The following is a 142,169-nucleotide window of genomic DNA, read 5'->3' on the forward strand; positions in this document are numbered from 1 at the left end:
CCTTGGCCTCACCAATAAAACTCTGATCCAAAGGTCCAGGCTCTGTCCCCGTGGTGGGCTGGTGGCATAACCCGATAAAAATGCCCCAGCCTTTGCGGGATGGCTCTTGGAAGACTGCCAGCAAGTGGGAGAATACGAGAGAGACCGTGCTGAGATGGAAATTCTAGGCCCGTATTCCAACGAACTGAGAACAATGACGGGAAGCTGAAGTAGAAACAGGGGTGGTAGTGACTTTTTTCAGAAGGGCCTCCTGGGAAGATGGAAGTGAGGCAGGCACGGCCCTTCTCCCGGACGCTAGAGCCTGCCCAGGCCTTCTCGATGGGTGAAGGGGAGCTGCTCCCCCGGCCTGAGGCCAGCGGGGGAAAGTTCTGGAACCTGAGCCCCGAGTGCCTCCTGTGATGGGCAGAGCCCTGCATGGTGACAAAGACAGGTGCTCCGTGTCTGCTGGCTCCTGGGCTCCCATCTGACTCTTCAGGACACAAACTCTCAGGTTTCCATTCCATTTCCCACAGGGGTCTGTGCACACAGGAAGACCCAGCTCAGCCCAGGAGCCACCAGGGCCTCCGGTCAGAGGACAGAGTAACAAATTTCAGTGAGGACAAATAGAAAAAACAGTAAGAGGGTAGAAGCTGAGTTAATCAGTTAATTGTTCCCTGTTTCCCTGAACAGAATTTTTTTTTTAAGACGGAGCCTTGCTCTGTCACCCAGGCTGGAGTGCAGTGGCGCATAGCGGCCTTGAGCTCCCAGCTCCAATCCTTCTTCCCGTCTCAGCCTCCTGAGTAGCTGGGACCACGGGCATGTGCCACCACACCCAGCTAATTTTTTGTATTTTTTGTAGTGACAGGGTTTTGCCATGTTGTCCAAGCTCGCCTCAGACCGCTGAGCAGAAGCAATCTGCCGGCCTCAACCTTTCAAAGTGCTAGGATTACAGGCATGAGCCACCGTGCCCAGCCAGGATACTTGAAATTCTCAATATCATGAATTCCTTGCGTATTATTTTGAATTCATGTTAAACTGAACTATAGTTATTCCGAAGACATTTTCGTTTTTCTCTTTTTTCTTTATTTTTAAACTTCTCTTGTTTCTTAATAAGGCTTTATCTCTCAATCCTAAACATTGGCAGTGCACTTCGTGGGTGGAAACAAGATTCCCGGTCCCTGGAAATTGGAATGCAGATGTCCATCAACTGCCAGGAGTTAAACCGAGAGAGACAGAGACAGGGGACCCCAGGAGCCACGTTTCTCCACATGTAAACGACATATTTTCTGCTTCCCTACTCCCCTTTCTCCTGACCTGTCTCTGCTGCTATCTGTGGAGTTCGGGGTTGTTCTGGTGATGCAAAGCCGCGCTGCGTAAACCTCTGTCAGTAACACACTTTGCGTGGACGTGAGAGGCCCCTTCGTTTACTCTGGGTGCTCATGGATACCATGTCCATGGCGTCCCCTAAGACATCATCACTCGAACCAGCTGCTGTCACTCTTCTCTCATCCAGGACACACCAGGCACCTGAAAACTACAAAGTGAGGGAAAGTTACTGGAGGGGTAGCCCTTCCAGACAAAAAGTGGCTTGTCCAAACTATAGCTAGAACGTAGTCCAGTCAAATGGCGTTTGCCGTTTGACTTTATATCTTCAGGAGTTTGGGCAGCAAGTGAAAGAAATCAGCTTAAAGCTGTAAAACTGGAAAATCCAGGAGTAGAGATGGCGTCAGGCAGGGTGAGTAGAGGGTGCAGGGCGTGGGACCATGCTCCTTCCCTCTCCTGCCCTGCCTGGCTTTCCTCGGCTTCATTTCGGGGAGGCTTAGTCTGTCTCTCAGAAACCCAAGTGAAAAATAGAAGTAACTTTCCTAAGAGTCCCCCAAAATTCTAGAACTGAGTTTTTGCTAACTTAGTCATTTGTTCATTCCTTATCCAATCACTGTCGCCTGAGGCAGGGAAACGCTCCGATGGACCAGGCCTCGAGCTCAGAGGCGCCTCCACGCCGGCCACATGCTATGAACGGACAGCTCTTGTCTGGGGCGGGAGGCAGAGGAAGGAGGGCTCGCACCGAGTGAAGCGAGGAGAGGAAATGAGGGGAAATGAATGAATGTCTCGGAAGCAAAAGCAGCACACACCCACTCCAGACGCCACGCCCAGAGCTCCAGTGCCCAACAGGGGCGCCGCGCATTTCTTGACAAATTGTTTTCAACAGGGCACCGCACAAGCTCCCTGTCCTTTTAGAGCTCACCGTGACATTCCATCCATTTCCAGCGACGGTTGCTCTGTTTCACTTATCCTGTTTAAAATGCCAGCCCAGCAGTATGAAGTGGTTGTGAGTTTGAATAACTGTCATGAAAGCAATTTTAGTAAAAATAAATAAACCGTATAAAGGACATATTTACTCGATGCAGAGCCCTTGCCAAGGAAATTGTCAAAGTTAGAAGAAAGGCAGCCATCTAGTGGCAGCATCCTGTCATAACACTGCTAGAGTTGGGGAATTCAACTCTAGGGGGAAACTATTGTATCAGTGAGAGGAAATACAATTATTTTAAAAATATATTATTTGCCCCGTTTTTGAGACTGGGTCTTGCTCTGTAGCCCAGGCTGGAGTGCAGTGGTACGATCATGGCTCATTGCAACCTCTACCTCCTGGACTCAAGTGGCTTCCAGAGCAGCTGGGACCACACGTGAGCACCACCACACCCAGCTAATTTTTTAAATTTTCTGTAGAGACGAGGTCACACTATATAGTCAGAGCTGCTCTTGAACTGCTGAGCTCAAGTTTAGAGGAAGGCTTTCAGTGCAGTGAGAGACTTTTGTGGGGGTCCCTCAGCCACCTGGAAATGACTCTCATCCAAGAAGTTATTTTCTACCCACCTCAGCCTCCCAAAGTGCTGAGATTACAGGTGTGAGCCACTGCACCTGGCTTTATTTGCCCCTTTTAAAACAAAGCCAGCCGGGCGCGGTGGCTCACGCCTGTAATCCCAGCACTTTGGGAGGCTGAGGCAGGCGGATCACGAGGTCAAGTGATCGAGACCATCCTGGCTAACACGGTGAAACCCTGCCTCTACTAAAAATACAAAAAATTAGCCGGGCGTGGTGGCGGGCGCCTGTAGTCCCAGCTACTCGGGAGGCTGAGGCAGGAGCATGGCGTGAACCCGGGAGGCGGAGCTTGCAGTGAGCCGAGATCGCACCACTGCACTCCAGCCTGGGTGACAGAGTGAGACTCCATCTCAAAAAAAAAAGCCAAATTCCATCTATAAATTCACTTATGGAATAGTTATACAGAAACTATTTTCATTTTATTTCATCATGCCTAAGTTACGTTAAACCCTGCTCCTGGCTTACTCCCTGAATCTGGGACTTCTAATATACATGGTAAGATTTTCAACTGCTGTATTTCACTGATTCTAATACATGTGCTTTCTGTTCACATTCGTATGACCCAAAAACAACACTATTGGTTTGTCATCCAACCATGTGAATTCATCTTAGTAATGGATTGTACTATTAAGTGGAGAGAGCAAGTTGCAAAAATTTACCCAACATATGCTATTATTTTATAAGGTGAAAATCAAGGAAAATAATAAATACATGTATTTTAAGAGAGCATGCACATATAATAAACATATATGAAAAGTAAAGCAAGGGCCAGGTGTGGTGGCTCACGCCTGTAATCTCAGCATTTTGGGAGGCTGAGGCGGGCAGATCACCAGAGATCAGGAGTTCAAGACCAGCCTGTCCAACATGGTGAAACCCCGTTTCTGCTAAAAATACAAAAATTAGCCAGGCACAGTGGCACCCACCTGTAAAGCCAGCTACTCGGGCAACTGAGGCAGGAGAATTTCTTGAACCCAGGAGGCGGAGGTTGCAGTGAGCTGAGATCGTGCACTGCACTCCATCCTGGGCAACAGAGCAAGACTCCATCTCAAAAAAAAAAAAAAAGAAAGAAAGAAAGAAAAGTAAAGGAAGAAAATAGTTAACTTGGGTCAGGAGGGAGGGGTGTAGTTTGGGAGAACTAAATTATTATTTTCAGTATTTCAAAATAATATAAAATATACAAATATAAATATATCAAATATATTTCTATAAGTCCTACCATCCAAACCCTGAAGTCTACTCAGTAATCTATCCATCAAGTCTATTTCTCAGCGGAAGTTTTATTGCATCTGATGTTAAACCAGGTTTCAATGGCTGCAGGAGAGATATTGGCAAATAGGGGTCAGAGGGAGAGAGAGAGAGGCGGGATGGGGGCTGTATTCTCCACGAATGCTCACGAGTTTCAAAGAAAGGCAGTGATGTTTGTTTATAAGTGGGTGTTGTTCCTTGTGTCATCATTACTGTATAACTAATGAAATAACAGAATGTTAGAACAGAAAAGGAATGTCGAGGTCGGCTTGAAGCTTTTTGTTCTGCAGAGAGGGAAACTGAAGCCCAGAGAGGTTGCGTGAGTTTCCCAGAGCCACACAGCCCAGCAGCAGCAGAGCACAGAGTTGAACTCCCAGCACCCCAGCACCGTTCCCGGTGAAGCACACTTGGCTGCTGGCTTCCCACTACAAGCCAAGATTGGAACTGTGACCATAGTTTCATACGGGATTACTTTGTTAACACCCAATTCACACATGCAAAATATCTGCCAAAAACCTGGAGAAGAGTTTACCTGTGAAATCACAGAAGAGACAGATGCTGTTTGTGGGGTAGCCTTAATATTTAAGGAAACTAAGTGAAATCTATGGTGCGTAAGTTTTTAAATTTTTCATTAAAATATTTCCACTTATAAATCGAGTCATGCTAGATGGCCTATTTTTTATATAAATGAATGTTTATCAATAATGTGATATGTTTAAATATCACATTATTGAACTAGGACAAACATGTCTCTTTAGAAAAGAGATAAAACAGCCTGTCATGGTATTCAGGAAAAACAAAATAATATGATACCAAACCTAGGAAGCCCTGTAGTCTGTGGTCATCATTAATATAGACCTGCCATTTACATTGTTAAAAAGCATGAGACTGAACCTTTCCTTGTAAAAGGCATGCAAAGGTTTCATAAAGTAGCAAGCATTGATGATTTGCATTGCCTTTGTTTTGCTAATGCTGCAACCCTTTTTATTCAAAATGCAGATGATCTAAGCTCCACGTTCCATCTGCTGATACAGCACTGACCTTTGATAGTTGGTTCAATTTGCCTACGTGGAGTACAGGGAATGCAGAGCCACTCAGGCTAGATCAGGTGCAGAGGGGTCTGTTCTGTTTTACTTTATTTTACTTTACTTTTCTCACAGGCAGACAGGGGGGTCCATTCTAAGTACATGTGTGAGGTGATAAGGAAATGGAATCTCAGGAAAATGTTTTAAAATCACAAGAGGGTCAGTTTTTACGGAAGTGAAGGGTATAGTGCATCTAAGACAGCTTTGAGGTGCTGAAAGGGAGGCCCTGGGACCCCACTATTAGCAGAATTTTGCTGCACTATGTTCTGATATACTTCTTCCCACTTCCTATGCCGAGTCTTTCTTTGATTTCCAATTTAAATTATTGAGAGAGGGCTTTTGATTGGCTCCGCTAATAACTATTGATGAGTACATCGAGTCAATCATAGACCTTGGCCACCCGTGGACAGAATGCTGGTGGTTCCAGGGGCCCATTTCTAAATTGGTGGGAGCCACAGGCGCTGTCCTGCAGCACGTAGTGTTGGTGGATGAGGCTGGAGATGCCAGCAGGGAACGTGAATGGAAGCTGATTTTGGGGAAGGGGCTGTGGATAGATACATCAAGCACTGTGATTGATTTGTCTAATACGTGCATTAATGTAAGGAAATACATTCTGCAGACGTGATCTAAATGCAGCAATAAGCCATGTCAATCAGCACTTCATAAAGGGCAGGGCTTTTCTGTTCTTTTCACTCTGAGCCCTGGCACAGTAGTTGTCTTGTTCAATCAATGTCTCTGCAGTTTAGAAATATTTCTATGTAATAGCACTTTAAATGGTGTGTAGTAAAGAACTAACGTTTGGTTGGGCACAGTAGCTGATGCCTGTAATCCCGACACTTTGGGAGGCCGAGGTGGGAGGATTGAGCCCAGGAGCTTGAGAGCAGCCTGGGTAGCCTAGCAAGACCCCATCTCTACAAAAATTACAAAAATTATCTGGGTGTGGTGGTGCACACCTGTGGTCCCAGCTCCTCTGTGGGGGATCACTTGAGCCTGGGACATGGAGACTGCAGTGAGCTATAATCACACCACTGCATTCCAGCCTGGGCAACAGAGAGAAAAAGAAAAAAGAAAAAATTAACCTTACCCAAGGAGCACTCTGGCCTTTGCCCTCAGCTCCTGGGAGGTCACGTCTAAGCCGCAGACATGTCTTGTCTGATAAGAGTGTTTTTGTCTAGCTGGGGCCTTGGGCCACACACAGAGCCTAACAGCGTGATTCATGGTGGGGGCTTTGGATGGTGCATATTGGCATGACTTCATGAAGGACTGGTGCTATGGTTTCAATGCTGATGTCCCCCCAAAAACTCATGTTGAAACATGTTGGCACTCCCCAGTGCCACAGTATTAAAAGGTATGGCCTTTGGGAGCTCATTAGGTCATGAAGGCCCCACTCTTGTGAGTGGAATCAGTGCCTTATGAAAGGGCTGGAGGTTGAAGTGAGCACGCTCTTGCCCTTCTGTCCCTTCCATCCTATGAGGATACAGCGTTCATCCCCCTGTCCGGAAGACACAGCCACAAGGCACCATCCGGAAGTGGAGCTCAGCCCTCTCCAGCCCCTAAACCTGCAGGCTCCTTGATCTTGGACTTCCCAGCCCCAAGAACTTGAGAAATACATTTCTGTTTTTTATAAACTACCCAGTCCAAGGCATTTTGTGATAGCGGCACAAACAGACTAAGGCAGCTGGGGCCTACAGGTCAGCCAAGTGCAGTCAACCACGTCTCCGTGACCAGGTCCAAGGGAAGCCTCTGGACGCAGGCTCGCGGAGCGTCCCGGCTGCCTGTGCTCCATGTGAACTACCACGCATTGTTTCTGGGAGCAGCAGGCTCAGCCATGATTCCACCAGGAGAGGAGGTGGCAGCTCTGTGGGTCTCTCCAGGGCTCTGCCTTCAGAACCTCTCCACTTGACTGATTTTACTCTGCACCCTTTCACTGTAATAAATGTTTCTGGTGAGTTCTGTGGGTCCTTCTAGTGCATTATTCAACCTGCAGGTAGTCTTAGAGACGCCCTAACTCAGCAAAGAATCATTATTCTTTATTGACCTTTTATCATTTAAGCAATTAACTGACAATAACTTTAGGAAAGAAGCACATACAATGTAGCAAGATGACTTATACAGGACCACTCATGTACAAAACGCCACAAACGTGTTTATTACTGGAATTATCTTCCAGCTTTACGTCTTGGAGGTACTGCTGAGAGTTTCTTCAAGATGATGCTGGGAGAAGGCTGGAGAAACATCCTAGACCTTGCCCAGTCCTCTCAGCGTTCCTTTGCCCCCGTTCTGGCTCGCCTAAGTCCTTCTCTCTGTGCCCCACTCTTCTGCATGGGCATGGTTAGGTCCTTGCATTTGTCTCTCTGTGTGAGCCACCTCGCTCAGCCTATTCTGAGGTCATTTTAAACTTTATGACTTTTTCTATTACAGAAAGCAGAAATAAAGTTCACATCATGTACATTAAAAGCATGGGTAAGAAAAGTAAAACTTGCAAACCCTTAGAAGAAATGGAAGATAGTGTCACTATGGCCTTAAGGTAGGCGGGGGGAATTGAAGCAGCAGTTTCATTTCCTCCCATATGCATTACAGCATTGATTGAACCTGTTCTCCAGTGATCTGCCTCAGTCATACCTCGCACCTCTCCATACGAGTGTCTCCTCTACATGACAGCGTGTCTACTGCTGACTGTTCCTATTCTTCCTTTTGACCTCTTTGCCTCTCTCGGTGCCAATACCACACTGTCGTATATAAGATAGTTTTGTAAGACTTTCTAAGTCTTTAAAAACAGGTCCTTAGTAAGAAGGCTTGCCTTAATAGCTGGGAGAAGAAGTCCTCTACCTGGATCTTCTTCAAAGTTGACTTGCCCATTCCTGAATCTTTTCTCCTTCGTCAGTATTTTAGGCTCACTTCCTGCTTCTGCTCTTCTGGGCTCTTTACTGGGATCACATTGCATTTTTAGTGAGGACTGACCACTTTTTCATATTGAGTTTCTCATTTATGAACATAGTATATTTTGCCATTTATTTAGATTTTTTTAAATGTCCTTCATTAAAGCGTTTTTGCTAAATTCATAATTAGAAACTCCCGTGGATTCTCCCCATTCAAAAGGGAGTTGATTTTTTCCCACTCAGGTGAGAGCTGCAACTTGCATGTAGAATGGAGTTGCCGCTACCTGTTTTGCTTACCAATTTATAGTATGTATGTGACATATGAAAAATGATACATATGACTATTTTAGTATATGCATAGCATTTAATTATATAAATATGTTACATTTTATTTAAGAAAACTCTTCTTGATAGGCTTTTATGTTGTTCTATATTTGTTTGCAGTCAAAAAATGCTGCAGGGAACATTTTTATTTTTATATCACTGTGCCCTTGTGAGAATGCAACTATGGGAGAAATTTCATGAAGTGAAATCTCTGGTAAAAAAGTGCATGCATTTAAAATTTATGTAGATAATGCTGAAGTGCTTTAAAAAAAAAAGGGAAGAAAAATATAGTGCTACACAGTACCCAAAGGATGAAAATACATAATTACCATCACTTCACAAGCCTCACTATCCTTTGTTTTATGAAACAGTCTTATCCGATAGATAAAATAATAAATATCCCATCATTACTGTGACTTTTCTTTAGTTATAAGTAACCCTGGCTTTTTTCCTTACATGTGTATATACATTTGTAAAGTTTTAAAAAATTATTCAGGGTCTGAGCCGAGAGAAATTTAACACTTTAGGCTTTCTATAACAACTTAAAACACCCAAAGTTAAACTAAATTTAGGCAAAGAGCTGATCTCCCTCAAAGGTGGAAATCAGGGAACATACCTAGAAGCAAAAATTAAATCACAATCAGCCTAACTAATTTGAATTTCTCAATGGGTCATTTTAAACAGAAAACACATTGAAAGCTAAAGTCAATGACGTGTTTGCTGTCACAAGTAAGACCTGAGATGATAAAATTATGGAATTTCCATTTGGGTGGAAAGTTAACTTGAAGAAAATCTAGCCTTATCTTTTTTGACAGGTGAGTCTATCTTTGTAAGTTCAACAGAAATATGAAATGTTTTATTCAAACTCATAAGTAGCAAAGTTCAGTGGCTAGCAAACAGGTAACACTATCATCATTTGTTGAGTGAACAAGAATGAAGGAATGAATGAATGAATGGTACTAGGATTGGCGCCTGGGTTTTCCAGAAAGTAGGAGGCTCTTTCTCCTTATGCTTTGCCATTAATAGTCAGTGTGCTGACATTCCATACATTTCTATAATTGTACATTTAGAGGCACAGAGCTAATCCCTTATTTTTAATTTCTGACAATCATCACTTTTAATTTATGACGAATTGAGAAGTAGAGGTTTTCCAAAAGCATGTATTATGTTCATGACATGCAACCTTGGAAAACACCATATTTGGTTAAATCACTGCATATTTTTCTTTCAGAGGTAAAAGTACTTTGACACCTCTGTATTTGTTTGCTAAGGCCATGGTAACAAAGTACTGCAAACTGGGTAGATTAGAAAAAAAGAAATTTATTATGTCGCCCTTGTGGAACTTAGAAGTCCAGGATCAAGATATCGCAGGATTGCTTTCTTCTGAGCTTGAAGGCTGAGTCTGTTCCATGCTGCGTCCTGAAGTTATGGTTATTGGCTGGCGACCCTTAGCATTCCTTGGCTTGTAAAGGTTTCACCCCCAATATTGGCCTTTATCTTCACATGGCATTTTCCCTGTATGTGTATGTCTGTCTCTGCATCCAAATTTTCCCTTTTTATAAGGACATGAGCCATCTTGGAGTGAGGCCCACCCAATGATGTCATTTTAGCTTAATTATATCTGTAAAGACCATCTCCAAATAAATTCACACTCTGAGGTACTGGGGGTTAGGACCCCAACATATCTTTCTGGGTAGACACAATTAAACCTTTAACACTCAATATTCACTTAGTTGCCCTTTTAAGTTTCAGTCACGATCTATTCTGATTTTTTTTTAAATTGCTTTCTAATTTCGCTAAAACAATGAATTTCATTATAACATAGGATATGTTTTTTAACATAGCAAATTGCACAGACAAGTTCGGATTTATAATTTCTGTGTTGGAGTTATTTGTGTTAATATAAACTGAGACTACCTGTAGGTGTTAACATTAGGTTGAATGCTACTCGAAATAATTATCTGTAAATGTTTGGGCATTTGTTTATCTAGGTTATCCATCAGTGACATTTGGATGCTGTGGGAACACACTGAAGCCATAATTACTAGACTTACACAGCATCTATTTTCAAAGAAATAAAAACACTATAACCTTCCAGTGTTTCATTTTCCTGGCCACTCACAGTAGGGTTAATGATACCCAACTGTCTCCCCTAAGATCAGAGATGTTATGATGACTTATTAATAGGTATGACCCGTGAAAGGAAAATAATATCTCAGGAACCCAAATCAGTAAGCCAAAGGGAAAAACCAAGCTGGGAACTGTCAAACCTGCCTCCCATTTTATTCCCAAGTAAGACAGCTATAAGGATTTTAAAAAGCTACACACCTTTCTCACAATTTGTCCACAAGGAAATTCCTTGTGGACCAAGGACAGGCAGAACTCAAAGTCATCCTCCTGAGACTCACGGGTGAGACAAACGCATATCTGATCACTTCCTCTGTCCTATGGTTTCACTGAGTCAGACTAAGGCACCAGCAACGGTTCCTCTACCCTCCTCTCAAATGGAAGTTGTGTGTTCAGTGAAAGTCTAATCAGAGACTCAAAATAATGCAACCATTTGCTTCTTATCTACGTACGACCTGGAAGCCCCCACTTGGAGTTGCCCTGCCATTTCGGACCCAACCAATCTACATTTTACATATATTAGTGGATGTCTCATATCTCCCTAAAATGTATAAAAGCAAGTTGTGGCCAGGCGCGGTGGCTCACGCCTGTAATCCCAATACTTTGGGAGGCAGAGGTGGGCAAATCATGAGGTCAGGAGTTCGAGACCAGCCTGAGCAACATGGTGAAACCCCGTCTCTACTAAAAATACAAAAAAAAAAAAATTAGCTGGGCATAGTGGTGGGTGCCTGTAATCCCAGCTACTAGGGAAGCTGAAGCCAGAGACTCGCTTGAACCCTGGAGGCTGCGGTTGCACTGAGCCAAGATTGCGCCACTGCAATCCAGCCAGGGCGACAGAGTGAGATGCTGTATATAAAAAAAAAAAAAGGTGTGCCACGACCATGTTGGCCACATGTCATCTGGACCTCCTGGGGCTGTGTCATGGGCATGCCCTTAACCTTGGCAAAATAGACTTTCTAAACTGATTGAGACCTGGATCGGATATTTTGTGTGCGCACACCCAAATCCTCCCCAGAAGACAGGTGATGTGCAGAGTGTGTTTGTGTCTGTCGCTCCTATTATTGCCTTTGTCCTGGTTCCTTTGGGCTCTTCAATAAGGAGGTACGTGTTTACTGGCTGCCCCATGAAGAGTTTGGGGTAGACACGTTGTGACTTTTTCCCACAGTATTACCTTCCACATTGCTTCCAAAGTTTTAGCTTGTTCAAGCCGACTGCAGCCATCTACTTACAATTTATTTTTTTCCTTTTTTTGAGAGCCCATTAGGAGATAGCGGGAGATTTGAGTCTGTTTGTATTCGTGATACAAGGGAAAAAAAGAGGGAGAAGGTGAAGGGAGGAAGGAAGAGAGGCTCTGAGAAGCCAGGAATGTCAGACTTGGTGCGGACTTTCTCCAAGGCCTACCCCACCCTCTCCAAGCGTGGCTAATCCCAGGGCCCCTTCTGGCCCACAGTGCAGAGCCACCCACTCGTACGCGGGCCTCCTTCAGCCTCTCGGGGGGTTCCCAGAAGGACCCTTGGGCACTCGGGCAATGTCAGGGGGCTCAGGTGCATCATCCTAGACACGAAACGCAGAGGAACGCGGAGGCAGCAGCGGGGGCCACAGGCTCCCATGCAGGAGCTCGGAGCTGTGCTGTGCTTTGCTGGGGGCCATCCGTGATACGTGTGACACCGTGGGGCCCTGGCCCTGGGACCTGCCATGCAGCCTTGAGATCTCATCCAAGAAGCCCCCAGCCCCCAAGGTTCAGGCCTGGCGGGGCAGCAGGACGCCTCTGGAGCTCAGCTCGGCCCTACAAACAGGACCAACGCCCACACCAAGGCCAGAGAGGACTACCAAGGTTCACCTGGCCCAGCTTCCGGCAGCCCCCCACCAGGCCACTACCCTCACCTGAACAGCCCGGTCCATCACCAAGCCCCACCCTCTTCTGCCAGCCCTGCCCCCACAAGGCCCCACCTCTCGCATGCAAGCCCGGCCCCCAAGGCCCAGCTCGCCTGCATCCTCGCCCACTAGGCTCCACCCTACCACCTGCAAGCCCCGCCCCCAAGGCTCAGCTCACTTGCAATCCCCTCTCACGCTAGTCTCCATTCCTCACCTGCAAAGAGCCACCCCTCACTAAGACCCTCCCCTCACTTGCAGAGCCCCGCCCCACATAGCACGCCTTTCCAGGAGCCTCTCTTTTCACAAGCGCAGCCCCGCCCTTCACCAGGCCCCACTTATCTGCATAGACACGCCTCTCGCCACGCCCCACTTTTCCCCTGCCCACTTCCCCCTCCTATCATCTGTCCACATCCTGCTGCTGGCAGAACCCCGCCCCTTTCGGCAAGCTGGCCCCGCCCCTTTCTACCCGTGACCACGCCCCTCGCCTTGCCCGCCTCCTTCGGCACGTCTGCCCCGCCCCTCCCTCCCTTCTCCCTCCGCACCGTCCTCCCGCCCGTCCCAGAGCAGTGGAGGCCCACCCTTTTCACCTACAGCCTATCGCAGAGGACGTCGCTGTTCGCGTTGACCAATAGGAGTGGTAGCCGTCACGGCAAGCCCCGCCCCGCGCCCTGCGTCGGGTTAAGAGGGGTTCCTCGCCAGCCAGGTGCTCGTCATACGCCATGTGGCGCTGCGGCGGGCGGCAGGGGCTGGGTGTGCTGAGGCGGCTGAGCGGCGGGTGAGACGCTGCGGCGGGAGGCGCTGGGCGCGCTGGTACCCGGCAGGGGAAGGTCCAGGGCGGGCCGGAGGCTTAGGGGTTCTCGTCCCTGCGCCCGGGGCTGGCAGCTCCCCCAGGTGTGGGCGTCCCGCACCCCGAGCCCTTCCTGGAGCTCCCGCATCCGAGGCTCCGAGGCCCGAGGACCCCGGAGCTCCTGCCCACTCCCAGGGGCGATGCCCCGGGCTGGGGGCCGGGCCTGCCCGCGGCACTCCCCGCGGGGCCCTCCATTAGCGTGGGCTTTAGCGGGGGTAGTAAATGGGTTCGGCAGTTGCGGTTCTCGCTGACAGCTTTGCTCCTAGTTCATTTTTGTTGGAGGCCGAGTCCTTAAGAGACCCGAGGCGCCCACAGCCGGCACTTAAAGTCTCGCTGTGTTCAGAGAACTGAAGCCTCCCGGAATTGAACTGTTTTTTTTTTTAATGACTCAGTTTATGGGGAAAAAAATGACGAAGCGGTTTAGTGTTCATGGTAATCCACGAGCCCGTGTTTAATATAAGGTACAGTTCAGCGCTGCCGGCCCAGGCCGGGGGGCATGGGGCGTCCGTGGCGTGAATTTGGCCTGGCCTTACCGCTCAGGAGTTTCCTATCATGTCCTTGATAAGTAACTTCTTAAAATGCTTCTGTGTCCCATAATTCTGAAATTTGCTAAATCAGTAAGCAAATGTTGGTTATAGCATATCTTCGTAATATTGCCTGAATAGGTTTTTTTTTTCCTTTACATATTATCTTTAAATATTTCGGTGGGATACGTTAATGTAGAAAATCCCATAAGACGTATAATACAATTTGAGAGAATAATAATTACGTTTTTTTTTTTTTTAAGAGGAAGGATCTTGCTCTGTTGCCCAGGCTGGTTTGATCCCCCTCCTCAGCCTCTCACATTGCTGGGGTTACAGGTGTGCATCATCTCATCTAGGTGAGAATAATTACTAGAAAATAAGTAGGTTGGGCGCGGTGGCTCACACCTGTAATTCCAGCATGTTGGGAGGCCAAGGCAGGTGGACCACTTGAGGTCAGGAGTTCAAGACCAGCCTGGCCAACATGGTGAAACTGTCTCTACTAAAAATACAAAAATTAGCTGGGCGTAGTAGTGAACGCTTGTAGTCCCAGCCACTCAGGAGGCTGAGACAGTAGAATTGCTTGAACCCAGGAGGTGGAGGTTGCAGTGAGTCGAGATTGCACCACTGCACTCCAGCCTGGGCAACACAGCGAGATCTGTCTCAAAAAAGAAAATTAGTGTCCCTGTGACCAAGCTGAAGATTTCCCCTAACTGCTCGTAACACTCTCCCTCTCTCTTAGATTATCACTGTCATGACATACAGAAATGTCCTTGCTTTTTTTTTTTTTATATATTTTACCATCTCTATGCACTCTGACAATATCTTGTTACCTATTTGAAAAATACCTGTTTAGGATAATACTGTATCATGTGTATCTTTTGTTTAATATTATGTGACCCACATCTTTGTTACATGCAGTTGTAGGCCCTTTTATCGGTAAGGTTTTTTTTTTTTTTTTTATTGAATGATTAATCTGCACTTTATCCATTCTCTGTCGATACACCTCCGGGTGAGTTGAGTTTGGGACTGTCAGGGTTCGTGCTGACATTTTTGTCCTTGAGTGCTGGGGCAGTGTAAGGTGTGGAGGATATAGACCAAGAGGTGAATGGATTTCCAATCTTTAGCATTTTTTTTTTTTTTTTTTTTTTATGGAGTCGCTCTGTCACCCAGGCTGGAGTGCAGTGGCGTGATCTCGGCCCACTGCAACCTCCACTTCCCGGGTTCAAGCGATTCTCCTGCCTCAGCCTCCCAAGTATCTGGGACTACAGGCGCCTGCCACCACGTCAGGCTAATTTTTGGCCAGGCTGGTCTCGAACTCCTGACTTCAGGTGATCTGCCCACCCAGGCCTTCCAAAGTGCTGGGATTACAGCCACCGCACCCGGCCTCTTCAGCCTTTCTAAAGAATGCCAAGTGCTTTTCCAAAGTTATTCCACGTTGTACTCCCTGTAGCAGTGTATGAGAGTTCCTGGTAATATAGGCTTTATAAGTTTTCACCAATTCGGTAGGCATGTAATGGGATTTAACTGTAGTGTGAATTTCTTGCTATACTGTGAAGGCTTTTGAGGATTCTGTGAGGGAAAGAAGCCCTTTTGTTTAAGAGTTGTTTCTTAAACAATCCGGGGAATTTAAACTGTAATTGTATTATAGTTATTTGTGAACATATGTAAAGAAAAGGTTTCCAACATTGAAGCTTTAGTTAAGATAAAAGGTCATTAAAATGGAAAGGACCTTACCAGAAATTAGTTTTCTAGAATGTGCAAGATTTTGGAAAATGCAGTATTTAATTTTTCTTTAATAATCTTTATTACATGAGAGTATTTTCACTATGTGGCTGAATAATGTTAGCCAGATAATTTTCCTGCAACTCATCTAACTTAGATGACTTTTAATCTAGACATGCACACCACAGAGCGTGGCGATGGAACAGTAACCGGGCTTGTGAGAGGGCTCTACAGTATAAACTAGGAGACAAGATCCACGGATTCACTGTAAACCAGGTATGGGTCGTCCTCGGCACCTCCTTATAAATCCACATACATTGCAGGTGTGCCTTCTGGCCTATGTACGGGGCCCTTCAGGGCGGAGACTAGCCTTTTTGTCCTTGTGTCCTAAGGCCCTGGCCCAGCTCCTGTTGCGTGGTGGCTACTCAGCTGAACAGAGCTTGTGAGTGAAATGACCCCCAGTCCCTTCCTGGAATCCCGCAAAGCCTGATTCTTGGCAGATTTTAGAGAGTAACACTTCCAGCCGGGTCTCTGTAATTAGACACACTAGCGTTTCTGCAGCCAAACCTGATGTTTCACTGAGTGTGGGCGTGAAGACTCAGTGCCCTGATCTGCAGCCAAACCTGATGTTTCACTGAGTGTGAGCATGAAGACTCAGTGCCCTGATCTGCAGCCAAACCTGATGTTTCACTGAGTGTGAGCATGAAGACTCAGTGCCCTGATCTGTTCAGTCAGGTTTTGCCATCAAATAGTTTGCTCTAAACTTCTGCAGAATCTTTCAGTTTTCTGAGCCATTTGGGTTTCAGAATTATGAAGAAGAAATTGTGGACCTATACTTACTTGGGTCTATATTAAAATGGGTTCATTTGTTTTTTGTTATTTTGCTTAAACCTTTTGCATTGTTTCTATTTAGCATAGTAACTAAAAATGACACGCTTCACATATTTGGCCGGCTGTTGGCTTTGTGCTATGTTTGATGTTATAGCAAATGTAAAAGACAAACAGCTTACTGTCTAGAAAGACTGATGCGACTGTGACCGGAGGCACGTGGTGGACGCCATGCGGAGGGCCAAGGACAAGGGCGGGAGGAGGAGTGAGAGCTGCTGCTGCTGGGGGCAGAGGGAAGAGCTCCTGGAGAGGGTGGTGTGAGAAAGCGGCTGCCTCCTGGGCAGGGGTCCAGGAAGGGAGCCAGGGCAGTGACTAGGGCGCGCCAGACAAGGTCCAGGCATGGGAGTCATGAACACAGACTTGGAGCATTTGTGAAATCCTGCGAAGGCCAGGCAAAGACACTTGGGTTTGTAATACAGGTTACTGTTAATAAGGGCCTTACCCAGAGTGGTAGATTCTTCTCCTTTATTTTTTCAAATTTTATAGAAACGTATTTATTTTTGAGACTGGGACTCATCCTGTTGCCCAGGCTGGAGTGTGGTGGTGTGATCTTGGCTCACTGCAGCCTCGAACTCCTGGGCTGAAGCAATCCTCTCGCCAAGTAGCTGGGACAAGGTGCCACCACGCCTGGCTAATTTTGTGTGTGTGTGTGTGTGTGTGTGTGGTGTGTGTGTGTGTGTGTGTGTAGATGGAAACTTTGTTGCCTAGGCTGATCTCAAACTCCTGGGTTCAAGCAATCCTCTTGTCTTGTATATTAGTCTAGTCTCACACTGCTATGAAGAAATATCCAAGACTGGGTAATTTATAAAGTATGAGCTAAAAAGTAAAGAGGTTTAATTGACTTACAGTTCTGCATGGCTAGGGAGGCCTCAGGAAACACAATTGTGGTAGAAGGCACCTCTTCACAGGGCTTCAGGGGAGAGAATGAGAATCAAGTGAAGGGGGAAGCCCCTTATAAAACCGTCAGATCTCATGAGAACGTGCTCACTGTCAGAATAACATGGGGGAAACCGCCCTCTTGATTCAATTACCTCCCACCAGGTCCCTCCCACATGTGGGGATTATGGAAACTACAATTCAAGATGAGATTTGGGTAGGGACACAGCCAAACCATATCACCTTGGCCTTCCAAAGTGCTGGGATTATAGGTGTGAGCCACTGTGTCCAGCCATAGAAACTTACGATAAGTCATGATTCTTGTTTGAGAAATAGCTACCATGAAAGCTATTATTATTAAAGCTATATATTATTAGAAAGCAGGCATCTCACTGTATCTGCTGATTTTAAAAGCATTGATCGTCTGTTACAAAGTACAGTAAGCATGGAAACAGAAGTAATTTAACAGCGGTCGATGATGCAGGTCATAGTGGGCCACTTTATGCATGACTGTTGGGTGGCAGGCTCCCTAGATTGGGCTGAGGAGACCCGAGGTCTGACCTCTGCCAGCGACTTGCTGTGTGCGCCTGGCCAGGTGATTCTTGGCACCTGGTAGGAGGGGCTGGTGAGTGGGGTGGTGATCACAGGGACGTGGTGTGTGATTGAGGGAGAGGGCCGGCTGGCATGACTGGAAGAGAAGACAGTTTCTTTCATACCAAGGAGTATGGTCACTTACCAGGAGGCTTACCTAAAGTAGGAGATGACCTTCCACCCGCCCCAGGAGTGAGGAGTCTTTCGTCTTTCTTGTGGGCATTTCTGTCCTCCCGGCCCCTCCAGCTGTTCTGGAAGCCACGGCTTTGTGCTTCTAGCTACCACTGACAACCCATCCTAAACTAAGAGAAGCAAAGGCTGATCCTAGAGCCTCTCCCCACTGTCGCAGGCTAGCCCACTCTAGCATTTCCACTCCCTGCAGGCCTATTCTGCACGCTACAGATGATATTCACAGAAACAGGAGGCGCACAGCCGACGTTGGAAGGGGTACTGTGTTACTGAGGCGCAGCACACAAAAGCAGTAGGCACTCAGCAGACATTAGAAGGGGCGCTGTGTTATTTAAGTGCAGCACACAAAAGCAGGAGACATTCAGCAGATGATGGAAAGGGCACTGTGTTACTTAGGTGCAGCCCAGTACCATAGGAAGGGCAGACACCAGGGTGAATCCTGGCTCTGGTTTGGGCAGCTTATTTCATCACCCCGAGCCTCGGTTTTTTCATCTGTAAATGAGAATGAGAATACCTCCCTCACAGGATTATATGTGACATGATTAGAAAATGCCTAGGCAAAAAAAGAATACAAAATTTAAAAAATAAAAAAATCGAAAATGCCTAGCCAGTAGTAAGCACTCTCTCTCTCTCCCTCTCCCTCTCTCTGCGCACACGCACACACACACACACACACACTCTCTCTCTCTCTCTGTCTCTCTCTGACTCTCTCTCTCTCTCTGTCTCTCTCTGTCTCTCTCTCTCTCTCTCTCATCTGCCTTTTTTAGGTCTGTCTTTCCTGGTTTGTAGGATAAGGGACTTGGACAGGATGGTTCTCTTCTCTCCAGCTCTGAAATACTGGCTTCCCGGCATCATCTAATTTCAGGCAGAAAAGCCAGTTTTCTCTGTGTGTCGAAGATAACCATTTCAAAGGCCATTTTGTCTAAGTTTAACTGGTCGTGTTTTTCTTGTTAACTCAGGTGACATCTGTTCCCGAGCTATTCCTGACTGCAGTGAAGCTCAGCCATGATGACACAGGAGCCAGGTATTTACACCTGGCCAGAGAAGACACGAATAATCTGTTCAGGTAAGTGGTGCGTGGTGAGAACATGGTCTTGAATGTTTGTATTTAAATCAGGGATGTCCACTCTTTTGGCTTCCCTGTGCTACATCAGAAGAAGAACAACTGTCTTAGGCCATGCATAAAATACACTAACGCTAAGGACAGCTGATGAGCTAAAAATAATAAATGAAGGACCTCAATGTTTTAAGAAAGTGTATGAATTTGTGTTGGGCCACATTCCAAGCTGTCCTGAGCATGCGGGCTGCAGGCTGCGGGTTGGACAAGCTTGATTTAAAACATTGACTATGCATTACGTGGTTTAAAATATCATCTCACTAGTATTTTTATTGACAGAGCATCTTGAAAAATAAGGAAAAGCTTACACGGACTTATAATCTCATCAAAATACAATTTTACAGCCTGAATCAGTGATTTACCTTATAGTTGGAAAACGCTGTGTTGGAGGATTGTGGGTCAGAATGATGGTTTCTAGTAGCCTGAGGTGATGACGCATCTAGGAACTGTGTCCGCAGCACTAAGCTGAACCTTTTGCGTTCTGGTCATTCTCCTTCCCTAGCGTGCCATTCCTCCCCCTTCCCTGGCGTTCCGTTCCTCCTCCAACCCTAGTGTGCAGTTCTTCCCCCTTCCCTAGCGTTCTGTTCCCCCTTCCCTAGCGTTCTGTTCCTCCTTCCCTAGCGTGCAGTTCCGTACCACTCCCATGGACAGTACCGGTGTTCCTCACATTCTTGAGCATACCGTCCTCTGTGGGTCTCAGAAATATCCATGCAGAGACCCTTTCTTCAAAATGTTGAACCGGTCCCTCTCCACGTTCATGAACGCCTTCACAGGTAAGACCAGCATCCTGAACAGAAACTGCGTTCGGATTTGCCAGGCACACCCACCGGAATTCAGTTAGTTTCCGAGAAGGAATGAGGGGAGTGGGCAATTCATGTTCTAGAATAATTTTTACCTCTCTCTAGTTGAAGGACATTAGAAATTTAATCCTTCAGGAAAGCCACACGGTAGCGAGATTATAAAAACTAGTGTTTTAAGAAAACGTACGTCAACTTTTCCCAGAAAAGTTCAAAACAATTTTCTCTTGGAGATATTGCTACAATGCCAGGCCTCCAGAGTTACCACTAATGTTGATGTTTGACTTCTAGTAAGAGTGACAATAGTGGATAGGGTGACGATGAACAGTGCATTCTGTGAGGGAGTGACATTGAAGAGCAGGTTAAATCCATGCTGTTACAGAATGAGGTCATCTTTGTAGATGTATGAAAGTCTCTGGAGAAACTTGAGAGAGTTTAGAGATTCACTGAAGAAAGCCCTGGTGCCCGTCGAGTGCAGATCCTGAGACGGGATGGGAAAGCCGGCACTTGGGGTTATGAGCTGGGACAGCTGCTGAGGCCGGGGACCAGAGCATGGGACCACGGCCCCATCCCAAGAATAGCTACAACTTACTGTCCTAGGACAAAGGGGAAATGAGGCTTGAGAGTCAGTAATTTTAGTAGAAATCTGTTATATTTTACAATTTCACTTTTCATTTGTACCCAGCTAGTGATTATACTCTGTATCCATTTTCCACACAAAATCCCAAGGACTTTCAGAATCTCCTCTCGGTGTATTTGGACGCCACCTTTTTCCCATGTTTACGCGAGCTGGATTTCTGGTATGTCATGAATGATTAACTAGTTGATACAGACTTTAGTATTCGAGTCACTATCAGCTTATAATTATTTGTCCTCAGGCAGGAAGGATGGCGGCTGGAACATGAGAATCCAAGCGACCCCCAGACACCCTTGGTCTTTAAAGGAGTCGTCTTTAATGAGATGAAAGGAGTGTTTGTAAGTTTTCTTCCTTTTTTATGTTGTGTTCAGCTTACCTTACCCATGTACAATATCATGATATAGACACATCTGGAAGATGGTTGATTTTTATTTAATATTCTCATTATAGGTGATACGTTCTTGAATTAGCTGGGGTCAGTGCTGTGAGCAGAAGCCAGGGGTAGCAGGGCCAGGCTGCTGTTCTTCCCAGCAGGTCTCAGACCATGTCTGGGGACCCCGGTGCACTATCTGCAGCAAGTGTGCGAGATAAAAGCTGTTTTCACACCACTGCCAAGACATTGTCTTTTCACTCATTCTTGCCCAAGTACACGGTGTACTTTCTAGAGGCTGCATGGTGGGGTGTGTGACACACAGCGAGCTGGATACAGAGCAGATGGGGGAGTCCAGCTTCACCTCTGAGCCAGACGCTACAGAGATTTGCAAAAAAGGCAACACAGCATTACTCTAAGTAGTCAGTTTTTTACTTTGTTATGAGAAGTATTTTTCAAAAATATTTATATTAACATGTAATGATGGCTTACCTTAATGAATAAGTATTTTTTAAATGTCTCAGCTTTAATTTAGAATATAGAAAAATTATATAAATACGCACAGGCACCTACACAGGCAAAAAAAGCCCACATAATCAAAAGCTGTTTGGGTCCTCATTAAAACCCATTTATGCCTAGTGTTCCATTATTGGAACCCTAAGCTTGTGGGAGTTACTTATATCCTACAGCTCAAGGTCATCGCCAAGGTCTGATTTTTTTACAAAAAAAATTGCAACCTCAGGCATAAATTGGTTAATTTTTCAGAGTGTAAAGGAGTCTTGAGACCATTTTGGATTAAGAGCTGCTGTCCTGGGCCCATGTCTTCATGTCCCCTTGTGACTTGGACAACCTGCCTGTCCTGGCGTCCCTGAGGCTCATGGGTGGCCTGCTCTCTCATTCATGTAGCCCTTCTCGGCTGGTGAACTATTCCTTACCTTTTGGTTCTCAATTTGGTGGTCTTTTCTTTCAAGGAGTCTTCTTGAACTCAAGTTGGGGTGACAGCTTCTCCCCACTTCCCTCACGGCTGGTGGGCAAACCTGGTGATCCATCCGGATTTACAGCCCTCAGCTATGCATTTGTTGCACCACACATCAAAAAATGCATTGTTCTTCTCAGTGCTTGGGTCCTGTGCGTGGGTGATGAATGATTGAATACCTTGTTAAACAATGCCTGCATGAGTGTCTTTTTTTTTTAAACCATTAGAACAGCTTTATTTGCAAAGTATTATAGGTGTATGCACCAGAATGTGATCAATTGGCTATATTGTAAGTAATGTAGAGTGTGTATATTATTTTACATGTATATATTCTTATTATTTATTTATTTTACATTTCAAGACAGACAATGAGAGGATATTCTCCCAGCACCTTCAGAACAGACTTCTTCCCGACCACACGTACTCAGTGGTCTCTGGGGGTGACCCATTGTGCATCCCGGAGCTTACCTGGGAGCAGCTTAAGCAGTTTCATGCCACTCACTATCACCCAAGCAATGCTAGGTAATATTTTGTTGGAAAAGTTTGATGGTGGCTTGTGAAAAGTTGACTTGTGTTCTTAGAACTTCATGACGTGGCTTCTCTCATTTAGCAATGCTTAAGAAATATCTAAGTGTAGGTAAGATTCTTGGCCTCAGTTTGCCTATCTTACTTGGACATTTACAATGATAGCCTTCCGTATGCTCAGCATGGTGGTTACAAACACAGCATTTAGAGTCCCCCAGAGGAGGGTCCTGGCCCCCCAGCCTCTTGCCTCACATCCAGCTTGGTTGCGTGGAGGGTGGGGGTGCATGGATGGTGCCCACCTCGACACAGGGTGTGTGAAGCTTTAAGCCCTCTCCTCGGCACGGAGAAGTGCTCTTCCAATAGTGGATGCAGTTACTGAACCTTAATTACATCCTCACTTTCTGATACATTGCTTGTTTCTTATGTCACTAATATAAGGTCATTATGATAATATATATCTTATATAAAACACTAATAATTATATTTACCTATAAATGCTAATGTAAAAACATATTTGCAAGATTATTTTATATAAAAAGAATTATGAAAACTTTCAAGCATACAGAAAAGTAGACTAGAATAATGAGCCCCTAAACACTTGTCACCTAATAGATATCCTTTTCCTTGCTGAAGTTTTTGGAAGTAAATTATAGATGTCATGATCATTTACACCTAAGTATTTGAATTCGTGACCCTAAAACATGAGGATTTTTTCTTACATGAGCTAATGCCATTTTCAGTTTTAATAGGATAAAACATACTTTCTTTTTCCATACTTAGATTTTCTAGTTGGCCCCAAAGTGTGTGCTGCACAGGGTCCCACAGGTCACACCTGGTCGGCCTGGGTCTCTCCTGGGCACCGTGTCGGGGACAGCAGAGGAGTGTGCAGGCTCGGCTTCCTCTGGGCGCTCTCACTTTGCAGGTGGCCTGGCTGCTCCCGCGTGGTGTTGGGTGCCATGTTCCTGTGTTTCCTGAGAACTGGAACTTAGATCCAAAGACTTAGTTTGAATCAGGCTGCGCCTTTTTAAGCAGAGTCCCTCGCGGGGAGTTCGCCATAGACGGCCACATCCTACCATCATGTGAGGCCTGCTTGCCTCCACTGGGGATCTCACACCAGCGGGGTCCATGCCGAGAGTCAGCCACTGCCTTGCGAAGATCTGCCTTTTCCCTTCAGCCGCAGACCATCTGGCAGGCTTGAGTTTCTGGTGTCCTGTGATAATGAGTTCCTCATCAACCTATTAATGGTTTGCATATTCATTGAGGATTATTGCCTGCATCAATTACTGTATTAGGGTTTGTGAAGTTTTCTAATTCTGTAATTTCTTCATTTGTTTGCTGGACTTCAAAGAAGAGCTCCACATCAGCTGGGGCTATCGGGTTATCTTGAAATATGGTTCTGTGGAAAAGGCAGGGCCGGCTGCTCTCCCTGGGAAGTCCAGTTGGAGGAGGAGGGGTGGTGCAGGAACTACCTCTAATGGTGACAGAAGAGGCTGTCTTGTTTTTTTTAAGACAGGGTCTGGTTCTGTCCCCCAGTCTGGAGTACAGTGGTGTGATCTTGGCTTACTGCAGCCTCAGCCTCCTGAGTAGCTGAGACTACAGGCGCACACCACCATGTCCAGCTAGTGCTTATATTTTTTTTGTAGAGACAGAGTCTCACCATGTTGCCCAGGCTGGTCTCGAACTCCTGAGTTCAAACAGTCTGCCCACCTTGACCTCAGGATTGTAGGCGTGAGCCACTGCGCCCAACATGGAGAAGAGAGTTCTTTCTTTTCTTCTTCTTTTTTTTCTTCCCCAGTCTTGTTTTGTTTTTTAGTACCCCTCTGACCTCACAGAAATATTTCTGTATATGTATATATTTGAGATTATGTGATCAGATGGAATTTATTCATTTTTATGCCCACATTTGCCCCAACTGTGGGCCCGTTTTGGTCTAACTTCTTTGGTTTCTACGCCCCCACCCCCACCTCCCTAACACATGCACACCCAGGCCCTCCCTGCTCCAGAGGTTCAACTGTCTGTTTCCCCAGGGAGCTCTGATTTCTGTGGATAATGGGGAAGGGCCTTTGGAGAGCAGCATCTGGACACTAGGGGTGGTGATTGCTCCTGGATTCTCTCAACCCCCAGAGTGTAAAATTGGTTTCTAAATTCTAGAGTGAGAAATTTCTGAAGGTTCTGTAAGATACTAGTTTCCAAACCTTAACCGTAGCTCAGGCAACATAGTAAAGAAAAAGATAAATTCCGTCATTGTAACCTTTTTCCTTTGGTTGAATAAGTGTGTTATCTTTATAAATGTGTGTAACCTTGAATTTGTTGCCAAAAATTGAGTTTTGTGAAATTGTCAGTTGGATTACTATATTACTGTACCTAGGGTTATAAAGTATTTTAACAAATAACTCATTTGGTTTTTGTCACATCTCTGGATGAAGTTTAAAATTGAAGGATCGATTTTTGGCTAGGTGTGGTGGCTCATGCCTGCAAATCTGAGCATTTAGGGAGGCCAGGATGGGAGGATTGCTTGAGGCCAGGAGTTTGAGACCAGCATGGGTAAAATAGTGAGAACCCGTCTCTAAAACTTAAAAATTAGCCAGCTGGGCATGGTGGCTCATGCCTGTAATTCCAGCACTTTGGGAGGCCGAGACAGGCGGATCACCTAAGGTCAGGAGTTCAAGACCAGCCTAACCAACATGGTGAAACCCTATCTCTACTAAAAATACAAAAATTAGCTGGGCGTGGTTTTGAGCACCTGTAATTCCAGCTACTTGGGAGGCTGAGGCAGGAGAATCATTTAAACCCGAGAGGCAGAGGTTGCAGTGAGCTGAGATTGCGCCATTGCACTCCAGCCTGGGGGGATGGGGCGAGACTCTGTCTCAAAAACCAAAACCAAGTGTGGTGGTATAGTCCTGGTAGTCCTGGCTACTCAGGAGGCTGAGGCGGGAGGTAGGAGGATTGCTTGAGCCCAGGAGCTTGAGGCTACAGTGAGCTATGATGGTGCCACTGCACTCCAGCGGATGCCTGAAGCCAGGAATAGCACCATGCCCTGTGAATGAATGTTGAATTTATAAATTAGGCACAGTGAGAGGTTAACAACAATAACTAATATAAAATAGAACAATTATAACAATATACTGTAATAAGTTACATGAATTTCGGTCTCTCAAAGTACCGTGATATTTTTGGACCTTGGTTGAGTAAGGGTGACTGAAACCGAAAGGCGAGACCTTGGATAAGGGGCACTCCTGTGCACTGTGTTTCAGTGAAAAAGACAGTACTTGATCTCAAATCTTTAAAACAGACTAATTATATTCCCTTAAAATTTTAGGTTCTTCACGTACGGTAATTTTCCGTTAGAACAGCATCTGAAACAGATTCATGAGGAAGCACTGAGCAAATTCCAGAAAATTGAACCAAGCACCGCGGTGCCAGCTCAGACACCCTGGGACAAGCCTGTGAGTGCCCCACCGTGTTTGTGTCCTTCCTGGTAAATATGTTGACATGAGGACTTGGACTGGGTGTTCATGATGGGATTTCAGAGGCTGTCATGGTCGGTACAGAGTATGGGAGAGCTTTTCAAGCCAAAAGAATCGTTGTTTGTTTGAAAGGAAAGTTAGCTTAGTGGAAAGCATGTTTTGCTCCATTTTGTGTATCCAGATAACCTAGAGTAGTTGACAACTGTCAGACACTGTGCCTACTCACAATGTTACATCATTTTGCAGAGGGAATTCCAGATAACATGTGGCCCAGATTCATTTGCTACAGATCCCTCTAAACAAACAACCGTCAGCATTAGCGTCCTCTTACCAGAGTAAGTATATGCTGTCAAAGCTCATACAAGACAAAAACATGAGGAAAATGTTCCTATTAGAAGGTTCAGAAGTGAGTTCTACAATTAAATGTAAATTAATATATAGTTAGGATTCAGGGGTTAAGTGGATTTTAGGAATAGAGCACAAAATGTCAAAAGTTTTTAATAACATCCAAAATGGTTTTTGAGGAAAATCATTTTTGATAGCCCTCCAGAAGAAAAGTCTTTTACTTATTGTATTTCAAAGCTTTATTCCTGCAGAGAAAAGACCGCGTCAGACCAGCAATTGCTCACATTTTGGGGTCACAGGTCCCTTTGAGTGTGAGAATGGTACTATGAACACGCACCTCGGCAAAATATACCACATACAAAACTTTGTAATTCCGGTGGTTTCACGAGACTAGGTCGGAACCGTGCTGGGGGGTGTTCAGGAAGGGAAGGCTTGGGCTCTGGGCCCTCCTGTGCTCAGCCTGCAGCTCTGTGGCTGGCACCTCTCCTGGCTTGTTCCTTGTCTCCTTAATGGTGCTGCCACTGTGCCTGTCATTTAAATCACGTGTGAAAAGTGCTTAGCAGGCTGTCACATAGTGAGCATTTCATGTGCGGTGAAGTTAATTTTATGGTTTGCGCCCCCCTTCAAAAATCCCGGTATTTAAGGGAAATTCTCTTTTGCTCATAAAATTGTTAAAATAAATGTTGAAATGCAAGAATTTCTAGAAAGATATGTAGTGATTTTAAATAAAATGTGCATAAGGGCCAATAATTTTCCCTTTACTCTTTTCTTACCTCCCCTTTCCTTTTTTTTTTTTTTCAATGCAGCATTACCGACACGTTTGAAGCCTTCACATTAAGTCTTCTGTCTTCACTCTTGACTTCTGGGCCCAATTCTCCCTTTTACAAAGCCTTGATTGAATCTGGCCTTGGCACAGACTTTTCTCCTGATGTTGGGTGAGTTTATGATTAGATTAGATCAGTAGTTCTCATTGGTTGGGGGCAGTTTTGCTCCTCCACCTCCACACCCTGTCCCCGCCCCACACTTGACAATGTCTGGAACATTTTTGGATTTTTGATTGCTGTAATCGGAAGATGGTGGACCAGGAAGTTGCGGAGTGTCTGATGGTGCACAGGATGGCCGCCCCCATCAGGGAGCTCTGGATGAGATCCTGGATCCAATGCCAGCCATTTGTGTCCCCTCAAGGGGGCGTTTGTCCAAGAGAAAACACCCAGCACAAAGACAGCTTTTCCAGGGCCTCAGAATGTCATGCTGTTGTCTCTTACAGGTCAGGTCATTAAGTATTAGAAAAATTTTTTTTTTTTTTTTTTTTTTTTTTGAGACGGAGTCTCGCTGTGTCACCCAGGCTGGAGTGCAGTGGTGCGATCTTGGCTCACTGCAAGCTCCGCCTCCCAGGTTTATGCCATTCTCCTGCTTCAGCCTCCAGAGTAGCTGGGACTACAGGAATTTTTAAAATTCTGTAAAACTCAGCAGTTCTCTGTTTTGATATTTATCCTGCCGTAACTCAAAAGTTTAAATTTTATTTTTAAAAAAAGATGTAAAAATGACGTGGATGTACACAGAACCAGTTACTTGAGAACACTGCTTTAATGCGCTTTTCAGTGGAGGGGCTGGAGTTTAAAGCGCTTCGTTCTGATCTTTAAATCAAGCATATTACCAGGGCATGATGAACGTGCCCGGATTCCAGTGCATCATTTCTGGTTTTGTCTTCTAGATATAATGGCTACACGAGGGAGGCCTACTTCAGTGTCGGCCTCCAGGGGATTGCGGAGAAAGACATTGAGGCCGTCAGAAGCCTCGTGGACAGAACGATTGATGAAGTAGTTAAGTGAGTGTGGCTTGTTTGTAACAATCTGCTTTCGTTCCTCATTCCTGCATGCTTTTCGGGAGGAGCTGAGCCTGATCCATTGTTTCGGCCTTCCCTCTCAGTCATATAACATGCATTTGTTCATATTTAGTTGTTTAAATCTTATCTTTGCTACCTTCTGTTACTAAAACTCTTCAGCTTCTTAGGTTTTTGTTTTGAGACAGGGTTTCGCTTTGTCACCCAGCCTGCTGTGAAGTGGCATGATCTCGGTTCACTGCCTTTTCCTCCCCTACCAGGCTCAGGTGATCCTCCCGCCTCAGCCTCCCAGGTAGCTGGAACTAGGGTGCACACCACCATGCCCAGCTAATTTTTCTATAGTAGAGATGGGCTTTCTCTTTGTTGCCCAGGCCGGTCTTAAACTCCTGGCCTCAAGCAGTCCTCCTGCCTTGGCCTCCCAAAGTGCTGGGATTATAAGCATGAGCCATTGTGTCTGGCCCATCTTTGTTCTTCACTGTATTCTTTAGGAAAGGATTTGAAGATGATCGAATTGAGGCTTTACTTCATAAAATTGAAATACAGATGAAACATCAGTCTACCAGCTTTGGGCTGATGCTGACGTCAGTAAGTGATTTCTCAACAACTTTTTTTGTTTTTTTTGACTTTGCTAATTAGTGGTTTTGACGCACTAAAAATATAGATGGATATTGATAGCACTTTTCATTTGAACCTTGAAAGTTATACTGGTTTTGATAAAATATAAATTTACTTTTATAATAGACGTCTTGTTACTAGCCTAATTGGCTTTTTGAGATTATGTGAAATAGATTACTTTAAATGGGTAAGGTTTTTTTTATTATTATACTTTAAGTTTTAGGGTACATGTGCACAATGTACAGGTTTGTTACGTATGTATACATGTGCCATGTTGGTGTGCTGCAGGATTTATAACTAGTAATCTGTTGGTTATTTCCTAAACATTATTTCAGCCTGTGCTTTTTATTTTATTAGAACAAAATAGGGCTAGAGTAAGTTTTTTGTTTCTCCATCCAAAGAATTACATGACTTTTGTTATAAACAATCATCTGTGGTATATTTAAATATAGAAACTAGGATCTGAATCTCAAGTCTGGGCTGTTTGTGGAGGTTGTACTGTGTGGTACCAGCTGCATTGTGGATGTGGAATGCTTCCTTCCAGTACATAGCTTCTTGCTGGAACCACGATGGGGACCCTGTGGAGCTCTTGCAGTTGGGAAATCAGTTGGCTAAATTCAGACAGTGCCTACAGGAAAATCCAAAATTTTTGCAGGAAAAAGTAAAACAGTATTTTAAGGTAAGAAAGTTGGATAATTCATTTCTCTAATTTTGAAGTTGAATTTTATACTAATGAAAGGAATATTAGGAACATAATCTATACATTTAAGTAATTTCTGTTAATGGGTGACTTAATTTCTAATTAAAAATTTAAATACTTACATTAATTTATTTTCCAGATTGTAATGCAAGGTGATAGTTTTTTTAGATGAATGTATATGTGCATTTTTAGTATGTGAATATATGTATGTTTGTGTGTATGAACAAAACATCTGCATATATTGTTCTTTTATTAGTAGAAGAATATAAAATACGAGAACAGTCACCCAAATGTAATGAATCTTCTGGTTTTCGTGAGTGAATTCTTTTGATGCTTGTGCGTTTGTTTTCTCAGATTTTTAGGCAGTTGTGCTTGGTTGCCTGTTCCTTGCTTTGTACTCATTACTATGGTAGAACTTTTAAAAAGGGTTCCCGTGGTGGGAGAGACTGTTTTCTGCTGTGAAGGGGAACTCTCCAGTAGGTTCCATTGTTTTAGACATGAGATACGATTTAATAATTTGACCTGCAGTTTCTCTCAGCTGTTGTAAGTTATTTTCCATGAACTTTCTGGTGTCTTCTAGTTATCTCACCTCTGTTTGTAGTATTTTATATGGGAGCATTTTGTGCATGTGTAGTTTTTTAATTGTTGAAACAAGGAAAGGACATGAAATCACCTAATGTTAATTTTTATATTACATCAACATGTATTTTGTTCTAATAATTTATAAAGTATTGAATGGGAAATGTAGTTCTAGCCTTTTAGAAGTTAATAGTAGAATGAACACTGGACAAAAAATAGAATTCTGTATTATCTTCAATTTAGACTAAAATCCAAGATCTGTAGTACTTAAAAGTGCAAACCTTTTTACAACTAAGATGTAATGAAAATGATTAGTATTGATATGTTTGAGACCTAATGACCATAGTAATAATAATAGTAGAATAACAGCATATATGAATTCTGTGCCTACTACATAGGCAGGTATGGTGGTAAGCATTTTATAAGGCTTGTGTACTTGCATCAGCAAAACAATTCTTGAGGTGCGTTCTGTTATTACTATTTTTAAAGTGGGAAAGTGGAACTACAGGACCAAGAACACATCAGCAGAAGCTCGTTGAGTGTTAGGATGTAATAAGATCTTGTTTTCACTTGGCTTTTGTTGTTGCTGTGGTTGCTGCAGAATAACCAGCATAAGCTGACTTTATCGATGAGGCCAGATGACAAGTATCACGAGAAGCAGGCACAGGTGGAAGCCACGAAGCTCAAGCAGAAGGTCGAGGCTCTGTCCCCCAGAGACAGGCAGCAGATCTACGAGAAAGGTCAGAGGCTTCCTTCCAAGCTGGCGAGTCCCGAACCTGCACTCGGGCCTAGTGGACTTGTTAGTGAGTTAGTAGTTGGAGGCAGGTATTATTTCAACCAATAGGTGTCCGCCGGGCGCCAACAGAGCCCACGTTTGGTGCAGTGAGTTCAGATATTCTCAGAAAATTGCCCTTGTAGCTCAGTAGGCAACGCAGGAGTCATTGAAAAGAAGTAGCTTGAAAAGATGTATTTGTTTTACAGATTTTGTAAATACTTTTTATTTATCAGGTGCCACAATATGCCAGTACCATTGTTCTGTTGCAGTGCGTGTTGCATGGCCTGTGAGCAGTGTGGACAGTGAGAGCTGTGTGTTGGGAAGAGGCCTGTCTCAGGCATAGAGGGTGTGTGCCAGCCGCAGAGCAGCACCAGGATTCTGTGGGACAGGCGTGGGACACACAGGGATGGTGGAGTGGTGGGCATGGAGGGAGGACGGTGTGTGTGGGGGAGACAGGTGTGTCCGCCGGCTCTGGGGAGGGCCTGTGTGGAAGATAGGGAGCACACAGGTGCTTCATGTATTAAGGCAGGAGAACTGCTGGGTCAGTGAGCAGCATAGCTGCAGCCTCATTCTGGATAGTTTTGCAGAAAAATAGAGAAATTGGATGGAGAAAACTGCTGAGAGGCAATTAGACACCTAAGCGTGGCATGACGACCTAGGCCAGGATGGTGGGAGTGGAAAGAAAAGTGAGACGGGGATTGGCAGCAGCTGGGGGAGCAGCCGGGTGGAGCAAAGGAAGGGAGGAGGCCACGGGAGAGAAGGGGACCCAAATGGATTCTCAGAGGGAGTTCGGCCTCTGGGAAAAAACATTTGCAAAAGTGGTATCTGATAAAGGCTGGTATTCAGAATATACGAAAAATGAACAATTCAATAATGACAACACGCAACCCAATTAACACATGGGCAAAAGATTTTGACAGATATCATCTAACAGATCCTAATGGCAAATAGGCACATAAATCATTACATGGGAAATAATCTCATTACTTTCTTAGGGAAATGTATCATCATTATTAGAAAAATGTAGATTAAAACTACAGTGATATACCATTTTACACCTACTAGAATGACTAACATTTTAAAAATTACTGCCAGTACCAAATGTTGTCAATCCTGAGAGGCAGGGGGAGTGCTCACGTGCTGACAAAGGAGCCAAAATGGGTGTGGCCACCTAGGAAACAGGGTCACAGTTCTCAGTGCCAGCCAACATGCACGGACCAGGAAGGGCCCCGCTCCTAGTGTTCCTTCAAGAGAAATGAAAACAGGTGTCCGCACAAAACTTGAAACAACCCAGATTTGCATCAACATGTACAACATAATGCGCGCTTGGTATTGGTGCATCTCGAAGCTTCCCACAAAGGGAAAGAAGCTGGGCGCAAGATGACATCCCGAGGCCATTCATGGGAAGCCTAGATATGGCAAAGCTGCAGGGACAGAGAGCAGATGAGAAGCTGCTGGAGGCCCAGTCAGGGTGTGGTTGACTGTAGTGGGGATGGGAGAGTTTTGGGGTGCTAGAAAGGCCCAGTACTATGATGTGGTGGCTTCATAACTTGCCACAGTTGTCAGAACTCAGCTGAGTCTTTAAAATTGTGAATATTATTGCTTGTAAGTTATGTGTTAAGCCTTTTAAAAATAGATGCAACACATACACACATGCACTTACTTTTCCTGTTAAAAAAGCTAGTTGGGCTGGGATTCTGAGAAATTGTCAGGCTTGTCAGGAGGTAAGAGTGGATGTTAGGTGGAAAGTAAGTGACTCCATTTTGATCATGCTAAGTTTGAAGTTACATCATGTAAAAGAAAAATTAATGTCAATTTGTAACCTGCTCTTACTCTTTCTATCTGAATTCTTATTTAGAGACACCTGTTTTTTTTTTTTTTTTTTTTTTTTGGAGATAGTCTTGCTCTGTCACTCAGGCTGGAGTGCAGTGGCACGATCTCGGCTCACTGCAAGCTCTGCCTCCCGGGTTCACGCCATTCTCCTGCCTCAACCTCCCAAGTAGCTGAGACTACAGGCGCCTGCCACCACGCCTGGCTAATTATTTGTATTTTTAGTAGAGACTAGAGACAACTGTTTTAAGCTCTATTTTTTTTAACGTTAGTCTTTTTTCTTTCCCCTTATTAAGCTCTGTTTTGTGATAATTGACAAGCTCCAATCTTCCCGCTTTTAATTGAAATTATTCATGAGTACACAAGATAATTCCATGAGTAGGCAACAGGTTGTACGTTTCCTAAATTACTTCATATTCGTGGCCTGGACTCAGTAGTGCTTTAAGAAAACCCCGTATACTGTAGTCCAAACCAGTAGGTTCATGAGCAGTGCTCACACTACAGATTTCTCCTTTACACACTCACTGCAGAGCTCCTTTAAAGGAGGGCACAGTGCTAGTGCATTGAATGGTTATTTCAGGTCAATAAGTCTTCAAGTGTGCACGGCAGTGTTAGGGTTCTGTGAATTAAAAGCCAATCTGTAGAGAACAACAATGCAGAAAAGGGGAATGGGAAACGATGTAGTAAAAGCTTGAATCTTCCACTTTCTGGTCTTGTGTGTGTCTTAAGCACTATGAAGGGGTAAAGCCTCCACCATCAGGGAGTGTGTGATGTGCTGAAAGAAAACAGAGGAGAAAGTGCCAGAGGCTTTTTCTACCGACTGTGAGTGAGTGCGTTCAGAGAAGGAGCTCTGGATGTCAGGGTAGCTGTGGCGTGCTCTAGTGCAGGTGGGCCCAGGGACCACAGGGGAAGCTGGGTCGGGGAAGAGGCAGGAGGGAGCTTCGTGGCAAAGCCACAGATTAGAAAACCTCTGAGTGGCGTGAGGTCAGGAAAGTCAGGATGTTAGGTAGGTGGCAAGCAGGCAGGGGAAGCCTGCAGAGCCCAGGTCTGAGCTCCGTGCCATTGGGAGCCTGGGCTCCAGATGCTGCTGGGAGCAGGGGTGCTCATTGATGGCAGTTGCGGCTCCAGAGGTGGACAGGAGGGCTGGAGCCCACGGTGGGGCACCTGTGGAGGAGTGACACTGCCTGAGATGCTCACTGCACCCCAAGGTCCTGTGTCTAAGTGCATGGTACGCTCTCAGGGAACTTTAGAAGGTGGAAATGGAACATGGGGGAGGTCAACCCAGCAGACACCAGGAGTGCTGTCTGCGGGGACTGAGTTAAAGTGGGAACTCTGCACAGCCCTCCCTGGGAGTCGTGGAATCATGCATTTGTGTACTTGCTTGGCTCGGTGTAGCACTGTGAAGCCGCTTCACTGATGGCCATCAGGGCGGGGAGCACGCCTGGGTCTTCTGGATCCTCCACATAGGCTGTGGCTCAGTGAAGGAGTCCGCTGTGAAGGTGCTGCCTCCCTCATTGATGCATGGACTGTCAGGCCCAGGAAGTGTCTTTCTAAGCACCACTGTAATTTGTGTGATTTATGCACTTCTGTAAGTCTTTTGTTGAAATTAGTGAAAATGAAACAATAGAAAACAAGTATAGGGCCAGGTGCAGTGACTCATGCCTGGAATCCCAGCACTTTGGGAGGCCAAGGTGGGAGGATCACTTGGGGTCAGGAGTTTGAGACAGCCTGGGCAACATGGCAAAACCTCGTCTCTACAAAAAATAAAAACAGAAATCAGCCAGGTATGGTGGTGTGCACCCCTAGTCCCGGTCACGTAGGAGGCTAAGGTGGGAGGATCACTTGAGCCCAGGAGGCAGAGGCTGCAGTGAGCTGAGTACTCCAGCCTGGAGTACACAAATGCATGATTCCACAACTCCCAGGGAGGGCTGTGCAGAGTTCCCACTTTAACTCAGTCCCCGCAGACAGCACTCCTGGTATCTGCTGGGTTGACCTCCCCCATGTTCCATTTCCACCTTCTAAAGTTCCCCTGAGAGCGTGCCACACACTTAGACACAGGACCTTGGGGTGCAGTGAGCATCTCAGGCAGTGTCACTCCTCCACAGGTGCCCAGAGCCAGACCTTGTCTCAAAACAAAAAGAAGGTAAGTATAAAGATCACTAAATTTCAGTCCAACAAGAAATGGTTTGAAAACTCTAAAAACAAGTTGAATCTATTTAATGTAAAGTTTGGAAGGGTGCAGGAGAAACCTGCTTGAGCAAACCACCACTCCCCAGCAGAATTGTTCAATAATTGAAAATGAGAATTAGGAAAAGGGCTACCTACTAAGCAGGTTATTAGTGCGTCTCAATCTGGTCAGCCTGGAAATAGGAGATACTTTGCAAACCACAGTGCTCCTGTACTCCCCACACTTGGCGTGGACGGCTAATTCTGGATGTTAAGATAATAACATAGGAGATGAGTTGCATCAAACCTTTTAATTATGGCCCTGAATATTCCTTTTTCTTGTTTCTATTTTAGGTTTAGAATTACGGACTCAACAAAGCAAACCTCAAGATGCCTCTTGTCTGCCAGCGTTGAAAGTTTCAGATATTGAGCCCACCATACCTGTCACAGAGTTGGACGTGGTCCTGACAGGTCACTGTGAACACTACGCTTTTCCCAGGTCTCGGGTTCCTTGGGGAAATTAAGTATCACTCCTCACAGAAGCAGTAGAGTCACATCTTGCAGGTTTTCCCTGAAACACTCGAGCAGCCCTGTGCATTCATAGTCCTGCTCTACACGTGTCTTCTGCCTTGTTCTTAACTCTCGGTGGTGATAGACTTGTTCACTCAGTAAGAGCCTGTGTGTGTGTTCCTGAGAGGGGTTTGATAGGGCGCTCTGATTTCCTGCTTCTAGAATCAAATGAGGATTTGGGTTATGCTGTGACTGTATTAAGTGCAGTTTTAAAAATAGAGGCATCCTCAGAGCCCCTTGTCCCAGCTATTTACCCTCCTGTCAGCATAGAGGAAGCAGAGGCACAAGAGCCCCCGGAAAGGTGAGTGCTGAGTTGAAAGGGAGTTGGAGGCCAGGTTTATCCCCCTGCCGTGTCCTGGCATTTCGTTCCGTGGCACGTTTTGTTCCATGACATGTTTCGTTCCGTGGCACCTTTCGTTCCGTGGTACTTTTTGTCCCGTGGTCTGTCACTGCTTTTGGGTTCTCAGGGTGCCCCCTTTCTCTCTGGCTCCTGGCTAGTAGCAGGAGAAGCGTCTTTGGGGTAACCTCACCTGGGACGATGTTGATGCTGAGCTTACCAGCGGGTGTGGCTGGACGTGACTGAGCTGAGGGCAGCATGGCTCTCACTTGTACCTCGAGGACGGGGATGGGATTTCACCCTGAGCATCCCTGTGTCCTGTGAAGCGTCTCCAGCCTACCTTTTGTCTTCTGATAGCGCTTGTCATGTTTATATCTTGTTTATTTTCATGTGTGTGTGTGTGGGCACATGTGAGTGGAAATCGAGGCTGACATTCCTCTGATCTGTTAACCCTGGCAGTTTTTGTCCGTGAATCTCGTTAAGTGTTTGCTAAGAGTGAGAATAAATCAGTCGTCTTTCCGTGCCTTGGTCCCTCCGCTGGTCTAGGGCACTCTGCTAGGTAGGGACATGCGAAGCTGAATGCCCAGCCCTCCCCTTGAGGTCAGGAAGAGTGGGTGGGGGACACCAGGAGCCTTGTTTGGGGCCCTGGGGCGCCTTCTGTTGTGGGGCCAGAGAGTGGCAGGGCCTGTTGGGGAAGATGAGCAGCGCTGAGGACGGGTGCGATGTGGGCCCAGGGGTCTTGGGGGCACCTGGTCGGAGTTCCGTCTGGTTGACATGGAGAGGTTGAGTAACTGGAACTCGCAGTTATGGGACCAGAAGGTAATGGTTCCATCCTTCCTTTCCCATTCCTTGGAGAGCACAGGTTGCTTTACTATTGAAGACAGTTCCAGTTTTTTATCATGAAAATACAATAGGGAAATTTATATAAACTCTAGTATAAGTCTTAAACCTCCATTCTTGAAAAAGCAATAAATAGCATTGTTTTTAAATATTACAAGTGGTTAAAATTTTACTGGCAACAATAAAAATTAAATCCCTTTTGTTTTTCTAGCCGGAGATATCCCTGTTCAGTACTGTGCCCAGCCCACCAATGGCATGGTGTATTTCCGGGCCTTCTCCAGCCTGAACACACTCCCCGAGGAGCTGAGGCCCTATGTGCCCCTCTTCTGCAGCGTCCTCACCAAGTACGAGTCGCAACACACCCTTGTGTGTCTTACTAATGTCTGCTTTGTGTGCATATCTGTATTGTTCTAATGCATCAGTAGGAATTACCTTCAGTGAATCACAACTTACAATGTTAGTAAGTATGGTGTACAATATATTGGTTTAGAATTTTTTATGAAAGTAACATTTTCTTACTATATTACATTGAAATAGTTATGAATCTATGGTATAATATAAGGAGATACTTATAGATCTCTATCTCAGCATATGAATCTGTGAAGCTTTGGAAAGGATTGATGGTTTAATCCAAAAGTGTAAGTAATTGGATGTGCAGTGTGGCCCAGGGCTGCCTTGGGAACAGGAGTGCCTGCTGCCTGCGTGCCTCCTCCTCCGAGCTGACCCTGCAGTTGCTGGCATCCTCCCTAGGTGGGGTGTGCACATATCTGGAGACACACACATGAGTGCACACATCAACACTTGACTTTTTGCCCAGCTCTGCCATGGCCGAGGTTGCAGGACAAGCAGTAGACAGGGCTGTGGGCTCCCATTCCCATCCAGGATAATAGGGCAACAGGGAACCCTGCAGCCAGCTTCAAGGACCACTGCCCAACCTGACTTGCAGCTGGGGTCTTCCCTCTGTGGAGATGAAGTTGTCTGCGTGCTGCAGAAAGCTACGTGGCTGTGACACCTTCTGCACCCTGGCTGAGGGTCCGCTCAGATGGAAAAATGTCTTCAGGGTTTTGAAAGTTCCCTGCCTTTCTTTTTAAATATAGCTGCCACTGTTCATCCTTTTGTAGCAGTTTAGGAAACACCTCATGGTCATTCCCTTGACTCAATTATTTCTGGCATTAGCAGCATCACTGTGAATGTTTCTTTCAAAAGCATGAGTGCTGAGAGGAAAATGCTTTTCTTAAAAACCTAAAAAATCTTTAGTCTTTGGACTCCCCCGCCCAGGCTACCAGACATTTAAGCAAAGGAAGTATGTATCACAGTGATCTGGGCAAAGAGAGTAGGGAGTACTCATAAAACATTTATTGAAAAGCTTACGACTGGAAATGCCTATTTTAGAATGTTGTTTTGAGTGCAGACGTTGGCCGCCCAAGTGTCTTGTGCCTCTGGACACTGACTTCCCAGACGGGAGAAACTGGGGTCTCCCTGGGGGAGGGGGCGCGTGAACTCTTGAGGGCGAAGGACAGAGTGTGCGCCTGCTTGATGACCTTCGAAGTGTGAAGAGGTTGGCAAAGCTGCGGTTATTGAATTAATGGAAGCAACTTGTAATTCAAGATGCACGATTTTAAAAATGATTCAGTAAAGACTGCCTTGTAATCGGGGTGATGCTTCTCTGCTGTGTCAGGCTGGGCTGTGGCCTCCTTGACTACCGGGAGCAGGCTCAGCAGATGGAACTGAAGACTGGAGGGATGAGCGCTTCTCCCCACGTGCTCCCCGACGACTCGCACATGGACGCCTACGAGCAGGTAGCCTGGTACCGTCCGATGACAGCTGCGGTGGGGACTTTTTCTCCAGTGTCTGTCACTGTTTGTTTCGGCCCTAATTCTGTTCTTCTGTGTTTTCTTTGGTTCAGGGTGTGCTTTTCTCCTCTCTCTGCCTGGATCGAAACCTGCCAGACATGATGCATCTATGGAGTGAAATATTTAACAAGTAATTTTATTTGCGAGGGTTGTCCATCCTTGGGGCGTACGAGAGATCTTCGTTTGAAGTACTTTAAAGGAGACAGTTTTACTCGTGTGTGTTGTTGATTTCCAAGTCTTCTACTTGTAGTTCATATGGACTTATAAAATTTCTTTGGTTGTTAAAGTAGTCTGAAAACTTACACTTAAATCAACTTTCCATGATACTGAAGGGACATGATGAATGGGTCTACAGGAATTTCTTCTTCTCCTTTTTCCACAGCCCGTGCTTTGAAGAAGAGGAGCACTTCAAGGTGCTGGTGAAGATGACCGCCCAGGAGCTCGCCAATGGAATTCCTGACTCCGGGCACCTGTACGCATCCATCAGGGCAGGCCGGACCCTCACGCCCGCAGGGGACCTGCAGGAGACCTTCAGCGGGATGGATCAGGTGGGAAGCTTGGAAGGAACCTCTGTTACTCTGGTTTAGCCACATATTCCAGGGTTACTGATTTCTTTGGGAATACATTAATTTATGTCCCAAAGTGCTAACTTTGTAACTGACCAAATATGGGAAGAATTGATTGGTTGGTTTTAACTCATCTTCCCCTTTGTACCACCCCGCACCCCGGTTCCAGCCCTCCTCAAGCCACGCACTCGCACACATAACCCCTGCCCTAGCAGGGTTCTGATGTCATGGGTGCTTGGTTCAGACGGAGTGGGTCTGTCGTGGCCTCTGCCTCTCTCTGAGCGAGCGTCCCCCGCCTCTCTCTGAGCGAGCGTCCCCCGCCTCTCCCTGAGCGAGCGTCCCCCGCCTCTCCCTGAGCGAGCGTCCCCCGCCTCTCCCTGAGCGAGCGTCCCCCGCCTCTCTCTGAGCGAGCGTCCCCCGCCTCTCTCTGAGCGAGCGTCCCCCGCCTCTCTCTGAGCGAGCGTCCCCCGCCTCTCTCTGAGCGAGTGTCCTCTGCCTCTCTCTGAGCGAGTGTCCTCTGCCTCAGGTGCGGCTGATGAAGAGGATTGCAGAAATGACAGACATCAAACCCATCCTAAGGAAGTTCCCGCGTATCAAGAAACACTTGTTAAATGGTGATAATATGAGGTGCATTTGTTTCTAAATATTTTATGATTCCTTCTATTAAATATAGTTTTTAGGTATTTTTTTACTTGTAGAAACTTCAAGATAGAGTGCTTGGTAAAGGTAAAGTTATAGAATTTATTGTAAATGTCAAGTGTTCTAATAAACTAAGAGAATATTTTAAGCTTATTAAAACTTGTAGGAGATGGGGAAGAAAGCAGGCTAATTTTGTTCTAGAAGCGCAAATAGGTAGAGGGCAAGTAGTTACATTGCTTCCAAAAGCACGTGGTCCATAACTGAGCTATCTGTAAGGGTGAGCTTGCTGAAGACCAGAGTAGAAGTGCAGTTTCTTATAAAATTATATGATGCTTTGAGGAAACATCTCTCAGCTCAGTCCTATACCTGCTGTTGGCCTTATGCCCTCAGGTGTGTGAGCATGAATAAAGTTTAAAAATGATTAAGAGTTTATTTTCAGCATCTTATTGTCAGTGACATTGATGTATTCGTCAGTACTTAACAAGAAAATGTTTGCTGAAGTCACTCGTCCTTCTTCACAGAGAGTCCTGATGCCTTTCCCCAGTCATGTCTTGAGAATCCCTGGCAGATTCTACAGGGCGGTCTGTGGGTGGCCAGAGGCGAAGCCTGGCGATCAGGGCCTCTTGGCATTGGGCTCAGGCAGGCCTGGCTTCTGGTGCCGGGCCAGCACTCACGCTCGCTCCCAGGCGGTCCTGGCAGCCGACCCACTTGGGTCTTCTGCTTCCTTCTCCATAAAACCTTCCTTTGCAGGTTTATTGTAAGGAATAAAAGAAAGAATATCTTAAAGGCAGCATACATGCCTAGGATATAGTTAGTATTAATATAATGGTACCTGCTGTTACTTTAACTAGAATAAGTTTAGGATTTACAGCCAAAAGGAAAAAATATACACTCTGTCAATATACTGTAGAGTTCAAGTAGATTTTATATGATAGTATTATTTGCAATTCTGTAGAATTTGGAAGAGTTCTATTTTCATGTAACTTTGAGAGCATGGTAATTTTTTGCACTTTATAATGTTCTGCTTTAACAACCATTTCACATTTTCAAATTGATGACTTCTGAACAGTAATTTTAAAAGTTGTCAGTGTTTTGATAGTGTAATTCTGAAGGCATGTTTAGCAGATCTTAATAGTCTCTGTATTTTCTTTGCTCTTTGGAAGAACAAGAGTTTAGAGTCTCAGGCTCCGCATCTGGACGGCTTCTTTAGCTGCCACATTGAACTGTGCGGAAATCTCTTGATAACCTGAAGCACTGCAGAGCAGGGAGGCGGCCGTGGTATTTCCACATTTGGCTACTGTTTCTTTTAACACTTTGAACATTTTCTATAAAAACAACATTATTGAGTTATACAAAATGTGATGAATTACTAAAACTGTTTTTTCTAACAGTGGTTTTATGTATACGTAATTTTTCAAACAGGTGTTCAGTAAATGCGACTCCTCAGCAGATGTCTCAGACAGAAAAAGCGGTCGAAGACTTCCTTAGAAGCATCGGTCGGAGTAAGAAGGAACGGAGGCCTGTGCGCCCACACACGGTCGAGGTATGCACTGATGGTGCTGGCGCCCGGTGAGCACCTGGCAGTTGCCAGGAGCCCCTCTCATGTTTTACAAGTGTTAACTCAATTCTCAGAACAGTCTGGCATGTGGGGGTTCATATCCCCCATACGCAGATGAAGAAACTGAGGTTCAGGAGGATTAAGTATCTTGTCCAGTGTTGGCCCAGTTAAGTGAGTTCAGACCCTGCGGTGTGGCCTTAGATCCTGCACTCACTCCTGTGCCTTGCAGTGAGTAGTCTGATGGGAAAACAGACTTCGGCTGGAATACGCTGGCAGAGGAATGGCCCAAACAGTGGCCTGAAGAAGGCTGTTTACTGCTGGGGTTTTTTTTTTTTTTTTTTTTTTTTTTGAGACGGAGTCTCGCTCTGTCGCCCAGGCTGGAGTGCAGTGGCGCAATCTCCGCTCACTGCAAGCTCCGCCTCCCAGGTTCACACCATTCTCCTGCCTCAGCCTCTCTGAGTAGCTGGGACTACAGGCACCCGCCACCACGCCCGGCTAATTTTTTGTATTTTTAGTAGAGACGGGGTTTCACCGTGGTCTCGATCTCCTGACCTCATGATCCGCCCGCCTCGGCCTCCCAAAGTGCTGGGATTACAAGCGTGAGCCACCGCGCCTGGCACTGCTGTTTCTATGACTCATGAATCCATGGATTTGACATAGAACAGTGATGTCGGTGATAAAAATTTAGTAGATTTGATTAACTTACAAAGAGAGTTGTAGTCTAGTTCACAGATGTCAGTAGAGAAGCCATGCTGCTCAGTGGAGGAGGTTGACGCTCATGTCTTCTCCGTTGGTGTCTGCGTATCCCTGGTTCAATTCTAGGTGTGGTCTCTCTGCTGGCCTCTGGGGGTGGAGCCCATGGGAGGTGGCCGCCTGCTGCTCCAGGCGCCTCTGCCTGCAGCCCTTTCACTTTACATTCTTCTTGATTTGACAGATTAGTGCAGAAAGAAAGCTTAAAATATTTTCTTTGTACCATATAACAAGGCTACCTTTTCCTTGACTGTCTGAAAATTTATTTTAAAATTTTCTAATTTCTTTTATTCACTTTATTTCTTTTTTTAGTTTTTGTTATTTTGAGACAGGGTCTGTCTCTGGCACCCAGGATGGAGTGCAGTGGTGCCATTACAACTAGCTGCAGCCGTGACCTCCTGGGCTCAAGTGATCCTCCAATCTCAGCCTCCCAAGTAGCTGCAGCTACAGGCGTGCACCACCATGCCCAGCTAATTTAAAAAATTTTTTTTGTTGAGATGGGAGCTCACTACATTGCCCAGGCTGGTCTCAAACTCCTGGACCCAAGCAATCCTCCCACCTCAGCCTCCAAAGTGCTGGCATTATAGGCATGAGCCACTGTTCCCGGCCTATTTTTATTTTCTGTCTTTTTTTTTTAAGTGTTTATTATTTAAAACACTTAAACAAATCTGTCCTAACACTTGTTATTAGCTCTGTGAATTTTATAAACTCTGTTACTTCTTATATTTTGAGTTCTGGATTTTTCTCTTTTCTCTTGGAAACTTGATTTTCAGAAACCTGTGCCCAGCAGCTCTGGTGGAGATGCCCACGTTCCCCATGGCTCCCAGATCATTAGGAAGCTGGTCATGGTAAGAACCACAGCCCATCCGGGTTCCCAGCGGGCCGGTGCTTCCCTCCACGGCTGTGTCGGCCGCTGATGGTGAACGTTCGTCTCTCCGCCTGTCTGTGGGGCTGGCGTGTCCCTAGAGTTGTGAGTTCAGTGCATCCTTTGTCACTGCCATGCTGAGCCTTTTCTGTCTGAGATAGTGCTGAGTGAAGGCCCTGGTGGGCGTGTGTCCTCCTGTGCTGAGGAGGTGAGGGCCCTGGTATGGGGTGCGTCTTCCCTGAGCCCAAGAAGTGGGTCACTGCTCCGGGTGTTCTCCTTCCAGGCAGCTCACCCTCCTTTGAACGTAGCTCCCGAGCTGAGTCGATGCCAGGGGAGCAGCCTGACAGATCCTTTCTGCCACTCAGCCTGGTGCTGATGCTGTTTGGTTTGGTTCCTTGGGGAGTAGAGTGATTTAACACATTCCTGTGATATAATATGATATGATATGAAATATAAGTATATGATATAAACGGTGTAGAATGAAATGTTGTTAATTGAACAGTATACTTTAAAGCATCATGTCAAGATTGGAGGACTCCATGTCAGTTTTACAGCGAGAAATTGTGTGGAGTGATGGAACTGCAATGCGTTGCTCTCGCGTCCCAGCACCTGGCTGCAGACTGTCATGGAGATGGGACCCCTGAGATGGGTCCAGTCCCAGTGTCGTGGGCGGTGTGTGGCAGCACAGCCGCCTCTGACCCCTGAGATGGGTCCAGTCCCAGTGTCGTGGGCGGTACGTGGCAGCACAGCCGCCTCTGACCCCTGAGATGGGTCTAGTCCCAGTGTCGTGGGTGGTGTGTGGCAGCACAGCCGCCTCTGACTCCTGAGATGGGTCCAGTCCCAGTGTCGTGGGCGGTGCGTGGCAGCACATCCGCCTCTGACCACACCTTGTCCCTCAGGAACCTACCTTCAAGCCCTGGCAGATGAAGACTCACTTCCTGATGCCCTTCCCAGTGAATTACATGGGTGAATGCATCCGAACTGTCCCCTACACAGACCCAGATCATGCCAGGTAGGAGGGTGGAGGTCGGGACCTGTCAAGTGTGAGCCTTACGGAAGAGCTTGTCAAGCCTGTTGGAGTTCGCAGGGCGTGTTTTAGCACAGGAGAAGTCTGTGCTGACTCTGAGTATTGGACCTGGGGCTTCGTGAATCTACGAGTGCTCCTCTTTAAACAGCAGTCTTCGTGAACAAAGGCCCAGCTTTAGAGCCAGTCATTTTTGTAAACAATTTCTGAGGAGTCCTATAAACAAAACAGATATCTATGACCCTAAACACAGACTCCTTTCAAAATGCCCCATGTACTCACCTCATCTCTAGGTAAAAATTGAATGAATTTAGGCTGAGACTTCTGATAAACATGGTAGATTAAGCCTTCATGAGGACAGATGCATGGAACGACAGCAAAGGCAGATCAAGACACGAAGCCAAAAGGGAAAGAGTGGGAGGTAACCCAGGCAGCCATGGGGGCTGCAGGAGAACCTCATGAGCCGGACCGTGGGTGGGTCGGGGTGGGGGTTGGTGCCTGACCCGGGGCCACCGGGACAGGGCAGTGGGGAGAAACCAGGTGGTCCTACAGAGCCCTGCAGATGGCAGGGCTGGAGGCCACCTCACAGTCCCTCTAAGGAGTTTGCCTCCCCTGTCGCCCCACCAAGTCAGAAGCTCAGGGAAGGAGGCCCTGGGTTGAGCGGCCGAAGCCACAGCCAAGAGTCAGGGTCAGGCCTGTTCCCAGAGTGGCATGGGGTGAGGGAGTTTGCAGCCTACGGACTGGCCCTCCAGCCCCTTCTTCTGAACTGCGGCTGCCCCTCGGATGTATTCATCCCATCTGGGGAAACTGGCCAGACCAGGAGGACATACCCACAGACGTGCACCTTTGGGGACCCGTCAGTTGGGTGTGTGTGACACAGATATGTTCAAACATGCTATATCCTGGAAATTCACTTCCTGTGTCCTTGTCCCAGGCAGTACCCCCATAAGGGACTAAAGGAGTGAGCCTGGTAGAGAGGGGAAAGGAGGCTTTTAGACCTGGGCAGCCTGTTCTGATGGGAGAAGGAGCCGGCCTCCAGGGTGCACGTGTGTCACAGTAGGGCCACAGATGGGGAGGTGTGTAGGAGCTGGGGGGAAGAAGCGTGGAGCTGCAGTGGGGGCCCAGAAAGAGCTGCTCTGTAGAAAAGAAGTATGTGGTCAGCTGCTTTGTTCATTTATTTCCGTATTTGTAGAAAATGAACAGAACTGTCTGCTGTGCCAGCAGAAGAGTGGTGTCTGTTTCCACCATCCAATAGGAAAATGTAGACAGAAAACACTAAAAATGTGGAGGTTCCCCCTGGGCAGTGGGATTCTAGATCTTTTTTTCCTTGTTTTTTGTATTTTATAATCTTTCAACAGTGAGCATGTGTTTTTAATATACAAGTAATAGAAATTTCTCAGGAAGAATAATGCATGGACGGATGGAATGCCATCCCTCCTGGTGCTTGTGGAGACTCCATCCCCCAGGGTCTGGCTCCAACCCTGCTAGTCCCAGCTGACGGTGCCCCAGCCACCCGAGTTGCGCTGGGTTTCTCTCGGAGGACCCACACGAGATGGTCGTGACTTCTCCCACCACAGCCCCTGGGAACATGCCCACTCCTTCCTTGATTTCCCACCTGGCCTATTTGACACCCTTCATCCGCTTTAGGAAAAGGCCCGTCTGTGGAAGCGGCGACCTGGGGCTGATCTCGCCACGGGCGTCTTCAAGGAGCCTGTGTCTTTGCTGCAGACCCTACCATCATTGTCTGCCCTGCCTTCTGTAGGAGGTGGATGTGTTCTAGAATCATCTAGAATGTGATGTTACCGTTCGTAGTGGAAGGCAGAGGAAATCGGCCCTGTTCCTAGAAATGCACTTTATCGGAGAGAGAGTGTGTTTTCTTAAGGGATTCCTATAAAACTCACTTCAGTTTCTTTTTTCCATATTCTGTTGTGAGACATTTAAATAAATATTCATTTGCACATTTGCCTTTACAATAGAAATAACCTCTTTCTATTTCACCAGATTTTAAAAATGCCACATATGTATTGGAACAAGTTAAGCAGTGTGGTGCTGGAAGTGTTAGATTCTGTCCCCACCACCTGTCCCTTCAACCCTGTAGTCTAAGCCAGCTGTTTGAAAATTGTGCTTCCTTGTGCTTTTTAGTTTTTGTTAATTAAAAAGAAAATCTCATGCCTGTAAGCCCAGCACTTTGAAGGCAGGGGGATCGCTTGAAGCCAGGTGTTTGAGACCAGCCTGGGCAACAAAGCTAGACCCTGCCTCTACAAAAACTGTAAAAATAGTCAGGCGTGGTTGTAGGCCCAGCTACTCAGGAGGCTGTGGTGGGAGGATCCCTTGAGCCCAGGAGTTCAGAGCTGCAGTGCGCTGTGATTGCACTAATGCATTCCAGCCTGGCGACAGAGCGAACAAGACCAAAATATGGGACCATAATTTATACAGCATTATTTTACAACTTGATTTTATTTTCATTTTCACTTAATCCAATAATTACTTCATTGTCGATGCTTTTTTACCAGCCACGGTGTTAACTTGCATTTTTTTAATCATTTCAGTCTTAAAATCCTTGCACGTTTGATGACTGCCAAATTCTTGCATACAGAAATTCGAGAAAAAGGCGGTGCTTATGATGGAGGCGCAAAACTCAGCCACAATGGAATTTTCACCCTTTACTCTTACAGGTGAGTTTCGCTCTAGTTCACACATTGGGATGCACACGTCGTTTTAGTCTTCTAGTCGTGATTATCAATGTCATTTTCTTCTACTGCAGTGAAGTTTAGACAAAGAAAAGTTGTTGTGTGTGCTTCTTTTCAATTCTTGGGCACTTAGCCACACCCAGCAATGTCCTTTCTGGCGCAAGGATTAGGGCCAGCAGCCTAAACAGGAAGCATTCTGCCTTCAGTAAATCCTAGCTTAAGCCAGCATATTTTGGCAGAACACGGTAGTGCCTCCATCCATGGTTTTGCCTTCCACGGTTTATCACCCACAGTCACCCTCAGTCTGAAAATATTAAATGGAAAATTCCAGACATAAACACTTCCTAAGTTTTATTAAATTGTACAGCACTCTAAGCAGTGGGATGAAAGCTGATGCTGTCTACAGCACCTGCCTGTTGGTCACTCAGTAGCCGTCTAGGTATCAGATACACTGTGGGTATCCAAGAGGTTCTGTTCGCAGAACCCTTGTTTTACTTAATAGTAGCCCATCAGCATAACTTGTATTACAGTATAATTGTTGTATTTTGTTAATATCTTGCTGTACCTAATCTATAAACTTTATCATAGGTATAGGAAAAAAACATAGTGTCCACAGTGGCTGTCTGAGGCTGCAGCCCTGCCGTGGGGGTCCTGGAACACAGACCCCAGGTGAGGGGGCTGCAATACAGCCTGAGAGTGTTCTTAGCTCATTTCAGTTGGAGGTGCCTGATGTGGATGCAGTTCTATTAGCTTTCATAAACATGACACCGTTACTCTAAAACAATATTCTTGATTTTCTATGGCTTGGCTGCCCAAGAGAACATGTACTCTAACACTTTTTAAGAAGGAGCTGGCCGGCCACAGTGGCAAGTGCCTGTGGTCCTAGCTACAGGAGGCTAAGGCGGGAGGATCCCTTGAGCCTGGGGAGGTTGAAGCTGCTGCAGTGAGCAGATTGTGCCACTGCACGCCAGCCTGGGCGACAGAGTGAGACCCTGTCTCGTGGATGCATAGCTAGATACGTAGGTAGCCATTGCCACTCTGATGAGTTCTCCCCCTTGCTGTGCTGGAAGCCACGCTTCTAGACAAGGATGGGGAAGCAGCTCACGACCCCTCTGCAGCTCCGAGTCAGGGTGAAGGGAGGGCTGGGCTCTTAGCATTACAGAAAGGGAAGTATGGATTGGCCCCCTCAGGCTGATTCCTGTACTACCCTGGGTGTGTCTTAAGGGAGATGAAAGGAAAACCTTGGTTTGCTTAATTTTTCCATGTGAGTCTTCCTGTAATTTCCCTGTAATCCTGACCTGCCCCCACCCTCCACTTTCCTCTCCTGATGAGATCACAGAGAGGTGTATTTAAATAATCTGGGGAGGACTTTGTCTAAGAGGGAGAAGGTGTTGAAAGGCTTATGTGATCGGATTTAAATTTCTATTGAGAGTAATTGAGCAGTTTGTCAGTGGGCTGTTTGGACTAAATCAGATGTAAAACAGAGCTGTTAACCCATAGAAGATGTTGAACTGTTAAGTCGACGGAGGTTTGTCATCAACTTGTCCATTGGTAAAAAGCTTGCCTGTTCATTTCTCTGGGTTTCTTAGGGACCCAAATACAATAGAGACGCTCCAGTCTTTTGGGAAGGCTGTCGACTGGGCTAAGTCTGGAAAATTCACACAGCAAGACATCGACGAAGCCAAACTTTCTGTCTTCTCAACCGTAGATGCTCCTGTCGCTCCTTCAGACAAAGGTATTTTGAGTATAACAGTGAGAATCTCAGCCCACAGCCTCACAGATGATGTTGCTGTTTTCCGAGTTCCCCGCATGCACGGGTAGGAGCACCAGCTTCCGGCGCCTCCGTCCTTGCTTGTGATAGAATTTCCACGTCTGATACCCTGAACACGCTTCCTGACATCCGGGCGAGAAGAGCGCATCCTGTCATTTGTTTTACTGACCTGAGGCCCAGTGGGGCCAACCCATGGCACTGTCCGGGCTCTTTAGGGTGGAAGGAGGACGTGGGCATGGCCACGTTACTGTGTAAGAGCCATTTTTGCTCACAGCATCATCAGCCTCCCGCGGCCCTGACTCGTCCACGCTGCAGAAGCAGGCGTTGGTAGGGGTCAGCGTGGCTCGTGGGAGCTGGAGGTTGGGGTGTGAGCTCTGGGTTGTTAGACACGTCCCTGTGGTTGAAACATGTACGTGAAATAACAGAAGCCTGTGTCCCCTCCAGGACACGAGTGCACAGCCCACCGTGCGAGCTCCCGGGCGGCAGCTCCATCGTGCCTGTGGTTTGTCTTCTAGGAATGGACCACTTCTTGTACGGCCTCTCGGATGAGATGAAGCAGGCCTACAGGGAGCAGCTCTTCGCTGTCAGCCACGACAAGCTGCTGGCCGTGAGCGATAGGTGAGTGGGGCGCGGGGGAGGCAGCGTCTGGGACTGGAAACCTGCGTGCTGACCTTTAACAGCGCTCACTCAGAAGCCAGTCCTCGCTGACCACGCCTGCCCTCCTCTCAGGTACCTCGGCACTGGGAAGAGCACACACGGCCTGGCCATCCTCGGACCCGAGAACCCGAAAATCGCCAAGGACCCATCCTGGATCATCCGATGAGCAGCCGTGGCGCTCGACTGCGCAGAGCCCAATATGCCTCTGAGCTGAGTATGAAAAGTCCGAAATGCTACTGCTTTTTCCAAGAATATTATGTCATTCTTAAAGTGTTGCCAAAGCCCTTGACTGGCGAGTCAGACAAAAACTCAGATCTATCTTAAGAGCAACCAGGAAGAGGTTCGTTGAAATAATCACGCATGAAGCACCAAAGATGCATCATGTAGAATTTTCACTTTCTACTGACAGGCTTGTTTTACCTCATTCTAGAATATTTATTTAAGAATCTAAAAATAAAGGGCAACTCTGAATTAACCTGTGCTTGAGTCATTATTTTAAGTAGCATTTAGGGCCTTTATTTAAAAACAAGTAAAATGAAAAGGTACACAAGGGTGTCCCACGTCTGCCTGTGCGGGTTCAGGAAACTCAATCACACCAAGGCCCTGGAGGAGTGTCCCCCTAACAGACGGGAGTTCAACTGGGCGGCCGGATGGAAACCGTCCTGACAAGCAGGTGGGTTGGGGTGAATAAGCGCTTGCTTCATCTTTACAGAGCCAGAAAGGAAAGCCTCCACGCCAGCTCTTTCTTGGCCGTTGGACTCTGATTTCCCAAACAGAGCTTGTTTTTGGCATCTCCTCTTCCTCCACACAGCTCTCTGCCCCCGTTTCTGAGGCACAGCTGTCGTCTCTTGCAGACTAGAGCTAAGAGGCAGAAACGCTGTCCCTACAGCAGGGGGGCCCACCAGGGCAGTGGGGCTGTCACCCCAGCACCCACGTCTAACAAGAGTCTTCCGGAGAGTTCCAACCTAGGTCCCAGTGACGACTGTGGCTTGGCCTGGAGGAGAAGCTGGCTATCAGATTTTTCAACCCACCCCTGCCCCACCCACCCCTTGGTGGTTTTAATATGCAGCTAGGATTGCAATCAAGAGGACAAGTAACTAAGATTCATGTGTTCTACTTTACTTTCAAAGGAGAGCAGAAGCCTGGAGTCGAGACCCAGGGTCCTGGCCTGCTGCTGTGGATGGAAACTGACACATGGCAAATATGTAACAGTAAGTAAACATGGCATTCCCCTTGGCCTGTGTAAACTACTGGCTTTGTTCTCCTTTTATGACTTGTGCATAGTTCAGTGATCCCTATAAAAATATTTTGCTAATCTTTGCCCACAAAACTGAGAAAAGCTTTAGTAGCCACCCATAGATTGAGGTATTAATCATCTCCCACTTAAAAAACTAAAACTGAGGACTGTTGGAGTTGTAGGCAAATGTTTAATTCTGCTCATATGCACATCTGAAAGCATGAGACACAGTCCACAGCACGCACTGGAGCTGGTGGGGCAGATGGGCACTCGCCGATTAGGTATTAATGTCAATAATACTTGCATAAAGTGCTGATAAATAACTTAAGTGTTACAAAAACGGATGGTCCACGGTGAGTCCAGGCTGCAGGCACATGCAGGTGGGACCGGATCAGACACTCCAGGGCTGCACGTGCTCCAGCTGGCCGGAGTCCGACACGTCGTAGCTAGCCTTGTACTTGGCCAGGATCTTCATGAGGGGCCGTAGCTTGAGCCACCACTGCTCTTTGGGAATCCTGTGCCTGTGGAGGGAAGGGGAGACAGCAGTGAGGCCTGCAGTCACGCTGGGAAGACGCCTTTGCCTGCCCTGCGCGCCACAGCCAGCATAGCGAGCGGTCTTGCCAGAAACACAGGGTTTGTAGGGTCGGCTGAATCAACTAGATGATAAAGCCAATTTCAGGGTCAAATGAAACCATTGTTTAAAATTATCCCCAAAGACTTAGTGGTGTTTTGTGTGTGTGTGTGTGCGTTTTTTGAGATGGAGTCTCACTCTGTTGTCAGGCCGGAGTGCAGTGGTGCAGTCAGCTCACTGCAACCTCTGCCTCCCAGGTTCAAGCGATTTCTCCTGCCTCAGCTTCCTGTGTAGCTGGGACTACAGGCGCCCGCCACCACACCCGGCTAATTTTTGTATTTTTAGTAGAGACGGGGTTTCACCATGTGAGCCAGGTTGGTCTCGATCTCTTGACCTCATGGTCTACCCGCCTCAGCCTCCCAAAGTGCTGGGATTATAGGCCTGAGCCACCGCGCCTGGCCCCAGACCTAGTATTTTTTAACTGAGCTTCAGAAAAGCCAGTTCCTGAAACCCCTGAATGAGTTGCCGACAGCAACAGCCATTTCCCTGTCCCGTACTCACATTGGCTGGGTTCGCTGAGGCAATAAGACCCCGACTTACTCAAAATCCGTTTGCTTCTTCAGCTCTGCCACAGGTTGAAAAATAACGTTTCTTTTGCTTATTCCCAGCACACAAACAGAATCATCGGTGGTAAATTTTTTTCCTATAAAAGGTTTAAGAAAAGATGTAATAAAAGATTAATAACACCCTGTCACATGGGCAGGTGGGGGAGCAGAATCACGGGGCGAGATGAGAACTGAGATTCCTCAGAACCATGCTGAACCTGGCCTGGAAGCCCGGGTGAGACTGAGAACAGCCGTGCAGTGTGGCCAGTGCCTGGCCTTGCGCAGCTCTGCTCTTGTGGGACTGCCCCAATGATGGCTTCCTGGAAAGCAGCTTTTGGTTGTTCTCCCGGTGGAGAGAATTTTTCACTAAATAGTGGAATAGGGAAATTAGCTTAAATTACAGCAAAACACTAATGTATGCTCATGAATACACACACTGAGAGGCAAGAAGCATCCATAGCTAAATTAGCAAAAGAAAATCGACGTAGAAAGAATCAAAGCCAAAGTCAGTTCTTCAAAAAGACAAACTGATTGAAACTATTCACATCACTGTTTTTTGCAGGCTATCATTTTTCTAAGTCAGACATTGGCAGTGATACATGGTTTGCCGTAATAAAAGCACACATCTGCTATGACTGATGAAGAAAGCTGTGGGGGTGGGGGTGAGAAAGATGCTGGCACAAATAGCCACTCAGGAATGAGTGGGGACCAGCCATGTTGGAACCATTAACAAGAGTATTATAAAAAATGTCATGTTTTTTGAAACTTTTCAGTTTATCTAAAGATTTCTTAGAATATGTAACTTACAAAACTGATTTAAGGAAAAACATGCATAGTTCTACAAACATGAACAATTCAGCAGTCAAATCTTCCTCAAAACTGGAAGTTTTGATGGATGGAGTCACAAGGAGGTTGTCCTACCAAACATCCAAAAAATAGAAGGCCCCACTTAAACTGTGAGGGGACATTGCTGGCCAACGTTCAGGATCTCTAGAGCAAAAGGCCTGCACAAAAGAACTGCAGATTGAATCTAGCAGTGATAAAAGAGAACATGTCATGCCCAAGCTGATCTTATCCCAGGAATCCAAGGTTGGTTAAATAGCAACACTCAGATCAGCAGGAGTAAAACGTCACGTGCAGCTCAGTACTGAACTGAAGAAGGAACCAGCACCCTACTTCTCCCCGACAGGACAGCATTTTCACCAAGGCAGATGACCTGCATCACGAGGCTGTGGCCTCCCTCCCCGGGCCCCATACCTCTGCCCCGGGCCTCCTTGAGTTTCGCAGTGATCCACTCCATAGCTCTGGCAGATATTTTGGTTCCAAAGTTTCTATCAAATGGAGAGGGTGCCCCACCCTGTTGGTGGTTAGAGTTATATGAAATATCAGTTATACAGTAACACTTTGCTGTTAAAAATTGAATAGAAATGACAATTTCTATTTCACAGAATTCATGTTTTTATTTCTAGGTCCTTATCGATAGTTGGAACAGAACAAAACAAAACCTGTGATTCCCGTAGCCTGAACTCGGCCTGTTAAGCGAAAGTATCAAGTGTTCCCCCTGCCCAGTAAGATGAGGATTTTAATAAACGGAACAAGTCAACTAACAATCTTCACTATTTTAAAATCTTAAATCAGGATTTCATAAACTCATCTGAGGTGGGGATGGGTCACAACTTTAATCTGATAACTGTTGTGGATTCTTTAACAAAATCACATATACGCCTACTATTTCATCATCATTGCAGGGGATTCATGAGCCCTTTGAAATAAATTCACAGGCTCTGGCTTAAAAGTATAATAGGAGGTGGTGAGGAAGGAGTGTGTGCAAGTTAGGAGGCCTGGACCCCTGTGTCCCAGGCTCAGCTCATAATATGCATGTGCCTGCGTGCAGCTCATTCCAGGTCATTCTGATTTGGGGTGAGTGTCAAGTATACTACATGTCTGATAATGCATTTTAAATCTTAGGAAGCTCCAGTTTTTAACTTGATGAAGCGTTTAATTTGAATAAGCATTCCAAGTAATGGGGGTATCACTGTTTTCATGAAAGCTGACAGTTCCCTTAAAATCCCCATTACTCAAACCTCACCAGCAAAAGAATCCTAAAGCTGGTGATGTTTGGCATGACTTAAAAGTTCAGATGTTTTGGCTGGGCACGGTGGCTCATGCCTGTAATCCCACCACTTTGGGAGGCTGAGGTGGGTGAATCACCTGAGGTCAGGAGTTTGAGACCAGCCTGGCCAATGTGGTGAAACCCCATCTCTACTAAAACTACAAAAATTAGCTGAGTGTGGTGGTGGGTGCCTGTACTGCCACCTACTCGGGAGGCTAAGGCAGGAGAATCACTTGAACCTGGAAGGTGGAGGCTGCAGTGAGCCAAGATCGTACCACTGCACTCCAGACAGAGCAAGACTCTGTCTCAAAAAGTTCAGATGTTTTTTATCATCTTGGAATTTACTTATACATTTTTCCCCAAAATGGCTAAAATAAGACATTAATCTTTTAAAAGTCACACGACAGTGGCTTTGCGGTCTCGGGCCTACCTGCTGCATGTGGCCCAGCACATTCTTCCTGCAGTCAAACACACCTTTGCCCTCTTCCGAATAGAGCTGGTAAATGAAGTCGGTGGTGTAGTTCTCACTGCAGCTCTCATTTCTGAAACGAGCGAGAAGGAGCCACTTTGTTTAGCGTGCAGTGGGCAGGCAGCTCCCTGCTTGGGGAGACGGCCCTGGGAGGCTGGCCTCCCGCGTCCCCCAACCCTATGGTGATTCTACATCAACACCAGTCCCTCCAGTTCACGGTTTTGCTTTCTGCAGTTTGTTACCCATGGTCCAGTGGTCAACTGAGGCCCACAAATATTAAATGGAAAATTCCAGAAATAAATATGTAAGTTTTAAATTGCACACCATTCTGAGTAGCGTGATGAAATCTCGTGCCGTCTTGCTCTGTCCCACCCAGAACGTGAATCATCCCTGTGCCCTGCGTCTCCATGCTGTCTGTGCCTCCTGCCCGAGTCACTCAGTAGCCGCCTTGGTTATAAGATGGAAGAAACCTTGGGTATACAGGGGGCGGGTACTATCCGCAGGTTCAGGCACCCACTGGAGTCTTGGGACACATTCCCTGAGGCTAAGAGGAATGACTGTATTTCCTTCTTCCTTCATAAACGTCAGGTGCTAATTAGGGAAATGACTGATTGCGAGATATCTAAAAGAATAAGAGACTATAAAGCAAACATTGTAGTTGTCTAAATGCAGGCAAGTCTTTAGAGCAACGCACCACAGCTCTCTTCTGCATCTGCTCAGTGTGTGTGGTGCACTCTAGCGGCAAAGAAATGACCACGCATCCAGCCCAAGTCACAGACTAGAATCTAAGAACCACGGTGTGGCAGTGAGGGTAAGATCAGCCCCTGGTCTCTCTCACTCACCTGAGCACAAGGCCTCTCTGGATGGTGGTCTTCATTTTCTCCGTCAGGTGCTCCACATTGGACTGGAAGAGAGTATTTTGTTAATCAGACAATAAACTATTACTAAGTACCAACCATGTGCCAGGCACTGCAGGCCGGGAAGTGCCAACCAAGCGTGGCGGTGAGCGTGGCCAAGGAGGCTGCAACTCTCGTGGCTCGGGTCTTGGGGGAGCCTCCTCCCAGACAGGGAGGGCATGTCTGCAGCGATGAATGCTGAGGACAGGGCACGGTGAGCAGCCCTCACGGCGGCCACTAGAAACACCTTCCAGAGTCAACAGGGTCCCTCTGAAAACGGTAATTCCGTGATTTGCCTAGTGCTCATTCATGGCTCTATTGCTCCTTGTTTATTTTTATTTGCATGACGATGTTCTCTCAGTGCTCTCAGAAGAAAAGAGTGACCTTGGCCTTTCTATGGAATCTCATTGACGGCCTGATGAACAGTGTCTGACCAAAGAATTTTGTAGACTCACATTCATACACAGATTTCTTAAGGAAAAGATGGTCTTAGAAAAAGAGTAAGAACATCTCATTTCAGATCATGTTGGGAGGATTACAAGAGGGAGGTAATTCTCTAATGATTGATCCTAAGAAAATGGAGGTTTTTACATCTAATCAAATCTGTCACTGGGCGCAATGGCAGAATTTCACAAAGTAGGAGGCCAGGCATGGTGGCTCACTCCTGTAATCCCAGCACTTTGGGAGGCCAAGGCGGATAGATCGCCTGAGGTCAGGAGTTTGAGAGCAGCCTGGCCAACATGGTGAAACCCTGTCTCTACTAAAAAATACAAAAAATTAGTCGGGCGTGGTGGCGGGCAACGGTAGTCCCACCTACTTGGGAGGCTGAGGCAGGAGAATTGCTTGAACCCAGGAGACGGAAGTTGCAGTGAGCCGAGATTGTGCCACTGCACTCCAGCCTGGGTGACAGAGCGAGACTCCATCTCAAAACTTTTAAAAAAAAAGCAAAAAATAAAAATCTGTCATAATTTCTCTTCTTAAGCCCTTGCCATGTTGAGTGCTGGTGAGGCAGGATCTTTGGACAGATTTCCGAAATACGGGCATGAGTCACCTAACAGGGATATGTGCTGAGAAATGCATTGCTAGGTGACTTAAGCCTTGTGCAAACATCCTACAGTGAACTCACACAAACCCAGGAGGCAGGGCCTGCTGCACACCTGTCGTTCCTGGCTACAAACTTGAATGTCTGAGACTGTTGAATACTGCAGGCAATTGTGTATCTAAACATGTCTAGACGTAGAAAAGCACAGTAAAAGATACATTTTTTTATGAAATATACATTATAAAAAGATATCTTTTTATAATAAATGTATATTTTATAAAAAGATACATATATAAAGATATATGTATCTTTTTATAAAAGACAAAAAAACTGCACCTGTTTGGGGCAGCTCCGTTATAATCTTATGGGACCCACTGTTGACAGAAACATCGTGATGGAGTGAATGACTCCACAAATATTTAATTTGACATGGTGAAGAAATTCGTGATTCACATGTCACATAATTAGTGCCAAGGCCCTTTTTACTTCATCTGTTTGGCTTAGAAACAAGTAACATCCTAACTTTTTAAAAGACAATGGTGGCGGGCACGGTGGCTCACGCCTGGAATCCCAGCACCTTGGTTAGGCTGAGGTGGGCAGATCATGAGGTCAGGAGTTCGAGACCAGCCTGACCAACATGGTGAAACCCCATCTCTACTAAAAATACAAAAATTAGCTGGGCCTGGTGGCGGGTGCCTGTAATCCCAGCTACTTGGGAGGCTGAGGCAGGAGAATTGCTTGAACCTGGGAGTCGGAGGTTGCAGTGAGCCGCGATTGTGCCACTGCACTCCAGCCTGGGTGACAGAGCGAGACTCCCTCTCTAAATAAATAAAGACAATTGTTCAAGTTGCATTTTATCTGCCAAGGCCTGTCATCTTGCATGGAGTTTAGCAACTTTGAACATTGCAGTGTCCAGGCCTGGATTCTGCTGTGTTGTCCAAGCAGGGGCAGACTGCGGGGTCGGTGACACCCTTCCCTAAAAGAGCCACAAATGCCAAAAAACCACAGCTGTCTGTGTCAGTTTAGAGGCAGATGCAGCATCAGGGGCCTCAGGATTTAAAAGAAGCTGCAGCAACCTTCAGAGCCAGTTGCAGACGTGGGTGGTGACTGTCAGCGTAGGCTCTCAAATCATTGGTGACATAAGTGAGAAAACATTAACTACACAACGGACTACATCAAACAAACTTGTGTTTCACACATGAGACTAGAAGGTGTCCTCGACCAGGCACATCCGCCATCACGTGACATGCAGTAGGGGCACCTGGGCGATGCGAAGTGCATCAAGTGTGGCGTGTTCTGTAGCACCTCCGTCTCCATGCCCCTCGGAAAGCAAACCACCCTAGACGCAATGATTCACTCCGCTGCACTGAGTGGATCCCAAGGGGACGGTCCCTGAGGCCAGCCCCGTCACATACCTGCAGATCCCTGATGTCGAAGGGCTCTTCGAAAATGTATGCGGCATCGGCTCCGGCCGCGAGTCCCCCCATGTTGGCCAGGTAGCCGCAGTAGCCGCCCATGGTCTCGATGATGAACACGCGCCGCTTGGTTCCGCTGGCGGACTGCTTGATGCGGTCGCAGGTCTGGTCACAGAGAGATCAGTTACTCCAGCCCAGGGCCGGGGTGCGCCCGCCATCCCAGAGCTCCCCCACAAGTGAGTGCAAGGCCCCCCATCGCGCCTGAGCATGCAGTCCCAGCATCCCACAGAGGGGAAGGGTGTGCAGCAGCCGGGATGTGCCCTCAGACTGGGTGTGAATGTGGTCCCCCGCAACCCCACTATGGCAGCCACCTGGAGGTGACCTCGATGACCCATAGTGAGGGCCTGGCCATCTGCCGCTCCCTTCTCCCAGGCCCCGTAGAAGGGGACGGAAAAGACAACCCCACAAGCCAGCTGGCTCCAAGCTGCTCTGTGACTGTCCCTGCTGAAGCCGCTTTCACTGGACACAGACACCGTTAGGTGTGAGCTGAGATGTTAGGGGACTGTCCCCTGCCAGTTTGGTCCGTGGGAACTGCTGTGCTATTCTATTTTCTGAAAAGTTCCCTGTGATTTTGGAGTTGTGGCCATCTTCCATCCATCGGTGAATGTTAACGTTTATGGAAACTCTACTCAAAGGCAGATGGTGGTTCTTAGACCCAGGCACCTGGGGAAGTCTTCGAGATGCACAGGCATTGGGTCCCACAGTGAAATATCTGCCATCCGCCCTCCATGAGGACCCAAGCTCAGCGGGGAGAAAAACAGCAAAGAAATGCATCGGCCGCCTTCCCACCCATACACCAGTCCGGGCTGCAACGCCCTCTCCTGGGACTCTGCAAAGCCTCTGCCTGGGCCTCAGCTCCCACCCCGGGACCCTCCAATCTGTTCACACAGAACAGAGACCCATCTAAGAAAACAAATCTGATCTAGTTCTTGGTTTATTCAAAACCCTTTGCTTGCTTCAAGTACACGTCAAGCCTTTCTCGGGAATCCCCGGCCCCACCTGCTCCCGACACCAGGTCCCAATCCAGCCACCCCAGGTCCTCCTGGGGCCTTTGGATATGCTGGCCGCTGTGTGCATCACGTTCTGGCACAGTGGTGGGCGGGAGAGCAGCCCCCAAAGGAATCCCAGTCCTAATCCCTGGAACCTGGGAATGTTCCCTCATGCGGTGATAAAGGTGAATCCTGAGGACTACCGAGGTGGTCCCCAAATGCCATCACCTGCATCGGCAGACGAGGGGTGCAGAGGCTGAAGGCCCTGGAGCGGGATGCTGCACACCCACATGGAAGGAGGAGGCGCCAGGGAACAAGGCGTGCAAGGCCCACAGCTCTGGGCACCTGAACGGGCCACGAGGGCCTCTCCTGGAGCAAACACCCTGGCCTCAGCCCACGGCTCCTGCCCTCCAGAGCTGTGGGAGAGTATTATTTTCCAGCCCCAGGTGTGTGGTGTCACAGCGGCCACGGGACACACACAGGCACCTTCCTCAGCTCTGATCCAGAGGGAAATGTCATTTCCTCCGGAAAACACCGCCTGGTTTCTAGGACCACAAAGTTCCCTCTGTCAGGGGTTCCTGGAGCACCCCATGTCCTCTCTTCATAGAAATTATCCCGGTGTCTCTCCCTGCAGTTACCTCATGGTTATTTGACTTGGCAGGATCTTCCTCACTAGGCTGCAAATTCCATGAGGACAGCAACTGTGGGCTGGGCTTACACCACTGCACCAGCAGCAGCACCCAGCTGAGCCCCCACAGCAGGCGCTCCAGACACAGCTTGTCTCTGAATGACATAAGCACGGTATTCCCCAGCCAGCCAGCCATCTGTCCGTCCGTCCTGGTCAAGGGCTGATCCTGCAGGATTCCCTATCCGGCCTCTGTGGGACTCAGCCAAGTGGAAGAGCATGAAGTGGCGGTGTGGACTTGAGACTAGGAGCCACGTGAGAGTCTGTGCACCCAAGTTTAACACCCACTGGGAAATTTCCACTTGAGTACTTTGGATGAAATTTAAAAGCGCACTTTAATAAATGCGGGCTTGATTAAACCATTCCAACCTATACTTCCAGTTTCTCTGGCAGATTGTTTTCTTCCCAAAATACTTGGTTGATGTATTCAAAACTGAACACGGGCTCTAGTTAGCAGGCCGCTTTGCTTTGTAGAAGCCGAGAAGGGGAGAGAAACAGGCAATGGGAAGAATTCCCGTCTTTGTGCTTAGGACAGAGGACAGAACCCCATCAAGGGTCAAAAGAGCCCACAGTTGCCTTCTTGAAGGGCCAGTGCAGAATTCTGAGGGTTTCACTGTTCCATCTGTACTGGGTCTCTCTCTAAATGTGATCTAAGACTTAAGACGCTGTAAGGCTCTAAGACTTGTCCTTTGTCTTAGAGAATCCCCGGCATGAGTGGGGCCTCAGGACCCCCAGAGGCACAAAACCTCATGGGTTACTTTTCCAACTGAATCTCCCCTGCAGCCCACCCTGAGGTGGGGAATTACTGTCACTCATTCAAAAAATGACATCAACCGCTTAATGGCAAAAGAATTCTGTAGGCAAAGCAGCTCTCCCAAGAGGCTGATTTGTGCCCGAGCGTGTCTGAGTTCTGGTCCCGCCAGGCTGCCACTGGGGGGTGTGGAACAGCACAGCCCTGACACCTGAGCCACGCCCCCGTGTGCTCCTTTGAGTGTAAACGCAGGGACAGCTGGGATGGAAGAGGCCGCCTTTGCTGGAGCTTAGATACAGCTTTCCTGAACTCTCTCCTCATTACCTAGATGGCATCTGAAGCCTGAATTAGCTTCTAAAAATAGCAAGTCACTCCGGCCGTGCCTCAGGCAATTAGTCAAAATAGCACTGACAAGAAGGCGGCAGATCCCAAGTGTGGCCCTGCCTGCCTGCAGTGTTGCACGGAGGTGCCTCCCTGGCTTCCAAGTGGGCGGAAGGATGGCAGGGGGCTGTGTCCCAGGCCTGGCACGTGGACAGCAGCCATGAGTGGCACTTGTCAGGCAATGCCTGTGACCTCAGCCATTCCCCCTGCACGATGGGATGCGCCCGGCAGACACCACCCCTTGCAAGGGTACACAGGTGATCCTGCTAGAAAATTCCCCGAGGAGTCCCATGGGAGTGAGAGCCCCAGGCTACAGTTCAAACATCACCAGCACTTTGCTCCATGGGTGTTAAGAAACATAAATTGGTAGTGAAAGATAAGGTGGCGTTTGCTACAGTGTTAAGGTAGAAAAGAGCCACTGACTTCTCTGTGAGAACCGCCTTGCTCTGTGAATCTGCAGGGAGGCCAGTTTTCCCATGACTGTTATCCCTCATGGCAGCCGAGCCTCTGCTGAAGCCGGTGGCCAGATGGGACAGGAGGTGGGGGTCCTGTCCATGCTACAGCAAGGGACCCACAGCAAGGCACAGCTGCTGGCCGGGGTAGGGCTGCGTCGCGTGTGGGGCGCAAGGGTGGAAGCGTGCGTGGACGTCTACGAGGTGCTAAAGGAGAGTGAAGCCAGCGATGGCCGGACCCCAATGGCATTCACCCAACAGGGGTCAATTGCGGGGCCCAGGGAAGTCCTGGGAACGAGCCAGGGCCAGCCTCTGCAAGGCCACCACAGCACTGGGGAATGCGACAGGGAGAAGCCCAGGAGAGAGATGGCCAGGACACACCCCTCAGCTCGAGTGGGAGGCTGAGGCTCAGAGGCACAGGAAGCTTCAGCCGACCTCGTGGCCCCTCTGCTCCCTTCCCTGCACTGTAACTCAGCTCTGAAGGAAGTACCTGGAATAGAACTGCTGTTTTCCAAGGTTCTGTGCCAAGCTGAACTAAGGAGTCTCCAACAGGGCTGGGAGTTTTCACCGCAAACTCTGGAGCTGGCTTGGACATGAACATCTAAGGTAAAGGCCAGCGGCTGCTGTCCCCGCACGCGATGCAGGCCCACCCCGGCCAGCGGCTGTGCTTTTCTGCGGGTCCCTCGCACCAGGCGGCCAAGTCATGGACGTGACCCCACATGCCAAGGTGGCCACCGTCCTGTCTGCAGATGAGTGAGGACCCTCTCTGCAGCAAAGACCTGTGGAACTACCATAGGTCCTCACGTCCAGCTCATGACGATGGAGGTGGGTCAGAGTATCAGGGACCAGAGGGGCCACGATGCGGGCGTCAGCACCACACCCATGACCGGCAGAATCCACCCCTCCCAAGGCACATGTTGGGGAAACCGCCTGCCCAGGAGGGCGTGATTTCGGCTCTCTAAAGAGCCTCTCGTCTCACCAGGAAGGCTGTTTTCCAGGCAGCGGCCCCCAGTGGGCTCGGCTCTGTCCCGGAGCTCGTACTTACTGGGCACTCACACCCCTTCCTGCAGGCTCCCACAGCTGGCCCTGCAGCCTCACTACTCAGCGCAGGCAGGAGAGGCAGCCTCCAGAGAAATGGTGCCTGCAGCTCCCCTAGTCTAGGTGGGATAGAAACACGATCCCAAGGACTGGATATAGCATCTCACTTGTAATCAGTAAAGACAGGCTCTCCCTAAGGCAGAGAAGCTAAAAAAATTTTACCCTGTTCTGGCCAGTGTGACATAAAGCCAGGCTAACAAAGGGGGGAAAAGGAGTAATAATAAATCTGGCTCATTCTTAGCACAGAAGAAACAAGTTGCTAAAATAAATGAAGGAAAAGCAATGGGACGAAATGGGGTTCTCTTACCTCAACGACAGCATTCAGGCCAGTGTCGGAGCCCAGGCTTATTTCTGTGCCTGGGACATTGTTGCTAATCGTGGCCGGCACCACACACAGGGGGATGCAAAGCTCCTGGTGGCGGCCTCGCGCCTCGGCCATGTCGCACGCGCTCTTGTAAGCCTGAAGCAGCAGGGCCAAGCGGTTAGCGGGGGTGCCGCAGGCTCACCTGCCAGCCCCAGGGCCTGCGCTGAGGTCCAGGAAGGGACAGGAGGGACTTGAGTCACCAGGTGGAGCCGGTTCATGCGGGTCAAGGGGCTGAGGGGAGCTCTGGAGGCCGTGCGGGAGCAGGATAGGCCTCGGCGACACAGGGGGCCGCGTGGGCACAGCCCAGGTCTTCATGAAAGGGGGGGCCTGCAGGCAGCACAGCGGGGTGGGTGCAAGGCAGGCAGCAGAGCAGGTTGCAAGCAATGGCGAGTTAGTCACGAGCGGGATAGCTCAGCTCTCAGCATCTCATGGTGGGTAAGGGAGGCCAGGGTGGTCAGGACATTTAAAGGCAGAGCCAACCCTATAGCTTTCTGCAGGCAGGCAAGGATCCGTGGATGAGGCCCACCGCTGTAAGGACCACACCAGGTGACTGCCTTCATCGTGCAGAGGCGGCGCCGACATGCAGGCAGGGAAGGAGGCATGCAGCTGGATTACCGGTGGGCCGCACTCAGCCCCACGCCACATCTCTGCTCTCCGGGGGGAAGCTGCCGTTTCTGCCCTCGGAAGCCGCACACAAAGCGGCACAGGCCAGCAAGAACCTGAGTGGCTGCTCTGGGGTTCCACTGGGAAACGGGCTCCAGTATCAGAAAGGGGAGCGGTTCTCGAGCCCGTGTACACCGGGGTTTTCCAGACTCCACCTCAGGGTGTTAACCAGTCACAGCAGGACAGGTCCACACGCCCACTGTTCCCACCTCCAAGTGGCCCCACATCCACTTGGTGGCAAAACTAACTATTTATGGTCTTGAACGTGTCCATCTTACTGTGAATATCCCCGCATCTGTGGCAGAAATGCTACTGGTGGGACACAGGGAGGGGCCCACGCCTCCCCAGGAGAGTTGGACACTGACCGATCTGGGCTCTGCAGCGCTGGTGCAACGTAAAGCATCCCAAGGCCTGGAGCCCATGGGGGCCGAGGGCTTCAGAGAGTGGGTGTAGACCCATGGCAGGTGAGTTCACAGCGTGGTGGGTAGGAGGGTGGGGCGGGTGGGTCAGTGCTGGGGGACCACAAGGTGAGCTGTGAGCAGGGTCCCCCGCTCCCCATGGCATGGCCTCCATGTCCACCCAGGCCCAGCACGTGCCCAGCGCTTGGGCCGCTCTGTGCAGGCTCTGCCTTGCAGGCTCTGGCCATGGCAGTTTTTGCAGGACTTCAATCCAAATGCCAGCTGTTTCCCAGCCAGCAACACTCATGTGGGGGCACTGGCTGGCCTGGTGCCCAGGATGTGGCCCCTCAGCACCGCCACGTGGGAGGCTCCTTATGCTTTTCAGACAGGTGGTGTCACTCACTTTACTGTGGAATACCCGCGCTCAGGACTGACCAAGACTGGCTGCGGGGAGCTGGTTCTCCGAGAAGCCCTCGCTGGAAGCCAGACAGTATGGGTGACCTGGGACCAGGAGGGGCCTGAGGCACACAGGAGGGCAGATGGGGGTCTCGGCACCTTAACTCCACATTGAAATCTGTGGGGATGGCCACATTGCTGCAAATCCTCTCCCCCCTCTTCCCTATCACTCCTCTTTTCCTTCCTTCGGTCTCCAAAAAAGGGGAGGGAATCTTCAATACGGGGGAGACCCTGCCCAGGAAAGCATAAAACTCTCAAGACCAAGCACAGCCAGGCTGTGAACCACTCACGAGGCTGTGGTCACTGCCACCTTCGCGGCAGCTGACGGCAGCATGGCACCAGCTTACTGTGTTTCTGATGTGACCTGATCAAGCTTACAGGACGGAGTAATGCGCCAGCGCTAAGGAATGAAAGGAGTCTGACTGAAACTCCCTGCAGCCATATCCTGAGAATGTGTCACACCTGCCCCAAGGTATTTCATTCATTCTGTTCTGCCCGAAGACCACTCATCAGCACCGCATAGATTCTGAGGGGCTGCGTCGCAAGCTAAGCATCAATGCAGGCAAGAAGGAAATCATGAGAGAGGACGAGGACGCACGTGTCCAAAGAAGACGATGGCTTCACCACATCAGACCCGCCCAGGGCTTCTGAAGCACAACACGGCGACGTCCTGAGCCAGACTCCTCTTATGCAGCCCGCCCTGTGCTTGGAGGGACGTTCCGCAGCGTCCCTTGTCTCCAGCCCCAGAGGCTGGGAGCATCCCTTCTCCCAGTTCTAAGCAGAAACCTCCCTGGACGTTGCAAACATCCCCTGGGGCAAAATCACCCCCGATGAGAATCACAAAATTTTCTGACCAATAGAAGCCGGTATACTGGAGCCATCTACAGACCTCAAACCTAAATGCTGCCCAGGGCCACACCATGAGTCACCGGTCACAGAGGGTGTGGCTGGACAGGGAAGAGACGCTCACTCCCACGCGTCCTCAGCCTCCGATGGCTTCAGGACAGTGGCCGGAGGGACCCGGAGCCATCCGTGTCGAGTCGCCTCACGCCCTCATTTCCCGAGGACACCACCAGCTCATGTTCGTCTATGGCCAGACGAGTCCAGTTCGGACCCAAATCCAAACCTTCTCGGGATTCACCCCATTTGGCCATCAGTAAACAGGGCTCTGGAGAAAACAGCTGCCATGTTCACACTCGGTCCCTCTCCCTTCAGGGTGCACAGAGGGACCCTCAGCGGCTTTCTCTTCTCTGCCCCAGCTGCCAACCAGCCACAGCATTCGCCACGGTGACCTCGGTCAGACGGCGTCACTCACCCATCATGAGACTGGAACCACCGCACTCCCAAGACAGCCTTGTTCCTTGGAGCTCAGGATCAGAAGGGCAACAAGGACACACACGTGCACTTACCAAGGTGGCTGTGCCTGGCCAATGGGAGGCTCAACTAACTACACGCTCCAGTTCTTTCTCAGACATTGTAATCGGTTAACTTCAGGCCCGGCGCGGTGGCTCATCCCTGTAACCCCTGTGGCTTTGAGAGCCCAAGACAGGGGGACTGCTTGAGCCTAGAAGTTTGAGACCAGCCTGGGCAACAGAGGGAGACCCCATCTCTATAGAAATACAAAAAATTAGCTGGGCACGGTGGCACACACCTGTAGTCCCAGCTACTCAGGAGGCTGAGGTGGGAGGATCACCTAAGCCTGGGAGGTCGAGGCTGCAGTGAATAGTGACTGCACCACTGCACTCCAACCTGCGAAACAGAGTGAGGCCCTGTCTCCAAAAAAAAAGAAAAAAAAAGAAAAAGAAATTGTTTAACCTAGCTTTGAGAAACTCGAATGAATGAAAAACTGAATTTAAAACAATCGCATAATAAATCACACAATCCCTTCAAAGGAAGTAAAAGCAGGTGGAACTGATCATTTGTGAGGTGTTTTTGCCCCACGTATTTTGGTTTTCATAAGTTTGACCCTACACATTTGTTACATATTTACAATCTGAAAAAAAAAAGTTATTTATAGCAGAGGACCCTGGAATTAAAAAGAGATTTTCTTCATGTCTGAAAGTGCACATCACATACCACAAGGATCTATGCTTTGTGTGGAAACTTGAAAATAAAAACAGTCAGAGGGAGATCAACACCAGCTTTGTCCCACATCTTCAGACGCTCAGCTAGTGACTGCTCTCAAATTCTCCACCCATTCCCTCTGGGCGAGTTCCAATTAGGTAACAATGAGGGAAAAAGGAAGCTTCGGTCCCTCCCGTTGTACACTCAACTTTCACAGACCCAAAAATCTAGCTAAAGCAGGCGAAAGAGCAGTGAAAGCAATGACGGAATCCACTCTGTGAAAGATGCTTATCTTCACATTCACAGCACGAAGGTCGGCCCAGAGCTGGGCCAGCCCCATAGCAGCAGAGCCGTAACGCCCATCACCAGGAGAACAGAAGCAACATCTAGGTCAGAGATTAGTGACTGCCAAAAATAAGGTGAAAGCTGCCCCCAAAGCCAGTGAACACAGGAAAACCTGGGCAGGTTTCCTTCGCAAAGAAAGCGAAGAAAGTTTAAGACGCTCAGAAAAGCAAGAAACGAGTGCCAAGCGTTACTTACCGTATGAGCTGTATGTTAAAAGCTTGTTTTTTTTATTTACCAGTGCTAGAAATAAGTTTCCTGCCAAGGGTTTACAAAAAAAAAAAAAAAAAAAAGACTTTGGAAAACATTCATGAGAACCAAGTCTCACAAGAAAAATTAAAACTTGCGAATTACTGAAAAATTTTAGACATCAAATTTTAAAAAAATGAAATGCTTTCTGCGTTAGGTACAGATCTTCAAACTCCCACGTCAGTTGCCAAGTGTGACACACAAACGTCGGAATAGGCATATATTTCTTTTAGCCGGGAATGGTGGCACGTGCCTGTGGTCCCAGGTACTCAGGAGGCTGAGGTGAGAGGATCACCTGAGCCCGGGAGGTTGAGGCTGCAGTGAGCAGAGATCACACCACTGCACTCAAGCCTGGGTGACAGAGTAAGACCCCGTCTCATAAAGAAAAACAAGAAGAATATATTTCTATGTTTTCTTATTGTCTCCTGGCAAAAAAAACTAAACTAGCACCAATATTGCCTTAGATGTAATTTAATATCCCCGGTTTACAAAGGGGAAAATGAGGTCAACAGCCAAGACCACAGAGATAACAAATGCAATGGTGCCTTCAGGGCAATGAATAAGATTATAAAATATTCAGTTCAATTTCTACCCTCAGCATCAAGGCAGGGGTTCATCATAATGGGTATTGGAGGCTCAAAGAAAATTTAGGATCAGCACACACAAAAAAGTGATTTTTAATGCTGGTGCAATCACAGGAGACTGCAACCCATCCCTCCTCAGCGCCGCAGGTGCTCATGGGCACTCCCGGAGTCTCGGCCACGCTACATCCCCCCGGTGGCCACACAGAAGCAGAGGTGGTAAAACTTTTTGGGAGTGAGATCAAATCTAGGGGGGAAAAAAAGAACGAGAAGCTCTCATTCAGGATATTCATAAAAGGCTGTTTCTAGCCCACTGGTAGATAAAAAGGGCCGGGGCCCTCGGGTTAGCGTCAGCCGGCGCCCGCCTGGCGGGGCGCGCACAGACTTACGTCGGTGATAGTGTTCAGGGCTGTGTCTGCCCCGATGCTGAAATCGGAACCCGGCACATTGTTGGACACAGTAGCGGGAACCATGACCATGGGGACACAGAACTCCTCGTGCTTCTCCCGGGCGGCTGACAGCTCCAGGAGTCCCAGGTAGGCCTGTCAGACAAGCGTGGGAGTTGTGGGGCGAGAGGGGAGCTGGGGAGGAGGGGGTCTCGCAGGGAGAGCCTGGGAGAGCCACCTCCACTACAGCACGCAGGGAGCACACTGGGGCGTCACGAAAACACTACGAGATCAATACAGAGTCACGTTAAAACCACAGACAAGGATCGGCAGGTTCTAAGCACAGAGGGCGTAGGACAGACATCATCCGTTAGAAGACTAAACTTCTCACGGGTGAGAGTCTCATTCCTGAGGTTCTTTGTTTTTGTTTTTGTTTGAGATGGAGTCTCACTTTGTTGCCCAGGCTGGAGTGCAGTGGCGCAATCTCGTCTCACTGCAACCTCTGCCTCCTGGGTTCAAGCGATTCTCCTGCCTCAGCCTCCCGGGTAGCTGGGACTACAGGTGCCCGCCACCACACCTGGCTAATTCTTGTATTTTTAGTAGAGACAGGGTTTCACCATGTTGGTCAGGTTGGTCTTGAACTCCTGACCTCAGGTGGTCTGCCCGCCTCGGCCTCCCAAAGTGCTGGGATTACAGGCGTGAGCCACCGCGCCTAGCCAGTTTTTACTTTTTCTAAAAGTAAATGGAAACGTTACCATGGGACTAATCTTCATGAATAGAAAAATATTAGGGTCTACAGTCCAATATGTGATTTTAAACAAAATTCTAGGTATAACTACCTTACTCTCTAAGTAGCCACTGGACTCTGGACTCAAGAGATAGAATTACTTCCACAGACCTGAAATACATCAAGAGCTCACTGAATAGATGAGGCCCAGTTAAGGAGTCAAGCTTTTGCTTCTTGGTTAAGTTGCTTTATTGGAACTGGGCCACACTCATAGGCCACGTCTCACCACCTGCTATTCTGCTGTTCTACAATTCTCCAGTGGCTGCTGGGTCTGGGAACCTATCATCTCGGATCATGGCCAGTAGCCAACAAGTAGCTTAATGTTTAGCCAACACAGGGCGCGGCTCACACCTGCAAGACCAGCAAGAGAGAGACGGTAACGTACCTCAAATCCACCGATGATCAGCAGCGCGTTGATGCTGTGTGTGCGCATCTGTGTGGCAATCTCATCCAAGTACTTCCCCGGGAGAACGCTGAAAATAGCCACATGGAGAATGATGTCAGACACCCCAAACTCCACACAGTCCATGGGACGCCATGCCAGGAACCCCCGAGAAACCACGCCGGTCCCCACCCGGCCGCCTTCCCCAGTCTGTGGTTTTAAGCAGTGGTAAATGTTTGCCTTTTCACTCATGGCAGATGGCAGAACGACCAGGAATCTCATCTCAAAACAGTGTTTTCATGAGAAAATGGAATAAAGCATTTCAGCCCGTACCTTGACCTAAAAAGAACTCTACTGCCCCCTTAGAAAAAATAAAAATAATAAGTTATAATTATTAACAATTTTTTTTTTTTTTTTGAGACGGAGTCTCGCTCTGTCACCAGGCTGGAGTGCAGTGGCGCGATCTCAGCTCACTGAAAGCTCCGCCTCCCGGGTTCAAGTGATTCTCCTGCCTCGGCCTCCCGAGTAGCTGGGACTACAGGTGCCTGCCACCACGCCTGGCTACTTTTTTGCATTTTTAGTAGAGATGGGGTTTCACCATGTTGGCCAGGATGGTCTCCATCTCTTGACCTCGTGATCCACCTGCCTCAGCCTCCCAAAGTGCTGGGATTACAGGCATGAGCCACTGTGCCCAATAATTGTTTAAATGGAAATTTCCAGTTTCCAAATAACTTACACATGCATTATCCACTATTGATCTCATTTAAAATCCCATCTGCTCATACCTGCTCTCCCTCCCCCGTGCTCTCACCAATGTCACATGACAGGGCTAGCAAGTGCAGCACCAGACTGTGCCCCTCCCTGGATCCCATCCCAAGCCCACCCAAAGGTTTCATGTTCATTGGAAGAAGTACTTGTACTCTCGGTAGATTTATAAGACACCGTAGGGCAAAAACGTTCAGGCCAGGCAATCAGAGCAGACAAGTAGATGCAGCTAAATGCAAACCTACACTGGCCCCTAAGGTGAGGTTTCTCAAGCCTCTTCAGGATGAGCCCACAACAGCCAGCGAGTCCTCTCTGCATTCTTGGGAGAAACGCCCTGGCCGGCTTATCAAGCACCTGTGCCCGGGGTGTCGGCAGCCAGTCCTCAGCCCCAGGACGCACACCGAGGGATGCATCTGCCTCCACCTAGAGCTTTACCATCTGGGGCACCGACACTCAGAGCTCATGAGAACAGCCAGGAGGCAGCTGCAGAGCTAACCCCACTCTGAGGCTCCCCACCAGTGGCTGGGAGTACCAGGGTCCTGGCTGTAAAGCAAAGCAAAGCGAAGGGTGCAGCTAACTCCCTTGGAACAATAAGCCAGAATTACGTGGAATCCATCATTTATTATATTTGCCAAAAACTACCTTCCTTCCATATGAAATTGTAATGTGTAGTGATGACAGATATTAATATTCGCACCCCTGACATGATCAAAGGTGAGAATTATTCAGGCTTCATCTACATGAGAAAATCCCATCGTCCCCAGCGATGTAGGGACGCGAGGCTTACTGTGGTCCGAAAAAGAGATTTTTAGGCTAGAATTCCTTGGGTCCTTTCCTCGGCTGTGGGAATCTGAGCCTCAAGTCACAGCTGCTCAGGGCTACTCTTCACACCAATGCAACCTGCTATTCAGGCTGCTTTAGGGTTTGCTTAGAGTGCCGTCTCCACGGCTCCGTGACACCACTCATCTTTATGACCTCCGAGTGGAGGCTTTAGGCTTGCCAGCTGGCTCTCCAAATGAATGGAAATATGAATTAGAGGAAGGCGTTCACGAGTTACCTCCTCATCTCTCTTACGCCCCGGGACGCATCCCCAGCTCCCTGGAACATGGGCAGTTCCACTGGAGGGAGGACCGGTAACTGCCTGCACCCCTCCCTTAGGGACACCTTTACAGGAATCGCAAGTGGCATTGGCACCCAGCGATCCTCTCCCAGAACATGGCTCTTCCTTCTTCCTTAAAAGCAGGTCATAGAGTTGAGATTTGGAAGTTACCGTTTTGTCCCAAGAATGGAGCCTCCTTGGCCGGTCCAGCCCCCGACATCTGTCCAGCCGATTTCTTTGATCTAATGTGCAAACACAGAATGAAACAGCTAAATTGAACAATGAAAGGCAAGTTAGAAAGTGCTAAAAATAGCTTTCTGTACTTTTCAACAGGCTGCATTCCAGTAAAGATTTGAGAGGCATATGAGACAGCATTTATCACGATGCCCGGATGAATCAAGGCGAGAAACAGAAGTCCAAGGTTAACGACTCATGAAGAACAGCAGAGGGGCTGTGCTCTCCCCGCCTGTTGGGGCGTCTGCATTTCATCTCGAGCCACGTGTGAGAGATACGTCAGCTCCCCATATCCTGCCACCGGCAATTAAAAGAAACATGATGGTTTCTAAATTGCTAAGAGATTAAGGGAACATTTCTTTCCTTAAAAAACTAGGCAGAAAAAAGGGAAAATAGATTACTACGCAAACTAAGGTAATCGCAGAAAGAGGACGCCACTGCGAGGATGGCAGGGCCGTGGGAGGGGAACCTGTGGGGCTGGAACCCCAGCTCTGCAGCTTCCGGTCACGAGATCCTGGGTAAGTTCACGGATGTGGACACACTGCTGTGCTGCAGGGGGGTCTCCAGGTAAATTACATTAGAAAAAAGATCATTCTCTATCAAAAGGTAAATATTGTACAAGGTGTGTATATATATGTGTGTATATATGTGTGTGTATATATATATATATATATAGTTGACAGAACCGTATAAATCAGGCTTTTTTCCACATAAATCAGTTTTGAAGGCAATATTTCTTTAAATAAAGCAAATACCAGTTTTAAGCCAATTAATCTTCACAAGTCGGAACAAGAAAGACAGGGACAGGACGATCCACCCAGGACAGACAATTCCTAATCCAGTTCCTGCTGCTGAGATGCAGGTGGATGGGCCAACATGGAAAGGGGGCCAGTGGTGGTGGAAGGTGGATCATCTGTGTTCCCAGGGATGACACGGGGCATCTCCACCCCACCTCTCTGCCACTCCGCAGTCTCCTGGGCTGGGGTCTCCTCTTCCCACCCTACTCTTAACAATGGTGCCCTGAGGACTCGGTCCTGGACCCCCTCTCTCTCCTGCCTACACTCAGGCCCTCAGGGAAGCCCTGTGAGTTCTGCACCTTTAACCACCATGGAGACGCTGAAGACTCCTAAACCCACGAGCTGAGCCAAACCCTCCTGAAGATGCCGGGACACAGCGGCTTACTGCACATTCTTGGCCGCGGGACACACACCTTCACCCCGGTATCCCCAGTCCTGTCCTCAGCTGAGGGACATGCACCTTCACCCCGGCATCCCCAGTCCTGTCATCAGCTGAGGGACATGCACCTTCACCCCGGCATCCCCAGTCCTGTCCTTGGCCCTGGGACACCCACCTTCACCCCGGCATCCCCAGTCCTGTCATCAGCTGAGGGACACACACCTTCATCCCGGCCTCATGAGTCTCTGCTCCTCATCGTTCCTGCAAGCAAGTGTGTCTCAGGGCTTCCTAGTCCTCATAAGTTGCAACTCTACCCTCTCCATGCGCTCAGGCCAGGAATGGAGTGATTCTTGCCTCCTCTGTTTATGCCTGCACGTACTTAGCAAACAAATGCCATCTGCCCTCCGTGCCCTCAATACCTCCAGACCCTTGGAGGTTTCTCGCCTTCCGCACGGTAGCCAGTCTGGACCCACCATCTCTTGCTAGGTGACTGCACAGCCCCGCTGGGAGCCCTGCCTCCTGCCTCTGCCTCGGTGAACAGCAGAGGGTCCCTTTAGAAAGCTTGTGGTATGGGACAGTCCCTGCTCAGGACCCTCGAATCTCACATGACATAAAAGCCAACCTCTTCAGGCTGCCCACAAACAAGCTGGCCCTGCCCCTGCGGTTCCCATCCTCACTGCCCTGCGTGGGCGCGGAGCCCCCACCCCTGTGAGCATCAGCTCCAGGGCAACACTGCCCTCTGCCTGGGATAAGTGTCCCCTCAGCCACCTGCTCATCTTCTGACCTGCAGCCTGGGAGCACCTTCCCCAGCGTGGCTGTCTGGGGGACCTCCAGCAGGCCCTCCTCGGCGTGCCTCTGACCACTGCTCACTGTCCAGAGAGCAGGGGGGTCCTCAGTCACTGTCCTCTCTCCCCGCCTAAAACGCAGTCTCCACGGAACCAGAGAGTTGTGTTTGCTTTGCTCACTCATTTAATTCCTCAGCATAAGAATTCCACAAAGTAGGAGGCCGGGCACATGGGTCATGCCTGTAATCCCAGCACTTTGGGAGGCCGAGGTGGGTGGGTCACCTGAGGTCAGGAGGTCGAGACCAGCCTGGCCAACATGATGAAACCCCATCTCTACTAAAAATACAAAAATGAGCTGGGCGTGGTGGTGTGCACCTGTAATTTCAGCTACTCAAGGGGCTGAGGCAGGAGAATCGCTTGAACCCAGGAGGCAGAGGTTGCAGTGAGCCAAGATCGTGCCATTGCACTCCAGCTTGGGTAACAGAGCGAGACTTCATCTCAAAAAAAAAAAAAAAAAAGAATTTCACAAAGTCGGTATTTGTTGGCTAATCAGACCAACAAATAGCCACAAGTTCAGCCCCTGGTCAGGAGCTCAGAACCCTGTTTCCAGTCCTCTCTCGTGCACCCAGCCCAGCTGGCATCCCTGTGCCTCAGTTTTCTTGGAAGGAAAATGGGGATAACACTTTAGATTTAGTGTGAGGCTTAAATGGGTGAACACATGTCAATCCCGCAGAACAACTGGACACAGCACACATCAAGGTGTTAGCCGTGTTCACTAAGGTTTGTATTTCAGTGGGTGCTTGTGCACACCAGACACCACCTGCTTTCCCTCCAGTGCCCAGTTTAAACCAACCACAGCCTCCGAGACGACGCCACCTTCCTTCTCACCTAATGTCAGGGTCATCAGACCCCAGAGGCACTGCCATCTTCCAGCACCTTTTCAGAAAATTCAAAAGCACATCATACCCTGGGCTCCATGTGAGGGCCTGAAACCTACCTTAGGGTGAGATTTTACTCCAGAAGCAATGCCTTAAATAAGCAGTCATTCAGTCACAATATCACAGGATCCTGGACTGAGGCATGAAAAGGTATGAGGGCCGTGGAGGGTCCCCCCCCACATCCACTGCGCTCAGGGCCAGGGTGTCTGCCTGCCTACGGCATCCTGGGTGACTCACCTGGCCCTTGGCGAAGCCATCGAAGCCATCATAGATGGCGAGCATCCTGTGGCCATCGGCAATGCCCACGCGCACAGCTGAGCGTACGGCTGCGTTCATCCCAGCCGCGGGCGCCCCCACGTTGATGACAGCCACGTTGCAATTGGTCTGCAAAACAGAAGGCAGGTAAGCGCTGGGTCACGGGCACATGTGAGCTCCATTTGCTGCACACTCTGGCAGCGGCCCATGCCGTGCCATGTCTGAAAACAGGTGGCCTCATTCAGCGAGGCAGAGGCCATGAGGGGAGGCCCGCAGGAGAGGTTGGGGGCATCGCGGGAGGCCGGCCACCTACCTTTGGGATCTGATCATCCGGCAGCTTGATGGCAAGTCGCTTGTAGGTGTTCAAGTTGCCCGCAAAGCTCCTAAAGGAAAAGGGTGTCGTTGGACCGGAGTCAAGAATACTGGACACAACTCAGGGCTCATGTGGAGAAAAGGCGGCTTATCTGCCAGCACTCAGTGTGTCTGCCAACTATCTGGGCAGGAGGAGGCCCCAGGATTCCACGTGCACTGCAGAGCCCTTAACCGCGACCCGCGGTGCTGTCCATGTCTGGTGGAAATGGACTAAGAGAAAAGGGCATGTTTCTACACTTCATAACTTTCTCTAGCAAACCATGGGCCACGGCCGGGTGTGGTGGCTCAAGCCTGTAATCCCAGCACTTTGGGAGGCTGAGGCGGGTGGATCATTTGAGGTCAGGAGTTTGAGACCAGCCTGGCCAACATGGTGAAACCCCGTCTGTACTAAAAATACAAAAATTAGCTGGACGTGGTGACACGCATTTGTACGTGCCAGTAGTCCCAGCTACTTGGGAGGCTGAGGAACGAGAATTGCTTGAACATGGGAGGCAGACGTTGCAGGGAGCTGAGATGGCACCACTGCACTCTAGCCTGGGCAACAGAAAGAGACTCCGTTTTTTGTTTTTGTTTGTTGTTAAAGGGCCACAAGTCACCTGGGGCCTTAATCTCATTAGCTCCTAAACAACCACCACCTTGCCAAAAAGGACCAATGGTAAATTTAGAAAGTGATTTCTCTCTAACCAGTCACCAGGGCCTGCTGCTACTGCCAAAGTGATGCTGTGAGTACTGCCTAACTTTCTGATTTTTCATATTGACATGGAATAAGCACAACCCCCAAGCACATTTGCAGTGGCCAGGCCTGAGGGGTGTGTGTTCCTGACAGACCAGAGCTTTCTCCAAAGCACCTCACCTCCCTCGGAGTCGAACTGCGTCTTGAAATCTCCTCTCGTCCATCGCCTTCTGCACATCCTGAGTCTTTTAAAACAATGATGACAAGAAGAAAGAATGTGTCAGGACCTGGTGCATCATGGATGGGGTGGGTGGGTGGAGACTGGCTCGGTCCTTCCCACCAGCCCCCTCCAGTCTGACCCGGGCAGCCCCAGGGTTAATGGTCTAGATGACCGGCCGCCAAGTGTGTCCTAATGCTGGTTGACAGCCAGCCCCTCACTGCCCGGCTGTGAGGTCAGAGCCCTGGGGTCTGCTTAGCTCAGGAGGCTTCTGAGGAAAAAGAGAAGGTGTCACCTGCTGTTTGTGGACACAACATTGTGAAGATTTAACTCCAAGAGAACAAAGCCAGAGGAAATGAAATCTCTCAGGCATGCTTCTAAGGAATTCTCAATCTGATTATGGTGGGGAAAAACAAAACAAAACACAGCAGCTCACTGGGGGATGTGGGACGGGAGCGAGGTCACAGCGGGCGGGGGAACAGAGGGGCCCGGATGGAGGCCCTGGGACATGGGGCTGGGACTGATGCACGCCAGGCAGCCCCGCGCAACGTCAGGATCTCGGGCAAGTTCTTTCTTGCTCTGAACTTCAATTTCCTCATCTGTAAGATGAGAAAAATACTCCTATTTCCAACAATCTCTAAGGTTATTCAAACACGTCAGACCCTCAGGAAGACGCCTGACAAACAGCAGGTGCACAGTCGTGGCTCCCTCGGCTTTAACAACAAAGCCACACAAGGGTGGTTTCAAGGTCAGGGCAAGTGACACCTACCGCGATCATCTCTAGACAAGCAGAGACACGAGACACAGGCTCAAAATACACGTACTGCGTGTTGTTCAGTGCTCTGAGCCTTTTAAGCCTACTGCCTCTCACATGCACACAGGCACATACTAACGTGCAGACACACACTACCTCACACTCATACCAACATGCACACATATGCATAGAAACATACCTGCACACACAAACATGCAGACACACGCTACCTCACTCATGCCAACATGCATATGTATGCATATAAACATACCTGCATACATAAACATGCAGACACATGCTACCTCACATTCATACCAACATGCACACATCTGCATAGAAACATACCTGCACACAAACATGCAGACACATACTACCTCTCACATACACACACGTATATAAACATATGTGCACGCAAACATGCAGATAATACCCCACACACTCACATATGCATATAAACATACATGCACGCACAAACATGCAGACACACTATCTCAAACATGCTCACACATGCATATAAGCATACATGCAGAAACATGCAGACACATTACCTCACACACACACGCATGCATATAAACATACATGTACACACTAACAGAGATACGTACTACCTCACACTCAAATGTACACATATGCATATATACACATGCACACACACTTACATGCAGACACACACTACCTCACAAAACATGCACACACACATGCGTATAAACATACATGGACACACACATGCACACACGATACCATGCAGACATGCATATAAACATGCATGCACACAAACATGCACACACATACATGCAGACCCACTACCTCACACTCAAACATGCATACCCATGCATATAAACACACACACACACATGCAGATGCAAACTACCTCACACACTCACAAACACACACACATGCATAAACATATGCATAAACCTGCATGTACATGCAGAGACACACATGCACGCACATATACACACATACACACAGAGACACAAGCCTGCACACACACACACACACGCATACACACAAATACTATTTTCTCCCTTGGGCTCTTGGAAATTATGTTTACAAGGTGACTTTCGACAAGTCCCTGACTTGATTGCTTCACGACTTCTTTGTGTGTGTTAAGAGGCAACAAAACAGGAGTCATGAATCATGAATGAACTCTGAAAAATAAAACAACAGCTGGGCGCGGTGGCTCACGCCTGTAATACCAGCACTTTGGGAGGCCGAGGCAGGAGGATCACAAGGTCAGGAGATCGAGACCATCCTGGCTAACACAGTGAAACCCTGTCTCTACTAAAAATACAAAAAAAAAAAAAAAAAAAAAAAATAGCCAGGCGTGGTGGCAGGCACCTGTACCTGTAGTCCCAGCTACTCGGGAGGCTGAGGCAGGAGAATTGGCGTGAACCCAGGAGGCAGAGCTTGCAGTGAGCCGAGATCGCACCACTGCACTCCAGCCTGGGCAACAGAGTGAGACTCCATCTCTAAATAAATAAAATAACTTCAAACGCAGCTAACTCCACACCCACCTCCACTACTGAACAATGCCTGAAAAACTGGAACTGCTTTTCCCTTTGTTCATTTGCAGGCAGGCAGTTCCCTGGCCCAAGAAGGGTGGGTGTATCTTCAGGTGACCAGAGCTATCCCTATGTCCCATCACAGACCTGAATGTCCTTGGGGATAGGAGGACAGGAAGTGGCTGAAACTGGAGAAGTTTGGGAAGGTCCCACCTTCCCCTACAAAATATCACCCTGCAGATCGCTCTCACGCCCACCTACCTGCCTCCCTGCCCACCCTGCCCCACGGATCTCTCTCATGCCCGCCTCCCTGCACTCTGTCCACGGATCTCTCTCAGCCGCCTCCCTGCACTCTGAACTTCTGCAGCATCTGGTGCACTGGGGCCATCTGGATCCTTGACTGTTGAGGATCCCGATGCTTTAGACCCCCCCCAGGGGAGGTTACGACTATGTGCCACACGGATGGTAACTTAGAAAACCAAAGAGCGAAGGCGGCGCAGGCTCTGCAGGTGTGGGTGAGAACACAAGCCTGCTCCCTCCCCACGGGCAGCTCACCCCCTTCTCAGAAAGGCCGTGTAACCCAGCGTGCACCAACAATACACCCGAGGTGCCCAGGCTGGCCCGACAAGCAGCGTCTGTCCCAGCCGTCCCCGCCCCGCCCTTGGCCACGGGCTGCCCACTCACCATCTGCACGCACTCCATCAGCGGCAGGCGCACGGCGTGGTTCCCATTCAGTGACACGACACAAGCTGGGGTGTCCGGGGTGGCCTCTAGCAAGGCGATGACCGCCTCCACTCCCATGCGGCTGGCCTGGAAACCAGGTCCATGTGCATCAGGGGCAGCCCCCCACCCTGCCCTGTCCCTGTCACCTCCTGCTATCTTTCCATGACCTCCAATGACCTCAGTCAGGTGCTCACAGCCCCTCCCACTTCCAGCCCAACTCTTTAGAGCAAAGCGATTTCCACTCCTTTAGAATTGGCAAGACGGGAACAGAGGGGAGGTCAGGGCAGATAGAGAGTGGAGCGTTAAGAACTGAGAGTTTGTACTTGGGATTCCTGCTGCCCTGAGTCGGGTTCCAGAGACTCACACTAGAAACACAGCCTTTCTGCCCTGGGGTTGTGCCCTCTGGGGTCCACGTCGTGCCAACAGCAGGCGCTGCCGTCCCGCATTAAGGAGCTCTCCCCGCATCTGAATGGCTGCAGGCCTAGAGACTGGTCTACACCAAAGGTCTCAGGGATTGCTAAGATGAGGGCCGGGCCGCCGGCATCTCTGGGGGAGCATCTTGCCAGCCTCCACGGCCGGCTGGCGCCTGTGCCTCTCCAGAAACACTTCCTCCTAGAGACCTTGTGAAGATGCCCAACGCTTCCCAACTCACCAAGATCCTGTCGAACGCCGAAGGGGTCCCCCCTCTCTGCACGTGCCCGAGGATGGTCACACGTGTGTCGTAGCCCAGCTGCGTGACAACGAGCTGCAAGGAAGCGTCTCGTTAGGACGCGGAAATGTGATGTGGGACACAGCAGCCCAGATCCGGAAGGAGGCACTGGGCGCTGGGAAAGGTTTTTCGCTCTTTCTTCAGATCTAAATGGGAAAAGTTCTTTCTAAATTTTGTTTCCTAGCAGGACATTTAGTGTCCATAACAGGCGGCTGAAACTTGGTTTTAAAAATAATACTGTTGTTACCAGACAAAATCTTGGCTCGCACCTAGAAAATGAATACAAGTAACATGTTCATTGCTTTAAAAAATAAAAATAAAAAAATAAAGTTTCAGTAGCTTGCATTTAAACTATTACTTATATTTTACAAAAAATGTAAACATCTTCCTTTAACCAGCTTAAATTTGTTCAGCTGTGATTTGAACAGCACAACTCAGCCCAATCAAGGCACTCCCCTTGCCCCAGCCCAAGGGCACCCTGGCCCGGTGATCTGGAGAGGCCACTGTCTCTGGAACTCAGCTTACTCCTCTGTAAGAACAGTGGGGCTGGGCTATGTGAATTCCTTGGTTCCTTCTCGTCCATTGTCCTGTAATTTAATTACAGTTAAGTGGGAAATAAAATCTTTGCCTCGACTTTATGGATGACCACTTATAAATATTGGCAGATGTCTTTCCCAGGTGTTCGTCACTGTTTTCATATCCGGAGACATGTTTTGCTCCTTAACTGACCGTAACAAAGCACAATAAAGAAGCCGACTTGCAGAGCCAGGTGGGGACATCTTCTGACCCGTGGCGGCTGGAGCCAGAGCCCATCCCCAGCCCCAGCAGCCTGCAGCCCCGTCTACAGCAGGGCCCAGCCCACGGCATCAGAGTCCTCTCCAGACGGGCAGGCACCGGCCTGAGCAAGTCCCAGGGCATGAAGCCTGCCAGAGCCCGTTCCCGGGCAGGGTCACGAGGACACGGCGTCTTTGTGAGTAAGAATGTGCTCAGCTGATGCTCTGGGTTACGGGAGGGCACAGGGAATAGCAAGACGCCGCCTTTTCCCACTGCGGCAAACGGAAGCCCGGGTCGGCTGCCAAGCGGTCAGTCCTCATTCTCAGAGCAGCTCACGTTTAAGAGCCGGAACATTCGAATCCAAAGAACACGCATAGCCACTTGAGCTGAACCCCTCTATGTCTGCTGGGGAGTCCTGGAGCCTCCAGGGGCTCAGCAGGAGGGGACGCAAGCAGAATGGGCTCCCAGGAGTGGCAGCTGCGTGTTTCCCCTGACGTCCAACTTCTGAGTCATTATGAAAATGTTTTAAATATCAAGGATAAAAGTTAATAATTCAATGTTCTAAACCAAGCCTGCCCATGACGCCAGCCTCCCCTGCTTCCAGGCAGAAACCGAGGGAAAGTGAGCAGCTACACGCACTCACCTCTTTGATTTTCTCAGAGGTAATGGGTTTATTTTGGGTATCAATTGCTCCTTCGGCCACAATAATAATATTCAGCCTTTTTTTCCGGGCACGGTTCTGTGGAGATCGAAAATTAAAGCTCTCAAATTCCTAATCCTGTTCTTAACAACAACTGCAACAAAACCAAAGAAGTCTGTCTCAAACTGAACTGGCCTCTTTCTGGGCAGGAAATCTTTGCCTAACTTCCTAAGAGCTGCTTCCCAATGACATCAGAAGGTGGTGAAAAGTGCTCTGGGTGACAGCAGGGAGGGACAGGGGTGAGAGGAGGGGCAGGGGTAAAGGGGAAGGGGCAGGGGTGAGGAGAGGGACAGGGGTGAAGGGGCAGGGCAGGGGTGAAGGGGCAGGGGCAGGGGCGAGGAGAGGGGCAGGGGCAGGGGTGAGGAGAGGGACAGGGATGAAGGGGCAGGGGCAGGGGCGAGGAGAGGCGCAGGGGTGAGGAGAGGGGCAGGAGTGAAGAGAGGGACAGGGGTGAAGGGGCAGGGGCGAGGAGAGGGGCAGGGGCGAGGAGAGGGGCAGAGGTGAAGGGGCAGGGGCGAGGAGAGGGGCGGGGTGAAGGGGCAGGGGTAGGGGCGAGGAGAGGGGCAGGGTGAAGGGGCAGGGGTAGGGGCGAGGAGAGGGGCAGGGGTGAAGGGGCAGGGCAGGGGCGAGGAGAGGGGCAGGGGTGAAGGGGCAGGGGTGAGGAGAGGGGCAGGGGTGAAGGGGCAGGGCGGCTGTGGCTCACTGGAAGAGAACTCTTTGGGACTGGGAGCTCACATCACCATCACAGATAGAAATGTGGCCCTCAGTCAGCCCCAGGTGGAGGGTGCTGCTGTGATTGACAGGGGTTCCCATGGGGAAGGACACACAGGTGGACGCCCCACAGGCGCCTCGTGCACGCCATGCTTTCTGCCTCCCTCCAGAGTTTCCTGCCACCTCCCTGTGAACCACTCCTCCCCGGCCCCTCCCAGGGGAGGCCCCGAAGCCTGGCCACTGGGATGAGGTTGTATTGCACATGGGCTCCAGCAGCAGAGAGGAGAGAAAACACAGCATGAGCGGACACAGAGCCCAGACAGTGGGTTTCTGGCGGCCGCAGCTGCATCCGAAAGGCCTCACACTGCTGGGCCGCTGTGGCTGCTGTCCCCCTCGTCCTTCCTATGCTCACGGCAGTCACGTGAGCCTAAAGAGGTCGTGAAAGGAACATAGCGACCACTCTATGATGTGGATTAACTCATCCTCAATGGACTCGCTTTCTATAAAGCCCCAAATTAAAGACCCGCCCGTAGAAAATGGTAGGGGTGGTTGTGTGCAGCCTGGAGCCAACGGTGCCTGAAGTCCACCTGCCAGAGTTAGGCACGCATGGGGCATTCTAACCAGGCTCACTCTGTCTCAGCCTCAGGTCTTAAATGAGACCTCTTCTGCCTTGAGTCTCAGCCTTCATAGAGGAAAACATGCCCCACGCTCACAGTCCACAGAGTGAAATACAAAGTGTGACAAACTGGAGACGGAGAGATATTTTCACTTGCTTAAAATGCCACCCCACTTGGGATCCTGATTAAAGCAATGCAGCCAGCATCGCCCGCTATCAATGGCCACGGGACCCGCATTACCTCCGAGAGTTTGACACACATCTGCTCCTCCCAGCCTTCCTCTGGCGGAGATTCCGGAAGGAACACCCAGTCTGCACCACAGGCCAAGGCACTCACCAGGGCCAGGTACCTATGTGGATAAGGCAACAGCATCAACACCCCTGGAAGGATCCTTCCCATGAGGGCACCCCAGGAACCCCACTCAGCGACAGATGGGCAGACCTAACGCCAGGTATGAAGCGGGACGCCGGCCCCTCCAGGACTCTCCACGGGATCATTCAGGATGTGGGATGCAGCCTCAGGGAGATGATGCTAAGGGTCCCCCACCTGAACCGTGTCCTCCGGACCCACCGCAGGTACATACCCACAGTGTCGTCCCATCACTTCCAGAACGAAGGTCCTCTGGTGGCTGGAAGAGAAGCAGAGGGAGCACCCACTCAGCCCTGGACATGCTCAGAAAGCAGAGAAAAGGGGCTTTGACAGCTGAGTTGGCCAGGAGGCCTGCAGGGACCCAGGCTTCAAAAATGGTCCATTTTCTAGTAAAGCAAACGCTATGCGGTAGCCTTCCAGACTCCTGCGAGGAAAGGGACTTGAACCACCTCTGCGCTCTCCAGTCGCACATTTGACACCGCCTGCCTGCCTGTGCCAGGACACACTCCCACTCCCAGGCCCCGTGCTGGGCTCTTTCCCAGATACCTTCTCTACTGGGCACAGTCAGCGGCTGCTGTCGAGAGCCACGGCTGGATCTCTCCCACGGAAACAAGTGAGTGCCAGAGTCACTAAGTGGTTAATGCCCAGACACTGTGGGTCTTCCCAGGGAATGGAAAAATCCAACTGCTCCAAGCAGCCTTCCAACTTGGTGATTTTCCACCAACTGTGGGGTTCACACCCACGCACTGAGAATGTCCAGTGAGGCATCACTGGGAACAGGACACGCACACAGAGGACTGGGAGGCGCCATGCTGGGGCCTGGATTCAGCACTCTCCCAGTCTCAAGCACCTCGTCCTTAAAGGGGAGACACTTATTCTGTTTACCATTTCACATGGTTTTCATGCAAATTGCTTCCGAAATTGTACGGTGCCCCACAGAGTCATTAGTGATAACCTGCTGAGCCTAGAGCACCTCGGATCAAACGTTGTGGCCCCCACGACACTTCGTGAACCCGTAGGTTACGCAGGGCAGGACATTGCTGGCTACATTTTTTTTTTTTTTTTTTTTTTTTTTGAGATGGAGTCTCGCTCTATCGCCCAGGCTGGAGCGCAGTGGCGCGATCTCGGCTCACTGCAAGCTCCGCCTCCCGGGTTCACGCCATTCTCCTGCCTCAGCCTCTCCGAGTAGCTGGGACCACAGGCGCCCGCCACCACGCCCGGCTAACTTTTTTGTATTTTTAGTAGAGACGGGGTTTCACCGTGGTCTCGATCTCCTGACCTCGTGATCCGCCCGCCTCGGCCTCCCAAAGTGCTGGGATTACAAGCGTGAGCCACCGCGCCCGGCCGCTGGCTGCATTTCTAATGAGTGGTGTGGAAAATCCACACGACAGTTTCCTGCTCGCCACTCCTTCCGGAGATGTTTGGGTAGGACGTTTAGATGATAATTACTTTCTTTCTTCCTTCCAAATTCTAATCAACTGTTTTCTTTTATCATCAGGTTAAAAACAAGGAATGTTTTAAAATTAAAAATGAAAAGCAGACCAGAGAACAATTTTCCGGCAATAGTTCCTAAAAGTCGTTATGAGACCAGCACCAGGACACCCAATCTGCAGAATGTTCTAGAGCCCGTGGTAACGTCTGAGCTGGGCACACATCGGGCCCCACGTGGCCTCCCGCCGGTTCCTCTGAGCGCTTTACCTCTGGGCCGTGGTCATGATGGCGTCAACCACCTCGATGATCCTGTGCAGCGCGGAGTCAGTGCCGATGGTCATGTCGGTGCCGCAGAAGTCGTTGTCGATGGAACCCACCATGCCCACCACATTGAGGTAGGCGTACTTCTGCACGGCCTCCTTATCGATCTGGCCTGCGTGGGGAGCAAACAGCACATCTCATCGCCGCAACCACGGCGCATTCGGGGGGTGCCCCACTAGGGTTGAGGCAGAATGGCCACGGGTAGAGAAATCAACCACTCTAAACTCTTTTGTTATTGGTATCATTTCTTTATTATCATTTTTTTTGAGACAGAGTCTCACTCTGTTGACCAGGCTGGAGTGCAGTGGCACCATCATAGCTCACTGCAGCCTCGAACTCCTGGGCTCAGGTGATCCTTCTGCCTCAGTGTCCTGAGAAGCTAGAACTATGCCTGGCTGATTTCTTAATTTTTTTTGTAGAGCCAGACTCTATGTTGCCTGGGCTGGTCTTAAATTCCTGAGCTCAAGTGACCCTCCTGCCTTGGCCTCCCAAAGTGCTGGGATTATAGGTGTGAGCCACTGCCCTGGCCAATTCTTTATTTTCTCAGGATGCAATGCAACCGGATTCTGCATAGTTAAGGAAAGAGAAGCCAGACAAAGATGGCAGCAGTTACACACAATGGGCGCTATCACCTGGCACTTAGACAAGAGCAGTGGATTAGAAAAATAAAAGAAAGGATCCACGTTTGCAATCGGTAAACAAAAATCTCAGTACCTCCTGGCAATAGCTTCAGAGAATGACACGGCTTTGAACAAGGATACGTTACAATTACAGAATTAAGAATCTAAGACACTAGGCCATCTTCACACTGATTTCTCATGCATCTGTGGGAAGCTGGATCGTGGGTGGGCATCTACCTCGCACTCAGGACAGACCTGGGCTGGGCAGTTCTGCATAAAGGGAATCGGAACCATTGAAGGGCCAGGGGCAAGCTTATGCCCGGACTCGTGGCCACTCTCCCGGTCTGTGCACTCACCATGCTGTGCCAGACAGGATGAGGCGGACAAGCGGGAACCGTAAGGCCTGGCTGCTTCCAATGGGCAGCCTTCTCCATCCCCTACGAGGATGTTCACAAACCTGGGGACAGCTGCTTTGCCTCAATGCCGCCTCTCATCAAGTTGCTATTAAACAATATGCTTCCCTGGTCATATTTAATATTGCATTGAAATGACATAACAACCACTTAAAGGGAGAAAAACTACACTTTGGGAGGCCAAAGCAGGTGGATGACCTGAAGTCAGGAGTTTGAGACCAGCCTGGCCAACATGGCGAAACCCTATCTCTACTAAAAATAAAAAAAATTTAAAAAAAGCTGGGTGTGGTGGCGCATGCCTGTAATCCCAGTTACTTGGGAGGCTGAGGCAGGAGAATTGCTTGAACCCAGGAGGCAGATGTTGCAGTGAGCCGAGATCTTGCCACTGCACTCCAGCCTGGGCAACGGAGACAGAGTCTGTCTCAAAACAAACAAAATCAAACAATCAAACCAAACAAAAAAAAACCACATACACACACGGCTCTCAGAAACGCTTTCCTAAGTAGTGCCAAAGGTGGTAGCGGATGACACATTGGCAGAGATTTATTATCTAATGTGACAATTTCAGTTTTAAAGGACCCCAGTGAGCTGGAGGGATAGAGTATGATGGCTGAAAGGCAGATGCTAGTGTCCCAGGCTGCTGGGGACCCAGCTCGCCCCATGGCTGAGTGGCCATTTGATTCCTCATCTGTAAATGGGATGATCTAAAACCTGGCTTAGATGGCTCCATAAAACTATCTGTGTAAAAGGTCGAAGGGTGCCTGGCACAGGGTAAGGTTAAATTACTAGCATCCTTATGATCATTGCTGTTGTTTTTTGAGATCATAAAAAGTCCTGAGATGGTGACCTGTAAGATCTGTGAGAACAGGTGCTTCTGCCACAGTGAAGAGGGAAACGTGTCTGTTCCAAAGCTCTGAAACAGGGTGAAAACCTGCAGGACAGAGGAGCAGGCATCCACTCACCATTCCTGGCCAGCTCCTCCAGCAGCCCACTCCACTCCTTCCGGAAGATGTTGGCCCCGGTGAGGCTCCCGTCCCCGCCGATCACACACAGGTTGGTGATGCCGCGCTGCAGCAGGTTGCGGGCAGCCTTCAGGCGGCCTTCCCGTGTGCGGAAGGCCTGGCACCGTGCACTGCCAATGATCGTCCCACCCTGGGAAAGACGACACCAGCTAATTTATCTCCTCTCAGTGTGACAGAGAGCCAGGTGGATGGCACACACAGGCCGACTATAAACATGGGGTGCTGGTTTTTACATTTTTCTCATTTTCATCTTGTGAGTTAGTAACTAGCTATGAAAGACTGTGATTTTCCTGTTTTTTGTCCCAGACCAGCATTCCATGGACAAAGACAGGCACATCACACCCAGGAGGAGCCAGGGAGGATGCAGAGCCAGACACACAGCAGCCATCAGTTAAATACACGGAGCAGGAACCAGGCTGCGGCGTCACAGCAGCCGCCTCAGCACTGGCCAACGAGCTCAACCAGGTGCACGTGAAACCAAAGACAAGCCCACTGACCACCAGGGCATGCCAGCCAGGACAAGGGAAGCAGTGTGACCAGCAGCCAGGCTTCTCCCTCCAGTCACCCCTTACAGCACCTGCAAGTAAAACCAGCAGGAACCTGGGGCCAGGGGGATTTTTTTTTTTTTTTTGCACCACATACCCACTGCCCCTTTTAAAGAGCTACATCTTCAGGATCGTAAATTCTTTCATCCAAACTTCCAGGGGACATAGATCATGATTCGCCAAACTTGGTTTTCCAAAAACTAAGAATTGTTGGTGGGATCGACAAATGCAGGATTTCTTTAAATAAAACCATGAATGCACCAACAAACTCCATCCATACTGGATCCTTAAGTGCGTGCTGACTTTGTCAAGCAAGGTGCTCATAAGCACAGCAGGGGTTGTCTCCGCGCTGGAGGCAAAGCTCTCCCTGACTTCGGTCTGCAGGCAGCTCCCAGGAAACCCCTGCAGTGATGTGAGTGCGTGTTTCGATACACCAATGGTGCACGCACACAGCTCATTTTCACATACAGAGACTTACTAATATTCCAAATCCCAGATAAGCCCATATTTTTACATGAAACCTACCACCATTTAATTTGTCAAAACGTTATGAAAAGGTTACAAAAACTGAAATTCACTCCACACGATCCTGCGTCACTGGCACCAAGTGTGACCGAGATCACTTACAACCCAACCCCAAGATAGGTGAGGGTGGGGGCACAGAGCAGGGCAGGGGTGCTCTCTGGACTCTGCATGGACAAAAACCTTGGGGGCGGCATGAGAGCCAGCACAATGGGAGGTAGAGCCAGCAACCCAGAAACTCCAACCAAAGAGGCAGCTGCAACTCGGGAATGAAACCAGGATAACTGAGCTGCAGGAGTGGGTGCCATTCCCATTCTCTCTCTCACTCTCTTTCTCTCTCTCTCACACACACACACACACACACACACACACACACACACACACACAGACACACCACACACACCTACACATACAAGGACAACACTTATACACACACCCCACACACAGATACACATTCACTAACCACAAACTCAGACAGTTAACACATACACACAGGCACACCACACATACACACTCAGACTCACACACCTACATACAGACACACACCAAACACACACCGAGATTCACACACCACATATACCACACACAGAAACACAGACTCACTGATACACATACACACTTCAACTCTCCATTCACGTCCCATCTTCCTCCGTCAATCACGACTGCAGAATGGAAACGCTCCCCTGTGTGAATTCAGCCCACACTGTCCCGATGTTTTGCAAATGTTGCTCCACCTAACTTCCGTGTTTGTCAAAATTCCCTCCACCTCTCTTCTGATGAGTCAGAGCTCAGGAGGCGCCCAATGCAGGAGAGCCTGGACCAGCACGAAGGTGTGGGCCCCATGAGCGTCTTCAGCAGGGAGGCACCGATTTGGATTATTTCTATTAACAAGTACTCAAAGTGAGTCACAGATTAACCCATGCATTTCCTAAAAACCAAACCACAAGTAAAGAGCTGCTCACAAAGTCTGTTCTGTCCACATAATCTCTATGTCTCAACTGATCTGAGCTCAAGTGTTCTGAGAATTTACTAGACATAAAAGAATCTCTAACTCAGTGAACGCTGTGGATGCAGCCCAGTACCTACCACTTGCAGGATGCTGGAGACGCTTTCCCAGTCAGCCTCCGCGATGTTCGAGCCTCCGTCCACCATGCCCTGGTAGCCCTAGGAGAGAAAGGGAGAATCTTTTAAAAATGAGATAAACTTCACTAAATGGGAAGTGATCCTTAAATTATATAAAACGGGAAAAACGACAGTGAATGTCAGTTCCTGAGCATCCGCTGGTCAGAAGACAGGGCAGTTCCAGCGCCGGATAAAAGCAGTGAAATTGTGGGAAAGTCCTCACCTTGAGTCCCTAGTAATGAGAACGTCTGCCTAGACTCAGCCTCAGAGTGCAACGAGGAATCAAGCCATTCTCCTATGGGCCAGCGTTTCCCGAGAGGTTGAAAGGGGTCATGTTCACCCAACATGTTTATCATACTTCAGCACAAACTCACAGGCACATAGCATTGTCGACCACGGGACATATACGGGAGCATTTTGTCAGGTGCTCCATCTGCCAAGGCAACCTGGGCCACTTGAGAGATATGTTAAATACTATTAAACAGCACAGCTGAATAATAATTGTCTGCCTTACCCTCCATTAATGACACAGCACTGCATTAGGGAATCAGATATCAATATGTGAGGACATATTGATAGAAGAAGCCCAAGGACAATTACCTTTCTTTCTTTTTTTTTTTTTTTTTTTTTTGAGACAGAGTCTCACTCTTGTCACCCAGGCTGGAGTGCAGTGGCGCAATCTTGGCTCACTGCAACCTCTGCCTCCCAGGTTCAAGTGATTCTCCTGCCTCAGCCTCCTGAGCAGCTGGGATTACAGGTGCCTGCCACTGCACCTGGCTAATTTTTGTAGTTTTTAGTAGAGACAGGGTTTCACCTTGTTGGCCATGCTGGTCTCGAACTCCTGACTTCATGATCCACCTGCCTTGGCCTCCCAAAGTGCTGGAATTACAAGCGTGAGCCACCGCACCCGGCTGACAATTACCTTTCAATGCTAAATGCATCCCCATCTTTTTCTCCACAGAATATACAAGATCAGGAAATGCAGTGATGCCCACTTGTAACTTCATCTACGTAACTCGCTTTCCACAGCATTTAATCTTAAGAAGGAATAACTATTAAGGATTTAGAAAAGTTCATGATAGATTATTGTTGGATCCATAAGCCCACCTTAGTGAGGGTCAAGAGAACAGAAAAAAAGAAGAAAGGTTTTTAAAATTGAAATGACTTACAGATTATGGAGTTCTATATATAAATTAATCAATAGTGCAGGCACCTTGGTAGCTGGCCAATTTGTATACTTATATTTATAAATGTAAATTTCCATCAGAAATATTATACATACATGTGTGTTTATTTTATTTTGAGACAGAGTCTTGCTCTGTTGCCCAGGCTGGAGTGCAGTGGCACGATCTCGGCTCACTGCAACCTACATCTCCCGGGTTCAAGCAATTCTCCTGCCTCAGCCTCCGGAGTAGCTGGGACTACAGGCACACACTACCACATCTGGCTAACCTTTTTTTTTTTTTTTTTTTTAAAGTAGAGACAGGGTTTCACCATGTTGGCCAGGCTGGTTTCCAACTCCTGACCTCAAGTGATCTGCCTGCCTGGGCCTCCCAAAGTGCTAGGATTACAGGCGTGAGCCACCATGCCTGGCCACATGTGTGTTTATAATTTAGCGTCATACGTGTAATAAACAAGAAAGGAGAAACGAGTCTGGAATAGAATAGAACCCAAAACAGAGCTGGTTCATTTCAGCAGCCCCGTGTGCACCTCCCGAGACCCCCAGGCACCCAGCCACTGGCTCACAGGCTGGTACAGGGACTGCCCATCACCCGGCCCTCTACCTCCACGGCGAAGCAGTGGAGCATCTTCTAAACACAGCCCAGTCTCACTCTAGGGGTTATTATTACTTTTACTATTGTCTCCCCTCGCTCTGAAAACATATTTCCCTTGCAGTGCAGATGAGCCCAGTGTAGCTGTGCCCCTGCAGGGCGAGGGTGAGCAAGTGTGAGGTCGGATGCAGGCCTCACCTCTGCACAGGGCACCCTGGGAGGCACCATTTATGTTCTGTCCTGCTGCAGGTGCTCTGTCCACACAAGGACTCACTAGTAACAGATGGCCACGTGCAGAGCCATGAATGACCCCTGGAGGCCATATTCCTTAGAATATTATAAGTACAGTAGGTAGGTGGGTGGGTGGGTGGATACGTAAATAAAGAGATAAGCTCGCCTTGGGGTTGCATTTTTAGTGATCTCTACCACCCCAAACACCCAGGTTTTTGCTGAGAATTATGCTTCATTCTGCACGCACAACAGAGCGCTCCATTCTTCAGGTCTGGGAGCAACACTCGTGATCCTGACTTTCCAGATGGACTTCCAGGGAGCTCGGGGGGCAAGGAAACAAGGAAGCAGGCATGTGGCCTGGGCCAAAGAGTCGGAGCCTGCACCACCATGCTGAAACAGACCCTTCTTAGAGGCACGGCGTCCCATCCTCCAAGCCCACATCTCAGGAGAAAAGATGACCCATGATGAGGCCTGAACTGCAGCAGAAACCGGGACCTCCCTGAGAGGACTGGGATGTAGAGCGGCCGTAAACCTGGGGGTCCGGCAAAACTGAAAACAGGCAGCTCCTAAATTCCCACACACAGAGCTGCTGCAGTCATTTCTGTGCATGCAGTTTTTTGGTAAATAAAGAGACCGAGGGGAAGGCGCCAGTCCCAGCTGCCGCCCCGCTGAAGAGGATGCCACCAAGGCCGCTGCAGATCCTGAGGCCGTCTCAGGCCCAGGAGTCAACCGTGCACCCCTAACGGCATCAGCTTTCAGAGTATTCCTGGAGTGCGCGCTATCCTGGACGCTGCTTCCAAGTCAACCGCCACCCAGCATTTTACTAGTTAATATGTCATAGTGGGAACCATACAACTTCCTTCCCCTGCATGAGTTCACAGAATTTAAATACGGATGTAATCAAACATGTTAACGAATCCCCTTGCTTCTAGAGTAGTAAGAAAACTGCTCTGCAAACCACAACATTTTGAAAAGTAAAATGTTCTCTAAAAATAATTTCATTATTTTGTGTTGCATAGATTCATATGGCAAAGAAAGCAACTAAAAAATAAAAAGGGAGGCCTTTCTGAGTGCCACCTCCAAAGCTCCCTGTCTAGTGCATGCGTGAGCTAAGTTGCTAGGAAATGACTCATTCTTTAATTTGCAAAGTCACGATGCCCATGGAACATGTGAAAAGTAACTACCAACCGCAGTTCTAAGCCGTCTTTCACCAACAAGGAAGATATTACTAAATTAGGAAGACTCATTTTGCCCAAACGTACTACAACGTAGAAATTCAGATGAGTTTCCTCTTTTGAAGTCTTCTTAGAAGGCTGAATATTTATCTTTCTACAGCCAAAGCCCAAACGTTTCCTAAAACACCCTTTTGGAATTTGCCTTCCAAGCCGGTTTTATGACTCACATAGGAAAAATAGAGCATAAAACCTTTAACCTTACTCAGTTTTTTGGCCAAAGTAACATTCTCTGTCTTGTTGACTCTGACTCACGAGATGAACCTTAGAGCTCCTTGTTGGCTGTATCGGATCCATTGTCGGACAGAATTTTTTACATTGAGTCATTCGATCACATCTAAGAACATGCCACAGGCTCTGAAGTCATTTTAACTTATTCGAAATTGTTTTGAGCTGTGTCAAAATAACCATAGCCTTCTAACCATGTAGGACATCGTTCTATATGTAGAGGTGGTTTTGGCCAGAATTTTTAGGCATTCGCCGAATCCATCACAAATGGAGTAAGCTAGTTCACCTATGCACGGCTTTCTCGGATATCTCATATGTAGTTGTTTTTTTTTTTTTAAGTTACAGACAAAGGGGAATTATACCGTTGTGTTGCAGCAGTAGGCTTTTTCTTTCAGAATGCTTGCTGGATGGGCCCATGTGTCTTCTCAACTGGATAATGCTTTTTTCCAATCTGATTTCCTGAATTCTTCACTCAACTAACTCCAAATGGTGAACATTCCAACTACCAGAATAAAACAAGCTCCTAGAGATAACAGACTTTAAAAGTGTCTTCCAGATAGTGTTATCACCAGCTTCCTGCAGACATAGTTACTGCGTTCAGAGATTTAGGGGCTTTGCTGCTTCTGAATAAATACTATTTTTTTTTTGTTTCCTACAGCATCAAGCTTTCCCTAGTTTAATCCTTTTCCCTCCCCCACAGAACCTAAAGCTACAACATTCCTTAATAAATTAAAGCATTTCACTTCTAGAATTCAGAGCAAGCATGCAGAGAGGTCAGCTCTGAACGGCTCTCTAGGCTTAGACTCAGGAAACGCAGCGTTCAAAACAAGGTGTGCAAGAAAGACAGGCGGCAGGAATTTCACTATGTCAATGGTTTTCAAAGGCCAGCAATCATGGCTTTATCTCATCTGTAGGAAATTCAGAGTCAGAGCCTGAGATTAAACAGCCCCATGCCAACACACACCCCAAGCACTGCTCACCTCCCCACCAACACTCTGAAGGAACGTTCTTGTCCAGAGACCCTTCCAATCACCGCAGCAAAGCACCCTCACTGATTTCATTACTTGACAGAAAATTTCTATAGACCAACCTCAGGATTTCTTCTTGGGAGACTCAGTCAACTCTAAAATTCTAAAATAGGTTAGAACATGACACGCCATTGTGTGGTCCTGCACTTGCCTCTTTGGAAGACCAATAATCCAACAGCATGATGTATTTAGCCCTCTGGCATTACAGATTTCTAACAGTGCACAATTCCAGGTAAGTTGTACAACCAACAGCCCCAGCAGGAGTAAGTCCGGTTGCCCTTCGTCCCCTGTAGAGAGAGGGTCCCAAGCACTGGCCGGGCAGTGACCTTACAGCAAAAACCCCCCTTGAGGCTCATTCAGCTGACCACAGTGGTTGGGAGGCAGTGGTGAAGGGAGACGGTGGTCTTCTGCAGTTTGAAATGTTGACTGGAACTAGACTGTCTGAAGCCACAGGCAATGGTGTAAATGGTGGTGGGATGAAGGCAGATCATACATGAAGAATTCGGCATGGGACCTGGCTGGCATATAAACATGTAATAAAAGATAATGCTTGTTCCTGTGGTTATCGTCACCCTGGATGCCTCGATCTTGTTGGACAATGTTCCAACGATAGGCAGGGAGTGCAGAGAAGAACGAGGCCACCTGAACTGGCCTTCTGGGAGTCAGCCAGCTCGGTGAGCACGCATGCGTGCTAGTGGACGGCATGGGCTCTGGTGAAGACCCTGAAGGGTCACGTCGGGAACAGCTACACGTAAGAAACTGCACAGTGCTGTGTTCAAGCATCACTCATTTTTAGACAGAAATGGAGTGGTTGAGTAGTTTTCACTTCAAGGAAGTTAACGGGCAGAAATGGTTATGTTTAAAACATCAAAGAGATGTGACTGAATGGGATGCAGACAACCTTGCTCGGTCTTTCAACACTGTTGGGGGAAGGTGGGGGTGAAGTCACGGAAGGGAGAGGTGAGACAGAGATTTAAAAAAAAAATCAGACACAGCCCCAGAAGTCAGGGCCAATGCTGTCACCTGCTCTTTGTCTTGTCAACTAGTTTCCACGGCCAGCCCCTTCCACACATCCCAGGAGCAGGAGCTCAGGCTTCCGTGGCCACTCCCCTACCCCCATACACACATCCCAGGAGCTCAGGCTTCCGTGGTCACCCCCATACACACATCCCAGGAGCTCAGGCTTCCGTGGCCACTCCCCTACCCCCATACACACATCCCAGGAGCTCAGGCTTCCGTGGCCACTCCCCTACCCCCATACACACATCCCAGGAGCTCAGGCTTCGGTGGTCATCACCATACACACATCCCAGGAGCTCAGGCTTCCGTGGTCACCCCCATACACACATCCCAGGAGCTCAGGCTTCCGTGGTCACCCCCATACACACATCCCAGGAGCTCAGGCTTCCGTGGTCACCCCCCTACCCCCATCCACACATCCCAGGAGCTCAGGCATCCTCCGGATTAGGAGAGATCCCCCATACCCCCCTTCCTCAGACAGGGGAGCACCAGCACTTCTGGGAAAAGGTGTGTATTTTGGGTCACAAGTGTGAGATTTCTCACTTTAAAAATTGTAAAAGCAGGAGCTTCATTTTATCCCAAAAGAAATATTTCTTAGGGCAAATGAAGGGTTTCTATCAGGAAGGGAAAGGTTTTTTTCCCATATTTTTTCAATTTCATTGACACATATAATTTTACATATTTGTGGGGTACATGTGAGTATTTGTTGCATGCACAGAAACTGTAATGACCAAATTAGGGTACCGGGGTGTCCGTCACCCTGGGTATTTTTTTTTTTTTTTGAGATGGAGTCTTGCTCTGTTGCTTGATCTCAGTGGCATGATCTTGGCTCACTGCAAGCTCCGCCTCCCAGGTTCACGCCATTCTCCTGCCTCAGCCTCCCGAGTAGCTGGGACTACAGGCACCCGCCAACACGCCTGGCTAATCTTTTTTTTTTTTTCTTTTTTAAAGTAGAGATGGGGTTTCACCGTGTTAGCCAGGATGGTCTTGATCTCCTGACCTCATGATCCACCCACCTCGGCCTCCCAAAATGCTGGGATTACAGGAGTGAGCCACCACTCCCGGCCCTACCCTGGGTATTTTTAACTTCTACGCATTCAGAACATTTCCAGTCCTCTCCCCCAGCCACTCTGAAATACATTAATACAATATGCTGTTGCTAACACAGGCAGCCTACTCCGCTATCAACACTGGAACTACTCCTTCTATCTAAGCCTATGTTTGCACCCGTCCACCTCTCTGCATCCCCTCCTGTCCACACCCCCTTCCCAGCCTCTGCTATCTATCATCCTCCTCTCTACCTCCACGAGACCAACTAAGGAAGGGAAGCATGATGCCAATCAATTCATTGATAAGTTACTGGTTTGTTTATTGGTATAGTAAGTCAAGCTGTAATGCTCAGGGCTGAAACAAGGGAAGTTAAGATCACATGCTGATATTTCAAGCTCAGAAGAGTTAGCCAGTCTGGGTGCAGGAACAGGGCTGCTGACCGGGGGGCGTGGGGAGATGGAGACCCTTGGGCACCTCAGCTGAGCTTGGGGGCTGGGGAGTGGGTGGCACAGGCTCCATGGCAGCACATCTGGGAAGACCAGAAGCTGGATGCTGATGCCGTTCCAACACCCCTTATCCTTTCAACATAAAAAGGCATCACTTATCTGACAGCTTTTGAATGTGTTGTTTTTAATCACGGAAAAAACTAGCTGGTAAAATGATCAGAATTATTTCTAGCCTTTCTTTAGGGTGTGGACTATGACAAAGACAGCTCTGATACTGTTTACAAACAGCTGTCCAGAGCAGAACCAAACTTTAAAACAAACAAAAAGTTAAGATAAAAGACTTTTTTCTTTTTCTTTTCTGACACAGTCTTGCTCTGTCACCCAGGCTGGAATGCAGTGACACAATCTAGGCTCACTGCAACCTCCGCCTCCTGAGTTCAGGCCTCAGCCTTCCAAGGATTACACCACACCCAGCTACCTGTTGTGTTTTTAGTAGAGACGGAGTTTTGTCATGTTGGCCAGGCTGGTCTTTAACTCCTGACCTCAAATGACCTGTCCGCCTCAGCCTCCCAAAGTACTGGGACTAGAAGTATGAGCCACGGTGCTCGGCAAGAATCTTAAGTGAGTCATATTTGAAGAGCTATAATAATATGAACAATTTTTTAAATCTGCAGAAGAATATTCAACAACAGGATATGAAATCCATGAATGAAACCAAATGCAAGGAGCCAAGTGTTTTCTGCAGCCACAGTGGCAGCCCTGGGTTAACCAACTGACTCGCCCCAGGCTTGGTTTTGACTCACCAGAGCCAGGGTAGTTTACCCTGGGCACAGCCTTTGGGGTCAAAGCATCTGATATACTTGGTATCGTCATCTCCAAGAAGCTAAAGCCATTTGTAAGCTTCTAAGGAAAAACCTTAGCTTAAGAGAAAAAAGAAAGAACCAACAATTGGTTCACCAGGTAGAAAAGAATGGGTTAACTGGCAAACCCTCCCTGAGTCTCCCTGGAATGGAGCCCAAGGCTTGGCATGCCTCACACGCTTGGCCCAGGTTTATAGGAGCGCAAGCAGTGGCCACACAGCAGAGCTCAGTCGACCAAGGCCAGGCTTTCAGCAGAAACGCCACTGTTCCCAGGTTAATACTTTCTTCACACATGCACTATTAAAGGAAAAAACAAACCCCTTTAATTAATAGTAACCTGTTTCACTGTTCTGGTCTGTTGGTAACCTAGAGAGCTCTAGGTCAGAAACTAGAGTATAGGTGAAAAAATCTGTTGGATAAATTACTGAGTCATGCTTAAAAAAATAAAACATAATATCCTCTCAATCTGAGCCCAAATAGGTCTGGAACAGTGGTCCCCCAAAAGAGCGATTTTCCCCCATAGGACATTCGCTGATGTTGGAGATACTGTAAGGACATCTTTGACTGTCGTGACTATGGGGTAGGTGGACACAGGGGTGCTGCTCAGCATGCTGTGGTTCAAAGGACCCCCCACCAAGAATTGCCCAGCCCCAGATGCCACAGCCCTGAGACTCAGAGAGAAGCCCAGCCTGTGGGTATGACGCAGACAGCAGGCCGAGGAGGGGGCTGGGCCTCTTCAATGCAGAGCCATCTATGAATAGATGTGTGCAGGTGCAGACCCCGCTTCCCCACCTGGCCACACACCCACGGAGTCAAAGGCTGCGCATCTCATCCCTGACAAGCAGTCAAACGGTGCCTCTGCCCCGTTAGTCTCAAGACTTTTCCAAGTCCTTTCTACCAGGGAGACAGGAGGGCAAACACCATTTCTACTGCACAGATGAGCACACAAACGAAAGGTTGAGTTATGCATCCACAGTCACTGGAGTACGTCCTGCAGGCCCATGATCGCTCACCCAAAACCCAGGACTGAGAGGCACGCCAGGACTCAGAAGGCTTAGGATTTTAAAAAGCAGGCTTTTTTATGGCTGAAAAATATTCCATTGCGTATATATGCCACATTTTATCCACGCACCCACTGATGGTCACTTAGACTGATTCCACATCTTGATACACAATGGAATATTATTCAGCCAACAAAAGAGAATGAAATCCTGTCATTCTGAGCAACATGGATGGAACAGGCAGAAATTAGGTGAAATAAGCCAGGCACAGAAAGACAAATACTGCACGCTCTTACTCATACGTTTGAGCTTAAATAAAAAATTGATCTCATGAAGACAGAGTTAGAATTGATCTCACGGAGACAGAGAACAGAATGATGGTTACCAGAGGCTGGGAAAAGTAGCGGGAAGCGGGGGGGTAAAGAAGGATGGTTAATGAGTAAAAAACAGTTTGAGATAGAAGGAAGAAAATCCAGGGGTGAGTGACACTATGGAGTGACTACGGTTAATAATGTATAGTAATGTTACACATCACGTATAACACTGTACGCGATATGCATAATACATATATAATTCATATTATACATAATGTATAATAATATATACATAATAATGTATAATGCTTCAAAATAACTAAAAGAGTAAAATTGGAATGTTCCTAACAAGAAATGATTGTTCTTGAGGTGATGGATATGCTACTTACCCGGATTTTATCATGATGCATCACATGCTTGTATGAGACTATGACATGTATGGAACTCCCCCACCAGCCAGCAGCCCCAGTGCTGGGTATATACCCCGAGAAAGGGAATCGGCAGGAAGAGACCTCTGCGCTCCTACATTCACTCCTGATCACAACAGCCCAGTGTGGAATCAGCCTCAGCGCCCGTCAGCGGATAAATGGACAAAGAAAACGTGGCGCAAGCCCACAACACAACACCGTTCACCCACAAAGGAGAAAACCCCGTCATTTGTGGCAACGGGGATGAAAGTGCTTTACTGTAAGTGAAATAAGCCAGGCATATGGGCGTGGTGGTTCGTGCTCGTAATCCCAGCACTTTGGGAGGCCCAGGCAGGCAGGATCACCTGAGGTCAGGAGTTTAAGACCAGCCTGGGCAACATGGTGAAACCCCGTCTCTACTAAAAATAAAAAATTAGCCAGGCATGGGGGTGGGTGCCTGTAATCCCAGCTACTCAGGAGGCTGAGGCAGGAGAATCGCTTGAACCTGGGTGGCAGAGGTTGCAGTGAGCTGAGACTGTGCCACTGCACTACAGCCCGGACAACAGAGCAAAACTCTGTATCAAAAAAGAAATATGAAATGAGCCAGGCATAAAAAGAGAAACATTTCCTGTTCTTACTCATACGTGGGAGCTAATGGAGTTGATCTCACAGGTGAGAACTGCAATTATCAGAGGTATGGAAGGGGAGGGGTGGGGAAAAGAAAGGATAAAAGGGAAGAAAAGACTATAAATATATTTATTATTACTGAACTGTATGCCCACAAATAGGAAAGATGGTAAATGATATATGCATATTTTACTTCAATAAGAAATAAATTAAAAAATCACATGTATCCCATAAATACGTACAACTATTATGTATCAATAATAATTAAAAATAAAAAATGTTTTAAGAAGCAGTTTGTGTTACCGCACTTGTGCCCTGGGCCCTTGGGAGTGTGCGGCATCAAACTCACCCCTGCAGAGAGAGGTGGGAGCCGTCACCCCCAGGCAAAGTGCTCCAGGTCAGCCGGGGCTTTGCTGCCCAGTTAGGAAAACACTCACAGATTTTAGTGTGTTTTCTATCTTAGAATTAAAGACTTGGAACCAACCCAAATGTCCATCAATGATACACTGGATTAAGAAAATGTGGCACATATACACCATGGAATACTATGCAGCCATAAAAAAATGATGAGTTCATGTCCTTTGTAGGGACATGGATGAAGCTGGTAACCATCATTCTCAGCAAACTATCGCAAGGACAAAAAACCAAATACCGCATATTCTCACTCATAGGTGGGAATTGAATAAAGAGAACACATGGACACAGGAAGGGGAACATCACACACCGGGGCCTGTTGTGGGGTGGGGGGAGGGGGGAGGGATAGCATTAGGAGATATACCTAATGTAAATGACGAGTTAATGGGTGTAGCACACCAACATGGAACATGTATACATGTGTAACAAACCTGCACGTTGTGCACATGTACCCTAGAACATAAAGTATAATGTAAAAAAAAAAAAAAAAAAGAATTAAAAATACAGGATTTTTACATCCGTAACAGCAAAATGATGATACCCTAAACGGATTCAACATTTATTGCCACAACTGGATATAGAACCCACCACTCATACAAAGCCCTGGTGGTCTGAGGGTCCATGAGAATTTATGTTCCCAAGACGCCCAGAGGTAGGCTGACGCCCGGGCTACCCCAGAGGTAGGTGAAGAACTGGACCCGTTCACTAGGATTCCCCACCTTCTGGGGCGGGTGGGGAGGGTGTCAGAGAGGCAATTTGGGCTCAGATGAGCGATCCCCAGGCTGCTCCTATCTCCCTCAGTAAGATAACTCCAAAAGCCTGATCATTCTTTGTGCCAAAATTCATAAATAGTCCATTCAGCTCTGCTCCTAGACAGCTTCAAAGGTGCCACTTACTATAAACGTTATCATAAAAATTAGAATTGCCCCAAAACACCATTTGCTCACAAGGATTCGTTCTGACCACCTCTCAGCGGAGGAACTGCAGAAATTCCTTGAATTTCCCCAAAGGAAATGAGATCTCAGAGTCAGAATCCCTCCTTCCCTACCGAGGGCAGAGGCAGGAAGAGGTGCTGTCCCCGCCGGGCGAGGTTGTCCAGACCTCGTCCAGACAGCACCTGCGGCCATGGAGTCACATGGATGGGCCTCAGAGCCCCAGCCCTCCCAGCTGAGACAGACAGAACATATGGGGTTTACCTCCCAAGAAAGCCCAGGGCCTCCGAGCCGGGTGAGGTGGCTCACACCTGTAATCCCAGCACTTTGGGAGGCCAAGGCAAGCAGATCACTTGAGGTCAGCAGTTCAAGACCAGCCTGGCCAACATGGTGAAACCCTGTCTCTACCAAAAATACAAAAATTAGCCAGGCCCGTAATCCCAGCTACTCAGGAGGCTGAGGCAGGAGAATCGCTTGAACCTGGGAGGTGGAGGTTGCAGTGAGCCGAGATCACACCATGGCACTCCAGCCTGGGTGACACAGGGCGAGACTCTGTCTCAAAAACAAACAGCAGAGAAAGCCCAGGGCCTCTGGGGTAGGCCTCCCAGTGTGTTCCATACCAACTCCTTAATTCTGGTACATACCATGCAGACAGGCACAGGTCTGAGGACATCTGAATCCCACCAGGAAACGACTACAGCACACGGTGACCAATAAGAATCAGACACCCGACAACTGCCACAAAAACACAACCCTTACATCAAGAGAGATTAAAGTGGGCCAGGGACTGCATCCAAGATTAGGCGCTCACACTCCCCTCGGCCTCACTCCCCCCACCCCTCCCCAACTAACAACATTCAAACCAAACACAACGTGCCCTTGGCTTAGTGCAGGGTCCCTCGGCCTTGTTTCTGCCAACGTTTGGGTCTGGACCATTCTTTGTGGGGTGTGGTCCTGTCCATCGTAGGATGTGCGGTGGCATCACTGGCCTCTCCTCAGTACATTCCAGGGTCAATCCTTTCAATAATGGGACAATCAAAAAATGACTCCAAACACTGGCAAATGTGGAGGACTGTGCTGGGGAGGGGGGTGGAGGACTCTCCTGGGGAGGGGGTGGGGACTGTGCTGGGGAGGGGGGGGGGGTGGGGGAGGGGGTGGAGGACTCTCCTGGGGAGGGGGGTGGAGGACTGTGCTGGGAGGGGGGTGGAGGACTCTCCGGGGAGGGGGTGGAGGACTCTCCTGGGGAGGGGGTGGAGGACTCTCCTGGGGAGGGGGGTGGAGGACTGTGCTGGAGAGGGGGTGGAGGACTCTCCTGGGGAGGGGGTGGAGGACTGTGCTGGGGAGGGGGGAGGACTCTCCTGGGGAGGGGGTGGAGGACTGTGCTGGGAGGGGGGGAGGACTCTCCTGGGGAGGGGGTGGAGGACTCTCCTGGGGAGGGGGTGGAGGACTGTGCTGGGGAGGGGTGGAGGACTCTCCTGGGGAGGGGTGGAGGACTGTGCTGGGGAGGGGGTGGAGGACTGTGCTGGGGAGGGGGTGGAGGACTCTCCTGGGGAGGGGGTGGAGGACTCTCCTGGGGAGGGGGAGGACTCTCCTGGGGAGGGGGTGGAGGACTCTCCTGGGAGGGGGGAGGACTCTCCTGGGGAGGGGGTGGAGGACTCTCCTGGGGAGGGGGGAGGACTCTCCTGGGGAGGGGGTGGAGGACTCTCCTGGGGAGGGGGGTGGAGGACTGTGCTGGAGAGGGGGGTGGAGGACTCTCCTGGGGAGGGGGTGGAGGACTGTGCTGGGGAGGGGGGTGGAGGACTCTCCTGGGGGGGGGGGGAGGGGGGGGGGTGGAGGACTCTCCTGGGGAGGGGGTGGAGGACTCTCCTGGGGAGGGGGTGGAGGACTCTGGGGGGGGGGTGGGAGGGTCTGGGGAGGGGGGTGGAGGACTCTCCTGGGGAGGGGGTGGAGGACTGTGCTGGGGAGGGGGTGGAGGACTCTCCTGGGGAGGGGGGGGAGGACTCTCCTGGGGGGGGGGTGGGAGGGGTGGGGAGGGGGGGTGGAGGACTCTCCTGGGGAGGGGTGGGGACTCCTGGGGAGGGGGGACTCCCTGGGGAGGGGGTGGAGGACTCTCCTGGGGAGGGGGAGGGGGGAGGACTCTCCTGGGGGGAGGGGGGGTGGGGGAGGGGGACTCTCCTGGGGAGGGGGTGGAGGACTCTCCTGGGGGGGGGGGGAGGGGGGGGGGGGGGGGGGGGGGGGGGGGGGGGGGGGGGGGGGGGGGGGGGGGGGGGAGGACTCTCCTGGGGAGGGGGGGGGGGGGGGGGGGGGGGGGGGGGGGGGGGGGGGGGGGGGGGGGGGGGGGGTGGAGGACTCTCCTGGGGAGGGGGTGGAGGACTGTGCTGGGGAGGGAGTGGAGGACTCTCCTGGGGAGAGGGGAGGTGTGGGAGGGACTCTCCTGGGGAGGGGGTGGAGGACTCTCCTGGGGAGGGGTGGGGGACTCTCCTGGGAGGGGGGTGGAGGACTCTCCTGGGGAGGGGGGTGGAGGACTCTCCTGGGGAGGGGGTGGAGGACTCTCCTGGGGAGGGGGTGGAGGACTGTGCTGGGGAGGGAGGTGGAGGACTCTCCTGGGGAGGGAGGTGGAGGACTGTGCTGGGGAGGGGGGTGGAGGACTCTCCTGGGGAGGGGGTGGAGGACTCTCCTGGGGAGCGGGTGGAGGACTCTCCTGGGGAGGGGGTGGAGGACTGTGCTGGGAGGAGGTGGGGGACTCTCCTGGGGAGGGGGTGGAGGACTCTCCTGGGGAGGGGGGGGGACTCTCCTGGGGAGGGGGGTGGAGGACTCTCCTGGGGAGGGGGTGGAGGACTCTCCTGGGGAGGGGGTGGAGGACTCTCCTGGGGAGGGAGGTGGAGGACTCTCCTGGGGAGGGGGTGGAGGACTGTGCTGGGGAGGGGGTGGAGGACTCTCCTGGGGAGGGGGTGGAGGACTCTCCTGGGGGGGGGTGGAGGACTTGGGGGGGGGGGAGGACTCTCCTGGGGGGGGGGGGAGGGGGGGGGGGGGGACTTGGGGAGGGGTGGAGGACTCTCCTGGGGAGGGGGTGGAGGACTCTCCTGGGGAGGGGGGTGGGGAGGGGGGGGGGGGGAGGACTCTCCTGGGGAGGGGGTGGAGGACTCTCTGGGGAGGGGGGTGGAGGACTCTCCTGGGGAGGGGTGGAGGACTCTCCTGGGGAGGGGGTGGAGGACTCTCTGGGGGGGGGGGATGTGGGGGAGGGGGGAGGACTCTCCTGGGGGAGGGGGTGGAGGACTCTCCTGGGGAGGGGGTGGAGGACTGTGCTGGGGAGGGGGGTGGAGGACTCTCCTGGGGAGGGGGTGGAGGACTCTCTTGGGGAGGGGGTGGAGGACTCTCCTGGGACCTCCTGGGGAGGGGTGGAGGACTCTCCTGGGGAGGGGGAGGACTGTGGGGGGGGTAGGACTCTCCTGGGAGAGTGGAGGATTTTCCTGGGGAGGGGTGGAGGACTCTCTTGGGAGGAGGTGGAGGACTGTGCTGGGGAGGGGGTGGAGGACTCCTGGGGAGGGGGTGGAGGACTCTCCTGGGGAGGGGGTGGAGGACTCTCCTGGGAGGGGGGGAGGACTGTGCTGGGAGGGGGAAGACTCCTGGGAGAGGTGGGGATTTTGGGGAGGGGTGGAGGACTCTCTTGGGGAGGGGTGGAGGACTCTCTTGGGAGGGGTGGAGGACTCTCTTGGGAGGGGTGGAGGACTGTGCTGGAGACCGAGTCTACTGTGCTCATTCCACATCCCTGCGCAAGGGGCAGCTGCTGCTGGGGCCAGGGCCCAGGCAGAGAAACTCAGAAGGGCAATCTGACCTTAAAAAGACCCAAATATAAAATGATAACAACAACAGCCTGGGAATGCTCCGGCTAGACCCACCGTTAAAATTGCCCAAATCGCATAAATACAAACAATAACCACATAACCAGTTTAATTTAATAAAAGCAAACAAAAAACAGAAAACAACAACAACAACAACAAAACCTCTTTCCAGCAAAAGATAAACAAATGGATACACAGACAAATGAGCAAAGAATAACAGCAACAACCATTTCACCAAAGGGAAACAGGGCTTAGAAAGCAGACAGGGGAATCCTGCCAGTGCTCAGAAGGCCGCCACACACAGAGGCACACGGCATCCATCGTCATGGGAGCTAGTGCACCGCCTTCCCTGCGCGGGGCTGGGACGAGGCTGGACAGGTTTCAGGAATCACTTAGGCAAGAAGCATCCCAAGCCATCATGATGACTGTCCTTTTTGGCTCAGTCAGGACCAAGGTATTAAATAATACAAAACATCAAATCGCTTTGAATATTAACATAGATCTTGCAGTGTTACAATAGCTTAGAAAACGGGGAGAAAGCTACGTAGTGCAATACCACGGGAATGGTGGAATACAGGGTCCATCATAAACGATGAGGCATCAATTCAATGAGACAGTATGTTGACATTTAAAGCAACAGTTGGCCAGGCGCGGCGGCTCACGCCTGTAATCCCAGCACTTTGGGAGGCCAAGGCGGGCAGATCACCTGAGGTCAGGAGTTCGAGACCAGCCTGGCCAACATGGTGAAACCCCATCTCTACTAAAAAACACAAAAATTAGCTGGGCATGGTGGCAGGCACCTTAATCCCAGCTACTTGGGAGGCAGAGGCAGGAGAATCGTTTGAACCCGGGAGGCGGAGGTTGCAGTGAGCTAAGATCAAGCCATTGCACTCAAGCCTGGGGGACAAAAGTCAGATTTCTCTCAAAAAATAAAATAAAATAAGTTAAAGCAACAGTCGTGGAACCTACGTAGCGAAAATCGTGGCATAATCGTAAACAAAAACACGGTATACAGAACGTGTTTGCCATGCTTTCCCTAACGTGTGTGTTTCCTTCCAGTGTTTTGCATATGTCATACTGAGGGAAAGCAGACTAAAACACTAATAGCCATTTTGGAGGCATTAAGTGACTTACAAAAATACCTTCTCATTTTTAAAGCTATGTTTTATCAATTTAAACATTACATATTTTTCCTAATAATTTCTGAAATCAAGACTGTGATCCAAAGTCTATTGGTGCCTTCCTTTCAAATACTTTTTAGTCTTAAGTTGCCAGGACTTCAAAAGCGGCTGACAGGGAGTCACTCCTGCTATTTAACACATCAGCAGACACTAGGCATCGTTTCCACCTTACATGAATGATGAAAAGCTCAAAGTGGCTGTTTTTCCTCATTTCCCTAAATGTGTATTCAAATTCAGCCTACAATGGAAATTAATAAATCACTTCTACAGCAGTAAGAGCCTCAGACAAATACAACCAATCAACCAATACAACCAATTAGAGATCATTGGTTGATTTCTAATCCTGTAAATCAACACCAGGAAGTTGATATCAAAATGGCCTTTTGTGGCCGGGCACAGTGGCTCATGCCTGTAATACCAAAACTTTGGGAGGCCAAGGTGGGTGGATAGCTTGAGGACAGGACTCTGAGACCAGCCTAGCCAACATGGTGAGACCCCTTCTGTACTAAAAATACAAAAAAGTAGCTGGGTGTGGTGGCGGGCACCTGTAATTCCGTCTACTCATGAGGCTGAGGCAGAAAATTGCTTGAACCCGGGAGGTTGCAGTGAGCCAAAATCATGCCTCTGCACTCCAGCCTGGACAACAGAACAAGACTCTGTCTGAAAAAAAAAAAGAAAGGAAAAAAGAAAATGGCTTTTTGGGCTCCCTCTCATCTCCTTTCTCCCCTTGTCTAACAAAAAACTTGCAGACCAGGCATCTGTCCCTGGAGACCAGCGGGCACAGCCTGTGTAAACAGCCCCTCCCAGGGGCTTCTGTGGGCTGAGGAAGGGCCTGGTTGGCAGGATCTGGCTCCCCTGCCCGCCTCTTGGGCTGTGCTCAGCAGGGGGAGGAAGGGGTGAGTGGGCGCCGGTGACTGCAGGGCTCTGGGCAGGTGGAAGGAAGAGCGACAGGGGGCGAGGGGCAGACACTGACCTCGTAGATGAAGTACACCTTGGCCCCCACGTAGATACCCATGCGCACCACGGCACGGACGGCAGCGTTCATACCTGCAGTGGAAACAGGAGCAAGAGTTACTGAAGAGCCCGGGGCAATTCTGGCTCTGCCACTAATTACCCATGACCGTGGGTCCATTTCATAACCCCTCAATGCCTCATCTCCTAATATGAGAAATGGGTACACACACTCCTCTGGGATTAGGGTAAGGACTAAAAGAAACAGCCAAAGTAACGCAAGGTGCCCCCATGCCCAGGCTGAATCAGAGAGCCCAGGGTACTTCCAGTTCAAAACATCACTGCCTGGACTTGGTACAAATTTGTAGGCCACTCCGTCCAACTGCAAAACGAAGTGCAGAATAGGTGTTTATTTGCAGCTAGCCAACTTCTGTGTGTGTGTGATTTGAGAAGGAGATGAAAAATGGATTACTGCATCACCAACTACCACTGTAAAAAAAAAAAAAAATAGGCAATGGGTTTCAACAGAAAACAAGTCATGCAATTTTATTATCAGTAAAGTTAAAAGAAACCGGCATGTTACAAATAACCGTACCTCATGAAGATAAAGGGAGGCCCCCCTTGAGAAGAACAGTGTTATACAATGTATCATCATGTAGGTCTGTTTACAATGTATCATCATGTAGGTCTGTTTACAATGTATCATAAGTCTGCTTACAATGTATCATAAGTCTGTTAGCCTCCATGGAGCTCTCCATTGCGGCTGGATTTGGGGGAGCTGAAGCCACTAGTGTCTCGGAAGAACCTCTGGGCCTGGAGGGTCTGTCTTGCTGTCGTGGCTAACGAGCTCAGGCTCATCGGGAGAGGGGCGAAAAGGCACTAGGGCCGCACCCACAGCCATGCAGCGCTGCTTCTTAAGGATGAGGAGCACCTGAGCCTTCAGTGCCTTTGCTCCCACACACACCTGAGGGCACCAAGCTTCCTCCTCCACACAGTTAAATTTCAGAAACAGCTGTCAGAACTCAAGATGCTGCAGTTCGTGGGCCATGAAGCCAGTGATGTTTCCAGACAATAAACCACAAATGAAAGGACTGTGGTCCTGCAGGGGCATCTGTGACAGAGGCAGGCTATGTGCACTCGGACGGTGACTGGCTCAGAAGACGCTTAGAAAAATCTTCAATTACACTGGGCCAGGTCAGCGATGCTGGAGTCACCATTGCCTCTGACAGTTGACAATTCTGAATGAGAATAGCTATTTGGCTGAAAAACCTTGGGGATACATATTTTAGAGGTAAATGCATGTTTGCTATGTATCTAACATGTATGTATATGTAGGCATATATATTTTACATATTCTTATTTACTTTATATTCAAATCTAGCTTATGACACAAAGAATTCGAATGACCTGCTGATTAACTGGTGGCCATCTCTCAAGAACATCAAACTCAGCATTTCAAAATGCAGGTCATCTCACCCTGATCATTTCCTCCTCCCACTGTAACCTCTCTCTTGCCGAACAGCACAACTTTCTTCTCTGTCGCTGGCGCTGAATGCTGCTAACACCCTCGCTGGCTCCTGCCTACACAACTGACACCTGCTCCCAACACTGCCCCCGAATCCCTGACTCCCTCTGACGTGCGCCACACTGTGGCCAGAAGGATTACAACAGCTTTTTCTCTTTCGTTTGCTTTTACGCAAATAGTTTATGAATATATTGTTTAGAAAAAACACAAATGAAGTAACGGCCACATGAGCCCCACCGCCTTGGAGAGCTGGGTATGGGGCCGGTGCCTTGCTGCTGGGCTGTGCGAGTTTCACACTTGTTATTTTTTTGAGACGGAGTCTCGCTCTTTCACCCAGGCTGGAGTGCAGTGGCGCAATCTCGGCTCACTGCAAGCTCCACCTCCCAGGTTCACGCCATTCTCCAGCCTCAGCCTCCAGAGCAGCTGGGACTACAGGCGCCCACCACCACGCCCGACTAATTTTTTGTATTTTTAGTAGAGACGAGGTTTCACCGTGTTAGCCAGGATGGTCTCGATCTCCTGACCTTGTGATCCACCCGCCTCGGCCTCCCAAAGTGCTGGGATTACAGGCTTGAGCCACCGCGCCCAGCAGTGTTCTCTTCTAAAGCATGAATATGACCGCATTCCTCCAGGTTCCTGGGACTACGGGAAGAAAACCCGTTCCCCTGAGCTCCCGGCCATGCCCCACGGACCTCCCACCTGTCTGGCAGCACTCGAGGCCCCTGCTCCTGAACCTTGGTGGCAGTCCCACCAGCGCTCTTGCTCGGACGCTCTTCCTCCTCAGCTCTGGCACCTCCCAGGAAGAGGGCCTGGCTTGCCTCCCACCTGATTCCATTTATTCCTGGCAGGACAGAGCCTCCCGCCCCCTTGGCCTCGCACCTGTGGGAGATCCTTGCCCATCTCTCCCATGGCCGGGCTCGGCAGTGCCTGGACTCTTCAACTCGAAGGGTCGACGCACGGCTCTGGTTCCAGGACCTTACGCTACGGTCACTCTGATGGACGAATTAACCATCAAACACAGCCCGTGCCAACACTGGGAAGCAGGTGATGCACGAGCACAACTAAGACCCAATGGCGGCCCCTCATCCCTGCTCCTCTTCCCCCCCTGCTCTCCGAAGACCTCGTTCCCACCGGTCTCTCATAAAGGAATGATAAAGAACTCGGGGATTTTAGAAAATGTTAAGTGGAAAGATATAGCAGAAGGAATAAAATTCTTAAAAGCTGGACATGAGGCTGGGCTCAATGGCTCACGCCTGTAATCCCAGCACTTTGGGAGGCCGAGGTGGGCAGATCACAAGGTCAGGAGATCGAGACCATCCTGGCTAACATGGTGAAACCCCGTCTCTACTAAAAATACAAAAAAAATGGGCCGGGCGCGGTGGCTCACGCTTGTAATCCCAGCATTTTGGGAGGCCGAGGCGGGTGGATCACGAGGTCAGCAGATCGAGACCACAGTGAAACCGCGTCTCTACTAAAAATACAAAAAATTAGCTGGGCGCGGTGGTGGGCGCCTGTAGTCCCAGCTACTCGGGAGGCTGAGGCAGGAGAATGGTGTGAACCCGGGAGGCGGAGCTTGCAGTGAGCCGAAATCGCGCCACTGCACTCCTGCCTGGGTGACAGAGCGAGACTCTGTCTCAAAAAAAAAAAAAAAAAAAAAAAAAAAAATTAGCCAGGCATGGTGGTGGGCGCCTGTAGTCCCAGCTACTTGGGAGGCTGAGGCAGGAGAATGGCGTGAACCTGGGAAGTGGAGCTTGCAGTGAGCTGAGATCATGCCACTGCACTTCAGCCTGGGTGACAGAGCGAGACTGTCTCAAAAAAAAAAAAGCTGGACATGATACACAAGGTGGCCCCAGGAGACTCCTGTGCAGAGTAAAAATGCAGCCCAGCACTAAACTCAGTCGCTAAGTCCCTGCCGGATTCTCCCCGTCCCCACCCCTGGGTTCACCTGCACCCGCCTGGAAAGTGACACCACCCCACAGCAGGAGAAAAAACACAAAGGAAGTAAGGGCCACATGAGCCCCACCCCCTTGGAGAGCTGGGTATGGATTTCCAGGAACACCACACTTTTAAAGAGAGACAATTCTAGGTCCTGAAAGGACTTCTATTCACTTATGTATTGGTGGGATGGAGCCCTACATTGCAAAGGGCTTTTATTCACATGTCCTCCTGGAGCTCAGGGGCTGGCTGGCAGCACTCGGTGGGGCCCAGTAGGGTGTCCCTTGCTGACTTCACACACACAGCCAGAGCCCTGGCCTGGATGATTCTCACAGGAAGCCTGCAGAGCTCCTGACACCTCTCTGGAGGGATGAGAAAGCTGAGGCTCTGAGGGGGATAAACTGATTACTGGAAAGTAACAACATTAGTAAGCAGTGAAGCTGCAGTGTAAACCCTAGTTTTATTTCATTTAAACTTTCAAGCCTTCCTAATTTCCTCTATTACAATGCCTGTGCCTTAGAGTCACCAATGGGAACTTGAAGGACAATAATGCCTACTGAGGCCAGATGCTCATTTAATTGCCTGGGAGTGGAGCCTGTTTGGTTCTAAGCCCTCCCTCTGAACTTCTGAACGGTGAGGACTGCAAATCAGTTCCCTCCTGCTGGGCCCAGCAAGGTGAAACCCAAGGAAGCCCCAGGAACATTCAGTGAGGGGTTTGGAGGGAGGAGAACACTGGTGAATGAAAAGCAAGGGGGAAATACAGCAGCATTTACTGGTGGGCTCTGTCACCCACAGGACAGGGACGAAGACATGCACACCTGCAATGTGGGCAGACGTGCACATCTGCAATGAGGGCTTTCACAGCCTCGCAACGTGGGCTTTCAGCCTCACAGGTAAACATCACCTGTTTCACCATTTCCTTAAGGCTGTCCGTGGGCCCTGGCACACAGCCATTAAGGGACAAAGGGCAGTTTCAGAGTCTTTCACTTCACCCTCAAGCCACAGATTGTCTGAATAGCTCAGGCATCCTGGGGCTAATCCATCTCGTTTTGTTTTGGTTTTGGGAGCCCAACCCAAGGATTTCCAGGAGAAAATAACATCTTCCTACCGAAGAAGAACATTTGGAAAAAACCTCTTCATAATTTGCAAAAACCCCAGTTTTCAGGGAAGTGATAATCTTGTCATGAGAACCAAAAATAAAGTTGGAGATAATGAGGGAGTGGTTTCATAGGAAATATGAGGTCGTTCCTCTGACCATATTCAATCACTTTCTTCATATGACATACACTGCTCTGATAAAATCTAAATTGCATTTTTTTTTTTAAAAAGTAAGGAATAGGTCGGGCGCGACGGCTCACGCCTGTAATCCCAGCACTTTGGGAGGCCGAGGCGGGCAGATCATGAGGTCAAGAGATCGAGACCATCCTGGCTAACACGGTGAAACCCCGTCTCTACTAAAAATACAAAAAAAAAATTAGCCGGGCTTGGTGGCATGCGCCTGTAGTCCCAGCTACTCGGGAGGCTGAGGCAGGAGTATTGCTTGAACCCGGGAGGCGGAGGTTGCAGTGAGCCGAGGTTGCGCCACTGTACTCCAGCCTGGTGACCAAGTGAGATTCCGTCTCAAAAAAAAAAAAAAAAAAAGAAAGAATAGATGAACTCTAATGAAATAATCTGGGTCTATCCTTTTACCTCCTCCATTGTCTGGAGTAATAAAGCTCCCTGCCTTGCCCTCTCTCACAGCACTGAACCACTTTTCCTGAATTTTCCCACACTCCTGATCACTCACTTGTTAATTTCAATGCATAAATTCTTTTTGAGAAATAAAGTCAGTTTGCCGACTCCTCCCGCTGGTTTGTTAGAAAATGAGCTTACAGCGCTCTGATCTCACTCCTGCTGCCAAAGCTCCTTCTAGGGGTCTTTCCTTTGATAATGTAGGGATTACGTAGGCATGGGTAGGTGGGATGCCAAAGGGGGATTCTGTCAAGGTGCTGTTCCCTCCCGACCCCTGCCAGTTCAAAGTCATCGAGCCAGGGGGCCTCTCTGACCTCCTGGACTGTGCAGACCACCGTGTTTTCTAGTAGGGTCAGGGGAGGGCTTGAGATAAATCTGTAGGGCTCTTCACTCAACCACCGGCCCGCTGTCCAGCTGGGGTGCCCCACGCGCCACCTCTGCCGGGCGCCGTGTGGATGCATCGGTGACAAGACGGGAAGCCTCTGGCCCTGGCGCAGCTTGTTCCGATCAGGAGAGACCCGAAAGCAAGAAATATGGTGAACAAATGCATGATGCCCATGGATGGATGGCCGTAAGTGCTAAGGAGAAAAATAACAAGCGGGTGGGGGGTGTTAAGGGTGTGGAGGACAGGGAGGGGCTGCCATTGACAATCGGAGAGCCTGCAGACCTGCCTGAGAGTGACGTTTGGAGAAAGAAGGAAAGGGAAGAAGGTGAGGGAGGTTAGCCAAATGGACATCTGGGAAAGAGCTCAGGCAGCAGAGGGGCTGGGGCGGGGGCGCGGTGGCAGCGTGCTGCATTCCAGGGTCCTCTGCATGGCTGGGACAGTGTTGGCCCTCCCCTGCACATCCCTCAGAGCCTTCGCAGAAACACCCACATGGGGACCTTTTAAATACAGGCAGCACACGCCACTCATTGCCATGACCACACTGTCCCTCAGAGGAGCCGCTGGCCACGTGCGTCCCGTCCACATGGAGATGTGCTTTAAGCTTCTTTACACACTGGGTTTCAAAGACTTACTATGGAAAACAGTGTAAAATATTAATAATCTACAATAATTGATTGTTATCAAAATAGTGGGTGGAATATAAAATATAGTTTTTGCTCTTGCCAGTTTTTTACTTTTTTTTTTTTTTTTTTTTGAGATAGGGTCTCACTCTGTTGCCCAGGCTGGAGTGAACTGGTGCAGTCACAGCTCACTGCAGCCTCCAACTCCTAGGCTCAGGCAATCCTCCCACCTCAACCTTCCACGGGGCTGGAGCTGTAGGTGTGCACCGCCACGCCCGGCTAATTGTTTTGTATTTTCTGTAGAGACTAGCTCTCGCCGTGTTGCCCAGGCTGGCCTCAAACTCCTGGGCTCAAGTGATCCGCCTGCCTTGGGCTCCCGAAGTGCTGGGATTACAGACGTGAGTCATGGCACCCAGTGTCCCCCACTCCCGGCCCCCTGCCCTGCCTTTCTTTAATGTGGCAACTAGATCATTTAAAATTGCGGAAGTAACACAGGCCAGCCACATGCAAGCCTCGCTCCTGGGAGATTCTCCCGTTGGAGAAACCTCCAAGAAGCTGATCTGCCTGGATTTGCAAACTGCCCCACCGGCCCCAGGGGGAAAGCTGCTCTGGAATCGGCTCTTCAGTACTGCCCTTGAGTATACTGTGTACCTCTTGACTTTCAACCAGCACAAAGCTCCTTATTAAACGCTGACAAAAATTCCTTCCGTTCTGTTGGGAGCAGGCCTCCCAAAATCTGGCCATAAACAAAATCTCTGCAGCACTGTAACATGTTCTTAATGGCCCTAACGCCCAAGCTGGAAGGTTGTGGGTTTACGGGAATGAGGGCAAGGAGCACCTGGCCCACCCAGGGTGGAAAACCGCTTAAAGGCATTCTTAAGCCACAAGCAATAGCATGAGAGATCTGTGCCTTAAGGACATGCTCCTGCTGCAGTTACCTAGCCCAACCTATTCCTTTAATTCGCCCCATCCCTTCATTTCCCATAAGGGATACTTTTAGTTAATTTGATATCTATATAAGCAATGCTGATGACTGGCTTGCTGTTAATAAATATGTCGGTAAATCTCTGTTCTGGGCTCTCAGCTCTGAAGGCTGTGAGACCCCTGATTTCCCACTTCACACCTCTATATTTCTGTATGTTTGTCTTTAATTCCTCTAGCGCCACTGGGTTAGGGTCTCCCTGACCGAGCTGGTCTTGGCACATTCCAGGTGCCATAATGGAATTAATTAATCTCCTATTGATAATTATTTGCTGGTCTTCCCACTTTTTGCTATTCTAAGCACTGCTATGAAGATTCTCCTTTAACCCCCACCTGCCTGTGTCTGTTGCAGCTCACATGCTCTGCCTTCCAGCTGTAATGGCTGAGTGCCCACTTACCCCACGCCCTGACACACTCACGTCTCTGGGTCCCCTCGGTGGGATGTGTCTGTGGGCACAGGGCTGCCCTGCCACGTGCCCCACCCCATAACCTTCCATCTATGGCCTGCTCCTTGTGAGACCCTAAACTCATGGCCTCCCCTCCCCTCCTCTCCTCTCCACAAAGCCACCCTTATTGGAGACAGTCAATCTGCTTCCCTCCACCTGCTTCCCAGTTCACCCAAGGCAAAGCCAAAGTCCTCCCCTGGGCCACTCTCCTCTAGGGACTCCTCCCTCACTGTCAGGTCAGGTCAAAGGGCCCCAACCAGAGGTTCCCCTGGGCCCTTTCATAAGACAGGAGCTTTTCTTCTCAGGTCGGGCTACAGGCACATCGTACCCACGCCTCACCACAGGAGTCAGAGCTCCAGGCGGAAAGGGCCTGGTTCTTTTGCCAAACTCCTGCCCTGACTCATCCAAGGCGGTCCGTTAACATGCACAGTGATTACAGAAACACAGAAATAAGGCTGGGTGCAGTGGCTCAAGCCTGTAATGCCAGCACTTTGGGAGGCCGAGGCAGATAGATCACTTGAGGTCAGGAGTTCAAGACCAGCCTGACCAACACAGTGAAACCCCGTCTCTACTAACGATACAAAAAAAATCAGGTGGGCATGGTGGCACATGCCTGTAATCCCAGCTACTTGGGAGGCTGGGACAGGAAAATTGTTTGAACCCAGGAGGCAGAGGTTGCAGTGAGCCCAGATCAAGCCACTGCACTCCAGGCTGGGCAACAGGGCGAGACCCCGTCTCAAAAAAAAAACAACACACACAGAACCAAAATCTTAATTATAGTAAGACACAGCTGAAAAGATATGAAGGACTGACTCCCCGAGGCTACTGCATGCCACCCTTTCAATCATTTTCCATTCAGAAAACTTCGGATCAGATCATTTACATATGTACGTTTAGACAAGGGGTCCTATATTAATGAATCTTCTCTATCAAAATCCTGGTCAAAGTCAGAAAACAATCCCACGGGACTCCTGGGAGCATCTCACGTTGGGGAAACCTGGAGAAGTGGAGAAGCTGATCTGCCCGATTTGCAAACCGCCCCACTGGCCCCAGGGGGACCAGCAGCACCAGTGCCCTCCCCTTGAGAGTTGGAGCCTCACTCGGACCCACAGTCAGGATCTACACCTCCGCAGGCTCCCCGAGGCGTCTCTGGGCACACGAAGGCTGGGAAGATGGCACATGGGCCCTGGGGTTGGGGGTCCCAGCACAGTCCAGCCTTTTCTCTTTTGCCTCCTGAACACTTTCACTGTGGATGTGTGTTAGGGAAGAGGGGAGGGAAGAGAGACAGGGAGAGAAGATAGAGACCGAGTGATGCCTCCATTCTGCAGAGGAAAACATCGAGACCCTATCTAGCACTCGAGACAGCAGGGCCAGGGCCAGGACCTATACATAAGTCTCTGCCTCTCAGTGCTCTGGTCTGCCATGTGCCTGGTTGCCTCTTACATCCTGACAAGCACAGTGACTGTAATTCCAAACAAAGGACTGGGAGTTGGGGGTGAAGATGGAGAGAACCAAGGAGTGGAGAGGGAAACTGCAGCCTTTGGGCAGCTACTCTCTAATAAACAAAAACACAACACCAGAAAGGATTTGTGGAAAAGAAACACAAAACGGAACCCAACTACTGACATACGGCCCTCTGTTCTATATTCACCCGCACGTTCTTAGCTGAAACGCCATTGTGAACGTGCAATCTGGTATCCTGATATTTGCCCTGACCATGTTACCGTATCTTCACCTTTCTAATTTTAATTGCTTCTGATGGCCCATCAGACTGGTAGAGCTTATTTAAAGAGCCCTAATTCTCCCCGATAACAGGTTGGAGTCCTGTATCAAAAGCTTTCAGCTTTCTGTAACCAAGGGGGAAAACATGCTTCTTTTGAAAGATGACAAAATGTCTAGCTTCGAAGGGTCATTCGAGTATGGCACACAAAGCAGTCTGCATTCACAGAAAATGATGCCATTACACAAATCTTCCACTGTGCCAAGGGGTGACACCATCATTCCAACACACTGCCTCCCAGACCCAGTAATTTTTGCAAAATTAATTACTGCACTTTACACTGAAAAGATCCCATCCAAGAATGTGTGTGCACAGGAAGGTAAGGGGCCCAGAGCTGTGTGAGGCGAAATGGCACTGTTCTCAGCTTCCCCTTCCACCCTACTGGGCTCCGAAGCCAGCATTGCTTCAGACACCAAAGGTGCCCATGTGGGACTCACGCCTGGTGTCCAATAAATATGTGTGTCATTGACCTCATGCATGTCCAGTCAATTGAAACCTCACACTTCTGACTTCGGTTTTAAGGTTCTAATCTTGAGGTCTTAACAGTTTACACATATTGACCTGAGGATATTGGATACTTTTAATTAGAGAGGGTTGAATTCCTCTAAAGGACTTCATGAACGAAGAAGACAGCTAGAATCCCTGGTTTCCTGCTCCTCAGTAGAGATGCCAGGCGGGAGGCGGGCAGCAAACACTTGCATTCCTGCCAAGTGCCAGGCATGGTGCTGGGCACGGGAAAGACACCAGTGAAGACGCAGGTACACGCAGCCCCGAACATCCCTGCTGCAGCCACAGGGCCCGGCCCCACCATGGAGCTCTGTGAACTCAGGGAAGCTGGTGCACCTCAGGCGCCCCATGCTCATGCGTAAAGTGGGGATGAGTCATTGCCCAGGATCACTGAGGGCCTGCCACACAACAAAGAGTCATTAACGCTAGTTATTCTCACTAGGATTGGAAAGGTTTGTACTTACTCAATTTAGGTGGACTTTCTATAAATACCATATTGATGTTCACCTCACCACAGGCAAAAGGGACGCAGCTTTCACATCCAGCCTACCCTGAGGATGCACCTGGACTTCCCAGTACACTCAGCTCAGGCACCAGGCCCTGCAGAAGCCACAACCTGTGACTAAGACAATGAGTCACTCTTGGTGTGTGGCACAGTGTTCTGTGGCGGTGGGGACTTAGTCATGCGGAGTCCGCCATTCAGGGCTATGGAGCTTATTTTAGGTTGAGTGAAAATCAGCTTAAGTTTCCAGACATGTCTTGGGACAACAGAAGATACACAAAGAGGCAGAAGAAAAAAAAAAAAAACAGCCTGAGACAGTAGATATCCAAAGAAGTAGAAAAAACAAACAAACAAAACAAACAAAAAAAACAGCGTGAGAAATACTTTCTTCATTCAAGGCCTGGGGAGTCAGGAATACAGAAAAGAGATTTTCAATTGTATCTTATAATTAAATAATATGAACTCTACTGAGGGAAGAAAAAGCCGCCCACCATATTGGTATTAAGCCTTAATATCATTTTTGCCACCTGGACTCCTATCACTATAAAAAGGCATTTTCCGTACCCCTAACAAAACCACCCAAAGAATATCTGTGTAATTTTGGGCAAGTCGGGTTTTGCTCACTTTTGAGCATTAACTAGATTAAGCAGCTTCACCAAGAAAGTCCCCTGAAAAACATGGTGGAGATGGTGGAGATGATGGCTCATGTCTGTAGCCCCAGCTCTTTGGGAGGCCAAGGCAGGAGGATCACTAGAGGAGGCCAGGAGTTCAAGGCCACTCTCAGCAGCATAGTGAGATCCTGTCTGTACGAAAATAATAATAATAAAAATAAAAATTAGCTGGTCATGATGGTGCATTCCTGTCTTCCCAGCTACTCAGAAGGCTGAGGCAGGAGGATCACTTGAGCCCAGGAGTTTGAGGCTGCAGTGAGCTATGATGGCACCACTGCACTCCAGTCTGGGTGACAGAGCCAGACCTAAGTACTCTTCGTGGTCTACGGGAGAGTACAATATTTGGAATTAAGATCTGTTTTGCTCCTATCACAATCACATATGCACCTCACGCCCTTACCTAAGTTACTTTTGTTTGTGAGTCTTTCTCCCCACTTCGAAAATGAGGACCTCTTGGGAAAATGTGCCTCTCTTGGGATCATGTATTTAGGGTTGGAGATAAGAAGTGTAAAGCTCCTAGAATACAAAATGTTTTCAACAAATGGTAGCTATGGTTATCTTAATATATGGAATTTTACCATAATTTCACATCCGACAGAAAATTCTCCTGAAATTAATACGTGAATGTGAATGTGTTCTCTCATCTGTAGCTACAGGCAATAGTCTTCTATGTCAGGGAAAATCAAGTACTAATAGAATCAGAGTAAAATGGTAAAAGAATGGGGGCACACAGATAAATTCTCAAGGGATAACCTACTTACTGTAAGGGTTTGTAAATCCGTGGCAGCTAAGACCAGGCCCTCTGAGCACACCTGGAGGGGAACTTCCTTAAAAGAGATGCGTCCCAATGCTCTAGCAGGTTCAAGATCCTATCACCGAAGGCTCTTTACAGAGTCTACAAAAAAACTGTGACTTCAGCTCTGCCAGGGAAAGAATGCCCAGGCGACCCGCCATGGCGGGCTTCCCCAGGGACAGCCCAGGTGTGACCGATGTGGGCTTGAGGCCACCATATTTGATGCCACCTGCAGAGCTGAGGGCAGCTGTCTCCTATTAACCCGAGGCTGCACCAACCAAGCCGCGTTCCCACATAGTATTGGTTTCCAAAGTACCTTTTTCCCCAGAAGAGAAGACGCGTGGACTTACTAACCTTCAATATGTCTAACTCCTCCCAAGTGGCAAAACCAGGGTAACAGAGAACATCGCAATTCTGCCAATATATCCGGATCTCACATGCCTGTACACGAACTCCCACGCATTTTAGCAAGCTTTTGGACATGGAGCTCAAAAGAATGACCCATAAATATTTTCCGCATACAGCACCTTAATTTTTTTTCTTTCTTTTTTATTTTTTTTGTAGACACAGAGTCTCACTATGTTGCCCAGGCAGCTCTGGAACTCCTCGGCTCAAGCGATCCTCCTGCCTCGGCCTCCCAAAGCACTGGGATGACAAGCATGAGCCACCGTGCAGGGCCCACAGCACCTAAATTCCAAAATAACCTTGAAACCCTGACTTTCCACCCACCCTGGTCGCCTCCAGAGATCAGTTCCTCTTCCTGTGCCAAAGGTTTCTTGTCTTTCGCGGCCCAGGTAAGGTCACTCAAGGTGCTCCCTCTGCTTCTGAAGACCTTTGACCGAGAAGCCAACTCTGGGTCCTATCCCGACCCCAGGGCGGCTCCATTCGTACCCGCACATCTCAGGGCCGGTTTAAGTCACGCGGGCCAGACTATTTCCACTTCACTCTATTTCTCCAGTCCCAGCCTCTGCTGCATCACGTTTTCTTTCTCTGAGAACCCAACCCTGCTGGAGGAACGCTGATGCTGGGGTCCTTTTACTGGAATGCTAACGCCAGAGCACTTCCCAGGGGCGCTGGGGGGCGGGCTGCGGGGCAGGGCCTGGCGCTGCCACCCGGGTCTCCCGCGGGGGGCGCTGGGCCTGGGGAGGCTGCGCCGTGGTCCCGGGGAGCGCGCGGCGCACGGGTGTCGGGGCCGGGGCACGTGGAGACGACGGGCCGGGCATCACGTAGGCGCTCGCGGCGGGCGGGGCGGCGCCCACAGCGCCTCAACCTGCGGCACCCGCGCCCGCCCCGCGCGCTCAAGGGCAAAGGGAAGGTCACCGGCGCCGTGGGCGGGGGACGCCTCCCCGCTTCATCCCTGTGCAGTGCGCGGTCCCGAAACGGGAGGAAATCCGCCATCCGGGCCTTTCCACGCATCTGCGGCAGGAGGAACCGGGAAAATAAAAATCAAAACCCAGCTCGGGGCGCGTCGCATCTCCAGCCTGCGCGATCGCTAAGGCTCCCAGGTTGCGTTTGCCTGGGAAGCGCCGATCTACCCGCCAGGGATTGCACGAATCCGGACGCTCCACCGTCCGGGCACCGGCGCCCCCACGTGCACCCGGGGCCTGGGGCGCGCCGACTCTCCGCCACTTTCCGCTCTTCAATGTTAAATATCCTCCCGGCGCGCCCGCGTCCGTGGGCCCAGGCTCTGGCCCCTCCTAGAGAGCAGCTTCCACATTGCAGGGCAGGGAAGCCCGGAGCCCGCGCCGCGGCGCCGCTGACATCCCGGAGTCCCCGCTTCCTGATCCTTCCCGTCTGCGGAGGCTGGCGGGGAGGGCCTGGGACCCATTTTGGTTTTCGGTTTTGTCACGAGCCGGAAGGCGACAGCACATGCAAGCGCAGGAAACCCTTTTTTAAAATCTCCCAGCGGAAACGCGAGGGGCTGCCGGACCGCCCCGGAGACGCCAGGCGGGAACCCCGCGCACCCCCGCCGCGTCCCGCATTGCAGCAGCCGGGACCCCGCCCACGCCGCGCGGGGCACGAGGCGACAGGAGGCGCGCGGGGACCCACCGTTTCTTCCTCGACATTCCAGGGGGTGGCGTGGGGTGGAGTTGGGGGGCGGGGGGCACATAGGAAGTGATCGCGCTGTACCCACGCTTCGGAGGGGACGCCCGGCCCCGTCCTACAGCTCAGAGGCAGAGCGACTCCCGAGGACGCTCCAGGCGACTCCCTCTGCCAGGTTCAATTTAAAACATAAACCGGAGGTGGAAAGCTCACTGATCTTCCGGATGGAGGTTCCTACCGCCATGTCCCTTCCTCCCCCACCCCACCAGGCAAGGACCCCGGGGCTGCCTCGCGGGCTCATGCCGCCCCGCAGGTACCCCTGCCGCTTCCGGGCGCGGGCTTCTTCCTGGTTCTCCCCATCGCTTCCCCGCTCTTCTCCCCGGTTCTCCCCATCGCTTCCCCACCTTTCCCCGGGTCCCACCCATCGCTTCCCCCCTCTTCTCTCCAGTCCCCCCATCGCCTTCGCCCGGTTCTCCCCAGCTCCGTCCGTCCCTCCCTCGCCGCCGGGAGGGGGGCGCGCACCTTGAGCATCCCCGCCGCTGGTCAGCACCCCGATGGCCTTGCCGGCCCCGGAGAGGTGTTCCAGGAACTTCCGCAAGGAGCCCTTGGGGGCCCGGGAGTCGTCCGCGTCCATGGCTAGGAGGCCGAGGGGAGCCACCCGTCCGGGTGCGCAGCAGGCAATGGGGACCCTGCCCGCGCGCGCCCGACTCAGAACCGCCGCCCAGCCCGCGCCCCCGCCCGGCCCCAGAGCCAATGGGCGGTGACGGGCGGGGCCCGAGCGTACGGGAGGGGATGCGGGGGTGGCGGCGCGGGCGCGGGTAGGGGCGGGGGCGGGGGCCGGGGCCGGGGCGGGTGTGGGCAGGACCACCTACGCGGGGGTCGTCGTAGGTGGGGGCCGCGCTAGCGGTGGGGGAGGTGGCAGAGGCGGGGATAGCGCCACAGGTGGGCGGGGTCCCTGCTGGTGGGGCCGCGTCGCAGGTGCGCGAGCCTCGCAGGTGGGCTGGAGGACTCTGGTTGGGGGCTCCAGAGATGACGGGAGCGCCACAGGTGGGGCAGGGGCAGCGTCCGGAGGAGGGAGACCGCAGGGTGGCGGGGTCACATCGTTTGCGGGGCGCGCCAGGGCGGGGCGGGATAGAACGCGGGGAGCATCTCCCGGTGGGGCGAGGGAGACCGTGAGTGGGCGCGAGCCCCGGAACGGGTGGAAACCCCGCAGTTGCGGGGAGCGCCGATGGAGGGGAGGGGTGGAATGGGGGCGCGGAGACCCCACCTGGACGCAGAGGCTCGCGGCAGGCCCGGCCGCTCGGGCCGTTGTGGGGGCCGGGCCCGGCCGCGCGCACAGCTTCTAGTGGCCCGCAGGATTCCTCCTGGGGCGGCGCTGGGAGCCTCGGGGCTCGGCTTCCTCGATCCCCGCCCCCAGATTTCCTCTGCAGCCTGAGGTCGGGAAGGACGGAAGGAGAGTGGATCCTGCAGGTGGTGGGAAAAGGTGAGCGCGGCGGGCTGGGCCATGACGAAGCTGCCATTTCCTGGGCCCATGGGGGCTGTGGCGCTCCTGGGCCCCCAGCCCCGCCCTTGAGGAGAAGAAACCGTGGGGTGGAGGAGGGTATCGGCGCGCGACCCTTAGAGACGCCCTGGCGGCGCCTGGGCCTGGGCGCGCGAAAGTCAGAGTGGGGCAGGAGGAGGCGCAAAAGGACTGGCCTGGCGGGGAGGCGGGAGGACCCTCCCTCCCCACGGACACTCGCGCTGCTGTACTCTCGGCCCGACCTCGGCCGACTCCACTGGCCAACTCCACGTACTGAAATACGCACATCCAATGCGCTGTGCGGTTGCCCATCCTCAGTGCGCAGTGGGTGTTTGTTGAACAGATAAGAGACAACAAAAGAGACTAAGAAGAGGCCTGCTCTATGAACCGGGGAAAGTGAAGGAGTCACAGAGGAGCGGCTCGCCTTAGGGCAATCCTGGAGAAAAGATGGAGAGGCATGGATTCTTCTTGGATGTGTGCCTCATCCTGGGGCTCATCCCTCTGAGCATCAAATATTCATTGCAAAAGAGGAGAAAAAAATCTGCTGCGGACAGTGCTGGATGGTCTGATCTCTCCCTTGGCCAGAATTAACGGGGCAATTCCTAACCCCTCTTGGTCTTCAGAATCACCTGGCCTATGCACACTCCCGCTAAACCACTGAAGTCCAATTTCTGGGAGCGCAGCCAGGGAATGTATATTTTTAAACAAGCCCCCTAGGTTATTCTGATAAGTGCAAAGTCAGAGAGCGCTGCCGTCATGCACTGAGCCTGAGCACTATTCTATTAATAAAAAAGGAGAGGAGAATCCTGGGTGTCTTAAGGTGGCAGTTGGGCGGCCTTCGCCTTCTGGCGGCAGAAGAGCAGAGCCAGGCTCTAAGCACCTGCACCCACCGCTGGGCTCAGGATCTGTGCTGGAGAATAGAAGGGCTAATTTAATTATTCATGCCTTTTTAGAGCAAATTACATGTGGAGAAGGTGGGACACACTGAATTTTATTTTAGCCAAATGCCCCTTATCTCCTTATACAATTGATATTTTTATATTGAACATTAGAGGATTGGTCATTTGTCATCAAATCGTCTGTAATACAGAAAACGATACAGCCTAGCAGTTCAAACATGACGAGTTAAATAAATGATGGTTAAAAATATATGCTGCAATAATGTTTAATTGCTGTTACCGCTACGAAGATAAGTGTTGACTGACATGGAAATATGTTCAGGTCATACAAATAAGTGAAGAGGCAGGCCTGGACGCAGTGTGAGCCTGTGCGCGCGTGTGCGTGTGTGTGTGTGTGAGAGTGTGCATACATATGTAAATGTTTCTGAGCATTTTATTTCCTTTCTTTTGCTTAGTATAGGTAATGCCATTTTTCTCTCCAATGAACAGATATTGTTTGGGGAATAGAAATAGTTAATTAAAAACAATAGAATTTAGAGTGTGCAGACCCCCAGGGTTATAAATTATATTCAAAACTTTGTCTGTAAAGGGCTGGGGTCAGGGTGGTCACTGACTGTCCTCACACATCTATTCTCATGAGTTTGGCGCATTGCTCAGTCAAGGAATTAACATATATTTATATATACCTGTAGCTAAGATGGAAAAGCATAGCTACTGCTCTTTTTTTTTTTTTTTTTTTTTTTGCAAGTCATGTATTTTAATGCTGCTACAACTAGAGATTTTTTTTTTTAATCTTTGGCCTTAGCAATGAATCTTGTAATTCAAGAGGAAGATACTGCATGCCGTGCTGACTGTACAGCTTCCACCCAGTGGGACCTGACGTGTGTGTGTGTTCTTTATTGTCCCTTGACAGAATACTGCAAACTGTGGCCCACACCAGCACACAGTTATACCACAGGAATGATTACTCCTTGGGCCAGGAGTTCAGGCAGGCTTCACTGGGCCCTCTGCCCCCGGGGCTCTCCGTGGCTTCAACAGGTGTCTGCCCAGGGCTGCAGTGTCTTCTGAAAGCTCAGGCTCATCAGGAGAGAGCTGCTTCCGCGCTCATTCCTGTGTTGCTGGCAGGATTCTGTTGCTTGCAGGCTGTTGGACTGAAGGCCCCAGTCTCTCCCTGGCATCAGCTTCAGGCTGCCCTCTGCCCTGGGCAGGTGACTGGCTTTGCCAGAACTAGCACGTGTCTAGAGCCAGGGGGAGAATTCCAGTGGATGGAACCTGCAGCCCTTCCCAATCCAATCTCAGGAAAGACCGCCGTCTCTTTTGCCTGATACTATTCATCGAAAGTGAGCAGCTGAGTCCAGCCCTCTTCGAGGGTCTGGCTGTGAACCCTAGGGGCAGGGGCCACGGGGAGCCACTTGGGAGGGGATGTGCTGCCTGGGACCTGCCTAGGACAAGGTGAAGGAGAACATGCATAGGGACAGATGCCCTTCCCACTTCCCCTCTGCAGTGAGCGCAGGAGCTGCCGATGTGCCCTAAAGGAGTTCTGGCATCCCAGGAGGGAAGCAGCTCCTAGCCACGAGGGCACCATAACCCAGTGCTCCGGCATGTGGGCTGCACATTCCACCACCAGGGCTACCTGAGCTGCAGCCTCTTCCCTTCCCCTGCTGTTTCTGCCTGTGCATAGAGTGGGCATCTCAAATCTGCAGGGGCCAAACTGAGCTCAGGCCTCTGCACCCCCACACAACCCCCTACCCCTCAGCCTTCCTCACCTCAGCTCCTGGTGACTCCATCCTCCCAGGCGCTCAGGCTGAAGCCTTGCCGTGCTTCTCTACCCTGGCATCCAAGTCTCTCAGGAAAGTCCCTCCTGGCTCTTCACTGCATCTGGAGCCACTGGGGCCAAGCTACCACCTGTGACCTGGACCGACACAGGCTCCCTCCCCATCCCCTGCTCTGCCCGCACCTCCTCCCCACCTCCATGCCTCGGGTGTCCTCAGCTTCAAAGTCAGGATGCACCTATCGGGATGCAATTCAGGCATCTCTCTGCTGACTTGGAGTCACAGGCCCCACACATGGCCCACTGGCCTGTCCACTGGTCCATCGGATCCTGGTGCTGCCCAGAGGCCCATGCGGGCACCCGACAACCTCAGGCCCAGCCTGCTCTTTCCTCAGCCATGGCCCTCCTCTCCCTACCCACTCTGCCCACCTTCCTCAGGTCTGTCCTGCAAGGTCTCCTGTGTGGTGAGGCCTCCCCAGATCACCCTCTTACAAATTTCGGGCTCCATGCACACTCCTGTTCCCTCCCCGCTTCTCTCAAAACAGCCTCATGCGTGTCACACATGGGGCATTTCATGTATCTGCTGGGCTTCTCGACAGGCCCCCCTGCTGAACTCCAAATGCTGTGGATTCAGAGATCTTTGACTATTCCCTGTTGAAGGCTCAGGGCAACAGCACAGCCCAGGACAGAGTGAACCTGTCATGGGTGCTGCTGAATGAATGGAGTGAGTGAGTGAAGGAGTAAATGAGTGAGTAAATGAGTGAATGGGTGAGTGGATGAGTCAGTGAGTGAGTGAGTGAGTGACTGAGTGGATGAGTGAAGGAGTAAATGAGTGGGTAAATGAGTGAGTGAAATGAGTGGGTGAATGAGTCAACGTAAGTGAATGTGTGAGTGAGCGAATGAGTGAATGAGTGAATGAATGAGTGAATGGGTGAGTGAATAAGTGAATGAACGAGTGACTTAGTGAATGAGTGAGTGAATAAGTGAATGAATCAATGACTTAGTGAATGAGTGAGTAAATAAGTGAGGGAATGAGTGAGTGAGTGACTGAGGGAATGAATGAATGAGTGAGTGAATGAATGACTCAGTGAATGGGTGAGTGGGTGAATGAGTGAGTGAGCAAATGAGTGGGTGAGTGAATGGGTGAGTGAAAGAGTGAGTGAGTGAATGAGTGAGTGAACGAGTGAGTGAAGAAGTGAATGAGTGAGTGAATGAATGAATGAGTGAGTGAGCGAGTCAATAAATAAGTGTATGAGTAAAGGGTAAGTGAATCAGTGAGTGAGAGAGTGAATGAGTGAAGAGGTGAATGAGTGAGTGAGTGAATGATTGAGTGAATGAGTGAATGAGTGAATGGGTGAGTGAATGAAAGGGTGAGTCAGTGAATGGCTGAGTGTGTGAATGAGGGAGTGAGAGAATGAGGGAGTGAATCGAAGGGGTGGGTTGCCCCTCCACACCTGTGGGTGTTTCTCATTAGGTGGAATGAGAGACTTAGAAAAGAAAGAGACACAAAGTATAGAGAAAGAAAAAGGGGCCCAGGGGACCTGTGTTCAGCATATGGAGAATCCACACCGCACTGGCCTCTGAGTTCCCTTAGTATTTATTGATCATTATCGGGCGTTTCCCTGAGAGGGGGATGTGGCAGGACAATAGGGTCATAGTGGAGAGAAGGTCAGCAGGAAAACATGTGAATAAATGTCTCTGCATCATAAACAAGGTAAAGAAAAAAGTGCTGTGCTTTTGATGTGCATATACATAAACATCTCAATGCCTTAAGGAGCAGTATTGCTGTCAGCATGTCCCACCTCCAGCCTTAAGGTAGCTTTCCGCTATCTCAGTAGATGGAACTTACAATCAGCTTTACACTGAGACATTCCATTGCCCAGGGACGAGCAGGAGACAGAAGCCTTCCTCTTATCTCAACTGCAAAGAGGCGTTCCTTCATCTTTTACTAATCCTCCTCAGCACAGACCCTTTACGGGTGTCAGGCTAGGGGATGGTCAGGTCCTGCTCTTCCCACGAGGCCATATTTCAGACTATAACATGGGGAGAAACCTTGGACAGTGCCTGGCTTTCCTAGGCAAAGGTCCCTGCGGCCTTCCGCGGTGTTTTGTGTCTCTGGCTACTTGAGATTAGGGAGTGGTTTGAGGTTAGCGAGTGGTGATGACTCTTAACAAGCATGCTGCCTTCAAGCAGGTGTTTTAACAAAGCACACCCGGCAGAGCCCTTAATCCATTTAACCCTGAGTTGACACAGCACGTGTTTCAGGGAGCACAGGGTTGGGGGTAGGGCTACAGATTAACAGACACAGACACAGTAACAATCTGATCTCTTTCTTTTCCCCACAGTGAATGAGTGAACAGGTGAGTGAATGAGTGAACAGGTGAGTGAATGAGTGAACAGGTGAGTGAATGAGTGAGTGAATGAGTGATTGAGTGAGTGAATGGGTTAGTGAATGAGTGAATGATTGAGTAAATTGGTTAATGAGTGAATGACTGAATGAATGAGTGATTGAGTAAAAGGGTGAGTGAATGAGTAAATGAGTAATGAGTGAGTGAATGAGTGAGCGAGTGACGGAGTGAATGAATGAGTGAATAAGTGAGTGAATGAGTGAGTGAATGAATGAGTGCCTGAATGAGTGAGTGAGTGAATGAGTGAGTGACTGAATGAGTGAGTGTATGAATGAGTGCCTGAATGAGTGAATGAATGAGTGCCTGAATGAGTGCCTCAATGAGTGAGTGAATGAATGAGTGAGTGACTGAATGAGTGAGTGACTAAATGAGTGCCTGAATGAGTGAGTGACTGAATGAGTGAGTGAATGAATGAGTGAGTGAATGAATGAATGAGTGAGTGAATGAATGAGTGAGTGAATGAATGAGTGAGTGAGTGAATGAATGAGTGAGTGAATGAGTGAGTGGGTCGCTCGGAGGAGGTGAGGACCGCAGCTGCCCTCTGACTGCTTCAGGAGACAGGAGCTGAGGGAGGAGCCTGAAGGGTGGGTGGGATGTGCCCACTCAGTACGTACACCCTGTTCGACACATCCCCAGAGAAACCCAATCTCACCAGAGTGGTCTCTTGAGAATTATTAGTAACAACTTTTTTTCCCAATATTTCATATATTCAGGGTAATTTCTTACTTTCCTTTAAAATGCCAATTGTTTTTCGGACTTGGAATTCTCCACTGCTGCTCCACGCCACTGTATTCTCCCATAGGGGCATCCCCTGTCATTCCCAGGAATGGATAAAAGCCAGAAGGGCAGCATCAGGTGGGGCCCCTTCTCCTATCATCCTCCCCTTCCTGCTTGGGTTACCCTGAGTGACTTGGTTTGGAGGTCTACAAAACGCAGACACATCAAATTTGGATAAAAGCCTAAGCAATTTAAGAGGTTGCAGTGCTAGCGGGAAGGTCTTTGGCTCCCTGCACCATCCTCCCCTCCAGACCCTGTTGGACCCAGGACTCTGACTCCGCCTTCCGCCTTGGGGATTTCATTCCTTCCTTCCTTCCCAGCTACAGAGCTGCCTTGGGCTAATCTGCAACCGCGGAGGGGCAACCTTCCTCCTTTCCTTTTGCCTCTTCCTCCCTTCTCACTTTCCTTCCGCTTCTTTTGGGACTTTGGAAAGTCCAAGAATAAGCAAAACTGTAGACCAGAAAACGCTGCCTTCTGCCTATTCCCCTCCCACCAGCTTCCCTGCGGATTCTTTGATCTTTAAAAATTATTTTGCTTTGTATCTAGATGCTCGACTTTATACAGAAAACAGGTGGGGTTGGTTTCTTGGCTGGGTACAGTGGCTCACATCTATAATCCCAGCGCTTTGGAGGCCAAGGAGGGAGGATTGCTTGAGGTCAGATGTTTGAGACTAGCCTGGGCAACATAGGGAGACCTCGTCTCTACAAAATCCAAAAAAAATTAGCCTGGAGCGATGGCACACCTTAGTCCCAGCTACTTGGGAGGCTGAGGCAGGAGGATCACCTGAACTCAGGAGTTTGAGATTACAGTGAGCTATGATTATATCACTGCACTCCAGCTTGAGCAACAGAGTGAGACACTATCTCCTAAAAAAGTAAAAATAAAAAGCACTGGAGTCCATATACGAGCCCACGGCCGATTGCGACACGTGGATCTTTTATTTTTAAAATCCGCCTCTTTTGTCTAAGTGCCAAATGATGCTGACATCGTGTGTAACTGCTTCCACCTTTGTCTGGCTTCTCTTTCCTTAAGTATGCAGAATCAGGTTGCATAGAGTTCTGAGAAAATAAAATAACAAATCAGCTGTGTGCTGTGGCTCATGTCTATAATCTCGGCACTTTAGGAGGCTGACACAAGGATTGCTTGAGACCAGGAGTTTGAGGCCAGCCTCAGCCACATAACGAGATCCTGTCTATACAAAAAATAAATAAGTATAAATAAATAAATTAATTAAACATTAGCAGAACATGGTGGCACAGCTGTAGTCTCAGCTATTCAGGTGGTGGAGGCCTGAGGAATGCTTGAGCCTGGGAGGTTGAGACTGTAGTGAGCCATGATCATACTACTATACTTTGGCCTGGGTGACACAGTGAGACTCTATTTCTAAAAAAAACAAAAAACCAAATAAAAACAGTTGGAAGCTTCCCAAGACTTTGATGTAGAAACTGGTTGCCCTGAACCAATTAAAATTAACATCTAAAAACTGGAAAGAGGCCGGGCGCGGTGGCTCAAGCCTGTAATCCCAGCACTTCGGGAGGCCGAGGCGGGCGGATCATGAGGTCAGGAGATCGAGACCATCCTGGCTAACACGGTGAAACCCCGTTTCTACTAAAAATACAAAAAATTAGCCGGGCGTGTTGGCGGGCGCCTGTAGTCCCAGCTACTCAGGAGGCTGAGGCAGGAGAATGGCGTGAACCCAGGAGCTTGAGCTTGCAGTGAGCCAAGATCGCACCACTGCACTCCAGCCTGGGGGACAGAGAAAGACTCCGTCTCAAAAAAAAAGATAAAAAATAATAAATATATTTTTTTAATTTTTTTTTGCACACAAAACAATAAACATTTTCTAAAAGTACATACAAACAAAAAGATGCACATCAAACACATTAGGAAGGTTGCCCATGGGAAGACGGGGAATAGAATTGGGGGGTGGGAATTAAAGAAAATAAATGAGAGAGGGACTTTGTATGGATCAATGATAATAACTCAATCCTCTATTTGACAAAGAAGAAGAAGGAAGAGGAAGAAAAAGAAAGTGGGATAAAGGATCAGAAAGGGAGGAAAATAGAAAAAATTAGAGTATGACTCCAGGGTAAACCTGTTTTGTTGTCACTGGGTTGGTTGGTTGGTCTGTCTGTTGGATTTTTCATATGTTTCGCCATGTTGGCCAGGCTGGTCTCGAACTCCTAGCCTCAAGTGATCAACCCGCCTCAGCCTCCCAGAGTACTGGGACTACAGGCGTGAGCCACCACGTCCAGCCCCCACATTGCTTCTGGCCTCTGTGGTAGACCTCCCAGACGGGGCGGCCGGGCAGAGGCGCTCCTCACTTCCCAGACGAGGCGGCCGGGCAGAGGCGCTCCTCACATCCCAGATGGGGGCCAGGCAGAGGTGCTCCTCACTTCCCAGATGCTGCAGCCGGACAGAGCGCTCCTCACTTCCCAGACGGGGCGGCCAGGCAGAGGCGCTCCTCACATCCCAGACGATGGGTGGCCGGGCAGAGGTGCTCCTCACATCCCAGAAGGGGCGGCCGGGCAGAGGCGCTCCTCACTTCCCAGACGGGGTGGCCGGGCAGAGGCGCTCCTCACTTCCCAGACGGGGCGGCCAGACAGAGGTGCTCCTCACTTCCCAGACGGGGTGGCGGCCGGGCAGAGGCGCTCCTCACTTCCCAGACAGGGTGGCGGCCGGGCAGAGGCGCTCCTCACTTCCCAGACGGGGCGGCTGGGCAGAGGTGCTCCTCACAACCCAGAAGGGGCGGCCAGGCAGAGGCGCTCCTCACTTCCCAGACGATGGGTGGCCGGGCAGAGGTGCTCCTCACAACCCAGAAGGGGCGGCCGGGCAGAGGCGCTCCTCACTTCCCAGACGATGGGTGGCCGGGCAGAGGTGCTCCTCACATCCCAGAAGGGGCGGGCGGGCAGAGGCACTCCTCACTTCCCAGACGGGGCGGCCAGGCAGAGGCGCTCCTCACATCCCAGACGATGGGTGACCGGGCAGAGGTGCTCCTCACATCCCAGAAGGGGCGGCCGGGCAGAGGCGCTCCTCACTTCCCAGACGGGGCGGCCGGGCAGAGGAGCTCCTCACTTCCCAGACGGGGCGGCCGGGCAGAGGCGCTCCTCACTTCCCAGACGATGGGTGGCTGGGCAGAGGTGCTCCTCACTTCCCAGACGGGGCGGCTGGGCAGAGTCGCTCCTCACTTCCCAGACGGGGCGGCCGGGCAGAGTTGCTCCTCATAACCCAGACGATGGGCGGCCAGGCAGAGACGCTCCCCACCTCCCAGACGGGGCGGCGGCCGGGCAGAGGCTGCAATCCCAGCACCCTGGGAGGCCAAGGCAGGCGGCTGGGAGGCGGAGGCTGCAGCGAGCCAAGACCACGCCACGGCACTCCAGCCCGGGCAACACCGAGCACCGAGTGAGTGAGCCTCCCTCTGCAGTCCCAGCACCTCGGGAGGCTGAGGCGGGCAGACCATTTGAGGTCAGGAGTTGGAGACCAGCCTGGCCGACATGGCGAAACCGCGCCTCCAGCCAAAGGAGAAAAACCAGGGAGGGGTGGTGGCGCGTGCCGGCAATCGCAGGCAGCCCGCGGGCCAGGGCAGGAGAATCACGGGAGCCTGCAGCGAGCCGAGTGTACTCCAGCCTGGGCCACAGAGGGAAGAAAAGAAAGAAGAAAAGAAGAAAGCAAGGAGGAAGGAAGGAAGGAAGGAAGGCAGGCAGGCAGGCATAAATAAATAAATAAATAAATAAATAAATAAATAAATAACTGGAAAGAAGTTGCATTATTTCTGTAAGGCATTACTTTTTATTACGAGCTTATTATTACAAGTTCTACTTTCTCTAGGACATTTTCTCAGTGATGTCAACCGAAGTCCACTTCACAGAATGACTTCATCTCCCGAGCACGTTGGAGAACGATTAAAGAGACTTCCTGGCACTCTCGATATTTTAGTGTCATATGGAAGCAGCAAGAGTCATGTGTGTCAAGTAGGTGGTATTAAGGCACAAGACATTGGTTTGTTCTTTCGTGAACATCATTGGAACATTTCCCTAATTACTAGCGTTATGTCAGAAAATGGGGGGAGAGAGATGGTTCTTTATTGGCAAATAAGTTACATAAATTTCCCAGTTAGAAAAACAATCATGATTTTAGCCATGTCAGATGAGGTCAGATATGCCCTATGCCTCAGTTATGGAATGCCACATCTGAATATTGATTGACAGCTATCTTCCAAGGACCTGTGACCTGTTTCTGTGTACAAGCTTGAATTCATAACTACGAGTCCTTGAAGCTCCCTTGCTGCCCGCGCTGAACTGAAGTGGCTCCCGGCTGAGGCATTGAAGGGAAAACTCACTGAAATATTTGAAACCACCACCATGAACAAGAATGCTCTTCCAGTGTGCCAGGATGTACACCCAGAGCATTATCCTGGTTAGTTGTATATGCCAGCATTCGGCAGGAGCTTTTACCTTTTTGGGGTGTCAACTTTGAGATTCTGATGTAAGCCGGAGACCTCTTCCTCTTCCTGCAAGCACATCCACCCACAACCACGTGTTGCCTGGTTTAGAGAACTCTGGAGCCTGTGGCTGGGTCCACCTGCAGGAGGAGGAGTGACTGGTGTAGTGAAGCCCAGACCAGGGACAGGGTCAGAGCTGCGGTCACACGTCCAGGGGCGGACACCTCTCCATTCTTGGGAGGGCCCAGGTACCCTCTTCTCTTGGAAGGCCAAGCCCAGACCCTAGGTGGTCTTTGAACCCAAATAGACTTTGTGGTCCTGGAAATGAGAGCCTCACTCACCAGGGGAAGAAATTGGGGATCTTGGTCCTGAGTTTGTGGGGCAGACTTTGCCATTTTCCTCCCCCTTTCCCTGCCATGCCCTATTTGAAAAGAGGTCACTTCCATTTCAGTGAGCCAAGATCGAGCCACTGCACTCCAGCCTGGGCAGCAGAGTGAGACTCTGTCTCAAGAAAAAAAAAAGAAAAAGAAAAGAAAAGAAAAGAGGTCACTTCAAAACTTCCCTGTTCAAACAGTTGACTCTTGAACAACAGGTTTAAACCACATGGGTCACTTACTTACACATGGATCTTCTTTCACTTCTGCCAACCCTTAGACAGCAAGACCAACCCCTTCTCTTCTCCTTCCACCTCCTCCTCCTCAGCCTATTCAATGCAAAGATGCGGAGAAGAACCTCTATGATGAGGCACTTAATGAATAGTAAACACATTTTCCCTAGGATTGCTTTTTTCCTCTAGCTTACTTTACTGTAAGAATACACTATACAATACATATAACATAAAAAATGTGTATTAACCGACTATCTGCATGATCACTGAGGCTTCTACCCAAGAATAGGCTATTGGTAAATCCGTTTTGGGGTAGTCAAAAGTTATTGGCTGAATTTCGACTGTGTGGCGGGTTGGTGCCCCTAATCTCTGCATTGTTCGTGGGTCATTTGTATTGCTTAAGAGGTGGTCATTGGAACACTCCTTAGGGGCTGCCTATTTTTTTGTTTAAAAAAGTTTTTGCCACAGTGGGCCACTCGTTAAGGCCCTAGGATTCCTCACTTCTCAGCTCCTGCTGCCGTAGACCAAGTGCTGATCGTTTTTTTTTGCTTAACATACTTGTCGCTTCCGTCCGCCCCAGGACCCACTCTCACCTTCCAGGAACTGCCCCTTCCACTTCCGTCCGCCCCAGGACCCACTCTCACCTTCCAGGAACTGTCCCTTCCACTTCCGTCCGCCGCAGGACCCACTCTCACCTTCCAGGAACTGCTCCTTCCACTTCCGTCCGCCGCAGGACCCACTCTCACCTTCCAGGAACTGCCCCTTCCACTTCCGCCGCAGGACCCACTCTCACCTTCCAGGAACTGCCCCTTCCACTTCCGTCCGCCGCAGGACCCACTCTCACCTTCCAGGAACTGCCCCTTCCACTTCCGTCCGCCCCAGGACCCACTCTCACCTTCCAGGAACTGCCCCTTCCACTTCCGTCCGCCGCAGGACCCACTCTCACCTTCCAGGAACTGCCCCTTCCACTTCCGCCTCAGGACCCACTCTCACCTTCCAGGAACTGCCCCTTCCACTTCCGTCCGCCGCAGGACCCACTCTCACCTTCCAGGAACTGCCCCTTCCACTTCCGTCCGCCGCAGGACCCACTCTCACCTTCCAGGAACTGCCCCTTCCACTTCCGTCCGCCCCAGGACCCACTCTCACCTTCCAGGAACTGCCCCTTCCACTTCCGCCTCAGACCCACTCCACCTTCCAGGAACTGCCCCTTCCACTTCCGTCCGCCCCAGGACCCACTCTCACCTTCCAGGAACTGCCCCTTCCACTTCCGCCTCAGGACCCACTCTCACCTTCCAGGAACTGCCCCTTCCACTTCCGTCCGCCGCAGGACCCACTCTCACCTTCCAGGAACTGCCCCTTCCACTTCCGTCCGCCCCAGGACCCACTCTCACCTTCCAGGAACTGCTCCTTCCACTTCCGTCCGCCCCAGGACCCACTCTCACCTTCCAGGAACTGCTCCTTCCACTGCCTGTGGTCCTGAGGGTCAGCACGTCCAGCCAGGCCAAGTAGGGAGATCAGTCCTCTCCTCTGCCCCAGTTCATGGATGGGCACAGGATGCGGGTGGTGGGGGCGATCCACCGGATTCCTGCTAATCCCACTGGATCATCAGGTGGGAAGAGTCAGCTTGCATAGTGAACCAGAGAGCTGCGAGATGGAGAGTGAGAGTGAGAAACCAACAGAGTGAGACACACACAAACACACACACACACAGAGAGAGAGAGAGATAAAGAGGGAGAGTGAGAGAGACAGAGATAGAGAGAGTCAGAGAAGCAGAGACACAGAGAGACATGGAAAGATGGAGAAAGAGATGAGGAGAAGAGAGAAACAGAGACACACACAGAGTCTTAAAAAGAGACAGAGATAGACAGAGCAACCAGGAGAGAGACACAGAGAGGGAGAAACAGAGACAGACACAGTGAGAGGCAGAGAGAGATGGAAAGAGAGATGGGGAGAAAGACAGAGAGAAGCAAAAGCACAACACTCCTTGAATTGCTTCTCCCTGAAGTCACCATTCTATTTCTGCACTTCCAATCACCACCAGGAATCATTCTAAGTCACCTGTCCTCCTTCCTTCCCCATCTTCCCCACGCACTCTTACTAAAGCCTCCTGCAATCTGCCTTCCCAATGGCAACTCCTCCTTGAAATGTCACCACTGACTTCCAAACAAGCAGCAAATAAAAAACGTTTTTAAAACAATTACTTCTACCAGTTTCTCGGTTTTTCTAAAGGTTATGGTGCTGTTTAATACCTCTCTCAGGGCCGGGCGCGGTGGCTCACGCTTGTAATCCCAGCACTTTGGGAGGCCGAGGCGGGCGGATCACGAGGTCAGGAGATCGAGACCATGGTGAAACCCCGTCTCTACTAAAAATATAAAAAAATTAGCCAGGCGTGGTGGCGGGCGCCTGTAGTCCCAGCTACTCGGAGAGGCTGAGGCAGGAGAATGGCTTGAATCCGGGAGGCGGAGCTTGCAGTGAGTCGAGATTGCGCCACTGCACTCCAGCCTGGGAGACAGAGCAAGACTCCGTCTCAAAAGAAACAAACAAACAAACAAACAAATACCTCTCTCGAACATCTTTTTTTTTTTTTTTGCATGAATTAACAGAGCACAACATATTACAGTGAGTATAGACTATAAATGATGTTTTGTGCATACTTTATTATTAGTGATAAACACTGTATAAGTAATTTATTTTTGCCGTTTCTTACTTACTATGGTTTGAAAGTGTCCCCCAAATTTCAAGTGTTGGAAACTGAACCCCTCATGCAGTAGTGCTGAAGAGAGGGACCTTTAAGAGGTGATCAGGTCATGAGGGTTTCACCCTCATGAGTGGATTAATGTTTTTTTTTGTTGTTTGTTTTTTTGAGATGGAGTCTCGCTCTGTTGCCCAGGCTGGAGTGCAGTGGCACAATCTTAGCTCACTGCAAACTCTGCCTTCCGGGTTCACACCATTCTCCTGCCTCAGCCACCTGAGGAGCTGGGACTACAGGCGCCCACCAGCATGCCTGGCTAATTTTTTTGTATTTTTAGTAGAGATGGGGTTTCACTGTGTTAGCCAGGATGGTCTTGATCTCCTGACCTCGTGATCTGCCCACCTCAGCCTCCCAAAGTGCTGGGATTACAGGCGTGAGCCACTATGCCTGGCCAGATTAATGTTGTTATTGGGGGAGTGGGTTCATTATCACAAGAGTGGGTCTATTACAAAAGTGAGTTTGACCCCTCTTACTCCCTCATGCTCTCTTGCCCTCCCACCTTCCCGTGGGATGATACAGCACAAAGGTCCTTGCCAGATCACCCTTTAACCTTGTACTTCCCACCTCCAGGACTGTGAGAAGTGAATCTCTGTTTTTGTAAATTACCCAGTCTCAGGTACTCTGTTAAGAGAAGCAGAAAACAGGCTAAGACAAAATGTTTTCGGATCCTCTTCTCTCACAGTTGCAGTGAGAAGTTTATAGCTTTGTTTTGCTTTGTGGCAGATAAAGTGCTAAATAATAGGCATAATTTTGAATGTTTCTCCTTCTATCCTAATATTTGATCCATTTAAAAATTTCTATTACACTGAGTTGTTGACCCTTGCTACTGATGCCTCAGAAATGTCTGGAAGAAAATCACGGAGGAAACCTTGAGTGCCATGTAGTCTGTCTTATCTAAGTGCCCTCTGGACTTCGAGAAGGCTCTTTCTGAGAACCAGGGAGCTAACGATGTCGCCCAGCTCAAGACAGTTTCCTGGAAAAGCTTTCAGAACATAGCCATTCCCTGGGAGCATCACAGCTTTTAGACTTCACAACAGGCACCAGAGAGCAGTCAGAAGGCCATGGAATATTTCACCTGAATTCCTTCCAGCATTGTGTTCCAGGAAGCTGGAAACTTCCTCCCCCTCCACGTGGGTCTTAGGTTTCTCTTTCCAAACCAAAACAGACTTGTTTTTGAATGATCTCCAAGAAGACAATGTGTTAGCATTATATATAATTGAATTGTAAATCTTCTAAATTTAGAAAGAAAGAATATGGAAATAATTCAGAAGCCCTCGAGTTTTTAGTGAGAAGACTCCGCAGTGGTGGGGGGACTCTTTGTATCCAGCAGATTCCCGGCATGCTTCTTCCACACACGATCCTTGCCTGTGTCTCTCTCCAAGCACGTCTGTGAATAACCCACTCATCCTACCAAGCTCAACTAAAACGCATGTGACAGAAACAGTTGGTTCAACATCCATTTCCTCCTCCTCTTCTGACTGAGGCTCCACACTAAATGCTTCATTCCCCAGCTGTCTTTGTGCACCCATGTGGCCATGTGGGTCCATTCTGCCTGGTGTGATATAAGTAGAATTGTTGAGCACGACTTCCAAAAGGACTCCTTAAAAGAGTTAAACTACTGAGTATGGCTTTTTTTTTTTCTTTTTCCTGCTGCTTTGAGTGCAGCTGTGATTGCAGGAACAAAGCTGCTGTCTTGGGGCAGGAGGTGAGCTAGAAGATACAATCACCTTTAGTCAAAGTGCCCGAGGGAATGATAGGAGAAGCTGGGCTCTCTGATAAGATCACAGATCCAGTGCACAGGGGAGGATTGCCTACCTTCAGATTCCTTTCATGTGGAAAGGAGTGGCCGCTCCATCCCAGAACCCCTCCTGCTTGTGTCCCCCTACTTCCTGGTGATCATGGCGTTCAGGCTCGGAATGCCGCAGGCCTATCCCACTGGAAGCTGCCAAGGTGCCCAGCGCCCTGTTGCACTTTTGTCACACAGGATGCTGGGCACAGCAGCAGCATGAAGGGACCAGCAGGGAAGAGGCTGCAGTGATTTGGGGAAACAGTGTGAAAATCACCTGGGGCCTGGTGACACGGGGTCCTGCCTCCTTCCCCATATTAGGTCCCAGAGAAAATGAAAATATGAACAGCTTGTGTCACCATTATTAGGCAGAGTCTTTTTATTCTTTCCTTAATTTTTGCCATTAAATTGAGCTCTATGGGCCCATTTTCTGCTTTTAATGCCAATAAATGAAATTCCAGGGCTGCTTCTGTAAAAAAAAGTTTCATTTTCAGTATTTTATTTTTCATTACATTAATTCTATTATTTCAATCTCTTTTTTGTCAGATGAACTTCAGCCTGAGAGGGGCTATCCCTGCTGCCTTGTGGCTGCAGAAGGGGAGAGAATGAGTCTCTCCAAAAAAGGGTTTCATGAAAGCACTGAGGCAAGATACTCACCTCAGAGGGTTCCGGACAAGGACGCTCACTTTGTTCTGTGTGGTGTGGAGACGTGGGTGAGCATTCCTCAGTGGCACTAACTGGTTCCCTCTTGTCTTCAGCTGCCAGTGCCCTTGACCATGTCATTTGGACAAAACACTTTTCCGTGTCCTGCCATCCATTCCACGGAGGCAGGAGAAGAGGTTCTGGAGGCAGGAACATAAGGCCGATTGACCCTGACTTCGGAGAACTAAATCAAATGGAAACTCTTGGGCTATGACAGGAAATATCCTCTCCATTTACACAGGGCATACACCAAGTGCATGCCTTTATATTTTTACTTCATCCTCTTTATTTACATAGGGTGTACACCAAGTAGCCAATGGAAACTTCTAGAGGGTATTTAAACCCCAGAAACTTCAGTAACGGGCTCTCCGTGCTCAGGCGCTCCCACCCTGTGGAGTGTGCTTTCATTTTCCACAAATATCTGCTTCTGTTGCTTCATTTTTTCCTTGCTCCATTTGTGCGTTGTGTCCAATTCTTTGTTCAAGGTGCCAAGAACCTGGACACCTTCAACCAGTGACATTATCTTACTATCGTGTTTTAAAACCGAACTCAATTTTTCATCTGTTCACCTAGTCTTTAGATAATTATAATGAAATACACTTGGAATTTACCACAGCTTAATATGAGGGTCACTATGAGCTATACGACAGGTTTTCTGTTTAAAAGTTTGCAGCATTTTTTTATTGCTCTTTCATTTACAAACTACAGTAAATACTTTTTTTATGTTTAATTATGAAATATATGACACATAAGAGTCTATAAAACTTGGCTAGGCATGGTGGCTCATGCCTGTAATCCCAGCACTTTGGGAGGCTGAGGTGGGTGGATCACCTGAGGTCAGGAGTTCAAGACCAGCCTGGCCAACATGGTGAAACCCATCTCTACTATAAAAAAATACAAAAAGTTAGCTGAGCATCATGGCAGGCACCTGTGATCCTAGCTACTCGGGAGGCTGAGGCGGGAGAGTCGTTTGAACCCGGGAGGCGGAAGTTGCAGTGTGCTGAGATCGCGCCATTGCACTCTAGCCTGGGCGACATGAGTGAAACTCCACCTCAAAAACAAACAAACAAACAAACAAACAAACAAACGAACAAAACTGAATGCATAATGCAATAGAGTAATAATTGCACTAATGATTATTATAAATCATCCTTTAGCATTGAGTGTCTTGAAAGGCTACAATATGCCCTTCCTTGATCACGTGGGTCTCCCTTCTTCACCCAGACATAGGACTCATGTGTTAATGTTTGTCTTGCTTTTCATACGGTTTATCATTTCTGTGTATATTATTAAGCAAAGTCATATGGTTTGTGTACTGTATATGGAATAGCAGGGTATTTTTCAGTAATTTCCTTTGTTCACTGTAATTTTTCATTGTTGATGCTTCTAACTGCAGTTCATTTTCACTGCTGTATAATATTCCACAATGTGACTATGCCAACTTTTTTCCTTGATAGAGGTGTGTTTAGATGGCTTTCAGGTGTTTTCTGTTTCTACAATCACTGCATAAATATTCTTGCCCCATATGTGTCTCTTGGACAAGACAGTGCAAGGGCATTTCTCGGGGGACGTGCCTGAGAAGGCAAATGTGTGGCCACAGGGGGGCGTGTCTAGCTTTTTATGAAATACAGTCTCTTCACAGCTGCTACAGGAGTGGATACTTTGCCAGCAGTTGATCTTTTCCACCTTTTGGATTTTTGTGGCTCTGCAGAATTTGTTTCTTGAATTATTGGATGTATCCACAGTACTTTGTTTACTTATGTTTTGTAACTTTTTGCACGTGGACTTACCTTCCTTGGAATTTTATGTGGGGAGATATTTTGAGGACAGAGTTGCATTGTTTCAGCAAGGATTTTCCACTCACATGGGGTAGAGGTGAAGTTAGCAGCCACCTGGTGCCATGTCAGTTTGACCCGTGCTCTCCACGTCTTCCAGCATGAACTCCTGGAGGACTGTTTCTCACTGGTTCTCAGGGTCAGTGGTTTTCCCTCCACCCAGCACCAGTGCAGGGACAGATGCTCTTCTTGCTGCTCCCGCTATAAGGTGGGCTTTTATTTTGAGTCTAAGATGTCAGATTTCCGACCTCATTTTGGAGAGGCGTCCAGTTTTGTTTCTGATGCTCTGTCCTCTGTGCAACTGTCTAAACAGAAAAAGAATTCCACTTTGGTTCCTGCCAATTCTTTATTGACTGCTGTGGATTCCATCCTTCAATGCCAGCCCAGTCGTGCACTTACAAAGATGTATTTTTGTAGGTTTTACCCAACATCTCAGTTGTTTTATTGGGAAAGCTATTTAGTGTCCCTTATGTTCGAAGTTGGAAGCTCCTGGCAACACTGTAGGTGAGACAGTTGCTCTTTCCCCTTTTCATCATCTTCATGCTGGGTCCAGGCCTTCTTTGCTCTGTGATTAAGATGCCACAATGGGCTGGGCACAGTGGCTCACGCCTGTGATCCCAGCACTTTAGGAGGCCAAGATGGGTGGATCACCCGAGGCCAGGGGTTCAAGACCAGCCTGGCCAACAAGGTGAAACCCTGTCTCTACTAAAAGTACAAAAAATTAGCTGGGCATGGTGGTGGGCACCTGTAATCCTAGCTACTGCAGAGGCTGAGACAGGAGAATCGCTTGAACCCAGGAGGCAGAGGTTGCAGTGAGCCGAGATCGTGCCATTGCAGGCCAGCCTGGGCAACAGAGTGAGAATCCATCTCAAAAATATATATAAATAAATGAAAATAAAAATAAATTGCTGCTATAACCTCTGAGCTGCTTGCTCTGCCTCTGGCATCCATTCTCATGTCCCACGTTAGCAGAGATGCACTCACACCCAGTGGGAAGTCAGGGTGACTGAAGGACTATTATTATTAACAAGAAAGACAAAATTATTCTGAAGACAATGTAATTCTGTTTCCTAGAAATATTAAAATGCTTTGGTAAATTATTAGAATTAACAAAATTCAGTTTAGCACTCATGTTCAAAATGATCACCAACTTTAATAGGCCAACAGTAGGCGGACTAAGTAAGAAGAGGGAGTGAGGAGATCCACTCACAAGGCCCGGGCCTCTGCACAGAGGGCAGGAAGGTCGACTCACTCTGCAGCTTCCTGGCCCATCAGCGTTTTCTGTGGTGACAGCCTGATGGGGCCTGGCCCTCCCTCTCCTGCCTGGGGCCTCCAGCCCAGTCTCAGGGCTGGGCAAGGAATAAGCCCCATTTAGGTCATTTCCTCACTTGACCTTCTGCTGGGCTGAAACGCATTTGCTTTCCAAGTGCTCATCAGGGAGCCGCACACAGAAGCCCTTGTTTTCTCCCCACTGCTGACTGACTCTGGGTTGGGGGTTTTCTCCCCACTGCTGACTGACTCTGGGTTCAGGGATTTCTCCCCACTGCTGACTGACTCTGAGTTGGGGGTTTTCTCCCCACTGCTGACTGACTCTGGGTTCAGGGGTGCCCCCGTTCCCCGGGCTTCTTGGCCACTGCATTTTTGGCTTTCGCTCCTAGATTTTGACCTCAGTTAAGGATTCAGAAACTTTCTTTTTACACTTTATTCTCAGATTGTTTTTTTAAAAGTCAGGCCAAAAAAAAAAAAAAAAAGACACACAAAGTGGGGTGAGTCAAGCGTGAGTGTAAAGTTCCGAGGATGAAGCTGAACACACACGAGCCTCTGTCAGGTGTCTGTGCTCAGGAGTCATGTTCATCCCACAGCTTCCCAGGACCCAGACCCTAAAAAAAAAGAAATAAAATAAAAAGGAGGATAACAGAAGTAAATGCTAAGATTCTCCATAAGGTCCTTTTTTTTTTTTTTTTTTTTTGGTGAATGGGTTTTTCCCTTAATTTCTAGGCATCTGGCATCATGGAAATAGAACAGCAGCATCTTCTACCTGCAGGGCTGAGCTTTTTCGGGCAGGCAGAATAAACCAGGGACCAGTATACAGATCAGAGGGTGGGTTGGCAGGTGAGGATGGGCACAGAGGATGTGGGATGATACTAAGGGGCGTTTCTACCATGATGTGTGTGAGATGCGGGGAGGGGAGAGAGGAGCAGGCAGGGAGACAGAGAGGGGGAGAGTGGGAGAGGGAGAGAGAGAGAGAGAGAGAGGAAGGGGGAGATGGGGAGAAAGGGAGGAAGGGGCAGATAGAGAGGGAGAAAGGGAGGGAGGGAGAGACAGAGAGAGAGGGAGAGAGAGAGAAAGGGACAGAAAGAGGGAGGGAGGGAAGGACAGAGAGAGGGAGAAAGAGAGAGAGAGAGAGAGGACCAATTCACCACCTTTGTCCAAAGAACCAGGCCAACTGCCTGGAGCCCGAGCGTACCTTCTCTAAAGGGCTTTGGAGCATATTGCTTTTGATTCCCTTATTCCTGCAGCTTTTCTAGAATATGACCATCTTCTGACTGTTCTATTCTTTACTATTTTTTTTAAATACACTCCTATGATTAGAGCTTGTTTTTCTATCTTATAAGCTATATCCTGGCAACATTCCGGGAATGACTCTAACTTTATTAGCAGTGGGTCCTCAAATTTCTTCCTACGAAATAGACTTCTGGAAGCCTTCCCTGGAGATGGCTAATTTCAGATCATGTTTATGAATTCCTGAGATTCTCATTCAGAGTTAATGATTTTCCCCTGACTTCTGCTCGTTGCTTCATGAGGATTTGTCTTAATTCTCTGTGGGTTGAGGGAGCCATCTTCTCTGGAACCTGCAGCCTTGTTTACAGGGGCTGGTGTGTGTGTGTGAGTGTGTGTGTGAGTGTGTGTACGTGCATATATTCACATACACACACACACTCACTTAGGAGGTTAAGTAAACTTCATTAGTATTCCTGTCTTTCAAAACGCAGCGGGAAGGTGAAGCCCTGGGCAATGGGCTGGCCTCCCAGTTCAGTGACTCCAGGCTCCCAGCCCCGGAGACAGGCCCAGCCTCATGGACTTACCCTTAGCATCTCTCTGCCTCAAAGGACGCTGGCCAGCTCTGTGGTGGGAGCAGCCTAAAAGTCCCTGGGATCTGGGAACTTTTATCGTTCTGAGGAACAAGAAAAACAGAGACACCTGGAAAAGCTTTGCAGGAGGAGTGGCCAGGTCACCTGGTAGCATGTACATGTCTGCAGGGCCCAGCTGAGTTCTGGGGGATGGAAGGTGGCTCCAGGAAATGGTGACCTGAGGAACAGGTAGGGGCTGGGAACGTGGCGCCTCCTCTGGGAAGACCATCAAGAAAGCAGGACGTGAGTGGGGAGGGGCAGCATTGTGTGAGGGAGCTAGGCAGCGCCGGGCAGTGTCCAAGAAGGGTGTGGGGGAGCTGGATGGGTGGGGGCAGCCAGAACTGAGAACAGGTGTAGACAGCAGGTGAGATAGCAGGTGGGGGGA

General features: G+C 49.5%; 2 protein-coding genes and 1 long non-coding RNA gene across 6 annotated transcripts; 1 reads left to right on the top strand and 2 right to left on the bottom strand.

The window, feature by feature from the left end:
* Positions 1 to 13,051: 13,051 nt before the first annotated feature.
* PITRM1 (pitrilysin metallopeptidase 1) lies at positions 13,052 to 52,913 on the top strand. Of its 3 annotated transcripts, XR_004031777.1 has the most exons (28): positions 13,052 to 13,169; positions 15,661 to 15,763; positions 18,991 to 19,097; positions 19,770 to 19,921; positions 20,631 to 20,745; positions 20,824 to 20,920; positions 22,290 to 22,450; positions 25,773 to 25,899; positions 26,167 to 26,255; positions 27,072 to 27,200; positions 27,980 to 28,093; positions 28,597 to 28,693; positions 29,268 to 29,402; positions 30,604 to 30,742; positions 35,128 to 35,244; positions 36,732 to 36,864; positions 38,199 to 38,319; positions 38,427 to 38,503; positions 38,756 to 38,921; positions 39,466 to 39,566; positions 41,001 to 41,121; positions 42,660 to 42,734; positions 43,651 to 43,763; positions 46,372 to 46,450; positions 48,055 to 48,200; positions 48,752 to 48,854; positions 48,966 to 50,104; positions 52,776 to 52,913. XR_004031777.1 is itself a non-coding variant. In XM_030819364.1 (27 exons), the coding sequence occupies exons 1-27, from the start codon at positions 13,114 to 13,116 to the stop codon at positions 49,057 to 49,059; spliced, it is 3,114 nt and encodes a 1,037-aa protein (XP_030675224.1). In that variant the 5' UTR covers positions 13,052 to 13,113; the 3' UTR covers positions 49,060 to 49,368. The 3 variants fall into 3 exon arrangements, 2 of the variants coding, with proteins under 2 accessions (XP_030675224.1, XP_030675225.1); XM_030819364.1 differs by lacking the exon at positions 52,776 to 52,913 and having other exon boundaries at positions 46,325 to 46,450; positions 48,966 to 49,368; XM_030819365.1 differs by lacking the exon at positions 52,776 to 52,913 and having other exon boundaries at positions 13,104 to 13,169; positions 20,675 to 20,745; positions 46,325 to 46,450; positions 48,966 to 49,368.
* On the bottom strand, positions 50,301 to 119,917 carry PFKP (phosphofructokinase, platelet). 2 transcript variants are annotated; one of them, XM_003257579.4, is made up of 22 exons: positions 119,679 to 119,917; positions 105,260 to 105,333; positions 87,666 to 87,743; positions 85,453 to 85,642; positions 83,404 to 83,569; positions 81,920 to 81,964; positions 81,577 to 81,685; positions 79,952 to 80,047; positions 78,478 to 78,570; positions 77,787 to 77,912; positions 74,807 to 74,871; positions 73,895 to 73,964; positions 73,564 to 73,710; positions 70,365 to 70,435; positions 68,333 to 68,420; positions 67,164 to 67,316; positions 57,242 to 57,406; positions 54,731 to 54,792; positions 53,850 to 53,961; positions 52,564 to 52,663; positions 51,302 to 51,404; positions 50,301 to 50,651 (listed from the first exon to the last, which is right to left on the bottom strand). In XM_003257579.4, the coding sequence occupies exons 1-22, from the start codon at positions 119,788 to 119,790 to the stop codon at positions 50,522 to 50,524; spliced, it is 2,355 nt and encodes a 784-aa protein (XP_003257627.2). In that variant the 5' UTR covers positions 119,791 to 119,917; the 3' UTR covers positions 50,301 to 50,521. The 2 variants fall into 2 exon arrangements, with proteins under 2 accessions (XP_003257627.2, XP_030675226.1); XM_030819366.1 differs by lacking the exon at positions 119,679 to 119,917 and adding an exon at positions 117,843 to 117,860.
* Positions 58,218 to 66,474, bottom strand: LOC115836741. Its single transcript, XR_004031778.1, has 2 exons — positions 62,637 to 66,474; positions 58,218 to 62,117 (listed from the first exon to the last, which is right to left on the bottom strand). It is a non-coding gene; the product is annotated as an uncharacterized LOC115836741 (long non-coding RNA).
* Positions 119,918 to 142,169: the final 22,252 nt, after the last annotated feature.

Source organism: Nomascus leucogenys, chromosome 9 (genome assembly GCF_006542625.1).
Source record: "Nomascus leucogenys isolate Asia chromosome 9, Asia_NLE_v1, whole genome shotgun sequence".
Taxonomy (NCBI): Eukaryota; Metazoa; Chordata; class Mammalia; order Primates; family Hylobatidae; genus Nomascus; species Nomascus leucogenys.

What these genes read in the sequence shown, in the direction of transcription:
- PITRM1 (XM_030819364.1), top strand. Translation starts at nt 13,114, where the DNA reads ATGTGGCGCTGCGGCGGGCGGCAGGGGCTGGGTGTGCTGAGGCGGCTG. An exon ending in TTCTGCAGCGTCCTCACCAA is followed by an intron (nt 36,865 to 38,198) that starts GTACGAGTCGCA and finishes CTGCTGTGTCAG; the next exon opens with GCTGGGCTGTGGCCTCCTTG. An exon ending in TCATTAGGAAGCTGGTCATG is followed by an intron (nt 42,735 to 43,650) that starts GTAAGAACCACA and finishes CTTGTCCCTCAG; the next exon opens with GAACCTACCTTCAAGCCCTG.
- PFKP (XM_003257579.4), bottom strand. Translation starts at nt 119,790, where the DNA reads ATGGACGCGGACGACTCCCGGGCCCCCAAGGGCTCCTTGCGGAAGTTC. An exon ending in TGTGTGTCAAACTCTCGGAG is followed by an intron (nt 80,048 to 81,576) that starts GTAATGCGGGTC and finishes CGATCTCCACAG; the next exon opens with AACCGTGCCCGGAAAAAAAG. An exon ending in CCTCTGAGAAAATCAAAGAG is followed by an intron (nt 78,571 to 79,951) that starts GTGAGTGCGTGT and finishes GCTTCCTTGCAG; the next exon opens with CTCGTTGTCACGCAGCTGGG.